Source organism: Oreochromis niloticus, linkage group LG3 (assembly GCF_001858045.2).
Source record: "Oreochromis niloticus isolate F11D_XX linkage group LG3, O_niloticus_UMD_NMBU, whole genome shotgun sequence".
Taxonomy (NCBI): Eukaryota; Metazoa; Chordata; class Actinopteri; order Cichliformes; family Cichlidae; genus Oreochromis; species Oreochromis niloticus.
In genome coordinates this window covers 24,307,629-24,451,807 of record NC_031967.2, presented here as the reverse complement: position 1 = coordinate 24,451,807, position 144,179 = coordinate 24,307,629, and the positions used below count along the sequence as shown (strand labels likewise).

Below are 144,179 nucleotides of genomic sequence, written 5' to 3'. Positions count from 1 at the left end.
ACACACTAATAAACTACATTCACTATGACCTCAATACCTAATACGCAGTCCATTATTTCTACAGTGTACTGTTATGAAAACAACAGAATGATGATGAGACACTGTTGTGAAGTTTTACAGGTTTATTTGTAGATAGTTATGAATACAGAATAAACACCGTGGGCTCCAGGAGACGGGGCAGAGGTAGTGAAGGTTGTCTGAAGGCACACTTAGCCACTGTCACAGAAGGTTGCGGAGATCCGAAACGCTGAAACGTCTGCACAGAAACAGAGAGTGAGCAAAGGCAAGAACTGATGTGACATTTGCAGACATGTGACATGACTGTGGCATGATACGTTACCTTGGTAATGCAATTATCTGGTTGTTTAGAAGCCAGCATGAAGACCTCGTGAGGAACAGGCGAGTAATCAGCTGATTGTTCACGAGTGACTGAGGGACAGGAAGGTGGAGGAGCATCCCCTAAAAAAGACAAGCACACGGACAACAACACAGGCATACACCGAAAGAGGAGAGAGAGAAAGGAGCAGGCCAGAAAAAGAGGGCAAGGGAACCATGACATCTACAGAGGCCCATTTTCATTTGGTACATCGTGTTACCAGATGTCAGTTTGTGATGTTAGATCCCAACTTGTCAGCCAAGAAACCTTTTTTCAAAGATATCCGCACAAACTAAAATGATTTTCCGTATTAAAAACAGTAAATTGTCGAAGTTTGTGATGGATCATCCCATTTTCTGTTTGTAATCTGATTAAATCAGATTTGTTCCTGGTTTATAACCATGTGATCTGTCCACGCAGGACTGATTGTTACTAAAAATGGGTCCATGTATAACTGTGTAGACATTTCCTAATGCATCATGGGTGATTTAACATAACTGATTCATTAAACACACATCTGTGAAAACATTACTGATAAATTTCATGTAATATTATGTTAAAGTAAATGTAAATTCTTAATTAAAAGACAACAGTTTCAATCTGACCACAAACTTTTGAGCAGTAGTGTGTGTTGTATACATGTGTCTGTCTGTATCTGATCAGGAATTTGTCATCAGTGTCAAAAAAATGCTCTTTTTTTTTTTTAGCTGTGTCTATCATCAAAATTGAGTTGGAGTGTTTTAACTCTGATGGCAATCTCTCCCTAACAAGTCCACTTTATTGCGTGCTCATTTTCTCCTATTAGTGGCTCATCCGTGTCTAACTAATGCACTTTATACATGCTTATTAATCTATCGCGCTTATCAGTGGCTCATGGTTGCTTAAAGCCTATGTCTGAACTTGAGCACAGAGGCAGAGCATCATTCAATCCTACCAGCTGCCTATCTTGGCAGCAGCTCAAGGATGACAAACTCCACTTTCTCTGCATCAAGACAGCTCATAACTTTTTAACAGTCTCTCCTGATAGTCTCATATCATCTGCTCTAATCAATAACCATACACTATAATTACAACGTAGACTACAGCTCAAAAGTCTGAGGTCAATTAGAAATGTCTTGTTTTCTGAATAGATTCAAATTTGGTTTCAGATTGAATCACAGCAATTTATCATAATAATCATATAAATGCTTAATATTAACATTGATCACAAATCATGAATGATTTTTAATAGAATATCTACAAAGGTGTTCAGAGACCCATTTTCAGCAATAATCCCTCCTGTGTTCAGTGGTACATTGTCTTATCTAATGAAAGTTTAACACATTAAAAGCCTAACTTATCACTCAAAACAGCTTTTTAAGAGATTTTAGCACAAACTGAAACTATTGTGGTGATTAAAGAAACAATAAATGTGTCTGGATCATCCCAGTTTTTGTTTTTAACCTCATTAAACCAAGTTGACATTTTCCTGTAAAGGGGCTGCAACACCCAGCTGCATAAAACCTTCACTTTTTTTAACAGTTTCACTCTTTGAATATTTTTCATTTCTTACAATCAGAATTCTCCAATAGATTTTTAGAAGAAATGTATTTTCTTTCATGCATCACCAACTGAACCTTTTGTGTTAACGTTTCAAGTTCCAGCCTAACCTCATTTAATTTGGCTTAGCAAAGTACTTTTCAACTCTAATAATTAGTAAGAGTATATTTCTTATCATCTATTGGTCATCTGACCTGATAAACTTCAATGAACATTATAACACAGGAGTGATTGTCTCTAAAAATGGGCTCCTGCACGCTTGCAGACATTTTTCCATCACAACTTATGAATGATGAATGATTTGATTAAAGCTGTGAAAACATTACTGATAAACTTCATGTGATATTACATTAAAGCCAATTTTCTGTTAAAATCAGGGACTTTTCTGACTGATCTCCAACCTTTGAGCAGTAGTGTGTACTGTATGTTTGTATGTAACTGTATCTGACATGGATTTTATCACCAGTTTCAAATAAGAATTTTCTTTAAAGTCTGTCTTTAAATACAAATGAAGTTCAACTTTAGCAAGGCTGATGGTAAACTGGCCCTAACAAGTCCACTTTATTGCGTGCTCATTGACTTTCTCCTATCAGAGCTGTTTAACAAGTCCACTTTATACATGCTTATTAATCTATCGCGCTTATCAGTGGCTCATGGTTGCTTAAAGCCTATGTCTGAACTTGAGCACAGAGGCAGAGCATCATTCAATCCTACCTGCTGCCTATCTTGGCAGCAGCTCAAGGATGACAAACTCCACTTTCTCTGCATCAAGACAGCTCATAACTTTTTAACAGTCTCTCCTGATAGTCTCATATCATCTGCTCTAATCAATAACCATACACTATAATTACAATGTAGACTACAGCTCAAAAGTCTGAGGTGAGTTAGAAATGTCTTGTTTTCTGAATAGACTCAAATTTGGTTTCAGATTGAATCACAGCAATTAATCAAAAGAGTAATTAAACATATAAATGCTTAATATTAACACTGATCACAAATCATGAATGATTTTTAATAGAATATCTACAGAGGTGTTCAGAGACCCATTTTCAGCAATAATCCCTCCTGTGTTCAGTGGTACATTGTTTTATCTAATGAAAGTTTAACACATTAAAAGCCTAACTTATCACTCAAAACAGCTTTTTAAGAGATTTTAGCACAAACTGAGACTATTGTGGTGATTAAAGAAACAATAAATGTGTCTGGATCGTCCCAGTTTTTGTTTTTAACCTCATTAAACCAAGTTGACATTTTCCTGTAAAGGGGCTGCAACACCCAGCTGCATAAAACCTTCACTTAAAAGGAAGACTTATTCCTGTTTCTGTATTAATTATTCTTGGAGCATTTTCTTTCTTTTTAGTTAAAACAAAATACAAATCCTACCAGGTAAGATGTATTTGGTAACAGATATTTATCATATAACCTTCTCATTCTGGTACATGGTGTGATAATATGAATGAATACATATTTTACTTCATTATTTCCATGCACAAGCATCTAATGTTCAGCCCATAAGAACACTGCCATTATCTCAGTCTAGAGCCTCTTATTCCGATGATCCTGACCCTGCTGAGAACGTGGACGTCTTTCAGTCCATACAGACCAGAGAGGAAATGATCTCCATGGAAAGCCACAAAGCAGATACCATCTACAACTGTCCAGAAGTGACGGCCACCATGGAGGAGGCCCTCCAAACAGACTGACTCAGTTTACAGCATGTTGTGGAAGCCAAACAAATCTGCTACATACACAGAACCACCAAGAGGTCAAACAAGATCTGTGAACAGGGGGAAACAAAAGGAAACAGAACAGAAACAAATCAAAGAAACTGAACATTTTTATTTTTATTTCAGACAGATACTCCAAATAATGACTAAAGCACTTAAAAAATAATAGAAACCCTCCACCAAGGTATCTCACTCTGGTCAGTATTTACTTTATCTTGTATATATTACTTTTGTTTTCTTTGTTCTTTTTAAACATACTTTAATACGTTTGTAGAAACAAGTGTAAAAAAAAATACAAAGTACTGGATTTTTTTCATTTTTCCTCTTGAAACCCATTTTGACATGTTTGGCATCATTTTGACTGCAAATGTTTGTTTGTTTTATATGGATATATTACATGTGTAGCATTCATTTCATTGTTCAGTGATGAATTTTAAGGGAAAGCTTTTGATCATAAGTTTATTTTGTTTTCCAAAAATAATAGTTATTCAGAAACAGTTATAACCTGTTATTGTGATGTACATAACAAAGTCACAATAAAATCAGTGATACTCAAAAAGTGCTCCATGCCAACATGACCTTGGTGGATGTAAGCCAACTTTTAATGGGCTGTTAACACGACGCCACTCTACATCCCTACAAAGTTTTATCACAACTCCATTTTTTCAGCTATCATGTTTACAGAGAGAAGAAAACAAACAAGCGCTACCAAAAACTAATTTGTTCAAATCCTTTCATTTCTAGCTCATTAATATTTAGCATAAAAGAGACAAAGAAATGCAGCAGGGTGCAAGATTGTAGCAGCCAGGGCATACATAGAACGCCATAGCCTTTACTGCTGTCACGCTGGAAACAATAAAGTTAAATATTAATTCAGTCACGTTTTGACATCCTTAACTTTCAAATCCTATTAAATGTTTCTTTTATTAGTCCACTATGCTGATGGTAAGTCAGACTCGTTAAAAACATTTTTTATATATATGTAGAGTGTGTGTGTATAAAAATGCATTTTCTGTAATACATATTTAGTAAAGGGCAGTGAACGAGACCTCACTTCACTGATCCAAACCCCCAGGATTTACAGCCATGACATTGTGATGTCTTTTGAATTTGGGAAGTGTAGTCAAATGGTAACAAAGAGAGGGAACGTTGTCAGAGGTGAGGGGATAGAACAACCAGAAGGCAACATTGCAGACATCAAGGACAGCTACAAGTACCTGGGAATCCCACAGGCAAATGGGAACCACAAAGAGGCTGCTATGAAAGCTGCAACCACCAAGTACATGCGGAGAGTAAGGCAGGTCCTGAGGAGTCAGCTGAACGGTAAGAACAAGATCCAGGCTATCAACACCTACGCCCTGCCAGTGATCAGGTACGGATAGAAGGAGGCTGGGGACCAGCAGATAGAGGAATTGGCCGACATCCAGAAGTGCTACGAGTGGCTGGACAAAGCTGGACAAATAGACAGCACAGATGGAATGCTATAACCAAGTGGCATAGTATACAGAAAAATATGTGCCGAGTATGGCCTGGAAGTCCCAAGGTCAAAATCTGAGATGCACCCTAGGGTGGTCGAGAAACACTAAGCTAAGATCCTGTGGGACTTACAGATACAGATGGACAAAACAGTGATGTCTTACCAACCAGACATACTAGTGATAGACAAGCAGAGGAAGACGGCTGTAGTGACAAATGTAGCGATATCAAATGACAGCAACATCGGGAAGAAGGAACACGAGAGGCTGCAGAAGTACCAAGGGCTCAGAGAAGAGCTCAAGAAGATCTGGAGGATGAGGGTAACAGTGGTCCCAGTGATAATCGCAACACTTGGTGCAATGACCTCCAAGTTAGGTGAGTGGCTCCAGCAGAGCCAAGGTACAACATCCGAGATCTTTTTTAGAAGAGCACAGTCCTGGGAACAGCTAAGATACTGCACAGGACCCTCAAGTACCCAGCCCTCTGGTAGAGGACCCGAGCTTGAAGGAGGGGAAAAATATTTAACCTTCAAGACCTGGCATCCACATATGTGGACATCACATTTTGGGTTGTCTAGACTACAATATTAAATTTTGCTCTACAAGGGCCTGATATCCTCTTTTCAGAAACTACATCAGGTAAAAAAAAAAATTCTTTGTTTTTACATTCATCAGGTCCCAATCAGCCCACATAGCAAAGAGAAATTAAAAATGCATATGATTTCATTTATAGTGATTCTTAATCGATGCATGCGATTAACAATCCTATAAATGGAAATGGGATGCAGATAGCATTAGGTACCTAGGGGTGGTAATACACCATGACTTCACCAAAATGTTTGATGCCAACTATGGCCCTCTAAATGAATCCATAAAATCTGATATACAAAGATGGAATACCATTCCTTTTCTGGACCTACTCTCTAGGTTTGAATCAGTTAGGTTAAACATTCTTCCCCGATTGCTGTATTTGTTTCAGTCCCTTCCACAAAAACAATTTGTGGCATGGTATAGAAAGTTGTTGAGATACATTTGGAATGGGAAAAAGCTAGAGTTAAATATAAAACCCTCCAACTAAAGAAAGATAAGGGAGGTTGTGGATTTCCTTGTCTACGAGAGTATAACTGTGCAGCTCAGTTAAGACCATTGATATGTCTCTGTTGTGGATATTACACCGCGGGACAGAAAGATGTTGAAGGAACAATTGTTAAAGGAGTACCAGTTACAGCCTTAATATTGGACATAAAACTACAGAACAAAATACACCTGCCAGATGAACCCATACTACAAGTAATGATATCTGCTTGGAATGAAGCAATAAAAATTTGTGGTTTGGAAAATGCCTCTAAAGTCTTGAGATGGCGCGCATATGATTCAGACTTTACCCCGAATCATTGTGATAATAGATTCAAGAACTGGATTTCAAAAGGCCAAACTAGTTACTATTCATTTGTCCACAAGGGGGCGTTTCAAAGCTTTGAATTCTTAAGGAGAAAATATGTTTTAGGCTCAGAAAAGTTTTTCAGAATATTTACAGGTCAGAAATTATTTTATTCAAAGCTTAAAAGTGAATCTAAACAATTTACAATTTGTAGAAACATTTTTTAACATTAATTAAATCTGGAGCGCAAAGTAAAATTATTTCCAGATTATACATCCTGTGGTGTAAAAACGACAGCACTGTCTATATTAAAGCAAAGTGGGAAAAAGAAGGTAGTCTGATCATTACAGACGAGTGTTGGGGCAACATATGCAAGATACACTCAAAAAAATGAATGAGGTGGATTGTTCAGTGTATATTAATTATTTATTTTCATTTTACTTAAAATATATGTTTTTGTTAAGTTAACATATGTTTTTCTAATCAAGTCTACGTAATTGTGTCTATTATTCAACGTACATAATACTAATGTGTTATTTGATGGCATAACATTTAAGTTAAGTCAATTAGGATCGATATACTTTGTATATCCACAAGGTGGCAGTAATGCAAAAACAGTTGTAATGAAACCGCGAAGAACAACAAGGTTTCACGGCTTGGGCCTGCTCATGCGCAAGACTTCAAATTTAACTTAAAAACGTTGTTTTGGCGCCAACTGCTGTTTCTTTGAGAGGTAAGACCACTTTTTTCTTTGACTATGTTGTTCAGTATCTACATGTCGAGCATGGTTATATTTTGCGTTTGTCTTACAAGACATGTTATATCGTTTGCGTGCGCTTGTTCTACATTAGTTTTACTGGGTCCTGGACATGCTTAACATGCTTATTTTGTGGACTGGGTAAGAAACATTTTTATTGTTTTTTGTTTTATTAAGGGATTAGCTACAGGGGTTCATGGGGTTATTTTTTTCATTTGCTTTCTTGGGATTCCTTTATGTAATCCGAGAGTCATAAATATCGAATAGGATAGCAAGGATAGCATAAAGTGACACTTAAAATCCAAAAAGTCGAGGGCGAAAGCCACTGTGACACCATTGTTATGCTCTATTAGTAATCTGTATTATGTAAAAATCGTCTGTAAATACAGCATGTTTCCTAGCGGAGGTATACATATCAACATAGTTATAAATTACAGTTTGTTAAACCACACACTTATTTTTTTAAATAAAATTATTCACGACATATGAGTGGGCAGACAATGGAGGTCGACAGACCTGGTGAGAATTTCTTCTGAGTAGTATTTTATTTAGTTGTAATTCAATCAATAATTTGCTTCTTGAAATTTAGTAATGAATTTCTTGTTTTACTTTATAAATTTCAGATCCTGCCTTTACCTGCTCCCTCCTATGTGGTGTATGTGGTACTGCTGAGCTTGTATGTGGTATGTGAACTGTTATACTTTTAAAAACAAAACTGTTTAATAAGTTAAGTTTTCTTTAGTGACGCATCCCATGCCCCTGTTATGTCTTCTCCAGATCTGAACCATTGTAAAGGTTGCAGTTCAAGGGCCTGAGGTATGAAATTCTTTTCAGATCAGCTGTGATCAATATTTTTTGGAACTTGATAAATAACAATAAAAGATGTAATGGCTCCATTAGCATTTTGTGTAAATGTTTGTGTTAAAATTATAGCTTTAATGAGGTCTTTCTACATTAGTTTTAGTTATAAAGTATGTATATGTGTACATATAGTATGTATATTTACAGTACAGTATGTTGTGTTTGTTGACATGTTTTCAGGTGGAAGCAGAATTTGTGAGGATTACTACTGCTCCACTTGACCAATACACTGACCAGCTCATAAAAGTCTTCAAGAAAAAAGGAGGCGCTGCAGTGAAGAAAATTAGACAAACTTTGGCCCCTGCCACAAAGGTGCGTTATTCTGTTGGTAGCAAAATATTATGGCTAATAAGATCACTTTCAAATTTAACAGCTAGTGTATGGTAGCTGCACAGTGTACTTACATTTATATTAAGCAAGACAAAGTTTGGTACTCAAAACTTTGGAAAATTAAAATTACCTTTGTTAAAGTCACCACTTTTAGGGACTCATGAAATAAATGTTCTAGAAAAAAGTAAAGAAATAAAACAGTATGAACCTAAAAACAACTTTAAACGTTTTTTTTTTTTTTTTTTAAAGACCCATTTTAACAGTAAGAAGTTTTATGTTTTTATTATATAAAGTTACGATCATGGTTTTGAGTGTGAGGTGTTTGAGGGATTTTCTTTTCTTTTTTTATATCTTTGTATTATAGTTCTGTGCTCCTGTTCTTTGGGTGTTTACATTTTTTTCTCCAATTTGCAGCTTCATCTCCAGTGGTCTTTTTTTAAATCTGTTTTAATTAAGTAGCAACAAGTTTGAAAAGTTTAGCTGAGTGAATAAAATTAAATCTTCAGCTCCAGTTTTTGTCCCAAAAAATAAATAATGAAATAAAGTGAAGTCATTTAAACACACCTCGTACAGTGATGTTGACTGCATTACTGAACTCTCCTGATCCAGACTCACACCAGTACACAGTAACACCCTCCTGTAAGCTGTGGATCTTATAAGAGGATCCACTCAGTTTCTGGCAGTCACAGCAGTGTGAAAAAAAGCCTTTTTCACTAAACTTGCTCACTCTCCACTCAGTGAAGTTTCCCTCACAGGTCAGTGAGACAGAGTCAGAGGGGAAGTGTTGCACTCTGTCAGGACTCACTGTGAGAGACGCTGCTGAATGAACATCTGAAAAACAGGATGTAAGGAGGGTTAAATCAGGGTTATAATTAAGGCTCAATCTCCAATCAACAACATGATAAGCCTTCTCCTTATGGTTCACATTTAGTCCAATGAGTTCAGATTTTCTGAAATTTTCTGAACTTTGCCTTTTCTCCTCCATTCTTATTCATTCTCTCGCATCTTAAAATGCTTCATTTCTTCTTCCTCTGCAGAAGAAATGGGTGGCAGACAGTACCAGGAGAGGATGCTTTAAGTGCTTGTGATTATGCATAACAGATGTTGACAGATGTTTGATATCTGTGTCTGCTGATTTGATTTTTGCACACATTACATATCAGTTTGGTTTCATCTGCAGAACTGAATGTAAAATGTTTCCACACAGAACTTGATCAAGTTTTTTGGCTGGTGGAGGACCAAGTGGTGGCTCAGCAGCAGCAACACTCTTTTCTATTTGGTTGACCAAATCCATGAGGGGAGTTTCAGCTACGTTAATGAGTGACTGGACAACGGGAAGCTCTGCTAAGGTTAACTGGCTATAGCCTATATCTTGCTGTCTGCCAAAGATTAAACGTACCATATAACTCCCACAAGTGCATACAATTCGACACAACTACACAAGCATTGTTTTAACCTTTTAAACCGAATGTTAACGTTACTTTGTCAACATTCTATTGTCTAAATGACCGAGCTAACAGAGCTACGTAAACAGAGCGAACATGAGAGCACCCGACTGCAGACGTCAATAATGCAGCGTAATGGAATACTCTCCCGATCCTCGCTAAAGTTATAAACTGCCTCCGGAACCCAGTTAAAGTACAAAAAAATCTATTCAACAAAAATATAATTATAATAAATTAAATTAATTCATTTATCGCTCAGCCGAGCCTTCTCTGTTGCTGTGTGGAGCAGCCCGTGTCAGTCACCTCTTTTACACGTCACTCACTCATCCAGTCATGCACTGCGGTCTCATAAAGAAACTCAGCTTTTCTTTTTCCCGAATACAAATATTTTTTAAGTAATTGTTCCAAATAAGTATTCGTAAAAAACACATTATTTGTGCCTTTCCGAATACCATATTTGGGTTCGGCTCCATCCCTACTACGTGCTCATGTGACTTTATCTGAGTATATCAGGCAATTTATGCACACATATTTTTCTTTGGCTCTCAGAGGAGGCGGACGGATCTTTCACCCTCTCCCTCCCTCATCTTCCCTGCTGCTGCTTCTATGTGTTTGTCTAGTCTCGTCTAACTCTAATCCTCAAAGAGTTTCTCAGTCTTGTTCTCTAAAACCTAAAGAATTATGGATTTGATCAACTGGTTCCGTAACGAAATTGACACCTTCCTGAGCTTGGGAGAGCCCGATTGTCCTGCGGAGACGTTTGCTGCCGGATACTCGATGGTCGGTTGCGTCGTGTGTCTGGCGACACTCTCGATGGAGGACATTGAACGACATCTATCAATTCGGAACCACGATAACAGAGTTCTGGCTGATGGGACCTGGCTCGGACCTGGCTTATCGAAGAACAAGAAGCGGCTACAGCTGTTCAAAATCCCACAAGGCTGGCCGACATGATAGACAATTGGAAGGGCTGTGAATACTCAGACTGTGTTTTGAACACACTATGGATAACATCTTGGAGAAGAACAACGGGAATTGAGATAATTGGTGACCAGTGATGGACATTAGACCAACTGGATGCAGTTGTTTGCACTGAACCCAAACATTCATCATCTTCACTCATGTGGCTATCCCACTGGCGCCAGCTGAAGGCCTGCCAAGGTCAAAGCTGACTGTAACAACAAATTCTTCCCATGATAACAGGATTGTTGTCAGAACTTGTTGTACCTCCTTCAAGGCCACCTGGGTCCACTGGAGACTGTTGATCTTCGCTTAACCGGGCGTGGTGACACTTTCTCTCAGCTGAACACGGGATACACACACACACACACACGAAACATGTACACTGATACTGATACGCACTATCACCCTCCCTCCCCCGAATCCAACGCCTCCTCCCATGCTTACCTCCCATCCGATGTGGACAGCGGATCAGCTGGAGGCGCGATCGAAGATTGCAGCGGTTCCAGACCAGCTGTACACACTGGAATACTCTCCCATGTTGCTTGTCTGTGTTTTATTGTGTTATGGTGTGTTGATATCTGTGCATTCCTGGATTATCCTTTTGTGTTACACATTTCAATGTTTTTTTTCCCTTGCTACCTAGCCTGACCTGTCTCCCCAATGTGATGTTTGTGTATTGTATGTACGGTCAGCAAGGTCTGTCATCTCGGTTGTGGGCAACTGCAACTGACAAATAAAGGCTATCTCATCTCATCATCTCTATTTAATATTCTCTGAAGGAAGAGGTCGTCTAAAAAATTTTTTTTTACACATTTACACGGACAGGGAGTTTTTTGAAAGCAAAACTGATCAGACCTGTAAACCTGAACTTAGAATTTGGTGTGTAAATGATTACTTTTTCATTTGGATTTGGATGCATTAATTCAATTTAGTTCAATTTGATTTTATTGATACAGTGCTGAATTATATTATAAGGTAGTCCCTTCAATAATACATACAGAGAAGAACCCAACAATTATATGACCCCCTATGAACAGGAACTTTGGTGACAGTGGGAAGGAAAAGCTTCCTTTTAACACACCTATTGTAGCATAAATAAGGGAGGATTCAGGGTCACCTGGTCCAGAGTCCCGAGACTCTGCTTTCAGTTTCACTTTTGCAAAGCATGGCGTTTCCTGTCTCCTTTTGCACAGAAACATCTAAGATTATAGGAGCATTGAAAAGCATTTAGAATTATAGATTCGACTCAACAGTTTAAAGTGGTTCTTCTTGGACCTGTAATAAAAGCTTAATTGGGTGCCAATATGTTTAAACATCTAAATGCAATATCAATATTAATAATTAATGTAATAGTAATAATGATCATAAAAAATAGCAGCAAATAATAGCAGCATAATCTTTTACTATTCCTGACACTAACTATATGCTTTAGCAAAAAGGAAAGTTTTAAGCCTAATCTTGAAAGTAGAGATAGTGTCTGTCTCCCGAATCCAAACTGGAAGCTGGTTCCACAAAAGAGGGGCCTGAAAACTGAAGGCTCTCCCTCCCATTCTACTTTTAAATACTCTAGGAACAACAAGTAGGCCTACAGTGCGAGAGCGAAGTGCTCTAATAGGGTGATATGGTACTACAAGGTCATTAAGGTAAGATGGGGCCTGATTATTTAAGACCTTGTATGTGTGGAGCAGGATTTTGAATTCAATTCTGGATTTAACAGGAAGCCAATGAAGAGACCAATACAGGAGAAATATGCTCTCTCTTCCTAGTCCCTGTCAGTACTCTTGCTGCAGCATTTTGGATTAACTGAAGACTTTTCAGGGAGTTTTAGGACTTCCTGATAATAATGAATTACAGTAGTCCAGCCTGGAAGTAATAAACGCATGAACTAGTTTTTTAGCATCACTCTGAGACAGGATATTTCTCATTTTAGAGATGTTGCGCAAATGGAAGAAAGCAGTCTTACATATTTGTTTAATATGTGCATTGAAAGACATATCCTTGTCTTAAAACAGTTGTGAGCAGGCAGGAAAAGGACCCAAATGCAAAACTCACAGAGACAAACATGAACTCAAAAACACTGCTTTATTGCAGATACCATATTTCTAAGATTTTCAGGGCCGAGTAAAATAACCTCAGTTTTATCTGGATTAAGAAGCAGAAAGTTAGCGGCCATCCAGGTCTTTGTCTTTAAGACATTCCTGCAGTTTAACTAATTGGTGTGTGTTACCTGGCTTCATGGATAGATAGAGTTGGGTGTCATGTGCAGAGCAGTGAAAATGTATGCTATGCTTTCTGATGATGCTGCCTAAGGGAAGCATGTATAATGTAAACAGAATTGAATCTAGCACTGAACCCTGTGGAACACCATAATTAACCTCAGCTTGTGAAGAGGACTCTCCATTTACATGAACACATTGGAGTCTATTAAATAGATATGATAAAAACTACTGCAGCGCAGTACCTGTAATACCTACAGCATGTTCTAATCGCTCTAATAGGATATTATGGTCATGTTTTTTTCTTTCACACATCATAAATGCAGGACCGAAAAGAGCACATGCAGAACAGTTCATTAGAGACAAATGTTTATAAGACTGACAGTTAATTTAAAAATTCCTCACCTGCAGAGCAAACAAACTTTGGTTGACTGTGATCAGTGTGATACTCTGGGTCTCCTCTTCCAGCTCTGCACACATATCCTGCTGTGTGTGTCTGTCCATGAATGATGTAGGAGTCCTGTGCAGTCCCACTGCCATCAGGTAGCAGCTCATAACTGGAGGATTTCTCTGATAGATCAGGAACAGCTTTATACCAGTAGAAGCTCCATCCTGCAGACGGATGTTCAACCTCACAGTTCAGAGTTACTGAGGCTCCAGGACTCAGCCATGATGGAGACACAGTGAGGACAGGACGGGGTTTATCTGTTCAACAAAGATTTTCTCTCGATGTTTCGTCTCTTAACTCTGAATTTAATGTCACTAAAATGTTGACTCACAAATATTTATGATGAACTTTAAGAGTGAGACTATCTAAACATGTCAAATATCTCAACATGTACTAATAAAAACACATTTTTACAAACTGTTTCTATTTCCAGCTTAAATGAACTATGACTCTACTTACTGTCAGAAACTGTCAGTGTGACTGAATCACTCCACTCTGTTGTTTTATGCTGTGAACTTTTCATTCTGCCCTTACAGCGATAGTTTCCACTGTTGGATGATGAAGCAGATCTAATCCTGTATTCATTTTGATTTGGAGCTTTTATCATGCTGTTTGTTTCCCACTCATAATCCCACTCAGTGTCTCCTCCATGGATCTCACATCTGACAGTGATCGTCTCTCCTCTGTATATCTCAGACCAGTTTGGATACAGAGTCACAACAGGCCTGTTTGAGGCTGTTACTGTTCAATTATTTATTCATTCTTTTGGAATTATGAGATACTTAGTTCAGTTTTATTACTTTGTTCATGTTCCTTTTTTGTTTTCAGTTTGTCTTTGTTTCGTATCTTTGTTCTGTCTCCAAAAGTTGAATCACCATCATCATCCACTGGAGCACAAACTGGGTGTCATCAGGACGCTCCAACACAGAGCGAACACCATCCCCACTGACACAGCGGCCAGGGAGGCAGAAGAACAGCACATCAAGAAGGCCCTGAGTAAATGTGGTTATCCCAGCTGGACTTTTGTCAAAGCTGGGAAGGCACCTAAAGAAAGCTCCGGCCGATCGAGGAGAGAAGGACAACCGCTGCCCAGGCGAAAACCTGTAGTGATCCCATGTGTGTATCAGAACAGTTGAGACGCATTTTTTCTAAACACCGGGTCTCTGTGGCTTTTAAACCCCAAAATACGCTGCGCCAAAAACTGGTCCACCCCAAGGATCGGGTCCCCCGACACAAACAGAGTAACATAGTGTACGCTGTTAAGTGCCAGGAGGATTGCCAGGATTTATACATCGGGGGAACCAAACAACCTCTAGCGAAGCGGATGGCACAACACAGAAGAGCAACCTCATCAGGCCAGGACTCTGCAGTCTATTTACACCTACAGGCCAGTGGACACTCTTTCAATGATGAGGATGTACACATCCTGGACAGGGAAGAACGCTGGTTTGAGTGTGAAGTCAAGGAGGCCATTTACATGAAAAGGGAAAGACCATCTCTGAATCGAGGAGGGGGCCTAAGGGTACATCTTTCGCCATCTTACAATGCTGTGATTGCAGCCATTCCCCAACTCTCTGTGAATGGTACTCATGGCCATTGATCAGTGGGTTTTGGTCAGTGATTGTTGATCAATGGTCATGGGAATTTGCATAATTATGATTAAGGAACTGACCTCACAGCCCATTGTTCCTTCAGTGGGCTGGTTTCAGTCATTATTCAAATGTACTGTTTATAAGGTTTGGGGAAACCTGCAGTCAGCTGAGACTGAAGAAGTCACTTGTATGAGTGACAAAACGTTTCTCCCACAAAACGCTACGTCCAGATGAACAGAATCAACTTTTGGAGATTTACTTTCCTGGATGATTGAGAATGCATCAAGAAGCTCAGCAGTTCCTGTCAGAGCAGGATGCTTACACCTTACACCGAGCTGCACGCCTGCGCTTTCCGAGAAATCGCGTGTTTGTCCCCAGACCTCTTAATCAATATCAAGCAGACCTTTGTGATATGAGAGCGTTATTTGAGTATAACGATGGCTATCAATGTTTACTTACAGTTACAGATGTTTTCTCTAAAAAAGCTTATGCAAGAGTCTTGAAAAACAAAACAGGCGTTCAAGTCACTAAGGCTTTTGACTCTGTCTTAAAAGATAGCCAAATTCCTGAAAAGCTACAAACAGATAGTGGTAAGGAATTTTTTAATTCCAGTTTTCAATCTTTAATGAAAAAGCATGGTATAAATCATTTTGTCTGTGTCATATGGGAAATAATACTTAACCTGACAGTTAAAGTTTCTGCAGTCCCCTTCAGCCTGTTACCCACTACTCTCTACCTCACCTTTGGACTACCTTTCAGTCTGTGAAAGGTTTAACAGAACTCTTAAAAGTAAAATGTATAGATATTTCACAGCTGCAAATACACGTCGATATGTTGATGTGTTACAAGATGTATTACACAGCTATAACACTAGTTATCATAGTTCCATAAAAATGGCCCCCAATGAAGTAAATTCAGACAACACAACGTTAGTATTTCGAAACCTCTATGGTACTACACGTGTTCCTTGCAGAAAAAAGCCCATGAAATTGAAGCATGTCTGCCTCATACCCTATTCAAGCATTTAGACAGATGGTGGGGGTCTGGTAAGGAAATGGGGACACTGACACAGGAATCCTGGCACCACAGGTAGTGGAGCCTTTTGTCTTTTCTCCACTGTAAGAGGTAGCAAGGGAGTGTGAAACTTTCTTTGAGGGGTGGGGGTTGGGGGGCAACAAAGGGGTTAAAACTGCTGTGTACTGCCTTTTGTTCCTGTAAGAGGTATTTAACCCAGGGCCATGCCAGGCTCAGGGAGAGAGACTCTGCCAATCGTCTGCCCCAGCGATGGCTGCTGTCACCAAGCTTGGGTTTCTGTTCTTTTTGATTAAAGGATGTTAGCTACCGCTCACCGTTTGTCTGCAGGCTTTATTAAATGGAAACTTCCACAACAACTGTTTATTTGTATTTAAACATTTACACTTAAAAAAAAAGCAATAAGCTACCAGAGGAGCATTTTTAAAAATATGTTTTAGATGGTTAGCAGTAATGGTACTCTTTAGTACTCTCTAGAAAGCCTTTTAGTTTGGATGTTATTAGTATGGATGCAATAAGAGAAGAAGTCCCAATGACTCGCTATGACACCTGGTGGCACAAATCGGTATTACATGAAAGTACAGGCCGGACCTCCCCGAGAAAACTGGGAAAACTCTTCTACACAGTAAAAAGGCTGCTGAGCATAACATCAGAGCAGTTGTTACTTCCGAATATGTTGATAGCTTTAGTTCATTTTGGGGGGTTGTAAGCTGTTTTAAATGACAATGAGTGCCTTTAAATGAATGCTGTCTTTCAGTGGATTCATGCACAACACTGAACAGCTGTAACATGTACTCTCAGTCTGACACACAACAACAACACACTTTATTTATATCACACTTTTATTGGCAAAGTTACAAAGTGCTTCCCTGAAAGAAATTTATAATATATAAAAAATGAAAGAAATAGTTAAAAACATAAAAACAGATCACTAAACTCCATTAAAATTATTATCTAATGTGAGAGAAATAAGTGAAACACACTGAGTGATTCTTTCTGAAGACAATATAAACTCAGGCTATCAGGATCATTGCTTTGAATTCAAAATCTCCTTTTCATTCAAAGTCACTTCAAGTTTTTAAGAAACTTTAAAGAGAAAAAAAGCTAAAGAGCTGCTGTTAAGATTTTAGAGCTGTGGCTGGATGTGCATTGACATTAGTAGTCAGAGCTCTCCTCTGGGTCACCACGTTGCCCTGTTGAGGTGATCAAATGAAAGCATTTCAAAACAAACTCCCTCTGTTTTGTCCACAAATGCATTTATTATCAGTGAGCATAATTACCAATGTATATTTTGCATTTCAAATCTCACATTTTGTGCACTCACTTGTCTTGTTAATGACTTTGAGCTGAATCACGGATGTGACATTGGTGAAATCACCTTCTGCAGGACCTGAAATAATAATCTTATTGACTTTCATGTTAAATACAGTTGTTGTATAATCATCCAGCTTCCACAAGCTCTATATTAATGAAAGTGTATACTTTACCATTTTCAGTGTTTTCACATCTTCTGAGTGTCTCATAGACACAACGATCACCTGCAGGTCAGAGAAAATCAGTCACCTCATGTCTGTGATACTAATTTAAACAAATATTCTTGAATAACATTTATATTAAAAGCTGCAGCAGATGTAATAAGTACAGTCTTGTTGCAAATAGCATCCGAATATTTGAAACTACATGAAAAACTAACCATGAAGAAGAGAGGAGTACACTTGCTGCTGATCTTTATCCTGATTTAGAGTCTGCTCATTAGCAGCACCTTTATTAAAAATGTAAAATAAGACTGATGGAAGTGGGCCAGGTGTTCCACGTCGCTGGGGCTCCAGCACCCGCCCGCGGTCCAGGAGGGATGTACCGCATCCCGGTAAGGTGTCAAGGGGGTATACGCCACACTTTGGTGGACACGGGCTGCATGCAGACCCTGGTTCACCAATTTCTGGTTTGGCCAGGGCATTGCTGGAGGCAGAGTGGGTGGAGGTGAAATGTGTGCACGGGAATATTCACAAGTATCCGGTAGTGTCGCTGCTGTTAAAATTTAGGGGCAAAACACTTAGAGTAAAGGCGGCGGTCAGTCCGCGCCTGTTGCATCCCCTAATTTTGGGCACAAATTGGCCGGGGTTTCACAGATTCCTGGGGCAATACGTGGAGATGCGATCGCAACCTTTAAATTGATGTAATGTCTGCGCGGGGCTCAGCAGTGACGCGGGGTTGACCGACACTCACTCTGGGGGGTAGGAGGCGGCGGGGACCTCTATGGAGGCCCAACTGCCTCCCGTTATGGACCCCACGGAAGATATTCCACTAGAGCAGTCTTGGGACGACACCCTACGCTCAGCCTACAACCAGGTGATAGATATTGATGGTCGCTTGGTGTGCCCTGAAGCTGCGCGGACTTACCCCCACACAGTCACGACACTTGCACGAATGAAATCCCTACCCAGTTGTTGGTGCCTCAAAGCTGCTGGGAAACGATTTTCCAAGCGGCTCATTCAAACCCCATGGCAGGGCATTTAGGATGCGAGAAAACTCTGGAGCGTATAATGGCCCGATTCTATTGACCGGGCATTTAGGGTGACGTGCGCCACAGGTGCGTGTCGTGCCCAGAATGCCAGCTGGTTAACCAGCCAGCCATCTGAAAGGCGCCATTCCGCCCATTACCATTGATGGAGATCCCGTTTGAAGCCATTGGTATGAATCTCATCGGGCCATTCCACCGGCGTGCACGCGGCTATCGCCTTGTGTTGGTCCTGGTGGATTATGCAATACAATACCTAGAAGCAGTGCTGCTGCGCACCATTTCGGCAAAAAGTGTGGCGCAGGCACTGTTTCAGTTCATCTCCCATGTCGGTATTCTGAAAGAAATACTGACTGACCAGGGCACGTCGTTCATGTCTCACACACTGAAGGAATGGGGGGGGGGGGGGGGGGGGGGGGGTCGAGCCCCGTGAAGAATGAGATTCAATACATGCTGGAACTGAGAGCAAAACTGCACAGGTTGGGGAGGTTGTCACAGGAAAATTTGCTCCAGGCCCAGCAGTGTCAGCAAAGCCTGTACAACAGAGGGACTAGGCTCAGGCAATTTTCACCAGGAGACAAAATGCTTGTATTGCTCCCTTCCTCCAGCTCCAAATTACTTGCCAAGTGGCAAGGGTCCTTTGTGATCACACGGCGAGTGGGGGATGTTGACTATGAGGTATCATGGTCGGACAGGGGAGGAGCTACACAGATTTACCACCTCAACCTCCTTAAAGCATGGAGAGAGGCTGAAACCGCTGCTCTTCCCACCTCCCTCCATTGTGATGACCATCTCACACAGGCCCAGAGAGCAGATGTTGCTGCACTGCAACAGTGCTTTGCTGATGTGTTCTCCCCACTACCCGGCCGTACTTCTCTCATAGAGCACCATGTTGAGACGCAGCTTGGTGTGACGGTGCATTCACGGCCCTACAGGCTCCCTGAGCATAAAAGGCAAATTGATCAGCGGGAATTGAATGAGATGCTGAGGCTGGGAGTAATAGAAGAGTCGCACAGTGCTTGGTTTAGCCCCATAGTTCTTGTAATGAAGAAAGATGGGTCTATACGGTTCTGTGTTGACTACCACAAGGTGAATGAGGTGTCACAATTTGATGCGTACCCAATGCCCCGGGTCGACAAGCTCCTGGACCGGTTAGGCACTGCTCGTTGTTTTACAACGCTGGATTTGGCCAAGGGCTACTGGCAGATTCCCTTGTCTGTGGAGTCTAAGGAAAAACAGCCTTCTCCACTCCGTACAGGTTGTACCAATTTGTCACACTTCGGTTGGCTTTTTCGGAGCCCCTGCCACCTTTCAGCACCTTATGGACTGGGTGCTGCGGCTGCATGCTGCATATGCTGCCGCCTACCTGGAATATGTTATCATCTACAGCGACACCTGGGCTGAGCATGTGCAGCGGGTGTCCGCGGTTCTGGAGTCCATGAGGGAGGCGGGGCTCACGGCCAACCCAAAGAAGTGTGCAGTTGGATGAAGGGAGGTACAGCATTTGGGGTAACACTTGGAGGGCGGGTGGGTGTGTCCACAGGTAGAGTAGACAGCAGCCACTGCATCCTACCCACGCCCCAAGACCAAAAAGGAGGTGAGACGGTTCCTGGGGTTGGCAGGTTACTACCACCGGTTCATTCCAGGGTTCGCGGACCTGACCAGCCCCTTGACTGATCTCACCCGAAAAGGTGCCCCAGATCTGGTCCAGTGGACGGAGCAGTGCCAGGCAGCATTTGTGCAGGTAAAGGAAGCTCTCTGTGGGGAGCCGCTGTTCTTCACACCTAACTTCTCCCTCCCTTTTATTCTGCAGACAGATGCCTCGAACAGAGGGCTGGGGGCCATTTTGTCCCAGCAGGTAGGGGGAGTCGACCGTCCCACTCTCTACATCAGCCAGAAGCTCACGGACTGGGAGACTCGCCACAGCACAGTGGAGGAGTGCCTCGCGATCTGGTGTGTGGTCGACTCCCTTCGTTACTACCTCCTGGGACGGCCATTCACCCTCTGCTCAGGCCATGCCCCACGGCAGTGGCTCCACCGCATGAAGCAGGTCTCTGGCCTGCTGCATAGAAGTTGACGCAGTGTGCTCGTGGGGCAGGGCAAGGAACAGGTGTGCCTGGCCAGGTAATTGACTTTGGGTTCTGTTTTATGTTGTTGACAGTGACGAGCAAGGAGGGAAGTGAGCAGCAAGCCACCAAGGAGTGTCTGCTTCCTGTGCCTCGGTAGCTGAAACAACAGTGTGTGTGGCTAATAAAAGGGCTGCTGCCCAGCTGCAACCTTGTGGCTGTGTGTGTCTTTTGCTGAAACATGGTTATGGCTTTTATACTAATGTAATAATTTCTAATTTTATTTATTTTAATTTTTAAAAACATAAAAAACCCAAAAAAGTTCTCACCTTTGGACCGTCTGCAGCAAAACAACAACAGTGGAAGGAAAATAAACATGAATCCAAGAATTCGTCTATAGATCATCAGAAGAGGAAATGAAGAGCTCTCAGGTGTGGACACAGCTACTGTAAAGGAGAATGTCTAATTTTTAATAAATTATTTAACTTAATAAAATAAGGTAAAGTAAGTTTACAAAGTACTTCAATAAAGAAATAAAACTGACGCTAAACATTACTGATGAAACAATGTACATGTACCTCGTATTTGCAGTACATGAGGTACATGCACTGTTAGCCTTTGCAGTAATTTCCATAGCTTAATACTGCATAATCAACAGTAAAAAACTCTAAAGGATGTTAGCAGTTTAGTACTGTAATTTGCATGTAATTGTGGGAAAATTCCATGAGATTACATTATTTTTACGGTAACTCACCGTACTCATGGAAACAGCTGTAAAATACAGCAAATGTAACAATTGGTGATGTTACTGAGATTATACTATTACACCATCTGGATTTCTGTTGTTTTCTACTGTAGATCTAAGAGTAATTACTTAAATCCTCATTCAGAGTGTATTACCATAAAATGTGATTCACTGTGAAAGTAGTATAACATATAAACTACAGCATAATTTTTAACTTAAGGAGTAAGTTGCAGCCACACTAAAATTTAATTCCTTGAACTGAATGGAACCTCATATATTAATAAATGTATTTGTTAAGTCAAACAATGTGAAACATTAGTAATACTATTAATTAATAGTATACTTGTAAGGTTAGTATTGTGATAGAGTCGCGTATATTTTAATTATACTCTTGTAGACATTATGACATTATGCTAGTACAATTATGGTGAACAAAAAGTACATCTAAAAGTTAATTTCAAGAATACTGTTATGTACTAAAACGGGGGCCAATATAGTCCCAAGAAGCATTATTAGTATACGTACTAGGTAAGGTATACTTGGGAAATATAATTGAAGTATACTTATTTTTTGTATGGCCAGCAACAAATACTAATGGCTACATTTAGAGTAATGTTTAAAAATGACTTAATTTAGCAGGGTGTTCTTTTCTTCTCTTCTTATTCTTTCTGGACCTTCATTTGTTTTGTATAAGGTGGTACTTTTTAAGACACCTCTGCCTAACTACAGTGAACTAACCTAATAATATGCTCTGCACATTATCACAGTTTAGCGCATTGGGTTGTGTTTTTAAAGCAATTGTTACGTTTTTAAAGCTTTTTAATGCGACAGGTGCGATAGCCGACACCACACCTTCACCTGACGTACAACGTGACGTATGACGCACACGTCGGGTATTCACTTTCAAAACAACAATGGGGATAGAAAATATTGCTCGAGTGGTTAATGCTCCTTTCGCTGGTTGCCAACCACCATTAAATAACAACAAGAAGAAAATATTGATCTGCTTAGTTTTGCACGTTTAAGCCGCAATTCAGACTCAAACAAAGCTGCAAAGCAGGAGAACAACATGACCATCAACTATTCTGTGCCACAGATCCAGTTCGCTGCAGCACAGAGTGATGATGAGACCGTTAACATGTGCAACTTAGAAGTAATCAGAGGTAACTGGATGATCAATCGGGTTAAATGCAAGGTTGATTGGATTATATCTGAAGATCGTATGCTATTCGTGATAACTCTGCTAGACTCCAAATTGCTCGTCCATGCGGGAGTATCCCAAAATTAAATGAAACCACTTAACACTTTTTCCCTAAAACGGACTGACATGGGACACATTAAAGTTGGATCGGAACCAGCTAATCAGTCTGAAGGTAAGTGTTTTTTTCACTTATTCGAGAGAAGTCCGAAATGCGTTCTTATTACTGTTTGTTTTGACTTTTCAGCTACCCTACCAGGATATTTTCATTCAAATGCTAAGACAAAATGTCAATAGCTATGAATGTGGAGACTCAAAAGACTAGTTAGGTAATAGTTGCCGATGGATTTATGAGACTTGATAGAAACTTGGACGTTTGCAACAGGTGAATCGGTGAACTACCAAGGTTGCGCCCAAATGCTTAAAGCTGTTAGCTGGTCAGTGTTTTCAGGTGTGCTTGTACTACCTGTACTGCGGAGTGCTGACTAAGTCATGTTAAACCCATTAAAGCGTCGAGCTCAAATATCTTTTCGTTTTTGTGCACTGCTCTCTTGTCGGCACACATTTTCTGTTTATTGAAGCCTTTTGTGAATAATTTTGATCATGTAAAAACTGGGAATTGGTCCCTATTGACAATACTCTTATTTTTTGCATTGCATATGTCATTCAGGAAAGGTAATTGGTCACTGAACTTTTTGCAACTGTGTATTTCTAAATTTTGTGGCTTCAGTGCACGCAAATTTATATTGTTCAGTTTGCATGTTAAAAGCCTGCCAAGCACCCCAAGGCTGATTATGCTTGGTAAGAAGTCATTTATGAAATAGTGCTGATTAGACCATATTAAAATTTCTGTTTGGCACAGGAGCTTTCGTGGACACAGGTATCCAGTCTCTGTTTTGTTAGCTCAAATTTCTGTAATTTCCTTTATAAACCAAGGTTGCTGGACATGTGTCTCAGTGAATCCAGCAAAGTAACAATATCAAATTTCACATTACATATTACTGATCAACATAGTAATCTAGCTACACCAACAGCATAAATACTGAAGTCAATACTGTAAAGTTTAACAGCAGAACAAACTATAAACTCCAAAATAACCATACAGTTGATTCATCTCCGGTAATTTAACTGGGCTGACTCTTTGTTAGGTGTGTTTAATGGGCAGAATAATTCCCAATTATGTACAATTATAATATGTTAAAACGGACTTATGTACATAAGGCCATTAAGAATTAACTGTACATAGCTATTTGCTTTATGACTATCTAGACAGTGTGAAGAAGTGAAGTATTGAAATTATTTTATGTTGCATAATGACAACATGTTGCCCCTATACATTTAAGGACAAAGTTCAATGACCGCCACCTGCTGGATGGTGAGTGCAGAGGGGCGTGTAATTGTTGAGCTGGACAAAGAGAACACCTTTGCTGATGCTGTCAGTCTTCTTTGGTTCATTCTATGTATTGAACCTGGAATACCAGGAGTCAGCGTGTGCAAGGTTTTTTGTAAGGATAAACCCTGAAGAGGGAACAAAATGTACCTCCAAGGTTGGGACAAGCAGAAAGACTGGGACCACTGTGAAGCGAAAGGTTGTTCACATTAACCCTCATGTCACAACTTTCCTCCAGTGGCTTACTGAATTTGAGTGGAGAACTTCAAATTAGGTAACTGTTTTTGCCATTTTTAGTGAATTTCTTGTATAATTTAAGTGACCAATGTGTTGTTACCTGTGTCTCCACAGATGATCCATGCCCCATGCTTTCTGGACATTTACACAAGATGAGCAACAATGAAGACAAGCTCTCTTGCCATCTTGCAAGACGCTGTCTCTGTCCAACAGGTTTTTTGAGTGCAACAGTTTTGATTTTTTTTTCCTTCTTTTACCCGTTTGTTAAAAATTATTTCAGCTACTTACACTTTAATTGTCACATGTATTGGCTCACCCTACAAATCAATGAACTCAGTCCACAAAGCAAGATCAGGGTTCAGTGCAGGTCAGTCAAGTTCCTTCACACCACACACGCTCATCCATGTCCTTGTGGACCCTGCTTTGTGCATTGATTTGGTGGTGTGAGCCAGTATTTTGGACAAAGTGTATATAAAGGCAGAAGTGTGGGGCTTGATGTTATATTCATTACAATTCAGTTTATTTGTATGGTGCCAACAAAATGAATGCCAAGGCACTTCACATTGTAGGTTTAAGACCCTACAAAATATAACTAAGAAAACCCAACACTTGAGCATATGTTGTCTGCCATGATATGGATATGACATAATATCGTTATTGTTTGTACAACCATCTGAGAAAATAATGGATTACATGGTTTAGTAAAAACAAATGCTTCCTCAGTGAAAATATGTTTTCAGTTCTTTTTAGTTTTTGATTTTGGAAATGTGTATTTCTGCAGAGGAAAATCAGAACTGAAATAAAAAAGTGGTGTAAAGCACATGAATTATATTTTGTGTGTGTGTGTCTGTCTATCTATCCATCCATCCATCCAGTTTTTTTGGAACCCTCCAGTCTCTTACAGTATGTTACTGTTAACTGAAATTACGGTAAATTACGACCTGTTAAACAGTAAATGACCGCCTGTAGGAACACGGTATCCTCTAGCAGAGATTAATATTTTTGGTACTGATGATGCGTGATAACGGTAAGTTACTGGTTAATATATTGCAGTTTATTACCTTGCAGCGGGCTTACAGTGACATACCGTGAATAAACGGTAGTATACCAATTTCTTAATCACAGTATGATGTTACTTTGTTGACGTAATTTACGACATAACGACATAACGGTATCTCACTGGTGACAGTGACGCCAGTGAGATACCGTAAAAAAAGCTACGGTGCGTTACCATAATTTGTCCAAGAGTATTATACCACACCAGCAAAAAACGGTATCATCCTGCAGAACGGTAAGCTACCGTAACACGGCGTCACGGTATGACGCTGGCAACAGTGACGCCAGTATGTTACCGTAAAGTGGCGATGAAAAGTCTAACAGTGTGAATATAAATAATCCATCTGTTATAAATCACAGAAAAAATAAAATATTTTTTGATCCTGCTCACCTTTAACTGACATCCAGCTCTGTGCTGACTCTCTTCCTGAGTACTGACACTTGTAGAAACCTTCATCAGACTTTGACACTGCAGAGATCTTCAGCTCCCCTCGGGTGTCATTTTGAATAAGTTTGTCATTGTGATAGAAAAACACATTGGAAAGTATTTTTTGTGTTCTCAAACTGCAGCTCAGACTAACAGAAGCTCCCTCAGTCACAGGATGAACAGGACTCACCAGGATAGGACCATTACCATCATCTGTGACACAATCACACACAATTGTTTCAGTCACATCAGCTGGTGCACACTTTTAGAAAAAGCTGACAAACAATAATAAGAACAGATTGTACAAATGTTTTTCATCATGAAGATCTGATCTTGTGTATTTAAAAACTGCTATTTCTCCAAATAAATTTCACACATACAGCAAAGCTGGGAAAAATGTTCATGTGACATTTAAATCATTCAAATCCAAGAAGTAAATGTATAATAACATACTCTGTACAGTGATGTTGACTGCACTGCTGAACTCTCCTGATCCAGACTCACACCAGTACACTGCAGTATCTGACTTTGATGTGTTGATGTTACATGTGGATCCAGTCATTCTCCTACAGTCAGAGTACAGTCGGCCGTCCTCAGAGAACTTCCTCACTCTCCACTCAGTGAAGTTTCCCTCACAGGTCAGTGAGACAGAGTCAGAGGTGAAGTGTTGCACTCTGTCAGGACTCACTGTGAGAGACGCTGCTGAATGAACATCTGAAAACAACATGCAGTGAAGAGACAAAGCTCACAGATGTTAGGATTCAAAATATCACAGTGAAAATATACGTCTGACTTTTGTGTGGTTCACAGGAGTCCTGCTGGTTATGCAGCCAGATTTACAGACTTTTAAATCATCAACATGAAGATTAAAAGTCCTCAAACTGACCTGCAGACCAGACAAACTTTGGTTGACTGTGATCAGTGTGATACTCTGGGTCTCCTCTTCCAGCTCTGCACACATATCCTGCTGTGTGTGTCTGTCCATGAATGATGTAGGAGTCCTGTGCAGTCCCACTGCCATCAGGTAGCAGCTCATAACTGGAGGATTTCTCTGATAGATCAGGAACAGCTTTATACCAGTAGAAGCTCCATCCTGCAGACGGATGTTCAACCTCACAGTTCAGAGTTACTGAGGCTCCAGGACTCAGCCATGATGGAGACACAGTGAGGACAGGACGGGGTTTATCTGTTCAACAAAGATTTTCTCTCAATGTTTCGTCTCTTAACTCTGAATTCAATGTCACTAAAATGTTGACTCACAAATATTTATGATGAACTTTAAGAGTGAGACTATCTAAACATGTCAAGTATCTCAACATGTACTAATAAAAACACATTTTTACAAACTGTTTCTATTTCCAGCTTAAATGAACTATGACTCTACTTACTGTCAGAAACTGTCAGTGTGACTGAATCACTCCACTCTGTTGTTTCATGCTGTGAACTTTTCATTCTGCCCTTACAGCGATAGTTTCCACTGTTGGATGATGAAGCAGATCTAATCCTGTATTCATTTTGATTTGGAGCTTTTATCCTGCTGTTTGTTTCCCACTCATAATCCCACTCAGTGTCTCCTCCATGGATCTCACATCTGACAGTGATCGTCTCTCCTCTGTATATCTCAGACCAGTTTGGATACAGAGTCACAACAGGCCTGTTTGAGGCTGTTACTGTTCAAGAAAGTACAATAAAAACACATGAATGTCAAAAATGTTAATGCCTTTTGTTCTTCATCTTCCTCCTTAATCAGGAATTTATCTGACTTCATGTTAAACTCACCAGTTTTCCCAATCCTGACTGACTGGCTGTCCTCTGTGTAGTAAACTGGGTTTCCTCTTCCTCCTCTGCACCTGTAGAGTCCTTTCTGTGAGACACTGATTTGTCCATTTGAGTGGAAAACTGCATCTTGTGTGGTCAGGGCTTCAGAGGATTTCTCATCTCTGTACCAGTAGTATTTCCATCCAGATGATGATGATGGGTTCACAGAGCAGGTCAGGGTCACACTGCCCCCTACTGGAACAGCTGTGTTATCAGCTCTCAGTTTGGCCTTTGGTTTATCTGCAGTTCAGTTTAGAAAAAGAAAAAAAGTCAATGACTGAATCAAACCAGTTTAAATAACTTGGTGGAAATATGGAAATAATAAATATCACATAACTTTAATGGTGAAGCTACAACAAACTGTACAACTGTCACACAAATACAACACTAATCTTTCATATTTAATTTGCTGCATTTCTAAGTTAAAAACACACATGAGGAACAATCAGTGGATTTAATGTTTCTTAGTGGATGTGGTGGAGCAGCTGAGACAGATTCAGCATTTGTTCTGCATTTCATCTTTCATGTATTAGAGCTGCACAGCAGAGAAGTTACTCTCATATGTTTTGTTCTCTTCACTGTGAATAAAAAGCTGCTGTTCAGGTTTTTGTTGTTGGAATAAAAACTAAACATTTTACTGACCAACATGAAAGACAGTTATAAAGCTGTAAGAAAGAAGAAGTGCTTTTTCCTTATTTAGATACTCTGGATGAAAGATCTTACATGATACAGTCAGTGTGATGATATCACTCCACTCTGAGAAGAAATAGTCCCTTCTGCCCCGGCAGCTGTATCCTCCACTGTCAGACTCAGTAGCTCTGATGATTCTGTATTCATTGGATGTTGGAGGTGTGTTTAACTTGGCTGCTCTCCATTCATACGTCCACTGAGCTCCTTCACCTCCCTGAATCTCACATCTGACAGTGACTGTCTCACCGCTGTATATCTGAGTCCAGGATGGCTGCAGGGTCACAGTGGGCTTACTGGGAACTGTTCACAGAAAATATCCAGTTAGAGACAAATAGAAACATAAAAATTTTGTTGTTTAAAACATGAGAGTAACGTGAGTGAAAAAAAAATCAGCCTCCAACAGGCTACAGGGTTAACCCACCACAACACCTCCGGCAGTCTGACCACAGATAACTGTTTTTGATACTGGCACACATCCCACTTTGCAAAATTGCTACAAACAGCACAAAGACACCCCAAAACCTGGCCAGAGTCAGCCTCTCAGCAGTTGCAGGACTGCTTCATCAGTACTGTAACATCACTGATGTGCAGATGTTTAATTTTAAGTGCTAAAGAATATATTAAAATGTGCCCAGCTAACCGCTAGTATTAAGCTACTGCTTAGCAATTTCTGTGTGTTCTAACATTACTGTGATTTAGTTAGCTTTCCAAAACATTGGAGAAGCAGTAATATCGTCATGTAGTGCTTAAATGCACCCGTTTTAGTTTTGTTGACTTAGAAGTTAACTCATTTGATAAAGATGCAAAAGGTTCATAAAATGTGATTATAAAATGTGAGGGATCTCATTACTCTGTTGAATGTATTAATGTTTTAAGAAGTTGATATATTTTTCTGAGAAATAATTCAGGTTGAAATATCTTAAAAAGAAGAGCAGTTACAAGCGAGCTGTTAAAAGGATAAATATGTGAGAGTGAATCTTATAAGTTTATTTATTCTTGAAAGGGTAAATATAAGGTATATTTTCTGTTGCATTAAAACCTTGTGTGATGTAACTCAAGTTATTTCATGATGCTTGAGACATTGTATAACTAAAATAATTTGTTATACTTGAGCAATACTTGACTGAAAGATGAGTGATGGAAGAAGCATAGATAAAATAGTAATGTATGCACTCTGAACTGTGTGCATAGATTGGTTTTTGACCAGGACTGGATCATTCGAGATCGAGATTCGAGCCAATCCCAAGAAAGTGACTGTAGACGGACCCGAGTACGGTGTGGCCAGCCATGGGATCCATCTTCAGCGAACCTCAGGACTATCACTACATCCCTTGACACAGATAAGACTAACACTTTAAAATCTACCCAGGTAGTGTTAGAACCAGTGGACAGAAACACACACACACCCACAAGGAACCCTAATTTCTCTTTCCAAAGAGAAGTGGACTGAGCAACAGGAGCGGAAGCTCTTTAATTGAAACTCTTTGGAGAATTTCCTTAAAGAGGATATTTGGTTTTGATTTTATTTTTGAGCCCTTTAATGTGCGGTTGTGCACTGTAGGAAGCCGGCTTTAGACAGGCAGGGTTTGTAAACTTCACAACTTTCAATACAGTTTCTATTCAAATCACATCTTATCTATCATTGTGTGGTTCCTTCTCTGCTGATCCTTTCAAGGCTCCATAGTCTTACCTAGAACTTTCTGATACTGGTCCAAAGTTGTTGAGACAATAGTTTAATACGTATCCCATATGATTTAATTGTAATACCTGTTACATGTAGCTGTTTTTTGATAGCATACTGTGCTACATCAAGAACTGTATAGCACAGTAGCACAGAGAAAAGAGCTCCACAGGGTTATACAGGTCACCCAGAGGATAGTCGGCCATCCTTTGCCCTCACTTGAAGAACTGCACAGCTCCCGCAGTCTCAGGAACATGAAGAAAATCCTTCAGGATCCATCTCACAGGTCATGCACTGTTTGAACGTCTAACTTCAGGCAGACATTTCAGAGCCATAAAGACAAGAACTAACAAACTAAGGAACAGCTTTTATCCCTCAGCCATCACCATGCTGAACGCTGAACAATCAGATCCAACACAACTCTCATATACAGTGTTTACATAGTTACAGCACAGTCTCATGTTAACACCTGCAGGTACGGCTGGTATTTACATCAACATTGGGAAATGGGGACGAGTGCAATACAGAAACAATAGTGTTGTTGTTTGTTATTAAAACAAAATCTGAAACTTTTCACTGCAAGATCTAATTTTTCTCTTCAATTTGAACTTTTGGAGCTCACACACCTTCATTAAAAGGTGTAAATATTATTGTGTGTTTAATTTATGTTTTTTGGAGAGCACATTCTCTGTAAGGGCGAGTCCTTAATTTCACAATATTTGACTTGAATCAAAAATTGTGATCACATAATAACCTCTTGATCTGGTAAAAATAAAACAACTACACTCACGAGTTTCTGTAACTGTGACGTCACTGCTGTCCTCTGTGTAGTAAACTGGATCTCCTCTCCCTCCTCTGCAGTGGTACAGACCTCCTTGTGAGACACTAATAACTCTGTTTGCTTCATTTCCTCTCATGAGCTGAGCTTTAGAAGAGACTGAATCACGTCTGAACCAGTCAAACTTCCAGCCAGCAGAGCCCTCCACAGAGCAGCTCAGTGTCACACTGCCCCCTGCTGGTATGATTGAACTGTGTGCTGTCAGTGTGGCTCTGGGTTTACTTGCTGTTGAAGTTACAGGAAAGAAATATTAGATTGTCACTCGCATATCGGTTCTTCCATTCTCGCTACGTTCAGCTGATTTCAGTTCGTGCCAAAGGAGGAAATTGGTTATGCAGTCTCCATCGTGAATATGGACATTAGTTTTATAATTATTGCACAAGGATGAGAGTGATGGTAAAGTGGAGACTGTTCAAGGACAGAAACAACTGCATTAACTTAATCAACTGTTAACACAACTTCGGCTCTTCAAAGCACCTGCACAGACAGCGTGCTGACACTAAGCTAGCCAAGAACCCAGAGCGATGTTAAAGCTGAGTGAATGCTGACCCCAGACCAGCACCGTGAGAAAATGAGCCGTCATTTGCTGTGAAGCTGCTGCTGAACTTCAACAGGTAACAAACTGATGAGCAGTCAGGCTGCAGCTCCGTTTCTACAGCAGAATCACCATGACGAACACTTTAAAGTCTCTTTGTGCTGGTTTTGTGTAAGAAATTTTTTTGCTTTAATTTCTTTGAGTAATGATCCCAACACTGATCACAACAAAGAGGGGAAATACCTCCAACATGCACAAACATTTGACCTCACAGCCTCTAATTAATTTGCATGAATATCTTTGATATTCTGCTTAGAGATGGTGACGACTCTCAAAGTGGAGCCAATGAGAATCAATAAATTCTTATCAATTCCCATCCCTACCTGCATGTAACACATTAGACTGTTTAACAAACTAAAGATTTCACTGATTTATCATTCTCTTATCAAACTATCATCTCTGTACATTCCTCTTTAAACCGCTGATATTTTAAGAGCCTCCATGGTGTCTCTACTTTCTGTTTGCACAGTGAGAAAAACTGTTGTCCTGAGCTGCCTGCAGACAGCTGGATCATTGTTGGAGTTTTCCTGTTACGACAGATGTAAACATGAAAACATTAAATGCCAGCATGAATCATGGTCCAACTCACATGAAACTGTCAGTCTGAAGGCATCACTCCATCCTGTTAAGAGATAGTCACTGCTACCCCGACATCTGTAGTCTCCACTGTGGGACACTGAAACTCTGCTGATCCTGTATTCACTGGATGTTGGAGGGCTGTTTGTGTTGGGTGCTGTCCATTCATATTTCCACACCTTTCCTTCACCTCCCTGAATCTCACATCTGAGAGTGATTGTCTCACCAGTGAATATCTGAGACCAGCTGTGCTGCAGTTTCACAGCAGCCAAAACTGTTACTAAAAAACAAATAAACACAAATTTTAAACAGAAAAAAATCAACATGCAACAAAAAATAAATTTTAAAAACTAAAGTTATTAAGTGCTTTAATATCATCATGATTTTGTGTTTTATCTCGCAACAAAACTTAACCCTCACCTTGTTTCTGAATTGTAACTGGAACACTGTCCTCTGTGGAGAAAACTGGATCTCCTCTCCCTCCTCTGCAGTAATAGATGCCTCCTTCTGAAATACTGATAGTGTGCTCTGATGTTCCAGCTCCTATTTTCTGAGCTCCAGAAAACTGTGAATCACGTCTGAACCAGTCAAACTTCCAGCCAGCAGAGCCCTCCACAGAGCAGCTCAGTGTCACACTGCCCCCTTCTGGTATGATTGAACTGTGTGCTGTCAGTGTGGCTCTGGGTTTACTTGCTGTTGAGGTTACAGGAAAGACAAACATCAGACTGTCAGTTGCTTCAGGAAAAACTTTGTTGCAATAAATAAAGATTTTAGAGAGAAAGTAACAATCAAGAATCGTTTTAGAAATATGCGATTTGTTTTGTTTGTTTTTTTTCAGTAAGTGCTTAATAGTAATTACACATTCACTCAGTCATTTAGCTTCTGGCACCAACCAGAAAATATTTACCTGCATGTGACACATTAGACTGTCTTCATACAAAACTACACTACAGATTCCCTCTAATTTATTCTTCATCTATTCAAATGTACATACAAATTACATTTAGATGTTTTGTGTCCTCTCTATATTTTCCTTTAATAATAGTCACAAGTGACACTACACTCAATAGTGTCTGTTATTGTTAGAGCACCATGACCATCACTGATCACTGACATGGTTCCCACACCAAGTTTAGGTAATTTTCTATAATTTTAAATTTTATTTCCAATGATTTAAAAAAAAATGGATCTATGTAGAAAAACTCAACAATCAGAGAGGCTGACAGACTCCGATAAAGTATCCAATAAAATTAGGCCACATAGGAGTCTGGTGAGTTTTATTCAACTAAAAAAAGAAGATGGAGTCTGTGTTCCTCTTGAGGCCAAACTGACCAAAATCTGACCATACTATGGAGGGTCTTTAATGCCAAAATGAATTAACTGAATACATCTTTAAATAATTAATTAAATGTGTCATTGATTATTTAAAGTAGGAAATAATTATATAATTAATTTGTGTAATTAATGACTTTTACTTAATTATTTATTTATTTCTAATTGAAATTAACCTGTTAACCCCTCAGGGGTTTTCTGAAGTTCCTCCTCAACAATGAAATGCCCAAAATAAATGGAGTATTTATCTTCAGCTAGAAACTTTGTGTATACAATATTGGTATCAAAATAAAGCTATCACTTGTGAGATTTCATCAGAGGTGTAAATATTACTGCAGATGTTACTATGTCAAAGTTACTGTGACTCAAACATAGAAAAATCTTATTTTTTATTTCTCATGCCTAATTTTTAAAAGTATGTTATAGCATATAAGACCTTTGAAAATATGCTTTGGTTCACATTTTACTCCAGAAAATCATAAATCAAAATATGGATATTGCCTGTCCAAAGATTCATGGTGATGCAACTGCTCTTCTAACCTTTTGGTGTCTTCACTTTGTTTGTTTGTTGTAGAAATGGTTTATATGAGATTTTAGTTGAGATTCAGAGGTTTCTGTGGATACTACACAGGTTGGGACTTATATTTCTGACCTTGTGTTATAACCAATTAAATGCGATCGACTCCCTTTTATCACCACTTTTAAGGGTTGGGGGTGCTTAACTAGTTAATTAATGCCACATTTAATTATTGAATGAATTTATTTAATTCATACTGGCACTCCTCTTTATGCTGCTGTGTTGAGATATGAACTTTATCTGTCAGCCTCACCCATCAAAGTCAGGGGGCGGGGTTAACACTGCCACTGCAGCTTGTCTAACATCTGATTGGTTACCATGCACAGTAAGTCAGGACAGATCGATACTAGAAAATTGCTGCTGAACTGGTGGCACTGTGGACGTGGGGCAGCCAGGTATCCCAGAATGTATTTCAATTCACAAGCAGCAATATTAGTGCTCTAAAGTGTAACTAAAGTTATAAAATACCTTGTCTGTCTGTCACCAAGTACACTTTTTTAATCCATGAATGTAGTGGTCTAATCTTCACATATCTGGTCAGTTTGTTTGAGCCTATTTGCGAAACTGCTCCGATGTTTTCAGAGATGTCTGCTCCTACTGGCCAGCTAGCTTTGCTAACTGTTAGCTGACGGACTGTTCTGAGCTCTCGATGCCACAAAGCACGACTCCAGTCACACAGTTTAACACCCACACTGAGTGAACACTGGACATAATTCACCTAGGTTATATCTGTGGAGTGATGTTTATTTCATTGATTTATTTAATTCTGATTAAATTAGTTTGACTCAGATTAAAGTTTCATAACTGCACAGTGTTACTGAAGTTTAATGTCTGACTGGAGCGCATGTTGAACTGAAACATTCACTTGTTTTTCTAGATGTTCATATGTGTTATATGTTTTTTTTAACCTTTAATTTTGAATTAAAACTAACATTAAAAATATTTTCATACAAGAAAAAAGAATGAATTTCTACCCTGAGAAGAAACATCTGAACCAGCATGTTGATGCTGTTCATGGACACTGAAGATGGCAAATGGCCTGTATTTGTATAGCGCTTTACTAGTCCCTATGGACCCTAAAGCACTTTACACATCCAGTCATCCAGTCATCCACACACTGGTGATGGCAAGCTACGTTGTAGCCACAGCCACCCTGGGGCACACTGACAGAGGCGAGGCTGCCGGACACTGGCGCCACCAGGCCCTCTGACCACCACCAGTAGCTAACGGGTGAAGTATTTTGCCCAAGGACACAACGACCGCGACTGTCCAAGCTGGGGCTCGAACCGGCAACCTTCCAATTACAAGGCAAACTCCCAACTCTTGAGCCACGATCGCCCAAGACTGCAGCCCGTCCACAAATGGTTAAATGATCAGTTGTGTAATTTAAACAAAACTGTCTGTTATCATGTTTGAAAGTCTACTAGAATAAAAAAAAAATATTAACATCTGATTTGTGATTTTATTTAATAAGCAGATGACTAATTGTCCCAATTAAAGGTTAGATTAACTAAATAAGTAACCTCAAATAATCTGGATGAAAGATCTTACATGATACAGTCAGTGTGATGATATCACTCCACTCTGAGAAGAAATAGTCCCTTCTGCCCCGGCAGCTGTATCCTCCACTGTCAGACTCAGTAGCTCTGATGATTCTGTATTCATTGGATGTTGGAGGTGTGTTTAACTTGGCTGCTCTCCATTCATACGTCCACTGAGCTCCTTCACCTCCCTGAATCTCACATCTGACAGTGACTGTCTCACCGCTGTATATCTGAGTCCAGGATGGCTGCAGGGTCACAGTGGGCTTACTGGGAACTGTTCACAGAAAAATATCCAGTTAGAGACAAATAGAAACATGAAGTCATTTTGAAGCCTGATTTTATTTTTTGCTGTTGTTCAGAGGAGAAAGATTTACTGCATCCTGGTGACATTTTGACTGTCCATGAAGCTGGATTTAAAAAATCAGTGTTTACATTTATTTAATGTGTGGTACACGTGTGTGGTGGCCCACCGGTGTATCTGACTCACACAGCCTGTTCTCCACACACTCCACATTTATAAAGTGCTCTACAAATCCTAACATTACAGCTAACAGCTGCATTTTCCCTTTGAAGAACCACTTACTGCTACAGAGACAGGGAGTGAAGGTGGACAGTATATCCTTGTTTTTATGGCAACAAATTTACCTTGAAAGTGGTACAACTGTGTATTGTTACGGGATAAACATATATTCTTAGTGCTTATTTTCTGTTTATTTTGTTTTATAGAGGCCAGACTAGGAGAACGCCAGTTTGAGCACAATGTCACAGAGTACTGACAGGAAACTGCATGCTTTTGCATAGAACAGGAAGTTTTAGTGCAGAGCTGCATAGGCATATTAATAAAACACAGGAAACCAGACAGAAAAAGCGGAACTAAGTAAACTGTGTGTGTGACATATAGCAGAACTATATATATGTATTTTGCCTGGCAAGGCTTTCAGAACTGGGGTACGTCTTCGTCTCTGCAGTTCTCCATTTCGGGAAATATAAAAATAAAGATTATTTTTTGAGCTTGACCACTCTGAGTTCAGTCTTTCTCTGTCGCCAAAAGAATTCAAAAGAACAGAATTTAAGAGTATAATATGATTCACAAGCATAAAGAACGATTTACAAATGTGTGCAGTGATTTGTGTGCAACTTTTCAGGTCTCCAGTTCACACAAACTGTTTTACAAATGTGTCGACACAAACCTGAGTAACTGCTGATCATTGAGGCACAAATTTTAACGTCCAGATTGTTTTTTGTTTTTTTGTTTTTCAGATTTACTTTTTAAAAATTCATCCATCCCCGTGTTAGGGGATAACAAAAATACTTAACACAATAATAATAAGATGTCTTAATAATAAGAACAGCTTTTTTACCTTTTAAGAACTGTTTAACAGAAAAACAACATGTGCATATGCAGGCCTACTTTAAATAAAGCAACATTCTGCAGGTCTATTTGAGTTCACAATAAGTAAATAAAATGTAAATAAATAAAATGTAGCTGTGGTCCAATAATTGTAAAATAAGAAGAATAATCATGAAAACTATTTGTATGTAATTATGTCTTCAGTCCATTTCAATGAGCGATCATCTTCTGTGTTTTTGTCATGCAGCCACGGGCAGCCCTGAGTATAAAATACAATTACATCAGCTCAGGGTCGAAAATATAAAGACATTTATTGCACAATAACAGCATATCTGATGATAATATACAGCTCACAAAACCTTAAATACATGTGGATGAATCACCTGACACCCACAGATCACGTCTCGTGCCCACGTGGGGTTTTGAGTCTAATTTAACTGCCAGCTTCACACAGATCCACAAATGTGAGCTGCTTTCAAGTCACAAATCATTGCTTGTTGATCATATCGTGCACATTTGTAACACTTTCAAGACAAATTTGTCTCCTTATGAAAGCAGACTGTGTCATGTTGACATGAGTGTCAGAATGGCAGGTTTATCTCCAGATCCACGGCTCTGACCCACGGAGACCTCTGGCTGATGCTCAGTGTTCTGAGTTTGGCTCGTAGCTGCTAACTAGCTTTCTGCTCTGGGTCAACTTCTGGCAAAGTGCAGAGATGGAGAGAGGCGTGGGAAGGTTACAGCAGCACACTTTCTTCCTCTGGAGGCGGTGAACACAGTGAACAGCTGGATACTAACATCTGGCTCACAGCTGGGCCTGTCAGACTCTCTCTGGCTGCAGTAGCTGCTGCTATAAACACACTTTGCTTTTTCTCACTCTGTAAACTTCCTCCTGCAGATGTTACTCTCACTCGCTGCTTCGCACACACCGCAGAGAGAGGCGCTCCCTGTCTTCACCACAACATTCAACCTGTGGCACAGGATACATTACCCATGAGGCCACTTTCTAAAAGGAAGGTTGGACTTTTAGTTTTAGTTTTTTCACCCAAAGTTTGCGGGAGCCACAGCTGAGGGGCGGAAGAGCCGCGGGTTACCGACCCTGATCTGACCTGATGTTAGCTCACAGTGGCGGTCCTAGCCTGTTTGGCGGCCTGGGCGAACACTTCCCCCCCCGAACTGGAACCACGTAAGCTAGCGCAATAATTTTTTTTGGATATGAAACCGGAGTTGTACTTACATCTCATGCCATCAGTTTGCCCTAGGTCATGGTTTCCTTCCACATATAGCTTTGCAAAAATTGCATTAAAAGCGCTTGCAGGAACAAAAACATAATATTCCAGAAACACGCTTTGCCGATCTGATCAACTGTTCATAACACTGTCCGCCATTATCTGCCCGAAACCGGAAGTGACGTCATTTTGGGGGGAAATGTAGTTTTTTTACTTGTAGGCCTTAAAAGCCTATACTGGTGTTTTTAAAAGTCATGTTTGCACTGCTGTAACTGGAGCCTCGTCGTCTTGTCTCTATATACTGTACTGTATGTAGCGGAGATGACAATAACGTTTACTTTGACTTCAGCAGCAAGCAGGCGCACCGAGGGCTCTCGCGCTCACTTTTGGCGTATAGAACTTCGAAAAAACATCGGTGTAAATTATAAGTCTGTATCATGATGTCTGGTGTTTTCGTGTTTGTTGGTTTGTTTTTATTTTCTTTGATTTTGCAACTTGGTTATTAGATGCTGCTCCAGCCAGCCAGAGAATCCCCCACAGCCCCGCCCTCTCCTCCCTGTGCCGCAAGCAGCAGGCGCACCTCGCAAACGGAGGGCGCCCTTACTCCCAACAAATGGGCGACAGAAAACCGATCGTGCCTATGCCATTCCCAATATGCGCTGGCATGACGCCGGGGCAGCATGAGTGCGAGCAATTTTCTATTTTTTTTTTTTTTTGCCAATGGCCGTGATGCCGCCCGGGCAACCGCCCATGTCGCCCGTATCAAAAACCGCTACTGTTAGCTCAGCTGTTAGCTTGGTGATGACCTCGGATGACAACATGTTCAGGATTAACCCTTTATTTTTCTTTGTTTGTTTTTAGGGCTCTATGGTTTAATACATGTAGTGTTTCATGTCCACTTAAAGTCAGTTTAGGATAAAGAAGCATTTAGAAAGAGAGAGGGCCAAAAATATTTAATAAAACACAATTTAAAGACTAACAGCAGCTAATGAGCTATAAATATGCAGTTTTTGTAGTCTTTTCTGGAGTTGACGCCACAATGTTTGTTTCTATATTTGTATGAAACACATGAGAAACTTAAATAACAGAAAGTTTAAAACTCACGAGTTTCTGTAACAGTGACGTCACTGCTGTCCTCTGTGTAGTAAACTGGATCTCCTCTCCCTCCTCTGCAGTGGTACAGACCTCCTTGTGAGACACTAGTAACTCTGTTTGCTTCATTTCCTCTCATGAGCTGAGCTTTAGAAGAGACTGAATCACGTCTGAACCAGTCAAACTTCCAGCCAGCAGAGCCCTCCACAGAGCAGCTCAGTGTCACACTGCCCCCTGCTGGTATGATTGAACTTTGTGCTGTCAGTGAGGCTCTGGGTTTACTTGCTGTTGGAGTTACAGGAAAGACAAATATTAGATTGTCACTCGCATATCGGTTCTTGCACTCTCGCTACGTTCAGCTGATTTCAGTTCGTGCCAAAGGAGGAAATTGGTTGCGCAGTCTCCATCGTGAATATGGACATTAGTTTTATAATTATTGCACAAAGGATGAGAGTGATGGTAAAGTGGAGACTGTTCTAGGACAGAAACAACTGCATTAACTTAATCAACTGTTAACACAACTGTGGCTCTTCAAAGCACCTGCACAGACAGCGTGCTGACACTAAGCTAGCCAAGAACCCAGAGTGATGTTAAAGCTGAGTGAATGCTGACCCCAGACCAGCACCGTGAGAAAATGAGCCGTCATTTGCTGTGAAGCTACTGCTGAACTTCAACAGGTAACAAACTGATGAGCAGTCAGGCTGCAGCTCCGTTTCTACCTGTTCATGTTTCTACAGCAGAATCACCATGACGACCACTTTAAAGTCTCTGTGTGCTGGTTTTGTGTAAGAAATTTTTTTGCTTTAATTTCTTTGAGTAATGATCCCAACACTGATCACAACAAAGAGGGAAATACCTCCAACATGCACAAACATTTAACCACACAGCCTCTAATTAATCTGCATGAATGTCTTTGATATTCTGCTTAGAGATGGTGGCGACTCTCAAAGTGGAGCCAATGAGAATCAATAAATTCTTATCAATTATCATCCCTACCTGCAAGTGACACATTAGACTGTTTAACAAACTACAGATTTCACTGATTTATCATTCTCTTATCAAACTGTCATCTCTGTACATTCCTCTTTAAATTGCTGATATTTTAAGAGCCTCCATGGTGTCTCTACTTTCTGTTTGCACAGTGAGAAAAACTGTTGTCCTGAGCTGCCTGCAGACAGCTGGATCATTGTTGGAGTTTTCCTGTTAAGACAGATGTAAATATGAAAACATGAAATGTCAGCATGAATCATGGTCCAACTTACATGAAACTGTCAGTCTGAAGGCATCACTCCATCCTGTTAAGAGATAGTCACTGCTACCCCGACATCTGTAGTCTCCACTGTGGGACACTGAAACTCTGCTGATCCTGTATTCACTGGATGTTGGAGGGCTGTTTGTGTTGGGTGCTGTCCATTCATATTTCCACACCTTTCCTTCACCTCCCTGAATCTCACATCTGAGAGTGATTGTCTCACCAGTGAATATCTGAGACCAGCTGTGCTGCAGTTTCACAGCAGCCAAAACTGTTACTAAAAAACAAATAAACACAAATATTAAACTGAAAAAATGATATTTATAAATTGTTACTTCAGTTTAATCATTATTTTTTTTGTTTTATTTCACAACAAAATTTCACCCTCACCTTGTTTCTGAATTGTAACTGGAGCACTGTCCTCTGTGGAGAAAACTGGATCTCCTCTCCCTCCTCTGCAGTAATAGATGCCTCCTTCTGAAATACTGATAGTGTGCTCTGATGTTCCAGCTCCTATTTTCTGAGCTCTAGAAAACTGTGAATAACGTCTGAACCAGTCAAACTTCCAGCCAGCAGAGCCCTCCACAGAGCAGCTCAGTGTCACACTGCCCCCTGCTGGTATGATTGAACTTTGTGCTGTCAGTGTGGCTCTGGGTTTACTTGCTGTTGAAGTTACAGGAAAATGTTCATCAGATTGTCACTTGCTTCAGGAAAAACTTTGTTATATAACAAATGAAGATTTTGGAGAAAAAAATAAAGAAAAATTCTATCAATATGCAATTTCCTATATTTCGAATTCAGTAAGTGCTAATTAGCTCACATATAATACATATATGGTAAATGGTAAATGGCCTGCATTTGTATAGCGCTTTACTCAGTCCCTAAGGACCCCAAAGCGCTTTACACTACATTCAGTCATTCACCCATTCACGCACACATTCACACACTGGCAATGGCAAGCTACATTGTAGCCACAGCTGCCCTGGGGCGCACTGACAGAGGCGCCCCAGGGCGGTGGATGGAGGTGGATGGAGCTCAATAATAGATCTTAGGTTTCTCAGGTCAGTCCCTGATTTCCGTGTGATCTTCTCACTTTTTGCAAACAAAGCAAACAAAGCAAATTAGATGAGAATCAACAACTGGCAGCAGCACATGAGGACAGCACAGGTATCTCAGCTAACTGTTAGCCAGCTAGAGAGCCAGGAGCTAACGCTGGATGTATATAACATGATGAAAACTTTATCAGAGTGAATCAAGAATCAGGTGAGACTGTTTTTATGCTCCACCACCAAACTGTACTCCTAAATGCAGAGACAGGTGAACTATACACTGTTAACTGATCTGAGGCCAGCTGGGATGTCTGGGCTTGCACTGTTTATCTGTGTTTGTTTGTTTGTGTGTTTGTTTTCGAATGAGGTGAGTGAAAAACAGCTGATTCACAGACAGAAACTTTTTTAAAGAATGAACATCAACACATTTGCACACAAAGTCACAATATTGTACAAATGAGGCATTTTCAGGAAGAAGTTGGAATGAGTCTGATCTGCTTTCATAAAATGACTTCGGGGTTAAAAAGCAAATCAATGAGTTTAATAGAAATAAAATCAAAAACCTTTGTTTTAAACACAGTCATGTCTGTGTATTTCATATTAATTTTAACATACGGCAGTATTTGATGAGATGATGGGTCAGAATGACTTTTATTCTTTTTTAAAGAAGTTGTAGAGTTATTTGTTGGGGGAGTCTGAAGAATACTACATTTTTATCCTGTTTATTTGTGTCATTATTGTCCTCAGGTGATGGAGCAGCAGGTCAGCATTGGCGTCTCTATACCAGCTGAAAGTTCATGACACAAAGTGGTGACAAACTGTCTACAATGAGGCTACTATCAGCTGCAGCTCTTTGTCTGACTAACAATGGAACATGCTTTGTAGACCATTGAATTCATCCTGTGCTGACCATTATGACATTTGTCAAATGGAGATCACACAACAAACATGACTTACTTGATCCTGACAATGTGAAGGCTTCACTCCACTCTGTTGAAGAATATGAGTCATCTCTGCGTCGACTCTTACACATGTAGTCTCCACTGCTGGACTCAGAAACTCTGAATGTCACATCATTATTGTGTGTCCACTGTGTGGGTGTGCTGGGTCCTCTCCATTCATACTCCCACTCAGTGGTTTCACCTCCTTCCTGCACCTCACATGTCAGAGTGATCGTCTCACCTCTGAATATCTGAGGCTAGTTGGGTTGTTGTTTTACAACAACTTTATTGGAAACTGTTTACACATATTAACAGTTGAGATACAAATAGAAACATGAAATCAACACAGAAAACTTCACATTGTACGTTTGATAATCATGAGTGAATGTATATTTCAAACTAAATTACTGAACTCACAGGTTATCCAAATGGTGATATCATTGCTTTCATAAGTGTAGTAAACTGGGTTTCCTCTTGTTCCTCTGCAGCTGTAGATTCCTCCTTGAGATACTCTGATATCTCTGTTTTGTCGATTTCTGATTTGAACTTCAGAGGATCTTTGGGTTCGTCTGAACCACTCATATTTCCATCCATCAGAGCTCTGCACAGAGCAGGTCAGTGTCACACTGCCCCCTACTGGTATGGTTGTTGTTCTTGCTGTGAGTGTGGCCCTGGGTTTACTTGGTTTATCTGCTATGTCTGGAGCTATAAAAAAAACGGAAGGAAATATACACCTGATCCATTATGAAGCTAAAATTAAAAAAAATCCTACATTTTAAAAGATTTTTTCATGTGATTCAAAGTCCCACAAAATAAAATCTACAAATTTCATCACTATAGTTTTTTCTTTTTTCTGCAGTTTAAGATGCTTCAGATTTTTTGCCCTTTTTCTGTCTCAACATGATGACAGAGCTGCAGTAATTCAGGTTGTAGATCTCTAAATAGTCACAGTATAAAAGTTTGTCCAATCTCTGGCCTGAAGAAGTCACACTGGATGTAAGCTAATGCAGTTCACTGTTGAAGGAAACACAATGATGGGTTCAGAGGGATCTGCCTAGTTTCAGGTTTAGATAACAGAAACATCATCACCTTAAATTTTATGAAGCTTTTGATGTTTCTTCTTCTCTTTATTTAAAATTAATTTATTAGTTATTAGTTATTCTTGTTATACATTAAAATACACAAATGCAGTAATAATAAATTACAGTCTGTGGGTATTGCTGTACTGTGTATACTGTGAGCAAAGTAACTTAAAGTTTCAAGTTTTAATGCACCAGAAAAAAAATAGTTTCAATGACAACATTAATTAAATGTACTCAGAATTTTATAATTCAGATGATTTTCAACACAAATAATCACATTATTGGTCATTGAGGACTTACCTACTACAATTATAGAGACAGTATTACTGATCTTTGTATAACGTGAGCTCTTCCTGCGACCAGAGCACTGATATTCACCACCCTGACTTGTAGAATTAATTTCTAATCTGTAGTCCATGTAGAAGTTGTAGGCAAGAAACTGTCGACCATCCTTGTTGGTTTTGTATTCCCAGTCAGTGTCTTTTCATTCATTCATGTCACATTTGAAGGTAACAAACTCTATAACAGTATGCTCATACACTGTTCATATATTGAATAATAAATAAATATAAAACGGTAAGTGAACTGTAGTTAAAAAATAGCCAAACACAACTGAAAGTTAGTGAAGTTACATATTAGAGAGCTTCTAATTTCAATTTTTACCATCAAAACATCAAATGAATATTTGATGAAAATAAAGAGGATGCAGAAATCTGGAGTGTGTCAGATTCAAGGTCTGATTTTGTTTTCTGAGTTTTTTTTAGGTTGAATTTGTTGTTTGTTCATGTTTGTAGTGTTGTTTATTGAGCTTCATTTATTTTTGAGCATTTATGGAGCTTTAGTTCTTCTTGTAATTTAGTCTTAGAGTTTAATTTGTTTCCTCAGTGTTTCCTGTCTCATCCTCCTGTGTCAGTTCCCCTTTGTTAACTGTTTCCCTGTTTAGTTATTAATCCTCACTTTCTGTTTTATTTTGGTAATTTTCATTTCATGTTTTATTTTGTAGTCATTTGTTTCTTGTGTCTTATGTTGAGTTTTACTTCCTTCTCAGTGTGTTTGTGTGTGTGTGTAAAGTTTCACTTTTTATTATTAGTCTGTCTCAAAGTGCATTTAGGTCCTCATCTATCATCACATGACAGGATGAAGAAGTTTGACGTTTTCTTTTCTGCACAGTCGAGATCAATAATTTTATTCAGCTGTATTATGTTCAATGATTTATCCACTAATTAAATATAAAACGCAGAACTAAATTTTGAGAGTCAGTCAAAGCTCACAAACACTGCATTAAGTGGTTCCATATTTTTAAAAATTTTTCTTCCTTATGGAGGAAAGATGAGATCAAATCATTCACTTTTTCATGTTTACAAGTTTTTCAAAATAAGTTCAAATCCAAGCTGTTTTATTCCAGATTAAATTTTTAAACCCACCAGTTTCACTAATGGTGACAGAGTCACTTTCTACTGTGACTGACTTTGTCCCTTTTATACGTCCTCTGCAGCTGTAGACGCCGGCTTCAGAGGCAAGTACTCTGTTTGATTCACCAGCTACTGTGGTCTTCTGATTAAAGTTTATACGGGGTTCTCTGAACCACTCATATTTTAAGTCAGCAAAGTACTTCACATTAGGGCTGGGTATCGATTTCTTTTCCATAACAGATTTGATCCCCAATTCAATTCGATTTAATTTTGACCTGGACAGTCAGAAATATTATAATTCTGATCATTTCCAATCATATACATATTTTTATATCTATGTATAAAAACAAAGCTGACACTTGTGAGGCTTCATCAGAGATATAAACATCACGGCAGATGACTTTGTCTCAAAGTAACTGAGGATAAAACATAGACAAACTGGATTTTCCTGGTCTGGCTTTTTATAGCAGATAACCATCTTAAAAATATTCTGCAGTAGATCAAAAACAGAAGAAAACCATGAATCAACATATGAACATTACCTGATGCTGCTGAAGTGAAGCAGAGAAAAGTTACAGAGGTTTAATTAGAGACACAGCTAAGTGTTTTGCAATGTGGCATAATTTTTAATTTCTTTTTAAAAAAATTTACATTTCTACAGTATTGAACAGCAGAAATTTAGCTTTCTTGTCGGAAGTCATTTAAAAGAAAAAAACAGCGGCCAACAGCACCGTACACAACGGTACACCCTAAAAAATGCATAACTCAACTTCTGGGTAAAAGCCGTAGGTTCGTAAGTTGGGTTATTGCGACTTATTGGTTCAAAAGTCATGACTCTGGAGTTGGGTTGGAAATGTGCCGGGTTCTTCAATTCACTCCACAGCTTGACTAATTCTGTTGGGTCATAGTTTTGGCAGCTTTGATAAAATATTGGGTCAAAATTTTACCCAATCGTTTGGGTTGAAGATAAGCCTCAGAAGAAGCCACAGTCTTCACAAACTGCCATTTTCAACTAGACTGTGACCTGATCAGATATCACTGGATTCCTCTACTATGAAGTAAAACATGCTAAATAAAAAGTGAATTCTAACAGTTTGAAAATCAAAGGGTTATTTTTGATAATGCAATTTATTGGGTTATTCTAGAACTTTACCTACTCATTAAAGGTCTTTTAACAGATAACAGCAGCTAGCTTGTGATGAAGAAAGTTATTTCTACTTAAAAAATGCTTGATATCATCTTTTAAAGTTATTATTTGAAATGAGGCTGAGGTTGCTCTTTTTGACAAACTATTTAGAGATCACTGTATATAGAACAAAGAAAGTATGCGATTGGGTGTTGCATTTGTGGAAAAAAAGGTATATAAAAAAAAGAAAAGGAACACAGTCTATCTAAATGACATCTATGTTAATAACAGCATCTTTTCGTTTTAAAATTTAAAGGCAATGATAATTCGTCCCATTTAGATTTTTTTAAAAATAGATTGTGCCAATATTTTGACCCCTTTTTCCCTCGTTCACTAGACGGCGCAAAGGGCACATGCATCCCTGCACAGCTCGCTTGCTCCTAATGAAAACATGATGGCAACAGGAACATGCCACCACCAATATTTAGCCACCGTCTTCGATCCTCACTCTGAGACCTCGGTAGCTTTAAGGTCCGCCACTCCGAAGTTTACATGTAGTCAAAGTAAAATAAAAAATCTTTATCAAATGTGAAGCTTAGTTTTGATCTGCTTTTGTTGCTGGTTCAGTGAATTTTGGCCAGAGACTGACAAAACCTGCGGCATCAGAATATGTGAGCTGTTGGCTTTCAGGACCGATGGCGTGTCTGTGTACGTGTCGTGGGGTGAGAAAGCTGAGATTTCACAGATTCTGATGTGTCGGGTCCGCGCTTTGTGTTTACGTCTTTGTGTGGAATCCATTTACCTGCTCTCATTTGCTGTTTTAGCTGGTTGGTGGTTGTTGAAATAGTTTTTGAGAGCTTTAACCTGATATTCTGGTGTTTCTGGCAAAATACATTTATATTGAAATATATTATGTTTAAAAATTGACTGAGGACTTAATAAATCAATATTGCACATTTCAAGCTAAAATTGATTTTAATCGGAAAATAGATTTTTTTTAAACTCACGCCTACTTCACATTACAGGTCAGTGTCACACTGCCCCCTGCTGGTATGGTTAATCTGTCTGCTGTCAGAGTGGCCTTCACTCAAAGTTCTGTCATTTAGAAAAAGATCAAAACTATAAAATTGTTGCTCTGAATGCTTAAATAAAGTGAATCATCTGTTTGAGTTTTTGCAGCTACACAATTCAACACAATTAGACAGCTTCTAATCAAAACACCAAATGAGGGATGAAGGTAACAAACTCTATGCGGAGCTGAGAGCAGCATTTGGTTACCATGTTTCATGTTCTTTTTTCTTTAATATGTCATCTATGTGTAGATTTTCATTATTACAACTCCAAGAGGTAATCCAAAAAATCCAATCCAAAAAATCCCACTATATAATCCAGCATACAAACCAACAGCATAACTCAGTGAGATAATCTGCACTACACACACTGTTGATATTTTCAGATCAGATAAACATGAAAAGAAAATCCACATGTATGAAGCCACAGCTCTTCAGTAAATATACAGTTTGTATCGTGGGTGTGTGCTTGAGTGCTCACACACTTAACATGGTTATATTAACATTTTAACCAATAATCTCAGTGAAATGTTTGGTTTATGATCAGAGATGGGCAGCAACGCGTTACTTGTAAAGCGTTGCTGTAATCTGATTACTTTTTTCAAGTAACGAGTAATGTAAGGGATTACTATTGCAAAAACGGTAATTAGATTACCGTTACTTTCACGTAGGAACGCTGCGTTGCTGCGTTACTAAAACCGTGATTTTTTTGTGAGAATGTCTCATGACAGTTACATAAGCGAGTGCGACGTTAGTGACAACAGCTGTGTGCAGATCAACAATGGATAATATATCGAGTGCGGAGAGAGTATGAGCATGCAGCGTTTAAAGCGTGGAAGTACTGACCTTATTTTGAGTTTGATTCCATAAAAAGTGACAAAAACATTAGTGTCCGTTGTGCGTGGGAAGAAAACTTCTTTTTACAGCGAAAAAAACCCCTAAACTTCCAAGCAAGCACCGAGTGCGCTACAACGTAATGTGAAATTCACAGAGAAACTCGCGGATCCTTCCACTGACCGCCGCGGCACACCTGGACCAGGGTAAACCTCCGCCTATCCCAGTCCTGCTTTACAGGTGAAAATAGAGCAACAGGACCGCTAGTGTTTGATTTTATTTATTTTCTGCTGTGTTTTACTTGCATCTATTTGAAAGAGTGAGTGTAAATACAAAAAAAATATTTTATTTTATGTGCTGGAATGTGCAGAAAATAGGTTTAAATGTTAAACAAATTTCTTCCAGTCAGAGAATGTTGCATATAATTTAATTTTTGCTTGATGCATAAAGTTAAAAGATTTAAAGTTTAAAGTTTTAAAAAGAGACTTTTCCATTTGATTACATTTTGTATGATGGATTATGCAGAAAAAGTAGAATTGGACTGAAAGATCTATCGCTTTATCACCTATCCAGGTTGTAAATCGTGTTTTTAAAAAGTAACTAAGTAACTAAGTAATTAATTACTTTTGAAAATAAGTAATTAGTAGAGTAACGGGATTAGTTTTTGGGGGAAGTAATCAGTAATTAGTAACTGATTACTTTTTCCAAGTAACTTGACCAACACTGTTTATGATACAAAATATAACACAGACGACGTCATTTAGAGCAACACAGGAGAAGCTAAATACTAGTTCAGATCAGCACGTATGATATAAATGGAAGAAAAAACTATTTCTCACCTTCACATATTCCATGGATGACTGTACTGAGCACTAAAATAATAAATGAAACATCATCAGACATTATACAACTGACAAAATCACAATAAATATATAAACTGAGGCTTTTTAAAGGTAAATCTTCACACGGTACAGTTATTGCTTATCATCAAATTTCTGTGTTTCTATTAGCTGTCAAACAGGCTGGAAACATGAAATAAACAATCTAGTCTGCTGTGTTGAAGCTGTCAGGTAAACAGGTTAAAGCAGTGATACACTGTAATTGTCACCAGTGAGAAACATTTTCCTTCATCGCTGCCATTCAAACAGTAAAGGTGTGTATTGTACTCACAGAATAACCCCAGCAAACAGAGGAAAGAGTGCCCCATCCTCACGTCCAGCCCTGCACGCTGATCTGCATCTAATCTCAAAGTGTTCGACTTTGCATTGATAATAAATGCAGAACAAAGAGAAGCTGCACTTAATGTAGATAAGACCAGAGTTTATATTCAGCTCCTCCTTCTATCACCTCTCTGTGCTTCCTTCCTTTTACACCAACCTCAAACAGCTCCTGTAGCTTTGACTGCAGCAGTTGTGTGACGTGTTCACATTCAAGCTTTTTCCTGTTTTGTGATACACAAGTGTCTTTCAATCCTCTTAAACAAAGTTTTAATTTTGTAGTTTTTTTCTTAGCTAGCTTCTGTATGAACTTATTTTATATATTTTTCGTATCCAAGAAATTCTTTTTTCTTTTTTTTTCCAATGAAAAAAAAAAGTACTGAAGTACCTGACTTGTACTTACAGAAAAACATACAGAAATGTACGCTTGTTGTTAAAACTTCTCAGTTTTTTGTTTTCAGTTATTAGTTTTGAATAATTTAACTTTGGTTTGATTTACAGATTTATTACATTGTTTAATGAAGAGCAATGATGTTGATCTTACTGAAAGGCTCAGCTTCTCCATCACAGACCAAACTCCTCCTGGATGGAGCAATTTAATGTAACTGCAGAGTCCAGCAGACAGATAAATATGAGTGAAGCATAAAGGTTTGGTTACAAAAACCATCATGTGTTACAAGTTAAGATTTTGTGGGTAGAAATAGAAATTATTTTATTTAATTCACAGATAGATGAACTTTTACAGCGCGCCCATACAGAGACTTAAAGGCAGCTGCTTTTCAGCGTGAGAAACAAGCTGTTCACATTTTCTCATGATGCCCACAAAGATTTCTTTTTCCTTTACTGTCTTATCACCACAATGATGCTATTTATGTTTGTTTTCACACACTGCCATGCATACTTTAATGTAGCAGTGAAAATCATTACTATTATTTCAGTACAGGCAGGTCATATAGACATGTGTCATGCACACAAAGGTAAAAGTGAAATTTCCACTCTGCTCAATTCCTTGTTAACTTTCTGCTGTGTGCTTAACATAAAACAAGACATCTGCTAAGCTGAAGACTTCAGGCTGAAACCACAGGCTGCATTTCCTCCTTTCATGGTGAAACAAACCACAAGGTCTGCCAGTAGATAAATATAAGCCTGTAGCAGAATAGACAAAGACCAAAAACTGTCTTTCACACACAGATGCATTGTAGCTGCTCAGAAGGACTAAAATGTCACATTTGCAGTTTGATGTTTTATTATTGTTTGATGTTGTTGCTTGAATAAAAAAATCACTTTTCATGTGTGAATTTACTGGAGTTTTATTTCAATGTTTTAAAAGTTTTACATAAATTAAAAACATAAAACATTCCCAATGTGGAAAACCTTTCAAAAGATGAATTCAGAGACACAAACATGGATCAAAAACAACTTGCACTGGTGCTCAACAGCTCAAAATGTTTTCACGTCTTTAACTGAGGTTAAGCAGCACAATAAATACCACACTAAGGGAAAACACATTTCAGCAGTTATATATTTAAAAAGAATCTTTAATGAACTGAATCATTGCTGAGAAAAATTGGATAAAAATACACTAATAACGTTAGTACATTACAGTCCTCTGTGTCAGATACATGCAGACTGCTGTCATGCTCTGTAAAGTTAGTGACTGTATTGCAAACAATACTCATGAAGATAATCTGGTGAACATCTGTTTATTTCAGGTTTCCGTGACAACGCTGTTACAAACTGTTTAAGTAATTGTGTTGTTAGTTTGTGGATAATCTCATACAGGAAATGAAAATCAAACATAAACATAAAATGTTAAAATGTAAAAAGATTTTATTTCTACCTTCTAACTACAGATACATAAAATGATCAGAAACACAAAAATATAAATGAAATACATTTAAACATATTCACTGCCTATGATTTTATTCTTATTTATGTACGAGTTCTTTAGACAAACACAGTTAAAGTATTTGTTGGTCCCATATCAGTATTTACTTGTGAAACACTGCAAACACTGACTTTAAGTTGTGCTGTCAGATACTAAAGATCACATATTTCACACTTTGTTCTCACTGCTGTTGGAACATGTTAGATACATTCAAGGTTTATTACAAAATCTTTACAAATAACTGAATATAAAGAGCATGAATATTAAATAGGAATACACCTACATTTGTTTTATACTAAAAGACAGCAATATGTCTATATGATATTATGATGTAATATTGTAACTGTACATAAAGCTGAGCATGTCTGATATTTGGGGAGCAGAGGAGCAAGAGTGGCTTCATAAAAAGCTTCTTCTTGGCTTTGCTGCTACAGCTCTCCTCACTGACCTGTAAGACAAGCACAAAAAGACAAAGTGATTTCCAACATGTAAAGATATTATGAGCTGAAGACATTTAATAATGTCAAGAATAAATCAGCCTGCAGCAGAATTACTGAGAGAGCTTCCTGATGTGACTTCAGAATAAACTGCTGCATCAGCTGCAGGACTTGATTTTCCTGTCAATGAAGAGAAGATCATTGAAAACAATAATATCATTAACCAGGAGGAAACTGGATGTCTCCACTAATGCAAAGATAAAAGTGTATGATAGATTTTAATCAGCTGATGAATTCTGAATACAAATATAAGTTGTAAAATAAGCAGATTTACATTTTAAATCTATATTGTTCAACATGTTTATCTATAATTAGATAAACATGTTGAACAATATTCAGTGGAGATGATGGCAGACTTTGCTCACCTTTGTTTTTCTTGGCTTTTTCTCTTTTGGGCTGTTTGACCTCAGCATACATCAGACTGTCCTCTAAAAGAGACGTCAGAGCTCAGGACACATTTGTTCAGCACAGATATGATACAAAGATGTTGGATACATTTGAAATTTAAACGTTTTACAATTACAGTGAAAGAAATTCAAGTGAAAATCATTTGTTGCCTGTGACACTTCAGCTTTGCATGTGTGTGTTTTGTGATTGAGGTCTGGGTCAGAATCTGTGGATGCTGTGATTCAGTAAAGCTGAAACACTGATTAGTAAGTGAATAACTAAACTCCATGTTGACCTATAATTACCTGCAATATAATGATGTGATGACACATTCAAGTACAAACACTGAATGAGACTGTTGTGACTGTACCTGCAGCTCCCGTCTTCACATTAGTGTAAACAGCACTCTGCTCTGGTTTATGATGCTTCCCTGTTAAGATGATTGAATCCACAAAAGAAAAAGTATTAACACATTTTTAAACATTTCAAAAACTTTCCAGGCTTTTTTTCTACATTGTATATGTTTTGTGTACTCACGCTTAATTCCAAAGTTTTCAAGTTCAATATTAGAGTAAATGACATCTGGGGGTTTATCTGCACCTGAAATGTTCATATTTTAGTTACACAACTGTAAACCAATGACATGGTGCCAGTTTCCTTAACTTAAAAGACAGTTTCATCTCTAGCTGCTCTGTGCTTTTCACATGATATACTGCACCAGTGTTTCAGTGGCTCACACATGAAAACCAACATGACACATTTTTCAAAGATAAATGAAAAAACAGAAAAACCTTTTAGAGAGTTTCATTAGTTGTGTTTAAATCAACACCAGGACTATCAGATATTTTCAGACCATGAACCCATCATGATGTTACTGTTTGTGTTGATCTGATATGAAACAATAACATTTGTGGATTCTTTCAGTCGAGTTAAAGAAACAATCAGGTTGTAAAATCCTGTTTGTTTCTGATCTTTTGTGCATGTAGTCAGTTGGTTATTTGGATGTTTGTCCAACTGGATTTTAATAAAAAACTGAGCACAAACTGAATCTAAGACATGTGAAGGTTAATAGAGATCTGGAAAGACCAGATGTGGGGAAGACAAGCATCCTAGGGTCATCTGCAGGGACAGTAGGGAGACAGGCAACAGTGTGTAGCAGGTGTCTTCCTGCATGTGCTTCCTTTAAGGTCCCTGAATGGTTGACCCGGGTTTTGGTGTTTTGTTTTCTCTGGTTTAATATTTTTTGATCATTCTTGGTTTCATTGTATTGTATTTTTTTTTTTATTGTTGACATTAGGGCTTTCTCTTATAATGTTGTGTTTACATTATGGTTATCTTTTTATTTTTTAGTTAATGAGAGGTTGTTTATCCCCTTGTGTATTCTCACTCTGTTCTTTATCTCTTTCCATGATTTGTCTACGGTCTCATGTGTCTTAGTCCAGGTCTCAGTGTGAGTCATTTCCTGTTTTATTCTCCCCTGTATCTTGTGTCATTCTGTTAACCTGTTTTCCATTAGTAACTAAAACACGGTTTTCAGGGTTTTCCATCAGATCATAGAACTATTTTAGTATTTACTCAGCCGGAGTTCCAAGTGAACTGAGGTGATCCCAAAATGCGACGTCAATAGAGTACATGCTGATTGACTGGTCAGTGGCATCACTTGATGAGTTATGAGAGCTTCTTGTTGATAAAAAAAAAGCCATGTTTGAAACCCGTCAACCCCGAAATGGTTACACATGCAACACCGTGGTCCCCGAGTCTACAGAAAGCCACAGACCGAGCAGCAGGTATATCATCGCCATGATGTTCCCCTTTGTTGTGTCATTTGTGACACATACTCATTAGGTCATGGGATGCTCGGCCACGTCACTATGACGATGACCACACACATTAGGTGGTACTTGAGCGTGATGGAAAACCACTCGATCTGAGTAATTACTAATGGAAAAGAGGCTTTAGTTATCACCAGCTGAGTTCACACCTGTTACTCATCATCTCATTATCATGTGTTTTATAAACTGCCTCAGTTTTCCTTTGCTTTTTGTCACATCTTTCCTCATAGTTTGTTTTCCTAAGATTTGTAGAAATGTGGTTTCCAACTTTTTAAAAGATTTGGATTTGTACTGAGTTTAATTTCTACAGTAAAGTTGTCATTTAGATTACTAACCCTGAAACATTCCTAATAAAATATATGAATAAAAATAAAAATAGAAAAGAGGCTCTTACACTTGGACTGTCTGCAGCGATACAACAAGAGCAGGAGAATAATAATGAGAGAGACTCCACAAACCAGTCCAACAATCAACCACACAGGAGATGAAGAGCTGTCAGCTCCTGACACAGTTACTGTAACAACAAACAATAATTAATTATTACTTAATTAATTACATTAATTATTATAACTTACATTATATTTATTATTTCATGAAAATTTCATAAAGTGTCTCAGAAAATAGAACCAGGAAACTTCAAGCCTTAAAATAAAACTCATTTACAAAAATCCATCAGATGTTTTGATCCTGCTCACCTTTAACTGACATCCAGCTCTGTGCTGACTCTCTTCCTGAGTACTGACACTTGTAGAAACCTTCATCAGACTTTGACACTGCAGAGATCTTCAGCTCCCCTCGGGGATCATTTTGAATAAGTTTGTCATTGTGATAGAAAAACACATTGGAAAGCATTTTTTGTGTTCTCAAACTGCAGCTCAGACTAACAGAAGCTCCCTCAGTCACAGGATGAACAGGACTCACCAGGATAGGACCATTACCATCATCTGTGACACAATCACACACAATTGTTTCAGTCACATCAGCTGGTGCACACTTTTAGAAAAAGCTGACAACAAATAATAAGAACAGATTGTACAAATGTTTTTCATCATGAAGATCTGATTTTGTGTATTTAAAAATTGCTGTATGTGTTTTATTTTTACCACATAATGACTTCACATACAGCAAAATTGGGACAAATGTTCATGTGATGTTTAAATCATTCAAATCCAAGAAGTAAATGTATAATAACATACTCTGTAGAGTGATGTTGACTGCACTGCTGAACTCTCCTGATCCAGACTCACACCAGTACACTGCAGTATCTGACTTTGATGTGTTGATGTTACATGTGGATCCAGTCATTCTCCTACAGTCAGAGTACAGTCGGCCGTCCTCAGAGAACTTCCTCACTCTCCACTCAGTGAAGTTTCCCTCACAGGTCAGTGAGACAGAGTCAGAGGTGAAGTGTTGCACTCTGTCAGGACTCACTGTGAGAGACGCTGCTGAATGAACATCTGGAAACAACATGCAGTGAAGAGACAAAGCTCACAGATGTTAGGATTCAAAATATCACAGTGAATATATACGTCTGACTTTTGTGTGGTTCACAGGAGTCCTGCTAGTTATGCAGCCAGATTTACAGACTTTCAAATCATCAACATGAAGATTAATATTCCTCAAACTGACCTGCAGACCAGACAAACTTTGGTTGACTGTGATCAGTGTGATACTCTGGGTCTCCTCTTCCAGCTCTGCACACATATCCTGCTGTGTGTGTCTGTCCATGAATGATGTAGGAGTCCTACAAGTACAAGGTACTGCTGTCTGAGCGCAGGAAAGACTACGCCTGGGTTTTACCAGGGCGACTCGCACTACTGTATCTCTCGACCAGTTGGGCTAGAGAGAAACGGTTACTAAAAGATGAGAAGATAAACGTTAAGAAACTTTACGGTGCATCATTAGAATGCATGTTCAAAGACGGTCGGTAAGAACTGATGACACATGGAGCAGAGAGCCAGGTGTGGAGAAGTGACAACGCCCCAAAACGACTGGAGATTTGCAATATAAAAGGGAGGATATGTAAAAAATTGAGTGGGCTAGGCTCCAAAACGTTTTTGCCCTGCCTCTTAACCTATCACTTCTGAGTTATGCCCCAGACCCCCTACAACCCGGATAAAGATGGGAGGTCCAGTGTCTTGACTGTCCTTCTTCTGGAAATCAGTTTTTCTGTTCAGTATGTGAAGCAACCACTCACAAAAAAAACTGTATCCACGACAGAGGCCACAATTGATGTTTTTTTTTTTTTCAAACCTCTTCCATCCACTTCCTTAGCAGTGGTTGATGAAAGCTGCAAAGCTGAAAGTTGCGGAGCCCCGCAAGGGACAAAAAGAGAAAAAAAATTCAGATGAATTAAGATGAACTTTTGCGAGCGCTCGCAAAACTTTTGCGAGATTTTTTGCGAGACCCCGTGATTACTAACTAACAGTCACACTCATTCATAGCATGCATAGATGCATCAGAGAGCAACTTGGGGTTAGTATCTTGCCCAAGGATACTTGGCATGCAGACTGGAGCCAGGGATCAAACTGATCAGTAGATGACCTGCTCTTCCTCCTGAGCTACGGCCAACCCCCTGTTCTTCCGAGGAAAGAAATGTTGGCAGCTCTGGTCTGTGTGGCAGGGTTGTGAATTCAACAGACAGTCTGCAGCAGGCTCTGCGCAAGTGCAGCTCAGCAGTAAATAAAACAGCTTCCAGATTTGGCTACATCTGTGACTTCAGTAACACTTTAACATAAATACTAGTAAGCATTAGTGATGTATAAGCAAATATTTACTTAATCTGTCATAAAGCTTTTCTCCTCCATTACTACACGTTAGTGTGTAATTTATAAACACGGGTAACCACATTATTCTTTATTAAAAATATTTATATAATAAGTTTAATGTTTAATATTATAAATGATGATTTAATAATTTTTAAATAAAGTTTTACATGAAGTACAAACCTATTACTATGGTTCATGGGGTCACTTTGAATTACCATTTGGACAACAGAAACTGTTATAGACTAAATTTAACATTACAGCCTCCTGTTAACCTCTTGTGTTGTTAGTTTGGAAATAATCTTATACACTGAACCAAAATCAACATAAAACGTTCAAATGTAAAACTATACACGTAGAAAATTATAAATTAGGAAAAAAACAAACAGAAAAAAATACATGAAACATATTTATTGCATTTAAATTCATACAGTACCGATCATATCATTTGTATCAATTTAGACCAATAAAGTAAATATTTGTTGTTGCCCACACCAGTACGTCCTAATGTGATTCGTGCTATCAGATACTAAAGATCACATATTTCAAACTTTGTTCTCACTGCTATTGAAAAAGTCTTTAACAAAAGTTTTAAGAATGAATATAAGAAATACCTGACTATAAAGCATAGAACTCAAATATGAATATACCTCCATTTACTTTTTGCTATAAGTAAGTATATGATATTATGATTTAATATTGTAACTGCACATAAAGCTGAGCATGTCTGATATTTGGGGAGCAGAGGAGCAAGAGTGGCTTCATAAAAAGCTTCTTCTTGGCTTTGCTGCTACAGCTCTCCTCACTGACCTGTAAGACAAGCACAAAAAGACAAAGTGATTTCCAACATGTAAAGATATTATGAGCTGAAGACATTTAATAATGTGAAGAATAAATCAGCCTGCATGGCAGCAGAATTACTGAGAGAGAGTAAAAACAAGAGAAAACTGTTTAGTTTGGGGACATATAGATGGAAAATACCATACTGTACAATAACAATATCATTCTGTATATGAAGCAGACAAACTTACACTAAACTCTGAACGGCCCTCGATGTGTATAAGATCGGTTTAAGTGCTGACCAGGATGAAGAGAGTTGTATTCATGAGTTTCATTCTGGTTGACTCCATGATTTGTGGAGGAGCCCGGACTGTGACTCTCAGACTGGATCGACCTGAAACATGAAATAAACACAATAAACTCAAAAGTAACTGATGTTTGTTTAAAATAATAATAAAAAGTATTTTACCAACCTGGTGAAGCAGGAATCTGTGAAAGAGACAAATGTTATTACACATGTTTGTGATGTAAATTGTTCCATTTATATTTTGTGGCATGAGATCAGAATACATGTATATGTGTAAATAATTAAAGTGTATGTAGTAAATAAACTCTCTAATACAGCATGAAAAGAAGAGGCTCTTACACTTGGACTGTCTGCAGCGATACAACAAGAGCAGGAGAATAATAATGAGAGAGACTCCACAAACCAGTCCAACCATCAACCACACAGGAGATGAAGAGCTGTCAGCTCCTGACACAGTTACTGTAACAACAAACAAAAAATAATTATTGTTCAACTTTTTTATGTTTAACATTTCATAACATAACTTTATAAAAGATCCAGTTAATCTATTTTCCTTGACTAGATTCTGAGTCAACCCTTGCTATATTTAAATGACTTGACTCCCCACAGTGAACACATCGACACAAGCCCAGTCTCTTAAAATGTCCTAACAAACTCACCAGTTTTGTTAATCTGAACTTCCTGGCTGTCCTCTGTGTAGTAAACTGGGTTTCCTCTTCCTCCTCTGCACCTGTAGAGTCCTTCCTGTGAGACACTGATTTGTCCATTTGAGTGGAAAACTGCATCTTGTGTGGTCAGGGGTTCAGTGTAATTTCCACCTCTGTACCAGTAGTATTTCCATTCAGATGATGATGATGGGCTCACAGAGCAGGTCAGGGTCACACTGCCCCCTACTGGAACAGCTGTGTTATCAGCTCTCAGTGTGGCCTTTGGTTTATCTGCAGTTCAGTTTAGACAAAGAACAAACAAATAAATGACTGAATTTAAATAATTTAAACAACTAAATTGAAACGGTGAACATAAACAATAAACAATAAATTGTAAACTAATTTTGATTGACAATGTGAAACTTTTATATTTTCTTTGCTGTATTTAAAGAGTAATTTGTCATGGTCTGGTGACTCCGTGTTTAGGTTTTTGATTCTTTAAGATTTTGTTATTTTGTGGTTTTTCATGGTTTTGCCTTTTGTATTTCTAGTTCCCTTTGTTATTCTTTAGCCCTCAGGTTTTTTGACTGTCCCTCTCGTGTTCCTTGTGTTACGTCTAGTGTTCCTTGTTTCTATTTTCATGTATTTCCTGTTTTCCTTTGACAGTCCCCTGTCCTGCGTCAGCGTATTCTGTTTTGCTTCCTCGCTGTCTCATCTCGTCAGATTAGGTTCACCTGTGCCTCCCTGTTGTGTGCCCTGTTACGTTACGTTTCCCTTTATTCCCTGTCGGTTCATCTGCGTTTTTCCTGCTTATCACAAACTGCATTTCCCATGCCTCAGGTATTTAATTTCTTTATTATAGGTTTCTTTTTTTTTTGTCACAGTTTAGGTTTTTTTTGTTTTGTCTTCCAGACGTTACATAATTAAGGATGTATTAATAACCACCCCATGCAGGAGACTGACAGCACTGAGCAGCTCCTTCAGTGGCAGGCTGCTGCACCCACGGTGTGGGACAGAGACACTCCGCAGGTGTTTCCTTCCTGCTGCTGTCAGACTCCACAACAAAGACTTGGCAGCTGACCAAACACACACATCCACACATGTGCAATAACACTAAGTACAATTCGCTTTTTCTGACAACATTGTATTTTATTCAGTTGTATATAGCATTTCTATTCTGTTGTATACAGTATTTTATTCTATTATGTTGTACGGTACAGTGGTCCCTCGCTATAACGTGGGTCAACTTTCGCGCCCCTCTGTTTCGCAGATATTTTTTGTGCAGTTTTGCATGCTTTTTTATTTTTTTATTTTTTTTACAGCGCATTGTGTTCTGCGTCCTGATTGGCTGTAGACCATTGTCAGTCTATCTTGTGCAGTGTCTCCTATACATAATGTGTTCAGCTTGTCAAATTTACATAAATCTTCGATCGCTAGCAGTGTGACTCTGAAGTGCTGTACTGTATGTTTGTAAGTTTTCTCCCCAACAAACACAACAATGTTGATGAAATGTTTTGCACCGTCAAAGGCAATCTCAATATGCTAGCCTCCTGCTGTAGGTGACTGGTGTGGTGAGGATAGTAGTCATAGCAACAGTAACATTATTTTGATGTTTTTCTTTTAACTTCCCTCCCTCGATTTTCCTCCATCTGCTGCTTTGCCCTGATGTCTTTTTGACATGAAGCTGGTGTGGCTCCAACCCTGAATATTTTCACTAAAGCTCCAAATCTGATTGGTCATCATTGCTTTTTGTATTAAACCCAGTCATGTGTCTGTTTTATTTTAACAAATGGCAGTGCTTTATGAGATCACACGCCAGAATGACTTATTCTTTCTTATAAAAATTGTAGATTTGCTGCTATTTGTTGGAAATTATCATTATTATTATTATTATTAGTAGTAGTAGTAGTAGTGTTAGTATTTCTGTTTATTTCTGTAAGTTTTGTCCTCAGGTGATGGAGCAATGCGGTAGCATTGCCGTCACTATACCAGCTGAAAGTTCATGACACAAAGTGGTGACAAACTGTCCAATAATTATTGTGTGTCCACTGTGTGGGTGTGCTGGGTCCTCTCCATTCATACTCCCACTCAGTGGTTTCACCTCCTTCCTGCACCTCACATGTCAGAGTGATCGTCTCACCTCTGAATATCTGAGGCCAGTTGGGTTGTTGTTTTACAACAACTTTATTGGAAACTGTTTACACATATTAACATTTGAGATACAAATAGAAACATGAAATCAACACAGAAAACTTAACATTGTATGTTCGATAATCATGAGTGAATGTATATTTCAAACTAAATGACTGAACTCACTCTCAATGGTGACATCATCACTGGGTTTCCTCTTGTTCCGAAACAGCTGTAGATTCCTCCTTGAGATACTCTGATATCTCTGTTTTGTTGACCTCTGATTTGAACTTCATAAGTTGTTTGGGTTCGTCTGAACCACTCATATTTCCATCCATCAGAGCTCTGCACAGAGCAGGTCAGTGTCACACTGCCCCCTACTGGTATGATTGTTGTTCCTGCTGTCAGTGTGGCCCTGGGTTTATCTGCTGTTATGAAAAAGACGGGAAGATAATGTACACCTGATCCATTATAAAGGTTAAAAAAAATCCTAAATTTTAAAAGATTTTTTCAGGTGACTCAAATTCCAACAAAAACAAAATCTACAAATGTTTTCATTAAATTGTTTTTTTTTTCTTTCCTTGCAGTTTAAGACATTTCAAATGTTTGCCGTTTTTCTGTCTCAACATGGTGACAGAGCTGCAGTAATTCAGGTTGTAGATCTCTAAATAATCACAGTATAAATGTTTGTCCAATCTCTGGCCTGAAGAAGTCACACTGAATGTAAACTAATGCAGTTCACTGTTGAAGGAAACACAATGATGGGTTCAGAGGGATCTGCCTAGTTTCAGGTTTAGATAACAGAAACATCATTTTAAACAAATTTTAAATTGTCTTAAATTTTATGAAGCTTTTGATGTTTCTTCTTCTCTTTATTTAAAATTAATTTCATCCACAGTTATTCTTGTTATACATTAAAATAACACATGAAATAATAATAAATGACAGTCTGTGAGTATTGTAGTACTGTGTATACTATGAGCAAAGTAACCAGTAAAATACAGTAGTTCTTGTTAAAGTTCAAAGTTTCAATGACAACATTAATTAAATGTATTCAGAATTTTATGATTCAAATGATTTTCAACATGAATCATCACATTATTGGTCACTGAGGACTTACCTAATACAGTTACAGAGACAGTATTACTGATCTTTGTATAATATGATCCCTTCCTGCGACCAGAGCACTGATATTCACCACTGTGACTTGAATATTTAATTTCTAATGTGTACTCTTTGATTGTGTTGTAGGCGATAAATTCTCGACCATCCTTGTTTGTTTTACAGGGAGTGCAGAATTATTAGGCAAATGAGTATTTTGTCCACATCATCCTCTTCATGCATGTTGTCTTACTCCAAGCTGTATAGGCTCGAAAGCCTACTACCAATTAAGCATATTAGGTGATGTGCATCTCTGTAATGAGAAGGGGTGTGGTCTAATGACATCAACACCCTATATCAGGTGTGCATAATTATTAGGCAACTTCCTTTCCTTTGGCAAAATGGGTCAAAAGAAGGACTTGACAGGCTCAGAAAAGTCAAAAATAGTGAGATATCTTGCAGAGGGATGCAGCAGTCTTAAAATTGCAAAGTTTCTGAAGTGTGATCATCGAACAATCAAGCGTTTCATTCAAAATAGTCAACAGGGTCGCAAGAAGCGTGTGGAAAAACCAAGGTGCAAAATAACTGCCCATGAACTGAGAAAAGTCAAACGTGCAGCTGCCAAGATGCCACTTGCCACCAGTTTGGCCATATTTCAGAGCTGCAACATCACTGGAGTGCCCAAAAGCACAAGGTGTGCAATACTCAGAGACATGGCCAAGGTAAGAAAGGCTAAAAGACGACCACCACTGAACAAGACACACAAGCTGAAACGTCAAGACTGGGCCAAGAAATATCTCAAGACTGATTTTTCTAAGGTTTTATGGACTGATGAAATGAGAGTGAGTCTTGATGGGCCAGATGGATGGGCCCGTGGCTGGACTGGTAAAGGGCAGAGAGCTCCAGTCCGACTCAGACGCCAGCAAGGTGGAGGTGGAGTACTGGTTTGGGCTGGTATCATCAAAGATGAGCTTGTGGGGCCTTTTCGGGTTGAGGATGGAGTCAAGCTCAACTCCCAGTCCTACTGCCAGTTTCTGGAAGACACCTTCTTCAAGGAGTGGTACAGGAAGAAGTCTGCATCCTTCAAGAAAAACATGATTTTCATGCAGGACAATGCTCCATCACACGCGTCCAAGTTCTCCACAGCGTGGCTGGCAAGAAAGGGTATAAAAGAAGAAAAACTAATGACATGGCCTCCTTGTTCACCTGATCTGAACCCCATTGAGAACCTGTGGTCCATCATCAAATGTGAGATTTACAAGGAGGGAAAACAGTACACCTCTCTGAACAGTGTCTGGGAGGCTGTGGTTGCTGCTGCACGCAATGTTGATGGTGAACAGATCAAAACACTGACAGAATCCATGGATGGCAGGCTTTTGAGTGTCCTTGCAAAGAAAGGTGGCTATATTGGTCGCTGATTTGTTTTTGTTTTGTTTTTGAATGTCAGAAATGTATATTTGTGAATGTGGAGATGTTATATTGGTTTCACTGGTAAAAATAAATAATTGAAATGGGTATATATTTGTTTTTTGTTAAGTTGCCTAATAATTATGCACAGTAATAGTCACCTGCACACACAGATATCCCCCTAAAATAGCTAAAACTAAAAACAAACTAAAAACTACTTCCAAAAACATTCAGCTTTGATATTAATGAGTTTTTTGGGTTCATTGAGAACATGGTTGTTGTTCAATAATAAGATTATTCCTCAAAAATACAACTTGCCTAATAATTCTGCACTCCCTGTATATTCCCAGTCAGTGTCTTCTCCTTCATTCATGTCACATTTGAAGGTAACAAACTCTCCGATGAAAAAATTGGACCAGCTGGGTTCAATAGTTAGCACAGCATCTAGAATTCAACACAACCACAAAGTTAACAATCTGAAACACTTTTATGCACGAACACAATCTGTGACTGTATGTTCATACACTGTTCATATATTGAATAATAAATAAATATAAAACAAGTGAATGGTAATTAAGATTTATGCAGTATTTTAAGATTAATATTTAACAAATAAATTAAAATTTAAAAATTTAAAAAGTGAAAACTGTTCAGTCACCTTGAGCGTGTCCAGTGCAGACGAGCGTACAGAGTACTACAATAAAGACAGAAACTTCAGACATTATCAAACTAAAGACACTCAAAATTGTCTGTTACCGCCCGGCTCGGCTACGGATGTAGGGAGGTAACACCAGAGACAGCCCCAGTCAGTGTCAAAGGTTTGGGCTTTGTTAACAGAGGCAAACACAAAACACACACAACAGAAAACCGGCAGCGGCAAGGCTGGGAGCAACATGTAGGGAAGCGGCCAGTGCACGCGTCACCACTAACACCTTAGTCACATATCAAGTGAAGGGTCATAATCAGAGTCTCGAGAGGCGACCGGGGTGGGGGGGAGAGAGAGCTGGCAGCCTCAGCACCTCACAAAGTCCCTGTTTCACTTGGCACGTCATCCTCCTTTTATAGCTATGGAATGCCAGGACTGGCATGAAAATGAATTAATTAAATGCACCGTTGAATAATTAATTTAATGTGTCATTAATTAATGAAAATTAGAATTTATAAATACGTATTTAATTAATTAATTATTGACACATTTAATTATTTTTTGACACATTTAATTAATTATTTATTTATTTTACATTTTAATTAATTATTGACACATCTAATTAATTATTTATTTATTTTACATTTTAATTAATTATTGACACATCTAATTAATTATTTATTTATTTTACATTTTAATTAATTATTGACACATTCAATTAATTATTTCATGGTGTATTTATTTATTTCATTTTGGCAGTCCTGGCCCTAGAATATCAATATGACCCGTGAATTAGATTCATATGACCGTTAGATTAGTTTGATACTACCGACACTGTTAACCCTGGGTTAACATAACGTGCTCCAGTGTGACATTAAACTTCAGTAAAACTATGCAGTTGTGAAACGTAACTTTAATCTGAGCCAAACCAATTTGCTCAGTTGTAAATAAAACAGTGAAGGAAACATGACCCAGCAGGCAGAACCTGAGTGAATTAAGTCCAGTGTTTAACCACTGAGAGCTAAAACTCAGTGGAGGTTTTAAAGCTGTGTGCCAGTGACTGGATATCAGCCGCTGATAAAGTGCTCTGTAGTTTTCTAGGTGTCCATCGCTCTCAGTTTAAATCGCGTTTGTCGTCTGTAACCCAGGTCAGTCACTCTGAGGGAAACACAAGCTCCAGCAGCTCTGAACTCAGGAAAAAAAAACTAATTTACTTATCGTGTGCACAATATTGTGCCGACATTACGTTATATTGAACTGCAGCTGCCCACGTTAAACTGTGAATATCACCAGGTAACGTGGGCGTTTCCTGAATAAGCAGCAGGTGTTAAACAGCTGACAGGTGAGCAGGATGTGTGCTAGAGCGCTGAAGATATCCTGGATATGCTGACCTCGCTCTGTGGTGTACAGGGCTCCGAGGCAGCAAAGTGGGCTTCCAGTTTACCCTCTTTATCAATATTCACAATAAAAATATTAGTCGAACAGCGTAAGGTCTGTACGTGTTTCATAATGTCTAACAAGCTTTATACAGTTAAACCTGATGGCTACTACATGACGGAAACGCAAACGTTATCTCTTTTAATAAAGTTTATGCGTTTATACACAGGTCACGCTGATTATTGAACAAAAAGCACAAAGATCTGATGTTAACTGGATTTTTTTTGCTCTATCTCCTCCTTTAACATGTCTTTAACATTAGTTATAATTCAGAATTGGTGAATGAAACAAGTATGGCACATACAAACATCAGGAAATAAAGACTCGATAGGTATAACCTCAGTAAATGAAGTCTCTGTTGAACCTCTGAGAGGTGACAGTCAGTGGGGGTTATGGCAGTTGTGTATTGGGACCCACGCTTTGTCTGCGGGTCGAGCGGGTCTGTCACACATCTGTGAAGGTTCTCAGTCATCCAGGTCATCGTAGTCTAAGGAACTTGGAAAGAAAAGCGTCTGGACTTCTTTAACGTCTTCACGGAAACTTAAAGAAGTCCAGACGCTTTTCTTTCCAAGCTCCTTAGAGGGACTATCACACACTTTGCTGTGAGACTGGGCGCCCGATATTATTTAATCGTGTATTTGATTAATTCATTTTGGCAGTCCTGGCATTCCACAGTTCCTCATTTGGTGAGGCATATAACTAGAATAAATAGTCAGTTTATGATCTTCTTAAGGGACAAATGCCATTAGGGTTTAAACTCCAGTCGCTTTCTTACCAAGCTCCTTAAAATGCTTGGAGTCTTATCAGTGTCTAGTAGAATTGGTTACATTTTATATTACAATGCAAAATGCATCAAATTATCACTGATGGAGAAACAAACCTTTCTTAGATAAACTAAACCAGCTCCACTCTGATCTGAGTCAGTGCACTAAAATCTAATCCAGTCTACAAACAACCATGTTGGTAACAAACATGAGAGTCCTCTGATCACATGACCTGCAATGGTACAAATGACTGATGCTCTGTTCTTCTTACTAAAACATGTTTATGGATCAGTATGAATCAAACAATAGAAGTCAGTGATGTACTCACAGAATAGGCCCAGCTCACAGAGCAAAGTGGCTCCCATCCTCACATCCAGCAGTGACACGTCTGAAAACTTCTACAACTTTCTGTAAAGAGAGAGAGTGAAGCAGCAGCACAGCAGATACCAAAGAGCTGTGAAGGAAACAAAGAGTTTAAAACTTCTTCTCTCTGCTTCCTTCCTTTTACACAGAAATTAAAACTTAACAAGGTCTGACCATGTTTGTCAGATTTTTATGAAAAGGCCTGTAACACAGACTAAACTGACCAATAACAGACAGTCAGTAAGTTTCATTACACATATGTGAGCTGACTGAGCAGCTAAAGAGGAAATGAGGAGATCACAAGTCCAAGACTTGTTTTAAGTGTGAAGAACATTTATTTTATTTTACCTGTTAAATACTGTTTGCCATAAACCGTCAGTATTATCAAACATTTGTCTTCCCACATATAAAGATACATTATTTACAATTTATAATTTTAATAAATATTTACAAAGCTCCAAGCACACAGATATATGAATAAAAGACAATAAATATCCATAAATAATCTAAACAGTAAAACCAAACTCCTCTCCACCCGCATTCACACTGCTGGAACTAATTAAATGTGTTTTTACCTCTGAAAATTAATTTTAACACACTGGGAGATTCAAATAAATTAACAAATGAATGTGTTAAAACTTGACTGAGGTCTTACAGAAACAGACATTTTGTTTTCTTTGTACCTCGTTATGCTTGTTATGTTTTTTAGAAACTTTATTGTTAACTTTACTCTTCATGACTACCCTCACAAACAGTTATGACAATTTAAACCACAAATATAATGATGTTGTTAATGTATATGGCAACTCTTTAAAATACATAATTCAGATCAGCTTAAGCTGCTGTGGATGATTTAGGCTGATACTAAGTCTCTGTTACACAGAACACACACCAAGAATATCTGATCAACCAAATCAAATTTATTTTATTTTGATCTGCAAACAAACTAAAGTGATTTCCATGTTTCATTTATTAGGCTGTGGGACAGTAAAGTTTAAATGGATCCAGTTTAAAGTTTCAGAGCCTCAGAAAGCAACACCGGGACTAGTAATTTATAGTGGCACATGAGGGCTCCAGCAATATTATACATATTTTATAAATAGGAAGAAAAAAATCTCACCTTTAGTATTTGCTTAGGAGAATGTACTGAGCACTAAAGTAAAGATGAAAAAATCATGAAGCTCAAACTGACAGAAAATAACACTTGTGATGATTCTGGGCATTTTGGAAAGGTGAATTATCAAAATACTTTTGAAAAGTATCTGTGCAGATAAACTAATTTCATTTTAATTGATCGGTGCCATTCAAACAACGACAGAAATGTACTTACAGAATAACATCGTCATGCAGAGCAAAGAGTGCCATCCTCACTGACTCTGATCCACTCTGATGTGATGCAGACGATCACAAAGTGTTTTGTATGAATAATAATGCAGAAATAGAAGCTGCACTTAAACAAGATAAGGTCAGATTTTCATCTCTCTGTGCTTCTTTCGCTGTTACACTAACCTCAAACAGTACCTGTAGCTTTGACTACAGCAGTTGTTTGACGTGATTACATTTCCTGTCCATTGCAAACACATATCAGCTTCTTTCACATGTTGTGTCAGAACAGATCTGTAAATGTTTTTACTTTGTGCTGGAAATATGTTTGGCTGTGACCCCAAACACAGGAAATGACTCACTGTGTGGCTGAACTGAAGCTAAAGCTAAGATGAAATCTAAAGACAACATTTACATTCACAGTTACATTTATTATCTGACGGCATATCAAAGTAACATTAAGCACTAACACATTTAATCTGAAAACAATTCTTTGTCTTACTTGGACATAAACGTACAGATTAGACCTGAGCGTCTGACTAAATGTCAAAAAATAGGAAAGGAAATCCAAATATGTGATGTGAAAAACTTATTTAAAAGCTGCAATTAAAAAAAAAAAAAGGTTTGTTTTAAAAACTGCATATTGTGGATCAAGTTTATGTAAATCTACCATGTGGAAATTTGAAGTTGCATTTCTAGTATTTAATTTTCAAATGTTTTGAATTAAATCCTTCTTGAAACTAAAGAAATGAACTGTAAACTTATGTATACTATAAGTCCAACCCTCTTTCCAAAGTATTTAATTACATGTATAACAGCCCATTAGAAGATGTTGTGGTGTATTACCTGCAATATGACTCAATTAAATCTAAACAGTTACCAACACGTTTCTTCAATACATTTTTATTCTAATGTATAGTTTGTTTGTTGTTCTTTTTTTCCTAAAACAAATAATAATTTAGCAAATTTGTTGTCGGAGCTCAAAACAGAGCTACTGTAGAGGTAGAAGTATTCTTTTTACTGGTCAACTGTATCCTCAGTTGACCTGGAACCTGGACTATACATTGTGTAAGTAGAGCACCGCTATTCCCTCCCGAGTTGACCGAGGGGTTTTCCAGAATCACTTTGGGGATGACAATAAGTCTTGTTCTACATCCTCATTGTTTTTGCTTCAGCTACTGCCAGAGACACACACCATTTGGCCCGTTGGTACCTATCACTTGTTTCCTGCGTCCCACGGCTTCACCCACCACTTCAACTTGATGGCTCCCTGCACCTCAGGTGTCCACCTTTTGGTTCGTGGATTACCATCACGAGAGGCACCAACCACTTTGCAGCCACAATTTAGTGCAGCAGTGCAGATCATAAGCTGTTTGAACCCAGTGTTCCCAGTCTCCCTATCGAAACATTATGCTATCGAAACTGTGCTGGAGGGGAGAATTGAAGACCTTGCCCCCAGCACACCCTCACTGCACAGTTTGGTGTATCAGGCCTGTCTAGCATCCTTTCCCACCATCTGATCCAACTCTCCATCAGGTGGTGATCAGCTGACAGCTGAGCTTCTCTCTTTATCGAACATCATTACAGAGAAGTTCAGTAGAAGGGATCTAAGAACACAGACACATGTAACTGAGAGATATATGAGCATTTACAGCATGTCAATGCAGAGACTTGTTATTCAGCATACAAGGCTGAAAACCAAGGGAGATAGAGCTTTTGCCACTGTGGCCGCTAGACTGTGGAACTCTCTTCCTCACAACTTAAGATCTGCGGACTCAGTGATCACTTTTAAAAAACAACTAAAAACAAATCTTTTTAGAATTGCATTTTGTTAACTTTTGTCTGTTTTTGTTTTATACCTTGTGAAGCACTTTGTGATCTTTTATCTAGAAATGTGCTATATAAATAAAATTTTACTTACTTTTACTTACTTACTTTTGAGGGCAGTTGCTTTTCAACGTGGGAAACAAGCTCTGCACAGTTTCTCTTGATGCCCACACAGTTTTTTTTTCAGTAGTCCACCATGTGTCATCATGACAACAGTTTTTGATCTGTTTTCACAGAATGTTGTGCATGCTTACATGTAGCAGTGATAATTATTACTATTATTTCAGTACAGATAAATCATAAACATAAACATGTACCATCCACACAGAGATCAAAGTGAAACTTCCACTGTGCTTTTTGCAACTCTGTTGTTTTCTGCATGCTGATCTAAGCTCTTTTTAACAGACCACTTTTGGCTGAAACCACAAACAGCATTTCCTGTTTTCTAGGTAGCATATTCTAGCCTAGAATATGCACTTCTTTTAAGCACTTCTGCAGTCTCTTTGTTGACTTAAAAGTTGCTATTCACATTGTACAGTTCAGTGCTTTCATCAGCAAGAGAAAAAAGTGTGTTTTCATTATTTATTTATTTTTTCCTGTTCACCACATTTCTTGACAGCTCTTGTAATCCATACCATTTTGGTTTCATTATTGAGGTAGGCTTGGATGTTTTTGTTAACATGTACAATCTGATTGTTAGATAAAGTGATTTTATTCTATACAACTACATTTAAATTACATGTGGGTTTTTTTCTCTCTTACAGACAAAATGATATGCCGGAGCAGGCTGCCATGTAGGATGACAGGACACTTTCACTGCCCTGTCTGTAACATGACAATCATACGGCGTGGGGATATGGCAAGGCATTTAGTGTCATGTCAGCATTCTTCAATGCCAAGTCAGCCACACTACACTCAAAAAAATGAATGAGGTGGATTGTCCAGTGTATATTAATTATTTATTTTCATTTTACTTAAAATATATGTTTTTGTTAAGTTAAAATATGTTTTTCTAATCAAGTCACCGTAATTGTGTCAATTACTGTCTGTACAGAATACTAATGTGTTACTTGATGGCATAACATTTAAGTTAATTAGATCGATATACTTTGTATATCCACAAGGTGGCAGCAATGCAAAAACAGTTGTAATAAAACCACGAAGAACAACAAGGTTTCACGGCTTGGGCCTGCTCATGCGCAAGACTTCAAATTTAACTTAAAAACGTTGTTTTTGGCGGCAAGCTGCTGTTTCTTTTTTGAGAGACCACTTTTTTCTTTGACTATGTTGTTTAGTATCTACATGTTGAGCATGGTTATATTTTGCGTTTGTCTTACAAGACATGTTATATAGTTTGCGTGCGCCTGTGCTACATTAGTTTTACTGGGTCCTGGATAAGTTAAGTCTGCTTTCATCCTGCCAGACCCTGCCATCATAACACGGGAACCGTGAGACCACTGGACACTTGGTGTGTATAGGTATACATTGTGTGCAAGATTTTTGGTAACAGATGAAGTATCCCCCTCACAGAGCAAACCTGGGCTTAAGATGAAATGTAATATTACAAGGTATGAAATTTAGTGTGCCTGTTTATCTCAGGCTATTGCAAATAACTGTATTAACTGCTTACATGTTAACATGCTTGTTTTGTGGAATGTGTAAGAAACATTTTTATTGTTTTCTGTTTTATTAAGGGATTAGCTACAGGGGTTCATGGGGTTATTTTTTCATTTGCTTTCTTGGGATTCCTTTACTGTAATCAGAGAGTCATAAATATCGAAAAGGATAGCAAGGATAGCATGAAGTTGTGACATTTAAAATCCAAAAAGTCGAGGGCGAAAGCCACCGTGACACCATTGTTATGCTCTGTCAGTAATCTGTATTATGTAAAAATGGTCTGTAAGTACAGCATGTTTCCTAGTGGTGTTATACATATCAACATAGTTATAAATTACAGTTTGTTAAATCACACACTTTTTTTTTTTTTTAATGAAATTATTCACAACATATGAGTGGACAGATAATGGAGGTCGACAGACCTGGTGATAATTGTTTCTATAGAAAGTTAGCACATGGCAGTGTCAATGTCTTGCTTTTCTTCTGAGTAGTATTTTATTTAGTTGTAATTCAGTCAATAATTTGCTTCTTGAAATTAAGTAATGAATTTCTTGTTTTACTTCCTAAATTTCAGATCCTGGCTTTTACCTGCTCCCTCCTATACTGATGTGGTACTGCTGAGCTTGTATGTGGTATGTGAACTGTTATACTTTTAAAAACAAAACTGTTTTATAAGTGAAGTTTCCTTTAGTGACCCATCCCATGCCCCTGTTATTTCTTGTCCATATCTGAACCAGTGTAAAGGTTGCAGTTCAAAGACCTGAGGTATGAAATTCCTTTCAGATCAGTTGTGATCAATATTTTTTGGATCTTGATAAATAACAATAAAAGCTGTAATGGCTCCATTAGCATTTTGTGTAAATGTTTGTGTGAGGACTGGGAGACCATGACAGATACAATAAATTATAAATGGATTAATGTCTCCCTCTATTGGCCACTGGCTGTAAACACAGTCCAGTGATTGTACTTGAAAGCTGTGTTCAGAGTCTGACATGGGAAATATGGGACGAGGAACTATATCTGTATATCCACACTGACACTTAACTTTATTTACCATGGGCCCACCAGCGGGAAATGTGGTTTAGAAAAGCAGAGAAGCTGAGGTTTACAGGGATATTTGGTGTATTACAGTAGCACAAAGCAATCACAAGGTACTGCTGTCTGAGCGCAGGAAAGACTACGCCTGGGTTTTACCAGGGCGACTCGCACTACTGTATCTCTCGACCAGTTGGGCAGGAGAGAAACGGTTTCTGAAAGATGAGAAGATAAACGTTAAGAAACTTTACGGTGCATCATTAGAATGCACGTTCAAAGACGGTCGGTAAGAACTGATGACACATGGAGCAGAGAGCCAGGTGTGGAGAAGTGACAACGCCCCAAAACGACTGGAGATTTGCAATATAAAAGGGAGGATATGTAAAAAATTGAGTGGGCTAGGCTCCAAAACGTTTTTGCCCTGCCTCTTAACCTATCACTTCTGAGTTATGCCCCAGACCCCCTACAACCCGGATAAAGATAGGAGATCCAGTGTCTTGACTGTCCTTCTTCTGGAAATCAGTTTTTCTGTTCAGTATGTGAAGCAACCACCCTCAAAAAAAACTGTATCCACGACAGAGGCCACAATTGATGTTTTTTTTTTTTTTCAAACCTCTTCCATCCACTTCCTTAGCAGTGGTTGATGAAAGCTGCAAAGCTGAAAGTTGCGGAGCCCCGCAAGGGACAAAAAGAGAAAAAAAATTAAGATGAATTAAGATGAACTTTTGCGAGCGCTCGCAAAACTTTTGCGAGACCCCGTGATTACTAACTAACAGTCACACTCATTCACAGCATGCATAGATGCATCAGAGAGCAACTTGGGGTCAGTATCTTGCCCAGGGATACTTGGCATGCAGACTGGAGCCAGGGATCGAACTCATCAATAGATGACCTGCTCTTCCTCCTCAGGAGGAAGAGCAGGTTCTTCTGAGGAAAGAAATGCTGGCAGCTCTGCTCTGTGTGGCAGGTTAAATATATTGGCAATATTGAGGTCATGTCTTATTGAGTCAGTAGAGGGCGCTCTGGTGCCGTTGTGAATTCAACAGACAGCCTGCAGCAGGCTCTGCGCATGTGCAGCTCAGCAGTAAATAAAACAGCTTCCAGATTTGGCTACATCTGTGACTTCAGTAACACTTTAACATAAATACTAGTAAGCATTAGTGATGTTTAAGCAAATATTTACTTAATCTGTTATAAAGCTTTTCTCCTCCATTACTACACATTAGTGTGTAATTTATAAACACGGGTAACCACATTATTCTTTATTAAAAATATTTATATAATAAGTTTAATGTTTAATATTATAAATGATGATTTAATAATTTTTAAATAAAGTATTACATGAAGTACAAACTCATTAGTTTTAGCTTTGGTTTTGGTTCATGGGGTCACTTTGAATTACCATTTGGACAACAGAAAATGTTATAGACTAAATTTAACATTACAGCCTCCTGTTAACCTCTTGTTGTGTTGTTAGTTTGGAAATAATCTTATACACTGAACCAAAATCAACATAAAACGTTCAAATGTAAAACTATACACGTAGAAAATTATAAATTAGGAAAAAAACAAACAGAAAAAAATACATGAAACATATTTATTGCATTTAAATTCATACAGTATCGATCATATCATTTGTATCAATTTAGACAAATAAAGTAAATAACTGTTGTTGCCCACACCAGTACGTCCTAATGTGATTCGTGCTATCAGCTACTAAAGATCACATATTTCAAACTTTGTTCTCACTGCTCTTGAAAAAGTCTTTAACAAAATTTTTAAGAATGAATATAAGAAATACCTGACTATAAAGCACAGAACTCAAATATGAATATACCTCCATTTACTTTTTGCTATAAGTAAGTATATGATATTATGATTTAATATTGTAACTGTACATAAAGCTGAGCATGTCTGATATTTGGGGAGCAGAGGAGCAAGAGTGGCTTCATAAAAAGCTTCTTCTTGGCTTTGCTGCTACAGCTCTCCTCACTGACCTGTAAGACAAGCACAAAAAGACAAAGTGATTTCCAACATGTAAAGATATTATGAGCTGAAGACATTTAATAATGTGAAGAATAAATCAGCCTGCATGGCAGCAGAATTACTGAGAGAGTAAAAACATTTAGTTGTCCAAAAACTGTTTAGTTTGGGGACATATAGATGGACAATACCATACTGTACAATAACAATATCATTCTGTATATGAAGCAGACAAACTTACACTAAACTCTGAACGGCCATCGATGTGTATAAGATTCAACTCTGGTGATGTGTAGTGGTCGTATGTAGTAGCTAGGGATGGGTATCGTTTAGGTTTTATCCGATACCGGTGCCAAACTGGTACTTTTGAAATGGTGCCGGTGCTTAAACGGTGCTCAAACTGGTGCTTACTTAAAGAATGGAGAACACAAACTTTGTCCAAAAACCTCTTGTGTTTTTATTTTTAGCAGTGTCTTTTTTTCTGCAAAATGATAAGTTGTTAGACATTTCTGTTGATACAACATACCTTCTTTGGTTGGAACTGGTGCTTAAACAATGGAAAACACAAACTTTGTCCAAAAACCTCTCATGTTTAGCTGTTTTTGTCATGGTCTGTGGTCCTGTGTCTGTGGAGTCTCGGGTAGCCACACCCCCGGGCTGGGACATCACCGGCACACCTGCTTTCCATCGGGGTGATTACGTGAAGGACTACTTAACCTTGCGCTGACGGATGCTCCATGCCATTCCGTTAATCACCTCTCTGTGGTAACTAGACTCCAGCGAAAGCGTTGCACTAATGTCTTATTTGAACTGCGTTAAATCTGCCTTCTTGTGTTTAGATTTCGATCCGGCGTCCAGTATCTGCCACCTGCCTGTCCTCCTGCTCGATTGGATCACCCGGTGCATCATCTGGCCTCATCACTAACTCCATGGATTCCCTTCCCACGGACTTTCACACTTTCCTCCCGAGCCCCACGGTCCCACTCCGATCGTAAGCCAACTACTCTAACCCTGACTTGTTGTGTTCCCCTGCTTCCCGGCTCACTAGTAATTTTCTCCCCTTTCTGTTGCAGCCTCCCACGGTCCTGATGCCGGTTTCCTCATGTCATTTGTTTCCCCGGGTTTTTTCAGTTCCTCGTTTGCTTTTCTGGTTTTCCCGGGTCGCCTTTTGTTATTATAATAAAGTGTTTTTTCCTGCTAGCACTTGAGTCTGCTTTTGGATCCTTTGGTGCGCGCGCCTCGGCACATGACAGTTTTTTTGTAAAAAGATAACAATGTTAGCCTTTTCTGCAGCTATAGGGCATACATGGTATCACTCTATCGAACAAGAAGACAGCCGCATGTAACTACGACGGTGTTTGCTAGTTCACCTTACATGCATTAATTCGTCCAGAGAAGAACGGCTGCTGCTGCCATCATCATCCGTCATCATTTCTGCTACACTGGCAGGGCTAGGGGCCAGGACTCTACTCTTCGGGTTCTTGGGGGATGTTGCTAACTCCGGGTCCGATAACAGGCACCACACCCGCAGTAGATGTGCTCGGTGTGAGGTCTTGCAGCAAGCTATCAAATACGGTGCATTTCTCGGCTTTTAACAAAACGCTATGTGTCGCCAGGTGTTTCATCAGATTCGAGGTGTTACCTCCTTTGCACAGTATCAGCTTAAAGCACTTGTTGCAGGCTGCTGAGTTTGCATCTTTTGCTGTGAAGTACAGCCAGACTTTTGACCGCTTCGCCTTGGGCATTTTTAATCTGTAGCTCTGCTCTAAAAGAACGTACGTACCTGGGCCCGCCTACTATCCTTGGAAAGGTAAAATGATTGGCAAACTGTATGACATCTCAGAAAAAAGAAAAGCACCGAAATAAAGCACAGAGATGTGCGCTGCTTTTCGGTCTGGTTACTACCATTGATGTCAGAACTGGTGCCATAATGGCACCGGATACAGTTACCCATCCCTAGTAGTAGGTAAGCTTGGTAAGTGAATAACTAAACTCCATGTTGACCTATAATTACCTGCAATATAATGATGTGATGACACATTCAAGTACAAACAGTGAATGAGACTGTTTTGACTGTACCTGCAGCTCCCGTCTGCACCTCAGAGTAAACAGCACTCTGCTCTGGTTTGTCATGCTTCCGTACTAAGATCAAATAAACAAATTCAAGTCATTAATTTTTAAGCAATACATTTTCTAAGCTTTCTTTTCTATATTGAACAGATAATGATAATAAATTAATTAAAATAATTAATTCTTTTTCAAAAATTGTAAAAATGTTCTAAATGATTTTTTTTGTTTATACTGTCTTCTGTACCCAGTCTTCTTTCTGACATTTGTAATATCAGTATGAGAGTATGTCACATCTTGGGGTTCATGTGCACCCGAAATGCAAAGATTTGTATGTACAGGATTGTAAACATGTTGCACTAAGTTTCCTCAATTAAAAATCTGTTAATTGAGGGGATAATATAAAAGGTGCATTTGACCATTTTGTAATTCATTAGTAGAGGTTAACAAACCAGAAGCATAGTAATCATTTAATAAAATATTAATATACACCAAGTACATACATCTTTCAAAGATAAATGCAAAAACAGAAGAACTTTCTGTGGTACTGTGTGAGTCAAAACCAGTACTGTCAGATATTTTCAGGGCATGAACCCATCATGGTGTTACTGTTTGTGTTGTTCTGATATGAAACAATAACATTTGTGGATTCTTTCAGTCGAGTTAAAGAAACAATCAGGTTGTAATATCCTGTTTGTTTCTGATCTTTTGTGCATGTAGTCGGTTATTTGGATGTTTGTCCAACTGGATTTTGATAAATGTTCTTTGAAAAACTGCTGAGCACAAACTGAACCTGAGAAATGTTCCTGTTAATGGAGACTGAATGAAAAGTCAATATTAATAATGATAATAAAGATCGGTTTAAGTGCTGACCAGGATGAAGAGAGTTGTATTCATGAGCTTCATTCTGGTTGACTCCATGATTTGTGGAGGAGCCCAGACTGTGACTCTCAGACTGGATCCACCTAAAACATGAAATAAACACAATAAACTCAAAAGTAACTGATGTTTGTTTAAAATAATAATAAAAAGTATTTTACCAACCTGGTGAAGCAGGAATCTGTGAAAGAGACAAATGTTATTACACATGTTTGTCATGTAAATTGTTCCATTTATATTTTGTGTCATGAGATCAGAATACATGTATATGTGTGAATAATTAAAATGTATGCAATAAATAAACTCTCTGACACAGAATGAAAAGAAGAGGCTCTTACACTTGGACTGTCTGCAGCGATACAACAAGAGCAGGAGAATAATAATGAGAGAGACTCCACAAACCAGTCCAACAATCAACCACACAGGAGATGAAGAGCTGTCAGCTCCTGACACAGTTACTGTAACAACAAACAATAATTGTTAATGAAATCATTTAAAGACGCCTGCTGTGTTTAAATGACTTGACTCCCTACAGTGAACACATCTACACGACCCTAGTCTCTTAAAATGTCCTAACAAACTCACCAGTTTTGTTAATCTGAACTTCTTGGCTGTCCTCTGTGTAGTAAACTGGGTTTCCTCTTCCTCCTCTGCACCTGTAGAGTCCTTCCTGTGAGACACTGATTTGTCCATTTGAGTGGAAAACTGCATCTTGTGTGGTCAGGGGTTCAGTGTAATTTCCACCTCTGTACCAGTAGTATTTCCATCCAGATGATGATGATGGGTTCACAGAGCAGGTCAGGTTCACACTGCCCCCTACTGGAACAGCTGTGTTATCAGCTCTCAGTGTGGCCTTTGGTTTATCTGCAGTTTAGTTTAGAAAATGAACAAACAAATCAATAACTGAATCTAAATAATTTAAACATCTAGATGGAAATAGTAAACATAAACAAAAAACTGTAAACTTATTTTGATTGACAACGTGAAACTTTTATATTTTCTTTGCTGGATTTAAAAAGTAATTTGTCATCGTCTGTTGACTCCGTGTTTAGGTTTTTGAGCAGCTCCTTCAGTAGCAGGCTGCAGCACCCACGATGTGGGACAGAGACACTCCGCAGGTGTTTCCTTCCTGCTGCTGTCAGACTCCACAACAAAGACTTTGCAGCTGACCAAACACACACATCCACACATGTGCAATAACACTAAGTACAATTCGCTTTTCTGACAACATCGTATTTTACTCAGTTGTATATAGCATTTCTATTCTTTTATATACAGTATTTTATTTTATTCTATTCTATTATGTACGGTACAGTGGTCCCTCGCTATAACGTGGGTCACCGCTGTTTCACTGACATTTTTTGTGCAGTTTTGCATGCTTTTTTTCCCTTTATTTTATTTTACAGTTCATTGTGTTCTGCGTCCTGATTGGCTGTAGACCATTGTCAGTCAATCTCGTGTCTCCTGTACAGAATGCGTTCAGCTTGTCAAATTTACATAAATCTTCGATCGCGAGTGTGACTGAAGTGCTTTACTGTAGGTTTGTAAGTTTTCTCCCCAACAAACACAACAATGTGATGAAATGTTTTGCAGTGTCAAAGGCAACCACGGGTGTCTGTTAGCAGAGACGGGTCTTCCAGCAGAATCTGCATGAATGCCGAATATACTTATTATCTGGATGGAGGAATAATCACACGTGAGTTATCGGCTTTTTACTGGAACATTTACACCAACGTCACTTCATTATTGAACTCTGGCATATACTCCGCAGCATAACAGAAAGCATCCTTTCAAAATAAAATCCCAACAGATGACAATGAGGGCATACCTATTAACTAGCCCAACACCCCCACTCGTACTCACATTGTCAGCTTTACATGTATGTCAAAAGAAACAGTTTTTCTTTACTGTATATTTATACCCCAAACATTTATTTCCCAAACTTCAATAACCTTCCTTTTGTTGCTGGCTTTGTCATAACATCGGCCACCATCAGACCTGTCTAACAATACCCCAATATCAAATTTCCAGCATTAACTGTTGATCTTACAAAATGATACTTGATATCGATATGCTTACACCTCTGCCTGTTAACAGGATTCTTTGCCAATGCGATAGTCCCTTGATTGTCCTCAAAAATCTTTGGTGGTCCCTTTTGATGCTCATACATGCTTTGGAACAGTTGTGTCAAGTACAAACATTCTTGTGTTGTTGCTGCCAAAGCTATGTACTCTGCTTCACAAGTTGATAAGGCAACAGTTGGCTGCTTCTTTGTTCGCCATGACACCAAAGTAACCTGTAGTACTCCTCCTGTCAGTCGCATCTGCAGCCCAGTCTGAGTCACTGTGACCTTGTACTCTCAAATCTTTGTCACTTTTCCTGTAGCACAATGTCTTGTCTTTTGATTGTTTCAAATACCTCAGAACATGTTTCACAGTAGTCCAATGTTCCAAAGTTTTTTTCCTTGAAGTGCTGTGACAGCTTACTTACAACAAAATACTGTTATTCTGACTATCTTCGGGTTTTACACGCTTACATATACACATGCAGTTACTGTCTCTCTATTTAGAAAGGCAGAGGCGTCATGGTGTGATTATTTTATGTGTAGTTGGTTTTTCCTGTGTAATAATATTGAACATTACTATATACATTTCTCAAAAAATGCCTCTCTGTGCAAAATAGGTTTAAAAACATAAACAGCTGTGGGATACTGTTAGTCCGTGATTTAAACCGGGGGAACAAATCGTGGCAGGATCAGCCTGATATTATTTGTATCCCACTGTAACTTTACTGTATAAAGAGCTAACATCTCCAAAATGTTGGAGCAGTTAGTTATTATAAGAAGTGTTTGTGAACTAAAAATCAAGAATGTGGGATATTGTTTGTCCATGATTTGGAGAGCCCAGTACTACTGTAGTACTGCGTACTACCGACGCAGGGAAAACCAATTATGCAGGGGAGACCTACCTCGGCACTTGTGCAGGTGAAGCCAAAGGGAAGATTTGCTTCACTGTATTTTCCCATCTTTGTCTTAGAATGAAGTTGGTTTGGAAACATATTCAGTGATGCTTCATCTCCTGCTTTGCGTTTGTGTGGGCGCCCCGTCAAAAACCTGTCCATCATGCTGGCAGTGTCCAAGCGTCCCCCCACTCCCTTTCACCCCCCCCCCCCCCCCAAATGGCTCTGCCCCACACTTTGGGAAGCACTGAAATAGTCATGTAATGTCCCAGTTTCGGCCCAACTGTTTAAGCCCATAAAGTGACTTTTCCAGCTTATAGACCAGTTTCTCATCTGTTTTTCCATTTATTTCATAGCCTTCCGGCTGCTCAACGTAAACTTCAAAGTCTATTGGTGCATGCAAGTATGCAGTTTTTACATCCATCTGATGCAAAATCAGGTTTCCTTGTATCACACACTGCATCAATACTCTTATGCTTGTCAGGTTAGCAGTCGGAGAAAAAGGTTTCGTCATAGTCTATTCCAGGGGTGTCAAACTCATTTTGGTCTGGGGGCCGCATACAGCTTAATCTGATCTTAAGGGGGCCAGACCAGTAAACTCATTCCAAAATTACATAGAACTAACAGTAAGTCCACTTTTTTTCTTTGTATTAGTGCAAAGAAGAAATAAATTATAAAAATCTTTACATTAAATTAATTGTCCTTTTACACTTTTACTCAGTTTAACATTTATTTAAGTGCATTATACATAAAAATCTGATCACAGTGATTGTACAATGTTTTAAAACATTTAGTCAACAAACAGTTTTGTGGAACTTAAAAACACTGCCCTGCATGTTAAAATACATCAAACACATCTAAATTTAGAAATGAATGAATTTAAAATCCATTTTCCACATCTAGGAAGCAATTCTGAACACATAAATTGAGGCACTTGAAATCTTAAGTGGTAGCTGTTTTAAACAGACATTTGATGAAGTAAATTTGGCCCCTTCCTTGTTAATGCATAAAATGTAAACAAAAAAAAAACTCACATAGATAACATATCTGGCATGCATAAGACATAATAATTTACTTAACAATAGTCTTCTCTTGTAAATCTGTTTCTGACTACCACTGACTTTCACAGCAATTACTAGAGCAAATATTCACATTTGTTTATTTTATAGTGCAACGTTCAAAGCAGCATTCCATAGAATTTAGTCTTGCTCAGTATTTGCCCCTGAAACTTGGCATCTTTTAGCCTGCACAAGTGCATCAATATCAGGCATCATATCCTGAGTAGCAGGCAGTTTCAGAATCTCATTTAAGTGCTTATGTGTGAGCTTTGAGCGTAGCTTTGTTTTATTAATGGTCATGAGTGAGAAAACTTGCTCACAAAGGTAGGTAGTCCCAAACATGGACAACATTTTTGCAGCCAGTGCTGTCAATTTAGGATAGCGTGGTAGGAGATACTTGTAAAATGTGTCCAAGCCCACAGAGGCATATTTGTCCTTCAATTCTACATCACACTGCAAATCAATGATTTCAAGTTGCATGTCAACAGGCACATCAGAAGCTCTGACTGTGAATGGTGAGCGAAAACCTGCGAATTCTGTCTCGAGTTCGCTAAAGACCTGAAATCGTTTCTCAAATTCCCTCAGCAACCCTGAAATCTTGTCTTTGTACTGTTTCACGTCAGGATTAACACTTGCTGCGCACACATCTCGGAGACAGGGAAAATGAGCAGGGTCTCTGCTTGCTATCTGCGTCTCCCATAACGTGAGCTTTAACTTGAATGCATGTACAGGGAGTGCAGAATTATTAGGCAAGTTGTATATTTGAGGAATAATTTTATTATTGAACAACAACCATGTTCTCAATGAACCCAAAAAAACTCATTAATATCAAAGCTGAATGTTTTTGGAAGTAGTTTTTAGTTTGTTTTTAGTTTTAGCTATTTTAGGGGGATATCTGTGTGTGCAGGTGACTATTACTGTGCATAATTATTAGGCAACTTAACAAAAAACAAATATATACCCATTTCAATTATTTATTTTTACCAGTGAAACCAATATAACATCTCCACATTCACAAATATACATTTCTGACATTCAAAAACAAAACCAAAACAAATCAGCGACCAATATAGCCACCTTTCTTTGCAAGGACACTCAAAAGCCTGCCATCCATGGATTCTGTCAGTGTTTTGATCTGTTCACCATCAACATTGCGTGCAGCAGCAACCACAGCCTCCCAGACACTGTTCAGAGAGGTGTACTGTTTTCCCTCCTTGTAAATCTCACATTTGATGATGGACCACAGGTTCTCAATGGGGTTCAGATCAGGTGAACAAGGAGGCCATGTCATTAGTTTTTCTTCTTTTATACCCTTTCTTGCCAGCCACGCTGTGGAGAACTTGGACGCGTGTGATGGAGCATTGTCCTGCATGAAAATCATGTTTTTCTTGAAGGATGCAGACTTCTTCCTGTACCACTGCTTGAAGAAGGTGTCTTCCAGAAACTGGCAGTAGGACTGGGAGTTGAGCTTGACTCCATCCTCAACCCGAAAAGGCCCCACAAGCTCATCTTTGATGATACCAGCCCAAACCAGTACTCCACCTCCACCTTGCTGGCGTCTGAGTCGGACTGGAGCTCTCTGCCCTTTACCAATCCAGCCACGGGCCCATCCATCTGGCCCATCAAGACTCACTCTCATTTCATCAGTCCATAAAACCTTAGAAAAATCAGTCTTGAGATATTTCTTGGCCCAGTCTTGACGTTTCAGCTTGTGTGTCTTGTTCAGTGGTGGTCGTCTTTCAGCCTTTCTTACCTTGGCCATGTCTCTGAGTATTGCACACCTTGTGCTTTTGGGCACTCCAGTGATGTTGCAGCTCTGAAATATGGCCAAACTGGTGGCAAGTGGCATCTTGGCAGCTGCACGCTTGACTTTTCTCAGTTCATGGGCAGTTATTTTGCGCCTTGGTTTTTCCACACGCTTCTTGCGACCCTGTTGACTATTTTGAATGAAACGCTTGATTGTTCGATGATCACGCTTCAGAAGCTTTGCAATTTTAAGACTGCTGCATCCCTCTGCAAGATATCTCACTATTTTTGACTTTTCTGAGCCTGTCAAGTCCTTCTTTTGACCCATTTTGCTAAAGGAAAGGAGGTTGCCTAATAATTATGCACACCTGATATAGGGTGTTGATGTTATTAGACCACACCCCTTCTCATTACAGAGATGCACATCACCTAATATGCTTAATTGGTAGTAGGCTTTCGAGCCTATACAGCTTGGAGTAAGACAACATGCATGAAGAGGATGATGTGGACAAAATACTCATTTGCCTAATAATTCTGCACTCTGTATATGCTGTCATAATACTGTGTTACAATTTTTTTGCGTCCCTGCAACATTCTGTTCAGATTATTCAAGTGCTCTGTAATATCAACCATGAATGCAAGGTCCTGCAGCCAAAGTGGGCACTGTAATTCCTTAACAGGTTTTCCTTTTTTCTCCATAAATTGTCCGATTTCCCCACGTAGATCAAAGAAGCGCTTCAGCACAGCACCTCTGCTTAACCATCTTACCTCTGTGGTATGGCAGACCATGGGTAATATTACAGTCACTGAGAAGGCTGTCAAACTGACGATGATTGAGACCTCTGGCTCGGATGAAATTAACAGTTCGGACAACCACCTCCATGACGTGATCCATTTTTAAGGACTTGCAGCATAATGCCTCCTGATGCAAAATGCAATGACATGTCCAAAAATCACTCTCTCTATTTGCGGCTTGTACTTTTTCTCTGAACTTGGTCACAACACCTGCTTTTTTCCCCATCATTGACGGCGCACCATCAGTGGCCAGGCTTACGGCGCGGGACCAGTCCGCCCCGACCCTGCCCAGTGTTCCAACTACGGAGCGGAAAATGTCCTCAGCTGTTGTGGTGTCGGTCATAGGCACCAACTCGAGAAACTCCTCTGTGACAGTCAAAGTATCATCAACTCCACGAATGAATATGGCCAGTTGAGCGACATCTGTAATATCAATACTCTCATCAATTGCAACAGAAAATGCCAGAAATGACTCCACTTTGCGTTTCAGTTGGCTGTCCAAATCTGCCGATTGTTCCGAAATCCTGTCTGCCACGGTATTTCTCGTCAAGCTAATATTGGCAAAAGCTTGTTGCTTCTCAGGACACACAATTTCAGCAGCCTTCAGCATGCAGTTTTTGACGAACTCCCCCTCAGAGTACGGCTTTGATGCTAATGCTACTTGGCTAGCAATTACGTAGCTGGCTTTCACCGCAGCATCACTGACCTCTCGGCTCCGGGTGAAAACAGATTGCTGTTTCCTCAGACCAACCAACATTTCATTTACCTTCTGTTTTCTCAGTTCTCCGTGCAAGCTGTTGTATTTTTCACCATGTTGAGTTTCATAGTGGCGCTGAATATTGTACTCCTTAAGCACCGAAACTTGCCGCATGCACACTAGGCACACGGGTTTCCCATTCACCTCCGTGAACATATAGGAAGAAGTCCATTTTTCTTGAAAAATCCGACACTCTGTGTCCACTTTTCTCTTTTTTGACAAAGACATTTCACTGATGAGGGTGCCCGTTCCAAGAGAAAAAGCGGGTAAAGCGATTGAACTGACTAAAACACAGCGCCCCTAGCGAACAACATAGGAACTGCAGATTTTAAAGAAAATTAAGTTTATTCTTTTTTTTTAATAATGCAAATTTATCCCCGGGCCGGACTAAACCCCCTGGCGGGCCGGTTTGACACCCCTGGTCTATTCCAAAACACTGGTTGTAACCTTTAGCTACGTGCCATGCTTTATATTTTTCTGATCCATCACCACTGTTTTTCTTCATATACACCCATCTACCCCCAACTGCTTTCTTTCCCTCAGGTAAGCTTGTTAGGGTAAAGGTGTTGTTCTCTTTTAATGATTGCATTTCCTCATCCATTGCTGCTTTCCACTCTTTAGAGTTGGGTGACTTTACAGCTTCACTGAATGTCATGGGTGAGTTACATATCAGTCTGTAACAGTAGTCTTTGTTAGTCAGCACTTGATCATCAATGTCTTCTCCTGACTCATATTGATTTAGATAATCTGGTTTCTTTCTTGTTCTAGAAGGATACCTTCTGGAGCTTTCAGTCTCATCACTAAGTGGCGTCTGACTGTTCACTTCTGGTTGATTGTCAGTACCTGGTTTCTGTGAACTGGTACTGGGGCTTTCCCTGTTCACGTTTAGTCTCTCTCTCACCTGTATGTCCTCATCCTCAGATGTCGTATCAGTTTGTGTTTGCTTTTCCTCATTGTGTTTGGTTACAAACTTAACCAGCCTAAACTTTTGCACTTTAGCGCTGTCTGGGAAATAAACCTTATATGCTGGACTGTTTTTGTCGTAACCTACAAAAATCCCTTTTGTACACCTAGAATCCAGCTTACCCTTGTCTTGCTTGTAAGAATAACATTCACACCCAAACTTTTGCATTCTGGATAGATTAGGCTTCCGCCCAGTCAGCAAAAAGTAAGGTGTCTGTCCTGTCCGGTTGTTAAAGCACCTGTTTCTCACAATAGCTGCTGTTTGAACTGCATATGTCCATAATTCCTTTGGTACGGCACTCTCAATAAGCATGCACCTTCCCATATCAAAAAATGTTCTCCAGCCACGTTCTGCTGTACCATTCTGGTGAGGGGAATATGGGGCTGAAGTTTCATGTCTTGTCCCATGTTTGTTTAACAATGCCTGGTAACTCTTTCCCATGAACTCAGTACCGTTGTCTGACCTGATACACTTTACCTTCCTGTGTGGGGCTGTATCGGCTAAAAAGATATCAGTTGCTTGCATTGTTTCACATTTGTTTTTGAGAAAATATACAAATACTGCACCAGAAAAAATCATCGGTAAACAATAATGCATATCAGTGTCCATCTCTTGAATCTGGATCTATCAGCCCTACTAGATCCGTATGTACCAGCTCTAGAGGTTTCTCAGCTCTTCTGTTAGGGTTTTTATTCCTAGTCTGGACAAATTGCAGCACCATGCCCTCCCGTGTTTTAAATGCACTTTAGAACAACACGCAGCAACACTACACATGAGCGGGAGGAGGGAGGTATGGGGTCTTCACACACCCCCGTTCTCTACTAGCCATCGGGGCGGGGGGCTGGGAGGAGGTGTTGGCTGTCCGATTGGCCTCCCTGCTGCTGCGGAGCCTGGGGCGGTCTGCTTGCCTCCACCCCGGGGGAAAGGGTCACATCTCTTGGGTCTGGGTGCCGTTTCCCCCTCTGGGAGCGAGGGTACCTGGACCCGGGGCATAGAGTATGTTTGGGGAGTATGATTGTGTGTACATGTCTATGTATGTCTATCCCTACGTTGGGTGAGTGCTGAGTGTTTGTATATGTGTGCATGAGGATGGGAAAGCATGTTTATGTCTGTGTGTGCCTGTTTGTCTGTGTCTATATGTCAGGTCGGGTCTTAGACTCCACCTCCCTGGGTACTCCCAGGCCCTCCAAGTGTGGAGGCCTATCTCCCCTCACCACACTCCCTGCTGGTAACTGATGCCCTCAGGGGTTGGTGCATTGGTGGCTCTTGGTGTCCGGGGCTGGGCGCTCAGGTATGCACCAGCTCACTCCCGGTGGCTACTTGGCGGGGCCTGGTGCCTGCTGCTCGGTCAGGCCTCTTCCGGGGCAAAGGGGGCCCTCGGGCCTCCGGCCTCGGGGCCTGCAACTCGGTTCACTCTGGCACAGCTGGCTGCCGGCAGAGCCGGCGGGCACGCCAGTGCAGCCCCCTCTGGCTTCTGCTCCGTGGCTACTGGGTGACCCCCTCGTCTGGGGATCTCCTCAGCCCTTCCCAGGAGGGTGGCACGGATGCCCCTCCGGTGGTACTCCTTGGGCTCTCGCACTCTGGGGCCTCTGGATGTCTGGAGCCTGGATCTCCTCCATGCCTGCTTCATGCCCTGGGGGACGGGGCTATGGCCCTCCACACCCTCTAGCAGACTGTTACATGGGGAAACCTTTTGTATACAAGCGCGTTGATCCACACAGGTGTGCACACGGGTGTTCACTGTTCGTAGACATAAACTACACCTTTCTTAGCTGCTACTTCAAAGCACATTGTGCGCTGTCTGTCCTGCGTGCTGCACAACAACTTTCAATATTTAGTATTTACTGCTGTTCACACTTAGCTAGATTAACGTGATGGTGTTGTGTTTAGTATGTTGCTTTGTCTTTGTTTGGTTTTTTTGCTTGTCTTCTCTTCTTTTTCTCTCAACAGGTGATCCAGGAGATTTTTTTTTTTTTTTCGGAAAAAAAAAAAAAAAAAAAAAAAAAAAAACAATGCCTGGTAACTCTTTCTCATGAACTCAGTACCGTTGTCTGACCTGATACACTTTACCTTCCCGTGTGGGGCTGTATCGGCTAAAAAGATATCAGTTGCTTGCATTGTTTCACTTTTGTTTTTGAGAAAATATACAAATACTGCACCAGAAAAAATCATCGGTAAACAATAATGCATATCAGTGTCCATCTCTTGAATCTGGATCTATCAGCCCTACTAGATCCGTATGTACCAGCTCTAGAGGTTTCTCAGCTCTTCTGTTAGGGTTTTTATTCCTAGTCTGGACAAATTTTCCCTGGATACACACCTCACAGTCCAAACTTTGGTTGTCTGTATTCCCCTTGATTTTGATACCTTCAACCACATTTTGTAACTTCACAATGTCACTATGATTGCAATGTTTGTGCCATGTTTGCACATCAAAACAATTATTACACGTATCATCACACTTGCTTACAGTTTCAAGGTAATGAAGTCTGTTGTGCTCATGGATGTAGAACTTTGTACCGTCACTCTGTTGAAGGATGTTCCTTCCTTTCTTAAAGTTGATAGTACCTCCATTCTTGGTGGCCGCTCTCACAGAGAAGATATTCTGAGGAAATATATAAAGCCTCTTTCAGTGTTGTTTTACACTGTCTCCCTCTGCTGTCAGTCAAGCACACCTCTGCATCTCCTCTGCCTTCAGCCAGTCTTTTACACCTCGTGCCATCAGCTAATTCCACACAGTGTGTTCCCAGCTGGAAATCGTCATTAAATTTCTTGAACACTGTTTTATCATTCAGGATGTTTGATATTGCACCAGTATCCACCATCAGGCCTTTGGTCCTGATGTCTTGTCGCTGCTGAGGTTCATCACTCATCCGGAAGACATAGGTGTTGCCGCTCTCTGCGTTGCCGCTCTCTTCCGAGGCTGTGCGCACTTCATCATTCCGCTGTTGTCTCCTGCAAGTCGACTCTCGATGGGTGTTGCTTCTACAGTGACTGCACCACTGTTTGTAGTGGCATGCTCTGGCCTTGTGTCCCTGCTGGCCACACTTAAAACAGACTATGTCTGACATGTCTCGCCTGTGGTCACTAGCAGATGCTGCGGGTCTCGCGCTAGGTTGCACTCTCGCCTGCCATCCTCTTGTTCCACCAAGCGCATTTTCTCAGTGTTCTCATAACTGCGGAGTTTTGTTTTAAATTCTGCAAACTTGGTTTCTGCTTCACTTTGCGTTATGTGAACAGAAAAAGGTTTAAATGCTTCTGGTAAACCCTTTAACACCATCGCTACAAGCGGACCATCACTAAGTGTCTCTCCAGCATTTCTCAGAGCTGTAATAATTGTGTCTGCGCGTATGATGTACTCAGTGACGCTCACACTGCTTGCTTTCTTCAGAGAAGTCATTCAGTATAAAGGCTCATAATTCTTGGTTTACCTTTTCCCGCATAAAAGTCTCTTAATATTTTCAGTGCCTCATGTCCATCGACAACAGCTTCTCTCATCACAAGCGATAAACTCCAGGAACTGTATTAACTCCGCATAGGCCTGGGCATTCTTATTTTCGTCATCCTCATCTTCATCATCCCTCTTCAATATTGTGTCTTTTAGACCTTGTAATCTAAGATGTCCCCAAAATTTTTCCTCCCACAGTTCATAATTCTTCTCATCTCAGTCAAAAATTAACCTTGCCCATCAGCCACTGGTCTCACCTGCACGCTTACTCATGGTGCTAACTTAGCATGCTAGTCCTCACCGAACACGCTGTACTTTGCAACTTTTCTGGTGGTAAACTTTTCCCCTGGCATGACTTCAAAGTTTTCCTGGGCCAATAACCTGTTAGCAGAGATGAGTATTGCATGAATACTGAAGATACTTATTATCTAGACGAAGGAATAATCGGTGGGGCATCGGCTTTTTACTGGAACATTCACACCAACGTGACTTTGTTTATTGAACTCTCGCTTATACTCTGGGATTTTATTTTGAAGCATCCTTTCAAAATAAAATCCCAACAGATGACAATGAGAGCATACCTATTAACTAGCCCAACAGTGTCTTTGGTTTCATTCTATTATGCTGGACTTATTTTTCTACAAAGGTTTGAACTGTGAAAGTTTTTAAGCAAGCAAGCAAGTAGTATTTCTGTTTATAAGATGCCTCCTTAGTTAACGTTTCGTTTGCTGCTATTTGTTAGAAATTATTGTTGTCATTATTATTATTATTAGTAGTAGTAGTATTTCTGTTTATTTCTGTAATTATTGTAACGTCACTGTACCAGGTGAAAGTTCATGAAACAAAGTGGTGACAATCATCCAATCATTATTGTGTGTCCACTGTGTGGGTGTCCTGGATCCTCTCTATTCTGAGGTGCAGAGTAAATGTATATTTCAAACTAAATTACTGAACTCACAGGTTATCTCAATGGTGGCATCATCAGTGTAGTAAACTGGGTTTCCTCTTGTTCCTCTGCAGCTGTAGATTCCTCCTTGAGATACTCTGATATCTCTGTTTTGTTGATCTCTGATTGGAACTTTAGAGGTTCTTTCGATTCGTCTGAACCACTCATATTTCCATCCATCAGAGCTCTGCACAGAGCAGGTCAGTGTCACACTGCCCCCTACTGGTATGATTGTTGTTGCTGCTGTCAGTGTGGCCCTGGGTTTATCTGCTGTTATGAAAAAGACGGGAAGACAATGTAAACCTGATCCATTACAAAGGTAAAAACAAAATCCTAAATTGTAAAGATTTTTTTCATGTGATTCAAAATTCCAACTAAACAGAATCTACAAATGCCTTCATTATATATTTTTTTCTTTCCTTGCAGTTTAAGACATTTCAAATATTTGCACTTTTTCTGTCTCAACATGGTGACAGAGCTGCAGTAATTCAGGTTGTAGATCTCTAAATAATCACAGCATAAATGTTTGTCCAATCTCTGGCCTGAAGAAGTCACACTGAATGTAAACTAATGCAGTTCACTGTTGAAGGAAACACAATGATGGGTTCAGAGGGATCTGCCTAGTTTCAGGTTTAGATAACAGAAACATCATCACCTTAGATTTTATGAAGATTTTGATGTTTCTACTTCTCTTTATTTAATTTTAATTTCATCCACAGTTATTCTTGTTATACATTAACAAGAGCTACTGTATTTTTCCTGGGTACTTTGCTCATAGTATACACAGTGTTACAATACTCACAGATGGTCATTTATTATTACTACATGTGCACATGTAGTGTGATGATTCTGGGCATTTTGGAAAGGTGAATTATCAAAATACTTTTAAAAAGTATCTGTGCACATAAACTAATTTCATTTTAATTGATCGGTGCCATTCAAACAACGACAGTGTCACGGTTCTGGGTCCGTTGGACCCAGTATTTTGAGTTTATTATGTTTTAGTTTACTTTTGCATCATGGATTATTCTTTATGGTTCTCTGGTACTGTGTTTCAGTTATCTTGGTGTTTTGGTGATGGTGATGATGATTATTGTTATTAGAGTTCCATGTTTCTGTTTATTTATATTTAGGATTTGTGTTCTCATGTTTTGTGTGAGTTCAGGTTCCATGTGTCATTCTGTCTGTCTCTCAGTGTCAGGTCTGCGTCTTGGTGTAGTGTGCTGGTTTCCTGTTTTATTGTGAAAGTCTGCGTCTCATGTGAGTGTGTTCAGTTTTACCTCTTGTCTCGTCTCTTGATTACTCCCAGCTGTGTCCACCACCTGTGTGCAATCTCCTTGTGTTTCTCTGTGTATTTAAGTCATGTCATTCATGAATTGAATTCAAAATCCTGCTCCTCACATACAAGGTCTTAAATAATCAGGCCCCATCTTATCTTAATGACCTTGTAGTACCATATCACCCTATTAGAGCACTTCGCTCTTGCACTGCAGGCCTACTTGTTGTTCCTAGAGTATTTAAAAGTAGAATGGGAGGCAGAGCCTTTAGTTTTCAGGCCCCTCTTCTGTGGAACCAGCTTCCAGTTTGGATTCGGGAGACAGACACTATCTCTACTTTCAAGATTAGGCTTAAAACTTTCCTTTTTGCTAAAGCATATAGTTAGGGCTGGACCAGGTGACCCTGAGTCCTCCCTTAGTTATGCTGCAATAGACGTAGGCTGCCGGGGATTCCCATGATGCATTGAGTTTTTCCCTTCCAGTCACCTTTCTCACTCACTATGTGCTAATAGACCTCTCTGCATCGAATCATATCTGTTATTAACCTCTGTCTCTCTTCCACAGCATGTCTTTCATCCTGTTTTCCTTCTTTCACCCCAACCGGTCGCAGCAGATGGCCGCCCCTCCCTGAGCCTGGTTCTGCCGGAGGTTTCTTCCTGTTAAAAGGGAGTTTTTCCTTCCCACTGTCGCCAAAGTGCTTGCTCATAGGGGGTCATATGATTGTTGGGTTTTTCTCTGTATTTATTATTGTGCTATCTACTGTACAATATAAAGCGCCTTGAGGCGACTTTTGTTGTGATTTGGCGCTATATAAATAAAATTGAATTGAATTGAATTGAATGTCTTTAGTCATTGTAATCGCTGGTCCGTCTGTGTATCTCTGTGTATCCACCCTGCGTCATCTGTGAATTTACCCCGCTTCATCTGTGTGTTACCTGCTGTCTACCGTCATCCACCTCTGCTCGCCGTCTTCCATGTTCGTGTTCTGGTTCCTCTTGCATAGGTTAGTTGTTTCCAGTATAGTTTAGTTTGTCTCCGTTTGCCATGTTTTCCCTGTGCCGTGCATTCCAATAAACCACCTTCTCACCTTCACGCCTGCCTGCATTTGGATCCTTCCTTACCTTTTCCACACGGCCCCCCTCACTCGCCGTGACAGACAGAAATGTACTTACAGAATAACATCGTCATGCAGAGCAAAGTGTGCCATCCTCACTGACTCTGATGTGATGCAGAGGATCACAAAGTGTTTTGTATGAATAATAAATGCAGAAATAGAAGCTGCACTTAAACCAGATAAGATCAGATTTTCATCTCTCTGTGCTTCTTTCGCTGCTCAGCTAACCTTAAACAGTACCTGTAGCTTTGACTACAGCAGTTGTTTTCCTGTCCATTGCAAACACATATCAGCTTCTTTCACATGTTGTGTTTCACGTCTTTCTCTATAATATCCAAATGTGTTGTTTTGCTTCAAGTCAGGATGTCTGGTCACACTTTTTGCTTTTTCTTCTTTGAAAACTCTCGCGTCATGCAAAACGCTATGTGTGGCGGAAAACTAACACTGCACATCACTCTGAACACACCATCCCCACTGTCAAATATGGTGGTGGCAGCATCATGCTCTGGGGGTGCTTCTCTTCGGCAGGGACAGGGAAGCTGGTCAGAGTTGATGGGAAGATGGATGGAGCAATCTTGGAAGAAAACCTCTTGGAGTCTGCAAAAGACTTGAGACTGGGGCGGAGGTTCACCTTCCAGCAGGACAACGACCCTAAACATAAAGCCAGGGCAACAATGGAATGGTTTAAAACAAAACATATCCATGTGTTAGAATGGCCCAGTCAAAGTCCAGATCTAAATCCAATCAAGAATCTGTGCAAGATCTGAAAACTGCTGTTCACAAACGCTGTCCATCTAATCTGACTGAGCTGGAGCTGTTTTGCAAAGAAGAATGGGCAAGGATTTCAGTCTCTAGATGTGCAAAGCTGGTAGAGACATGCCCTAAAAGACTGGCAGCTGTAATTGCAGCAAAAGGTGGTTCTACAAAGTATTGACTCAGGGGGCTGAATAATTACACACACCCCACTTTGCAGTTATTTATTTGTAAAAAATGTTTGGACTCATGTATGATTTTCGTTCCACTTCTCACGTGTACACCACTTTGTATTGGTCTTTCATGTGGAATCCCAATAAAATTGATTCATGTTTGTGGCTGTACTGTGAGAAAATGTGGAAAAGTTCAAGGGGGCCAAATACTCTTGCAAGCCACTGTATTTAACACCCATGGGATAATGGAAATCACAGGTGCATTTTTATTGCTGTTTAAATGGTCACAGGGTTTCTAACTTATTAAGTATCAAAGTGTCACTTTCAGAGTTTTGTATCTTTGTAGTCTTTGCTTTTGTTTGTTTATAATAGGAAATATATCAAGATGCTTCCTCCATACTTCATAAAAAGATCTAAAATATATTTGACTGTTAGATTAAATATTATCATGCAGCACTAAAGTGAAAAAGTTCACTTAACCTCTGAATAGATCTGTGTTCTCACTTTGTGCTGGAAATATGTTTGGCTGTGACCCCAAACACAGGAAATGACTCACTGTGTGGCTGAACTGAAGCTAAAGCTCAAGATGAAATCTACAGACAACATTTGCATTCACAGTTACATTTATTATCTGACAGCATCTCAAAGTAACATTAAGCAATAACACATTTAATCTGAAATTCTTTGTCTTACTTGGACATCAACGTCCGGATTACACATAACACCCCATTAGAAGATGCTGTGGTGTAATACCTGCAATATGACTGAATTAAATCTAAACGGTTACCAACACGTTTCTTCAATACATTTTTATTCTAATGTATAGTTTGTTAGTTTTGTTGTTCTTTTTTTCCTAAAACAAATAATAATTTGGCAAATTATACCTACTGCAGAGGTAGAAGTATTCTTTTTACTGGTCAACTCAGTTTAAGTGAGCAGAACCTGGACTATACATTGTGTAAGTAGAGCACTGCTATTCCCTCCTGAGTTGACTGAGGGGTTTTCCAGAATCACTTCGGGGATGACAATAAGTCTCCTTCTCTAGCCTCATTGTTTTTGCTTCAGCTACTTCCAGAGCCACACACTATTTGGCCCGTTGGTACCTATCACTTGTTTCCTGTGTCCCACGGCTTCACCCACCACTTCAACTTGATGGCTCTCTGCATCTCAGGTGTCAACCTTTTGGTTCGTGGATCACGAGAGGCAACAACCACTTTGCAGCCACAATTTAGTGCAGCAGTGCTGATGCAGATCATAAGTTGTTTAAACCCAATGTCCCCAGTCTCCCTATCGAAACATTTTGCTATCGAAACTGTGCTGGAGGGGAGAATTGAAGACCTTGCCACCAGCACACCCTCACTGCACAGTTTGGTGTATCAGGCCTGTCTAGCACCCTTTCCCACCATCTGATCCAACTCACCATCAGGTGGTGATCAGCTGACAGCTGAGCTTCTCTCTTTATCGAACATCATTACAGAGAAGTTCAATAGAAGAACACCACTCAGGTTCAGATCAGGCCATTCCTTCCAATCGCTCTCCTCCAGGTCACACTGTCATTGCCCAAGTGAGTGTTGAAGTCTCCCAGTAGGACAATAGACTGGCCACATGGGCCACCTTCCAGCTCTGCACCCAAAAAATTCTGGGTAGTCTGATGTGCCTTTTGGCACAATCAAGATCAATTTCCCAATTCAAAGGTGAAGGGAAACAAGCCTGTCGTCCACTGGGAGAAACCAAAACATACAGGGACCAGTCTGGGGGATCTAAGAACACACAAATCTAACTGAGAGATATATGAGCATTTACATGTCAATGCAGAGACTTTTGAGGGCAGTTTCTTTTCAACATGGGAAACAAGCTCTGAACAGTTTCTCTTGATGCCCACACCATGTGTATGATGTCCACCATGTGTCATCATGACAACAGTTTTTGATCTGTTTTCACAGAATGTTGTGCATGCTTACATGTAGCAGTGATAATTATTACTATTATTTAAGTACAGATAAATCATAAACATAAACATGTACCATTCACACAGAGATCAAAATGAAACTTCCACTGTGCTTTTTGCAACTCTGTTGTTTGCTGCATGCTGATCTATGCTCTTTTTAACAGACCACTTTTGGCTGAAACCACAAGCTGCATTTCCTGTTTTCTAGGTACCCTGGCTTGAAACCATGATGTTTTTCAGTAGATTAAAATTAAGCCTTAGGCAGAATAGATAATAATCTACAGTTTGTCACATGCAGGCATTAGAGCCTACTCAGAAGAACAAAAACATTATTCTGCATCTCTATGTTTCCAGTTGGACCTTTTAATGATTGATATTGCTTCTCATCACTGAATTTAGTAAATCCGAATTTACTGTATTTTTCTGTCATTGTTTAAAAGTCTACTGGATTCTCCATTTCTACAAGTGATAAAAACAGAGGTCACAAAACAGTCTGCTCTGGTGTTCAACAGCTTCAACAAAGTTCTTCATATCAACAACTAGAGATGGCACGATACCACTTTTTTATGTCCGATACCGATACCGATATCATAAATTTGGATATCTGCCGATACCGATATTAATCCGATATAGTGTGTTTTTTTTAATCAATAAAACTGTTTTTTTAATATCTTGCTGCATTTTGTATAAGTTCATACTCAAGTTTAAATAAACAACAACACTAAAGCTATTCTGTTATACCTGTATGTAAAAAAATACACTGCACCCAAAATATTTCATAGTTCAGCAATACTGATCAATCTAATAAACTTAAACCTACTCCATCCTCCCTATTCTGGTATTTTAAAGAGTACTTAGCAGAAATATTAAGCAACCTAACTAATAGGGTTGCAAACTCCCAGCAAAAAAAAAAAAGGGAACCACCCCCCACCCTCCACCTCATGATGCTTAATCAACATAATCAACTTTAATTTGATGCAGTGTGAAAAAAAAAATGCACAGAAATAAATAATTTTTCAAGAATAATTAAATAGATTCAACATCTTTCTTCTACAGAATTGCAGACTGCACAGATGGTATCTTCCCAAAGGAAAAAGTACTATAGCTTACTGGGGTATATTAGACATTTAACAGTTACTATATACAGTAATGGACTTCTATACATTTTACATCAGATTAAAACTTTGGGTGTAAGATTCAGATAATTATTTATTAAAAGCTAGACATTTTAAATGAGAATAAGAAAGAAAAGTATGTCTTTGTGCCCCCTTTTCCCTGTTAATGCCCTATCGGCCCCCCTGGCTAAACTTTGCTAGATCCGCCCCTGCATAGTTACCAGCCGTCAGCTACATAGAAAAGGATCCTGGTCTAGAAAGTAATATTAAATAAATTCTAACAACAGCTTATCAAGCTTAAACGCGCTGCTGTTGTTCAGCTGCTGTTTTCCTTCTTGTGGTGCAAAGTGGGCCAAAAACAAAGAAGAGAGACGGACTCGCGACAGAAAAGCCGATCAGCTGATCATTAAGGAGTTTCATGAAGTAGCGGCAGGAGAGGGAGAGAGAGAGAAGAGGCAGACGCTCCATATATCGGTGGTTAAGCTTAACGCAGGTACGCTTTACAAACATTCAGAGATGAACTTACACACTTGCTTTACTTCTCTCTGGGATAACTTCCTCGGAGATGAAATGCTGGTTTGCTAGTGAGGCTACAAATACACACAGCCGCTCTATCACTTGACGCACACTGCTCCGACTGCTACGGTTATGAGCCGAGTTACGCCGTGTCGCAAGTTTTGTGAGGTGCTTTTTTGATATTTAATGGATCGGATTACATTTTTTATTTCTCGCCGATATCCGATCCAGTAATTTACGTCAGTATCGGACCGATACCGATACCTAATATCGGATCGGTCCATCTCTATCAACAACTAAAGTTGTTGATTTTGACTAGAGATGTCTAAAACCGATATCATAAAATTGGATATCTGCCAATACCGATATGAATCCGATATAGTGTATTTTATAATAAAAAATATAATTAAAAAAACTCAAGTTTTAAAAAAACAAAACACTAAAGCTATTCTTTTATACCTGTATGCAAAAAATACACTGCACCAAAAATATTTTACAGTTCAGCAATACTGATCTTTTTATTTAAACTTTTAGAAGAACTTTAAATGTAAGTATTTAAAGTAATATTCAAAAAGTACTTTAAAATGCAATTTTATGCAGATTCCAAAAACTCTTTGGTTCTAAAAAAATTTGCAATATCAGCAGAAGCGGTTTTTGATAGGGGTGACATGGGCGGTTGCCCAGGGCTGCATCGCAGTGGGGGCGGCATCAGGGGCATCGGCAAAAAAATGTTGCTCGTACTCATGCTGCCCTGACATCACGCCAGCGCATTTTGGGGATGGCACCGATCGATGTTCTTACGGCCATTTGCTGGGAGTAAGGGCGCCCTCCGTTTGCGAAGTGTGCCTGCTGCCTGCGGCACAGGCAGGAGATGGGCGGGACGGCAGGGGATTCTTTGGCTGGCTGGAGCAGCATCTAATAACCAACTCGCAAAATAAAATAAAATAAAAACAATCCAACAAACACGAAAACACCAGACATTATGATACAGACTTATAATTTGCAACTATGATTTTTTTCTAAATTCTATAAAGTGAGCGCGAGAGTACGGCGGCCCTGAGAGGCCAAATGGACTGCAACTTAAGAAAACTCTAGCAATAAGAAAAACGCTGCAAAAGCACACAAAACACAACTGAAATAAGAAAAACGACAACGGAAATAGGAAAAAAGGAAACACAAATAGGAAAACCAAAAACACAAATTGGAAAAAAAAAAGAAAAAAGGAAGTGTTTCTGGGTAGACGATAACCCGACGGACCAGTTGCAGGAACCCAAAACAAGGCCCAATCCAGCGACCGCACGCTTCGGAGTGCGCGCAGTTCGCGTACTACGTACGGTGCGTACTAGGAAGTATGAGAAGTGCGGAAGTGCGAGGCTTGTGAAATGGGAAGGTCTGACCTTCGTCGCGCTGCTCAGGTTGCCTAGTAACCATGATACTAACTGCGAAAAACGTTTCAAACAGCATTGTTTGACAGAAATGAAGGAGATTTTTTTTTTGTTTATTCATTTTTTTATGACCTCGCTTTGATTAGTTGAGTATCTGAGGCTGAGACCACAGGACTTTAAAAACATTATTGTTGGGCGTCATTTCTGTACTGAGCAGTCATTTTAAGATTAGTTAGTAAATAACAATTAGCTAATGTTGTTCATGAGACTAAAGTCATCTCACTTTGGTAATGTAAATATAATATGGCCAATACTGTATTTATTGTCAGATTATTATGATATATTACAGCAGTGAGCTTGATCTGTGTCAAAGATTCAAAGATTCAAGTTGCAGTTATTTATTTTCCTATCACCTTAAATCTTCACTCAAAGACAAGTATCTTTGACAGTGTATATATAGATGTATTATATATAAGAGACAAATATTGTTCGTTTAATATGTTGGCATTACTAAATTTGGCTCAATGTGTACATATATGGGTAGAAAGAAAATGTACAAGCTGTGATTACTGTGTCTGATAGAATAAAGAGTAGACTGATATATTAAATATTCCTTTATTGGGTGAGAAAATCATACCATGTCATAACTGCTTTAAGACATACAGAATAGATATCAGAGCCTTAACCCTTTAAGACCTACCATAGAACCAAGTCCGCCAGAGCATATATTATATTTTTACATGCCGTAGTGCCATTTTTGGGAGCATTTCAAGTTGCTATACATCAATACAACCATTATAGCCCAAATTTTAATAATATGTATGCATTAAGTGCATAGTAATTACATAAATTCTCAACACTATAGATTAACTTACCTCAAAATATATAAAGCATATAAACAATTACAGCACTATGATGCAACAAACACAGCAGTACTACTAATCCAAAATACTCAAAGCTATATAAGACATCTCCTGGATGCACTGGTACGCATCTTCAGTGATATATCCTGGGGTCATCAGGTGTTTCAGGTCTCACAACATCATAAACCCTCACCCTGGCGTCCCAGCCGAGGGTGACCAGGCCCCGACTTGCGTACAAGTCGCTACCCATGGATCAGCCTTCTTAATCCACAGCCAACTTGTGCCTTTCTCTGCCGCTTCGCTCACAGCCTGGACCCTCTTCTTGGCTGCCCCAGCCGCACCCAGCCGGCCTAGGACTTTACTGAGTGATCATTCTGCAAAGCCCATACAACCCACTTCTATGGGCTCATAGAAAGTCTTCCAACCCCTTCCCTGCACTCCTGTACTAGTTCCTGGTACTTTCCACGTTTCCTTTCATTGGCCTCCTCAATCCACTCTTGAGTTCCAGCATGATCAGCTGTTTTAAGGCCTCAGAAATAATGATCATGTCTGGCCGGAGGGATGTTTTTGCAATTTGCCTTCTTTGGAGCATGATTGATTGATTGATTGAATCTTTATTTTGAACATGTTAAAAAAGTACAACAACATAGAATTCAAAGAGACAAATAAACAAAGCAAAACAAAAGGAAAACGAGCAACCACAACTACAAATAACTTTCATGTTCAAAAAGGAGCAGGATGATGGTGCTTGTTAGTGCTGATTGCTGAGGCAAACTTTTCAGCAACTATTCTGAGCACCTGGTTGTGCCGCCAATGATACCGACCATCGGCCAGGGCCTTTGGGCAGCTGCTAAGGAGGTGTTCTAGGGTCCCTCTTCCAGAGCACAGGGGACAGACTGGTGTCTCGCTCTTCCACACAGATGGAGGTTTGCTGGGCTTGGCAGAGTGTCATATACTAGGAATCGGATCCAGTGGAAGTCTGCCTGCATGATGTTTGCCCAGGTGACCTGACGCTGAAAGGTGCTCTCCCACCTTGTCCATGCTCCCTGCCTCTTAAGGCCTACAGCCCTACTTACTCGCTCCTCCTCCACACCTGCTCGGACCTCTTCCTGGAGTAGCTGCTGTCTCTCCTTTCCCTTTGCCCTGCTGACCTGGGCCTTTGGGAAGTACCCCAAGCCTGCTCCCTATGTTGCCAAGACCCCCACCAGTGTTTTCTGCCTTAGGCGTGACTCTGCCATCTCAACTGCCATCTCGGCCTTCCACTTTCTTCCTGTCCTTACCTCAATACCTGCTGATGCCACCTTGCAGTCTTTAGAATCTCTGTACTGTAGGGCTTCTCGTGTGCGAGCCACCTTGAACTCTTCTGTGAGACCACTGAAGGGTAACTGCAAGCTGTTGCTTGCCCCATACAAGGCAGCACTGGTTTCGGGGAAGTCACAGCCACTTACGAAGAAAGCCACTGATCTTCCTTTCAAGGGACTCCACAGTAGTTGTTGGAACTGTATAGACAAGCAGAGGCCACAGGATTCTGGGCGGGATGGCATGCTGGTAGATCCAGGCTTTAAATCTTCCAGTCATGCTGGACTTATCCACCTTAGTGAGTCACACTCCCAGCTCCTCATTTGCCTTCTTAATGGCAGCAGAGTCTAACTGAGATGGTACAGCCTGTTATTATGCCTTTCCTGTGGCGGTGCCAGCCTGAAGTAACTGACCTAGAAGTGACCCTAAGCCTGAAGTTGGTGTAATAGTCCAGGAACAGGTCCTTGATCTTGCTGGGGACATGGTGAAGGTGTAAAGCATGCTCAACCAGTTTGTGTGGGATAGACCCACAGGCATTAGTCAGGTCCAGCCACAATACAGCTTCATATAACTGAAAAAAACACGGACATTTATTTTTAGCTCCATTCTGATGCTGATACATACTTTAGGTTTCTGAATATTAAACTTGTTTCTGCCTTTCATAGTGTGTAACTTGAAGGCCCTGAGTACTTTCTCCCACACTGAAAACACTGGGATGATAACATTATTTGAACATTACCTAATAAGACTGATTCAGGACAGACAATTAGTTATGTTAAACTTTTCTAGCAGTCCTTCACAAACAGGGAACAGTCTGTCTATTCTCTCCATCTGTCAGCTGCTGCTGGCTCTTCCTCCTCCTCTTCCTCACACACTGCTGAGTTTGTCCTGGTGGATCATCAGGGGTGCATAGCCTCACAGATGATGTGCAGCAGTGGGTCCCTCAGTCTGTCCTCACTCTGGACACTTGCAGTTGTCACACATGGAAATCAAATGTGTGATAAGCTGCAGGATTCAAACACAAGTGTAACTTATAAACACATGTTCATACTTTTATTCCACAATCAGAGAGAAAGAAACAGAGAGAGAGTGCAGGACAGACAGACAGGTGACAGTCTCAGGTGTATACACTGCTACACAACAGCACAAGAGAAGGAGGATTTAGTGTTTGTGTTATTACGAGTGCTAAACAAGAAGAGTTCCAGATGGTACAGTGGACACATGTGTGACTCCTGTGATTAAAGCATCTTTCTTTCAGCTTAACGAGTGAACCGTCAGCTCGTTCAAACACACCTTAAAGTCCGTTTGGCTCGACACCACCGAACAGAGGCAGCAATATAACATAGCTAACATTAACAGTGCAGTGAATCCTGCTTGTGCCGTCATATTCAGGACTGCAAACCGAGCAGCATCACTGACTTTCAGCTTGTTGTGTTTGTGGATATATGACTGACTTTAATTATCCATAAAATCATCACATTCTCTGTGAGATTAAGGTCAACTATTGAACCGCGTATATTTTAACCTCCTAGGACCTGGCGTCCACATATGTGGACATCACATTTTGGGTTATTTAGACCAAAATACTCAATTTTGCTCTACAAGGGCCTGATACCCACTTACAAGGACATCATACCGCTACTGTTCTATGGACATTTTAATCCTCATATGTGCCTCTCATTTTTCTTAGAAACAAAAATTAGGTAAAAAAAAAAAAATCTGGTAATTCTTTATTTTTACATTCATCAGGTCCCAATAAGCCCAAATATCAAAGAGAAATTAAAAATGGATGCCATGGAAGAGTTTGGGTCTTAGGAGGTTAAAGCGAAGGCTTTAAAACCAAGTTAGTACAAACATCGCTAATGTCACATAACTTTGCCGACATGTGGCCAACAGTAATGTTTTAATGTTCTTCATTATTAAACATTCGCACATAAATGGGTGACATAATATTCAGTACTTACTTTTGAAAGTTTACTCTTCGGCCGCCCTCTTTAGGCATCCGCCGCTTTTTTCAGCAAAATTATCCACCCCCACCGCCGCGCTATGAGTTGTGGGATATATGGGACCACAAAGTGTACGCCAGACCACATTTCAAATTTGGGGAAATCGACGGCGCATTTGGAGTACACTTCGGGTTGGGACAGCCGTCGTTGCGTCGCTGTGACGTAATAGGTCTCAAAATGCGTACTCCGCTGGATTGGGGCATAGCCCAAGTGTCTCCCAGAGCTCCAGGAGATGATGTCACACAGGTTCGTGGCAGCAATCGGCTGACTGTCGTTGATAACTGTTGCGCCCCAGGTTGTACAAATAGACGAGGAAAAAAGAAAGGCATCCCTCCAAGGTGAATATATCGAAGTCTTTATCTAGTGGACTGTTGTAATATATATTGGACCTACTTGTTTTTCTGTTGCATGTTGATTAGGTCTCTTACTCGGACTATCATACTTAAGTTAATGTATGTAAAAGATTTTCTTAATCTGTTTAACCCCACTTTATCCTACTTGGTAAAATTATAAACCAAAACATTTCTGCACAATTGGTTCTAAGTTTAGTACAAGCTAGTAGTGGTATCATGTACTTTAGCAGAGAATAGAATGATTGACAAAAATGTGGTTTATATCTTAACACCCCTCTTAATATACTTATTTTGTGTTTGTAATAGAGATGGCACGATACCACTTTTTTATGTCCGATACCGATTCCGATATCTTAAATTTGGATATTTGCAGATACCGAAATGAATCCGATATAGCTTTTTTGTAATCAATAAAACTGTTTTTTAAATAAATATTTTGCTGCATTTTCTATAAGTTCATACTCAAGTTTTAAAAACAAGACACTAAAGCTATTCTGTTATACTTTTATGCAAAAAATACACTGCACCCCAAATATATTATAGTTCAGCAACACTGATCAATCTAATAAACTTAAACCTGCACCATCCTTCCTATTCTGGTATTTTAAAGAGTACTTAGCAGAAATATTAAACAACCTGACTAATAGGGTTGCAAACTCCCAGCAAAAATCTCTCAGAACCACCCCCCACCTCATGATGCTTAATCGACGTAATCAACTTTAATTTAATCCACGTGTAAAACAAATGCACAGAAATAATCAATTATGTTTTTAAAATAATTAATAGACTCATCACGCTCTGATGTGGAGAATAGATGACTTCAAATGTTCTGTTAGCAAGATGTCAGAAGTGAAAACACAATAACTAAATGAACATATAAATAATGATAAAAACAGCTGGTTACAGTGTGAGAAACACACTCTTCACAGCTTCTCTTGACAACTATATGCTGAATATTTTTCTAAAGGAGAGTTTTCATCAGTTCTCACAGTGTGGTATTTTTCCCAGTACAGGTAGATCATATAAAATGTGCAGTCCACACAGAGAACAAGTGCAGAGCTACAGGGGCACACCTGACACTTTTTAACCCTCCAACTAAGGAAATACTTCATATTTATATTTGACAATGTCAGCATGTAGTTGCCAAGACAACACCTCTGTGCTGTTATTGTCTGCATTTCTTGTTGCCTCTTTGCTAAAACAAGTCATTTGCTGAACAAAACATTATTCTCTTCAACCACAGGCTGCATTTCCTCTTTTCTGGGGCTCAGACACAAATCATGAGTCATTTTCAGTTGATTAATAAACAGCATATTGCAGAAAGATTGAAACAACATTTGTATACACATATAAGCATCACAGGTCAATCAGAGGAACAAAGAAGTGTTGTTGTGATATTATTTTGAAGAAAATGTTGCATTTTTAAAAGCACCACAGTTATTTGACACAAATCAAACTGTACACAGCATCAGGTGGAGTTCATGGAGGAAACCCACACAGATGCAAACTCCACACAGAATCACCTCCACCTGTGATTCAAGTCCCCTAAGTCAGTGAAAAGGCTGCTGAGCACAACGTGAGAGCAGTTGTTACTTCCCATCATGTTGACAGCTTTAGTTCATTTTGGAGGGCTGTAAGCTGTTGTAAATGACAATGAGTGTCTTTAAATGAATGCTCTCTTTCAGTGGATTCATGCACAACACTGAAAAGCTGTAACATGTACTCTCAGTCTGACACACAACAACAACACACTTTATTTATGTCACACTTTTATTAACAAAGTTACAAAGTGATTCACAGAAAGAAAATAATAATATATTAAAAATCAAAGAAATAGTTAAAAACAGAAAAACAGATCTACAGTACATTAAAGTCCATTAAAATTATTTTCTAATGGCAGAGAAACAAGTGAAACACACTGAGCGATTCTTTCTGAAGGAAATATAAACTCAGACTATCAGGATCATTGCTTTGAATTCAAAATCTTCTCCTTTTCACTCAGTCACTTTGAGCTTTTGAGAAACTTAAAAGAGAAAAACAGCTAAAGAGCTGCTGTTAAGATTTTAGAGCTGTGGCTGAATTTGGATTGACATCATTGTAGTTAGAGCTCTCCTCTGGGTCACCACGTTGCCCTGTTGAGGTGATCAAATGAAAGCATTTCAAAACAAACTCCCTCTGTTTTGTCCACAAATGCATTTATTATCAGTGAGAATAATTACCAATGTATATTTTGCATTTCAAATCTCACATTTTGTGCACTCACTTGTCTTGTTAATGACTTTGAGCTGAATCACAGATGTGACATTGGTGTAATCACCTTCTGCTGGACCTGAAATAATAATCTGATTGACTTTAATGTTAAACACAGTTATTGTATAATCATCCAGCTTCCACAAGCTCTATATTAATGAAAGTGTAAACTTTACCATTTTCAGTGTTTTCACATCTTCTGACTGTCTCATAGACACAACGATCACCTGCAGGTCAGAGAAAATCAGTCACCTCATGTCTGTGATACTAATTTAAACACAAATATTCTTGCAAATAACATTTATATTAAAAGCTGCAGCAGATGTAATCAGTACAGTCTTGTTGCAAATAGCATCCGAATATTTGTAACTACATGAAAAACTAACCATGAAGAAGAGAGGAGTACACTTGCTGCTGATCTTCAGCCTGATTGAGCTTCTGCTCATTAGCAGCACCTTTATTAAAATGTAAAATGAGACTTTTGCTTTTTCATGGACCTCATGATGCATTTGTGTCTCTGAATGATAAAGACTTTGTAGTAAGTAAAGGAAAAAGTCTCACTGTTGGTTCTTCTGCAGCGATACAACAAGAGCAGTAGAATAATAATGAGAGAGACTCCACAAACCAGTCGAACAGTCAACCACACAGGAGATGAAGAGCCGTCAGCTCCTGACACAGTTACAGTAACAAGAAACAATAATTATTAATAATGAACTTAAAATGACTTGACTCCCCACAATGAACACATCAACACAAGTCCAGTCTCTTAAATTTCCTCTTAAAATGTTGACTTCAGTAAATCTGCTTTACAAACTTTTACTATATAAATATGTCAAACAGTCAAATCTTAATATAAAGAAACAAAAACTGATGTTTACATTGAGATTTTCTGTTTCCTGTCAGAAACTGTCAGCATGACTCTGCTCTGTGGTTTGATGTTGTGACTCCTGTTCTACACTACTTGCAGTGTTACTTGTAGAATTGCTGCAGAACTAATTGTGAATTTATGTTGATTTGGAGATTTGCTGAAAGTGGTTGTTTCACATTAATAATCCCACCTAGTCTCCCCTCCTTGGATCACATTCCTGACACTGATTCTCTAGACTCCACATTTTACATGACTATTCAAATTCAACCATTTCCAATAAGAACATTATTACAATGCCAAAGAGGTTACCATGAGATGTAATGCTGTTTGGCCTTCATAATAATCCTCAATCATCAATCTATTCATCATTGTTGCTGAATCCAAACTCACCAGTTGTGTTAATCTGAACTTCTTGGCTGTCCTCTGTGTAGTAAACTGGATCTCCTCTCCCTCCTCTGCAGTGGTACAGACCTCCTTGTGAGACACTAATAACTCTGTTTGCTTCATTTCCTCTCATGAGCTGAGCTTTAGAAGAGACTGAATCACGTCTGAACCAGTCAAACTTCCAGCCAGCAGAGCCCTCCACAGAGCAGCTCAGTGTCACACTGCCCCCTGCTGGTATGACTGAACTTTGTGCTGTCAGTGTGGCTCTGGGTTTACTTGCTGTTGAAGAAACAAAATAAGAAAACATTCAAACATAACAAAGAATAAACTTGTTACAGTACTGATCACACTTTAAACACTGATTAATTTATCTAAAAACACAAACAGTAATTAGTAATCCTGCATGCAGTGATGGGAGTAGAGAACTGGTTCCCAGTTTAAGTCCTGGGAATCATTAGTCTCTGCCTGCTTATCGATCCCACTTATCAGTTCTTGAACTCTCGCTTTCAGTTTGCAGTAACAGTTTTCCTGTTAAGACAGATGTAAACATGAAAACATTAAATGTCAGCATGAATCATGGTCCAACTCACATGAAACTGTCAGTCTGAAGGCATCACTCCATCCTGTTAAGAGATAGTCACTGCTACCCCGACATCTGTAGTCTCCACTGTGGGACACTGAAACTCTGCTGATCCTGTATTCACTGGATGTTGGAGGGCTGTTTGTGTTGGGTGCTGTCCATTCATATTTCCACACCTTTCCTTCACCTCCCTGAATCTCACATCTGACAGTGATTGTCTCACCAGTGAACATCTGAGACCAGCTGTACTGCAGTTTCACAGCAGCCAAAACTGTTCAACAAACAAATATAAACAAATATGAGACCAGCTGTGCTGCGGCATCACTGATGGAAACTTTCCACAGTAAAATTTCTCAGTTAGGACACAAAGGGAATGAACATTTTGATCATCCCTGTAGCTGAATCTCCTCCTGCTGGCTGATTGAAAATGGAAAAGAAAAATATTTTCTATAAAAAGGCCGATTAACAAAAGTCAGAAGTTTGCAGCTTGAAATCCTAACAGAACAAAAACAGATGCAGAAATCTGAAATGAATGTTTTATGTTCACCTTTCTGTTCAGATCAATAACTTTAAAACAGCTGAACTCATTTCAAGCATTTATCCACTGATTCAAATATATAAAAGAGGATGAAGTGGTTTCCAGTAACAAGGAAAGGTGAGCAAACACTGCATTAATGAAAACATTCACTATTATTTCCATATTTATTTTCAGAATGGAGCTCAAGGTGATGATCATTTATATGAAAAAGTCATTTATGGCCCCACCTGTCAGGTCATTTATGGGGATAATAAAAGTAACATAATTTTATACCAAATCACAATCATGCAGTGGTGAAGGCTGGGAGCCTGATACCCAGAGCGGAGATGTCGGAGTGGGAAACTGGATGTTTTCACCTGACTGACTCTAAATCTACTGACAGGAAAGGCCAAGCCCTGACCTGGTGCCCCTCCCCTGAAACATAGCTGTGTTTATCACCTTATGATGACATTGTTCAGGTGGAGGGATGCGGTAAATAAATATGAATTATTTTCAGAAAGAAAGTTAAAGTAAAACTTTCATTACCTTGGCTAAGATTGGTGATTTATACATGTGAATTTCACACATTATTTGCACCATTATTGTATCAATGAAATGTTTAAAGAATTCATTGCTTCACAGGTTGTGACCATGTCTTAGCTTATCAGGAGCTTTGCCATGTCTGAGTGTCTGTGTGCAGTCAGTGAAACCTGTGACCAGTTTTCTACCAGGACTGAGTCACTAACACCAGTACAGAGGTCTGATCACCCAGTAACTGCAAAATATACAGAAAACACACGTGCTGCTCACATCTGTAGTACATACCTGAAAATAGCAAACCACACACGTGTCAGTCATTATTATTAATATTATTATTATTATTATTATTATTATTATTATTATTATTATTATTATCATTATTATTATTATTATTATTATTATTATTATTCGGCCGTCACAGATAAAAATGTCTGCATTGAGGATATGAAAGTCTTTACACACCTGGCTGTATTTAGAGCGCTTTACTAATCCCTGCTTGGGCCCGTTAATAATTAGTGTGATCATCATGGGCCCCGGGGCCTCTTTGTGGTCCTTCTGTGAGTTTTGTCCTTTTCTGCTGATACAGTTTGCTGGACCCCTCCTGCTCTGTCGGCTCAGGTTGACTGACAGTGTGGGTCATAACATCTGACACTTAACTCTTCATGGTCGTCTTCAGGTGTGGTCATGCTACCCTAATCCCTCTTTTTGCAAAGTGGGCAACAAATCTGATTAACTTTAAGAAAACTGGTACTAACCCACAACCTTAGATTGCCGGTACCCCCATAAATAGTGCTTGTGCCTCGTCATGAGGAATAAATATTGTAATAGCTAATATCCTGTTTGCTTGTTGGCTCTATAATTAAAAGCAGATCCCCAGAAACCTCCTGATTGTTGGGCCAGCTGCTCCTCCAGGGGATGGGAGGTGTTTGGACGCTGCATTAATGCATCACCCGTTTCTTTGGTCCTGCCTCAGCTTGTAATGTGTGTCTGGCTGATCAGTGTTGGCTGATTAACCACAGTAATGTTTGTTTTCTCAGATATTTTTCTTTCTTATAGAATCTCATATATATTTATTGTATCCCTCTGCCTGAACAATGTCATTATTAGGTGATTAATCCAGCTGTTTCTCATTGGTCAGCTACAGCTCATGCCATCAGTTTATCACAGGATTGTTTTTATTATTTACATAAAAACGTGTTTATGAATCACTGAACCATACATTAAATTTCTAACTGATTAGCTACTAGATGTTATTATTTGTATTATTTGTGTTATTATTATTATTATTATCATTATGAGAAATTCGACAGCTTTTGAAATTTTGACAAAACTACAACAGTTTTATTAGCCCTTATTAGATGCTTGACAGGTCCATAAATTACTTTCAAATTAAATGTTTAAACTCACCAGTTTCCTGAATGATGACTGGATCACTTTGTGCTATGAGTGAGTTTGTGTCTGTTCTCCATCCTCTGCATTGGTATTTTCCTCCTTTAGAGATCCTGATCACTTTATCTGATCCAACAGCTTCTGTGGACTTCACTGCAGATGAGGTTTCTCTGAACCACTCATATTTTAAGTCAGCAGAGTGTTTCACATCACAGGTCAGTGTCACACTGCCCCCTGCTGGTATGGTTGTGCTGTCTGCTGTTACAGTGACATTCACTCCATGTCCTGTAATAAAGAAATACAAAAACAAAACAAAAAAACATTTGATGTAAATTAAAGTGAAAAGATATCACAACACAACTAAAAGTTGGTGGAGTTACATATTAGAGAGCTTCTAATTTCAAGTTTTACCATAAAAACATCGATTGTGAGAATTTTTGATGAATCTAAAGAGGATATAAGTCTGGAGTGTGTCGTGATCCTGGTTCTGACTTTGTGTTTCTGAGTTTTTTGAGGTTGAATTCTTTCTTTGTTCATGTTTGCAGTTTTTTTTTAAAGATCTCTATTTATTTTTGAGCATTTTTAGAGCCTTTAGTTCTTCTTATAATTTAGTCTCAGAGTTTCATTTGTTCCATCAGTGTTTCCTGTCTCATCCTCCTGTGTCAGTTCCCATTTGTTAACTTTATTACTGTGTCTGTTTCCCTGTTTAGTTATTAATCTACACTTCCTGTTTTATTGTGGTAATTTTAATGTAACATTTTATTTAGGTGGTCATTTGTTTCTTGTGTCTTATGTTGAGTTTTACTTCCCTCTCGCTGGTGTTTTAACATATTCAGGACTATTCATGGTGCCATAGATTCACCTCATCCTAAGAGCATCATTCTGACTTGTGGTAGTTTAAGTTGTTCTGTTCCTCCAAACATCCTCCTTTAATTTTATTTCACCACAGATCTTCTCCATCATTATGAATCTGTTGTATTCAGAGTAACTTTGTTGAAATTCTTCCTCCACACCTTTAGCTGAAATATTATCACACAGTTCTACAGTGAAAATGTTTTTGATGGCATATCAAAGAAAAACACTAACACTCGTCTGAAGACAGGTTTATAATCTCACTCAATATTTAAAACAAACAAACAGATTACAGATGAAGCTGAAACACAAATCACAAATACAGCAGAACACTAGATGCTACAGTGTGTGTGTGTGTGTGTGTGTCCTCATCTTTCATCACATTACAGGATGAAGAAGTTTGATGTTTTCGTTTCTGCACAGTTCAGATCAATAACTTTAATCAGCTGTATTAGGTTCAATGATTTATCCACTAATTAAATACAAAACGAACAAAATTTTCTGAGACAATTTAAAGGTCACAAACGCTGCATTAAGAGATTTCACATATTTAAAAATAATTATTTGTTGTAGAGAAAATATGAGGTCACATCATTCACTTTTTACATTACCAGTTTTTTAGAGTGATTTTTCTCAAACTTTGAAGAACCCAAACTGGTTTAATCCAGATTAAAATTTTAAACTCACCAGTTTTCTGAATGATGACTGGATCACTTTCTACTGTGATTGAATTTGTCCCTTTTATACGTCCTATGCAGTAGTAGATGCCGCCTTCAGAGGTCACAAGTTCTCTGTTTGATTCATCAGCTACTGCGGTCTTCTGATTAGAGTTTAAACGGGGTTCTCTGTACCACACATATTCAAAGTCAGCAGACTCCTTCACATCACAGGTCAGTGTCACACTGCCCCCTGCTGGTATGGTTAATCTGTCTGCTGTCAGAGTGGCCTTCACTCCAAATTCTGTCATTTAGAAAAAGATCAAAAGTATAAAATTGGTGCTCTGAATGTTTGATGCAAATTTTAAATAATGTGAGTCATCTGTTGGAGTTGGAGTTGCAGCCACACAATTCAACACACTGAACATCTACACAGACTTTGGAGTGACGTGTTAAACAGCTTCTAATCAAAACACCAAATGAGGGATGAAGGTAACAAACTCTATGCTGAGCTCAGAGCAGCATTTGGTTACCATGTTTGATATTGGATTTTCCTTTAATTTGTCATCAGTGTTTTATAACTCCAAGAGGTAATCAAAAAAAATCCCACTATATAATCCAGCACACATGCCAACAACATAACTCAGTGAGATAATCTGCACTACACACACTGTTGATATTTTCAGATCAGATAAACATGAAAAGAAAATCCACATGTATGAAGCCACAGCTCTTCAGTAAATATACAGTTTGTATCGTGGGTGTGTGTTTGAGTGCTCACACACTTAACATGGTTATATTAACATTTTAACCAATAATCTCAATGAAATGTTTGGTTTATGATACAAAATATAACACAGAGGACGTCATTTAGAGAAACACAGGAGAAGCTAAATACTAGTTAAGATCAACACATATGATATAAATGGAAGAAGAAACAATTCTCACCTTCAGTGTTTCCATGGATGACTGTACTGAGCACTAAAATAATGAATGAAGCATCATCAGACATTATACAACTGACAAAATCACAATAAATATATAAAATGAGGCTTTTTTAAAGGTAAATCTTCAGATTGCACAGTTATTACTCATCACCTAATTTATGTGTTTCAATCAGCTGTCAAACAGGCTGAAAACATGACGAAATCTTTAAAAAAAACATTAAAACTCAAACAATGTTTAAAAAGTGTGAACAGTAAATGTAATATATGCAACAGTTTAAACAGTCACTAGTCTGCTGTGTTGAAGCTGTCAGGTAAACAGGTTAAAGCAGTGATACACTGTAATTTTCACCCGTGAGAAACATTTTCCTTCATCGCTGCCATTCAAACAGTAAAGGTGTGTATTGTACTCACAGAATAACCCCAGCAAACAGAGCAAAGAGTGCCCCATCCTCACGTCCAGCCCTGCACGCTGATCTGCATCTAATCTCAAAGTGTTCGACTTTGCATTGATAATAAATGCAGAACAAAGACAAGCTGCACTTAATGTAGATAAGACCAGAGTTTATATTCAGCTCCTCCTTCTATCACCTCTCTGTGCTTCCTTCCTTTTACACCAACCTCAAACAGCTCCTGTAGCTTTGACCACAGCAGTTGTGTGACGTGTTCACATTTCCTGTCCACTGCAAACATTTAAGCTTCTTCCTGTTTTGTGTTCCTACCTTTCTCTGTGATATACAAAGGTGCTCTGTTGCTTAGTGACACACGTTGCAGGTCATAGTTTTGTCTTTGTTGTCGTGTCCTGTGGATCTTGATCCTGCTGGAGTTTTCTTCTTCTGCAGACTGAGAGTCATCTTCTCAGCCAGTGTTTTGATATATTCATGGTGTCATAGATTCGCCTCATCTTAAGAGCACCGTTCTGACTTGTGGTTGTAAAAGTTGTTCTGTACCTCCAGATATAATTGTTACAAAAAGGAGCTTTAAGTTTGGAAAACACACACACACACACACACACACACACACACACACACACACACACACACACACACACACACACACACACACACACACACACACAGCTGGTACAGGCAGCTCAGAGTGACACACTTGTTCTCCATCCTCATTTACCTGCACATAAAAGGACCGACTCGTCATCCTTTTCATTTCTTTTTCACATTAATAACTATAAACAGTAAATTAGCAATCAAAGCACAATTTACACACCAAGGTGTTATTTATAGTGAAATGAAGGGCTTCAATGAAAAAATTGGTGAGTAAATATTTTCTCATGTTTTAAGAAGCGTTGAGAACAACAAACCAGAACGCTGATCTTTTAAAACTCTGAGCTCTGTATTCTGCCTGTTTAACGTCTCACAGTCTCCTCATCATCTGCCTGTGCTGTCAGCTATCAGGGCTAAAGCATGTGATCTGCAAGGCAGCTCATATCTAGCTTTAATTGTTCTTCCTCATTTTAGTTCTGCAGGCTGATGGAAAAAATGAAGTCACTGTTTTTTCTAAGTGCAGAGATGGTAGAGAAAAGCCTGCAGCTATGTCATCACTAACAGTTATACCACACACAAATACTAACACAGTATTTCCCACAGTGTGTGGAACATAAAACCTTTCTTAAACACTGAGCAAAAACATGAAGAAATGTAATTTTGTTTTCAGTTATTAGCTTTGAATAAATTAACTTTGGTGCAAATAATGGTTTCATTTACAGATTTTCTGTCAGTGAAGAACGATGATGTTGAATTTACTAAATAATCTCTTTCTTTAGCGAGAGACTGTTTTATATAGATAAATGAATATTTACAGCATGTTCATGCAGAGACTCTTTTCTGCTTTTCAGCATGAGAACAACTTTTCACAGCTTCTCTTGATGCCCACATACTCTGTCATCACCACAATGATGCTACTTTTGTCTGTTTTCACACAGTGTTGAGATACTTAATGTAGCATTGATAATTATCACTGTTATTCCAGTACAGGCTCATCATATAAACATGTGTCATGCAGACAGGTCAAATTTCCACTGTGCTCCTTGTTAACCAATATGTGTGTGTGTGCGTGTGTGTGTGTGTGTAGATTTAGTGTGTATGGATGCATGTGTATTTTTACATGTGCTTGCATGCACATGTCTATATTTATAGATACTTATAGATATCTATCACTTATATAGTAATAGTAGCAGCAGAATAGTTGAAATGTATTACTTGCATATTTCCACAACCCTCTATCCATAACACATACTGTGCATGTGTACATAGAACCTCAGCTACCGTTGTATATAGTGTATCATCTTAGTTATTTTGTATTTCTTGACTTTATAATCTTTATAATCTTTATAATCTTTATATTCTATCCTTTGTATTCTTCTGCTATCTGTACCTGAGCTTTGGTAACGCACAAATTTCTCTGCCGTGGGATCAATAAAGTCTTATCTTAACTCTCTACTGTGAGCTGATAACATGAAACACGACATCTGCTACACTGAAGACTTCAGGCTGAAACCACAGGCTGCATTTCCTCTGTTCATGGTGGCTCAACCAGAAACCATGAGGCCTGTCAGTGGATAAAAATAAGCCTGTGGGAGAATAGATGGTGACCACCAACAGTCTTTCACACACATGTAGGCCAGTCAGAAGAGTAAAGACGTTATCGTTTGCAGTTTAATTTTGTAATACTCTCTGATATTGCCTCTTGAATAAAACATAATGAATGTATTTCTTTGCAGATCTGAATTTATTAGATTTTCCTTTCAGTGCTTTTCAGTCTCAGTCATTGTGTCCTTGGGCAAGATACTTCACCTACCGCCTACTGGTGTTGGCCAGAAGGGCCGATGGCACAATATGGCAGCCTCGTTTCTGTCAGTCTGCCCCAGGGCAGCTGTGGCTACAACTGTAGCTTGCCTCCACCAGTGTGTGAATGTGTGGATGACTGGGTGTGTAAAGCGCTTTGGGGTCCCTAGGCGGGACTAGTAAAAGCGCTATACAAATACAGGCCATTTACCATTAAAAGTTTTACATCACAAATAAATGACATTTTCCATTTGCAAAGAATTTCAAGAGTTTTATTCAAAATGCAAACAGGTCAAAAACAGCCTGCCCTGCTGATCAACGACATTAAATGTTATCAGATCTTTCACTGAGGTTATTACATTTGACTGTGCACAGTGTATTCAGACACATGATGGCAGTGCTGAGGAGTAAAACAGAAATGGGGCTGTAACAGCAGCACAATAATCACACTCAGGGTCAACAAACAAAACCTTTCAACTGTGATTCAGTCATTCAGCTAATTTCAAACACTTTAATGAACTGAATTATTGCTGATCAAATGACATAGAAATACACTAATGTAGTGATCAAAAACACACAGACACTAAGGCCTTGATCCTATAGGATAATATTTTAACTGGCAGGATGTTTGTATGAGTGTAGTCATACAAACTTTCAGTTAGTTATAAGTCCAGGATAATCGAGACAGCAGGTCTGTATCAGCAAATCTTTGTACAGTTTTATTATTAAAAGCATTTGCAATAAAATCACAGTGGAAGGCCACCAATGACCCCTCAGTACCTTTAATGGTGCAACATGCCAGCAATGTCACCTGATAACTCAGTCTCACCAGCAGGAAGCTCACAGGTTCTTTTTTTTAACTATAGTGTTTCCCAAAGGGAATAATTGGGACCACTGCAAACAAATTAGAACAAAATACTAGACACAGCAAATCAGTGCATCATAAACACTTACACAAGGCCGATTCCTATGATCTGTTAGTCCCCACTCAGGGATTGCATATTACTTGGCTAATATTGCACCTGGCCCAGTTGACATAAAGACAAACTGAATAAAGAAAGAATCAGTTTTAAAATAAAATACGACCCTTACTCTAAAACAAACTAGAGAGTGAGACAACAAAACAGTGATACAATCACATGTGCAGCCTAGCATACCTGACAGTGTGAAACACTACAGCCAAATACCTTCAGCTAACTGCTTGCTTGCTGTGCAACATCATTAATGTCCTCTTAATCATTACTAAACAACAACAACAGAATGCAATAAACATCAAATACATCAAAGTTAATTAAATATATAACTTAAAAAACATTCAATGTAGACCTTGAATCTCTGCTGAAGGACAGTATGATCACTTAAATGCAACCAGAGCTTCTCAGCATAATATGTTCACACTCCAAATATTTGTAAATCCAAATCTTCCAAAACCACAACCAGAGTCCACATTCTCACATCAGAACAAAGGAGAGAAGAAGAAGAGCACCTGCCTCTACTTCCTTTTTGATCCCTCCCTTTGATCCCCTGGGTCCTAAAGCCATTACACTTATAACAGCAATAATTACAATAAGCAATAATACTAATAACACTTCAAACATGTTAGTAAACTAAATTATTGCTGATCAAATGACATAAAAATACACTAATAACAGTAAGCTGTGAAGAGCTGTAAATGTTCACTTCTTCTTTTTCATTAGTGGCTGAGAACCAGTATAAAGTTGTATTACTGCCACCTACACAGCTGGAATGGTAACAGCAGACTCCAAATACTGTTTATCTTTCAGCCTCAGAGTTGCTGCAGAATTTCTGTTTCCTTTAAAAACTCTAAAGTCCTCTCACACCACCATTATTGACCCCCTGCAAAAAAAAAACGTTTAACTGTCAATTTTTCTAATGTTTTTTTCTTCTTTCGGTTCATTTAATACCCACATGTGCTGGTTTGGAGATGAATCTAATGTCCTTTTTCTCCAGCAGGTGAGGATGCAGCAAGAGTGCTTCATAGAGTAAATCTGTTTGAAGTGTAACTATATAAACTAGGAGCACTTAAACTGCATCTGAATAAATCACAACAAACTGTTCTTCAGGCTTTTTTGTGCAGAATGAGAATTATGTAAATGGCGTCATGACAAGCATGTATATCCTGACCTTTGACCTCTACCCTGAGGGTGTAGTTGGGCTGTGGGACTTTGATGCCATGTTAGGGTCCATTTATATCACTGTGAGTCAGTAAAAGTGGCTTTTTTCTAAAGTAATGCTGTTCATCCCTAGATCAGATTTTCAGATACTTTTACGATCAATGCCAAGAAACACTGAAGCTGTTCTGGAGGCACATGATGCACACACACCTCACTGACACACTTTTCCTTTAATTTGTCATCTGTTTATGATGGCACTTTCAGAATAAAGGTGTTGTGTCAGCAGCCTAAGATTTTATGTCTGACACAATGATGAAATGATGAAATCAACCATGTGAGACAATGTTTTGCTTTTTTATACATTACATTTATTAACACTCATCACGTGTATATTTGTGAAGGTCCTTTGGAGTATTGGGAGTCAGATTTAAGTAAAAATCTGTAAGTAATCTGGAACTCCACATATGTGTTCCTGTATATTGTTAAAACATATCACTCCCATTGAACCCATTGGGACCCATTGAACTGCACATCCTATTGACCAATATCACTCCTCCCAGTGGATGTAAAAATTGCTTTAGCATGCGATGCCTCACAGTCACCCTCATTAAGCTTATCTTCCAACCCAGTTGTTGCTGGAACATTAAAAATTTGGTCACAAATAAGACGCCACTTCGGATGGCTCACACTCCCTCTAGCAACCAACATTTGCAACAATCAGTTATTTGCTCCAGTGAAGATGGACTCAAGATTCTCTGTTTTAGAAGATAAAGGACTTTGTAGTCTGCATCACTTATACATAAATGGTATTTTTGCAAGTTTCGATCAATTTGTTTCTTGCTTTAATCTGATTCTCTTCGCTATTTCCAGCTGCGACATTTTGCAAAAAAACACTCATCTTCATTCCCACATATCCCAACTCCCAGCGGAATAGACTTGGTTCTTAAAGCTAATACCCTGTTAAAGGTCCATATCGCTTACCTTTACAAACTAGTTTCTCCACCCAGTGAATCTGTTTCCATAGTGCTGAGATGAAATGGGAATCAGAACTGGGATCAGGGAGCTGTAGGGCCATTAATCCGTCATCCAGTTGTGCCAGACTTTGATTAATACAATTTGAAGTCCTCCACAGACTATACTACAGTAAAGAAAAATTGTCAAAACTCTACCCAGACAAATTTGATGACAAATGCAATAGATGCTCACAGACACCTTGCAACCTTACTGACATGTTTTGGGCATGCACCAAGTTTCTGAATTTTGGCATCAATCAAAGACTGCTTACATGACATTCTAGGACTCCTAAAAGTGGAGAAGATAAAATTTTCCCTCAGAGGCTCATCTGATAGAGTCTTTGTTCACCGGAAACCATTGCTTAAATACTTAGAAAAACTACCAGCTAGAGAAATCTCTTTGTAGTCTATTATACGACTGTGCACAAACTCTTCTGTTTCTACCGGCAGTTGCTGTCCCATCTCAAAAGATTACGTCATTTAAGATACTCTAGTATTTACTCGGAATGAGGAGCAAGTAGCCATACAAAAAAACCCAAAACATATCACATCATTGTTGCATTCATAATTGATTAAATACATCATAAAACATGCTGTTACTTTTGCATTTACCGCTTAATTAAATCAACAGGAACACAGGACTGCATTCTGACCATATAACATCAGAACATGATTAAAAATGAGATTTTATTGGGAACTAAAATAACTGAAGGTCAACAAATTAGTTACAAATGGTGACAGGACAAAATAAAAAGTCACCAGTGTACTTGTTGCTCTCCCACTTTATAAGACAAGGGCATGATTGATAGTGAAGAGGGAAACCCATCTACAGCACATAGAGTTGAGTTATTAGAGCACATGATCAGCAGTGTTTATGGTGATTTTGCAGAGGAAAATGCCAAGCTAGCTCGACCCAGCTGGTTAAGTATACACCTGACTGAGCAGGACCCTGACCTGTGCCCTCCTCCTGACAGTATCTCACCTTACTGTGACTAAAGAATGAGACTCTGCAGGGTCAAAGAGATGTTTTGTTTCTGTATTGTTCTCTGTTGAACCTGTCTGGATTTTTAGCTCTGATATTTGTGTCATATTAATAAATTTTTGTGTGAACAGTTAATGCTCAAAAGTGAGTGTTATGGAAAATTATAATACTGCTACTTCTCTGAGTCATGCTGATTTATCACATGTACAAGTTCTCTTTTCCTTTGACTGCATCCTGTGACAGCAGCACACAGAGAGCTTCTCTCTGTAAATGTTCTACTTCAGTCCTCTGTGTCAGATACATGCAGACTGCTGTCATGCTCTGTACTGTTAGTGACCACTGTGCAAATCATACTCACATCTGTTTATTTCAGGTTTCCATGACAACGCTGATGCAAACTGTTTACGTGTTTGTCTTGTTAGTTTGTGGATAATCTCATACAGAAAAAAAATCAAACATAAAAATTAAAAATTAAACTTTAAAAAGATTTTACTTTTTCCCTTCTAACAATAGATGAATAAAAAGATCAGAGACAAAATAGATACATAAAACACATGTATTCATATATTCAAATGTATGTGCCGCCTATCATATATTTCTTATTTATATAATGTATGAGATCTTTAGACAAACACAGTTAAAGTGTTTGTTGGTCTCATATCAGTATTTACTTGTGAAACACTGCAAACACTGACTTTAAGTTGTGCTGTCAGATACTAAAGATCACATATTTCACACTTTGTTCTCACTGCTGTTGGAACATGTTAGATACATTCAAGGTTTATTACAAAATCTTTATGAAATATAACTGAATATAGAGAGCATGAATACACCTCCATTTGTTTTATACTAAAAGAGAGCAATATGTCTGATATAATGATTTAATATTGTAACTGTACGTAAAGCTGAGCGTGTCTGATATTTGGGGAGCAGAGGAGCAAGAGTGGCTTCATAAAAAGCTTCTTCTTGGCTTTGCTGCTACAGCTCTCCTCACTGACCTGTAAGACAAGCACAAAAAGACAAAGTGATTTCCAACATGTAAAGATATTATGAGCTGAAGACATTTAATAATGTGAAGAATAAATCAGCCTGCATGGCAGCAGAATTACTGAGAGAGCTTCCTGATGTGACTTCAGAATAAACTGCTGCATCAGCTGCAGGACTTGATTTTCCTGTGAATGAAGAGAAGATCATTGAAAACAATAATATCATTAACCAGGAGGAAACTGGATGTCTCCACTAATGCAAAGATAATTGAGTATCATAGATTTTAATCAGCTGATGAATTGTTAATACATAAATATAAATATTAAAATAAACAGATTTACATTTTAAGAGCAGATAAACATGTTGAACAATATTCAGTGGAGATGATGGCAGACTTTGCTCACCTTTGTTTTTCTTGGCTTTTTGTTTTTTGGGCTGTTTGACCTCAGCATACATCAGACTGTCCTCTAAAAGAGACGTCAGAGCTCAGGACACATTTGTTCAGCACAGATATGATGACAAGAACATTACTACAGAGTAAAAACATGAGAGAAACTATTTAGTTTGGGGACATATAGATGGACAATACCATACTGTACAATAACAATATCATTCTGTATATGAAGCAGACAAACTTACACTAAACTCTGAACGGCCCTCGATGTGTATAAGATTCAACTCTGCTGATGTGTAGTGGTCGTATGTAGTAGCTAAGCTTGGTAAGTGAATAACTAAACTCCATGTTGACCTATAATTACCTGCAATATAATGATGTGATGACACATTCAAGTACAAACACTGAATGAGACTGTTGTGACTGTACCTGCAGCTCCCGTCTTCACCTCAGAGTAAACAGCACTCTGCTCTGGTTTATGATGCTTCCCTGTTAAGATGATCAGATTAATGAAAATAATTAAAACATTTTAAACACTTTAAAAACTTTCCAGGCTTTTTTCTACACTGAGTGTTTTGTGTACTCACTCTTCTTTCCAAAGTGTTTAAGTGTAATCAGAGAGTATGTGACGTCTCGGGGTTCATCTGCACCTGAAATGTAAAAATGTTTGTAAACACATCAAATGCAGTTTGTCTCCTCAAATCAAAAGCTTCTTGCATCTCTAGCTGCTCTGAGCTTTTCTAAATATAAACTGTACCAGTTCCAGTGTCTTCCTCTTGTGTGATGGATTCATAGAGGTTAGCATCACCTTCATGAAAAGAAACCAGAGTCAGAGTTTGATTTTAATGTCATCAGTCAAAGAAAGATTTTTATTAGTTGTGTTTAAGTCAAATCCAGGACTATCAGATATTTTCAGACCATGAACCCATCATGGTGTTACTGTTTGTGTTGTTCTGATATGAAACAATAACATTTGTGGATTCTTTCAGTCGAGTTAAAGATACAATCAGGTCGTAAAATTCTGTTTGTTTCTGATCTTTTGTGCATGTAGTCAGTTGGTTATTTAGATGTTTGTTCAACTGGATTTTGATAAATGTTCTTTGAAAAACTGCTGAGCACAAACTGAACCTAAGAAATGTTCCTGTTAATGGAGACTGAATGAAAAGTCAATATTAATAATGATAATAAAGATCAGTTTAAGTGCTGACCAGGATGAAGAGAGTTGTATTCATGAGTTTCATTCTGGTTGACTCCATGATTTGTGGAGGAGCCCGGACTGTGACTCTCAGACTGGATCCACCTGAAACATGAAATAAACACAATAAACTCAAAAGTAACTGATGTTTGTTTAAAATAATAATAAAAAGTATTTTACCAACCTGGTGAAGCAGGAATCTGTGAAAGAGACAAATGTTATTACACATGTTTGTGATGTAATTTGTTCCATAAGAGTTCACATATATGTGTGAATAATTAAAGTCCATGTAGTAAATAAACTCTCTGATACAGAAGAGGCTCTTACACTTGGTCGTTCTGCAGCGATACAACAAGAGCAGGAGAATAATAATGAGAGAGACTCCACAAACCAGTCCAACAATCAACCACACAGGAGATGAAGAGCTGTCAGCTCCTGACACAGTTACTGTAACAACAAACAATAAAGCTTAATTATATTTTAAATTTCATAATCATCATTTTATAAAAATTCTCTTGAAAAATATCCAGTTCCTCTTTTTCCCTCGACTAGAAATCACTTTGAATCAACTCCTGCTGTGTTTAAATGATTTGACTCCCCACAATGAACACAAAATGTTGACTTCAGTAAATCTGCTTTACAAACTTTTACTATATAAATATGTCAAACAGTCAAATCTTAATATAAAAAACAAAAACTGATGTTTACATTGAGATTTTCTGTTTCCTGTCAGAAACTGTCAGCATGACTCTGCTCTGTGGTTTCATGTTGTGACTCCTGTTCTATACTACTTGCAGTGTTACTTGTAGAGTTGCTGCAGAACTAATTGTGAATTTATGTTGATTTGGAGATTTGCTGAAAGTGGTTGTTTCACATTCATAATCCCACCTAGTCTCCCCTCCTTGGATCACATTCCTGACACTGATTCTCTAGACTCCACATTTTACATGACTATTCATGTTCAACCATTTCCAGTAAGAACATTATTACAATGCCAAAGAGGTTACCATGAGATGTAATGCTGTTTGGCCTTCGTGGTAATCTGCAATCATCAATCTATTCAACATTGTTGCTGAATACAAACTCACCAGTTTTGTTAATCTGAACTTCTTGGCTGTCCTCTGTGTAGTAAACTGGGTTTCCTCTTCCTCCTCTGCACCTGTAGAGTCCTTCCTGTGAGACACTGATTTGTTCATTTGATGAGGAGACAACATCCACTGGGGCATCATCTCTGTACCAGTAGTATTTCCATCCAGATGATGATGATGGGTTCACAGAGCAGGTCAGGGTCACACTGCCCCCTACTGGAACAGTTGTGTTATCAGCTCTCAGTTTGGCCTTTGGTTTATCTGCAGTTCAGTTTAGAAAAAGAACAAATAAATAAATGACTGAATCAGAACAATTTAAATAATTAGACAGAAATGGATGGATGATATCAGCAAACCGTGCACTCTGTACCACTCTCATACCCATTTTGATCAGCACTGTGAATTTTCATATTTTTTTTAAAGTATACGTTTTAAATGCTATAATTAATTTAAAGCATTACTGATAAGTTTACTGATAAGCAATCAACAGATGACTATAAAAGTTAAACATTTCCAGATCTTTAAGTTATCGAAATCCTAATGACTGAGCAGGATTGTGTAATGAACATTTCTGAATTTGAAAACTTAAAAAAAAAAAAAAAGAGAGAAAAATAAAAAAGTGTTCTCACACTAATGCACTCCAAGATGAAGTCATTAGGTTCATTTCATTGTTGGGATACAGATGCATACACGCATTAAAATCCCTCAGTGTAATATGTCTGAGTGATATCTGAGAATAAATCTCAATAATCTGAATAAATAACATACCAGCACAGACCAGCATTCAATACAATGAGGCCATTCTTGAGTCTGCAGTTCAGTTTTCATTCAGTGAAAAAAGACAAAGAATGTGTTGCTCATGAGACCAGACTCTTTAATCACTTTGCACAAACCTGAACCCTCCATGTGTGCAGCAAAATACAGAGACAGTGGATTTAATGTTTCTTAGTGGATGTGGTGGAGCAGCTGAGACAGATTCAGCATTTGTTCTGCATTTCATCTTTCATGTATTAGAGCTGCACAGCAGAGAAGTTACTCTCATATGTTTTGTTCTCTTCACTGTGAATAAAAAGCTGCTGTTCAGGTTTTTGTTGTTGGAATAAAAACTAAACATTTTACTGACCAACATGAAAGACAGTTATAAAGCTGTAAGAAAGAAGAAGTGCTTTTTCCTTATTTAGATACTCTGGATGAAAGATCTTACATGATACAGTCAGTGTGATGATATCACTCCACTCTGTGAAGAAATAGTCCCTTCTGCCCCGGCAGCTGTATCCTCCACTGTCAGACTCAGTAGCTCTGATGATTCTGTGTTCATTGGATGTTGGAGGTGTGTTTAACTTGGCTGCTCTCCATTCATACGTCCACTGAGCTCCTTCACCTCCCTGAATCTCACATCTGACAGTGACTGTCTCACCGCTGTATATCTGAGTCCAGGATGGCTGCAGGGTCACAGTGGGCTTACTGGGAACTGTTCACAGGAAAATATCTAGTTAGAGACAAATAGAAATGTAGAAAATTCTGATGTTTAAAACATGACAGTAAAGTGAATGAAAAACAGCAGATTCACAAACATAAACTGTTTAGAAGAATAAACACCAACACATATTTACACACAGTTATGATGCCATGTAAACAACTTAAAATTATAGATTTTAGGTGAACGAGCAAATCAGGCTTAATAACCTCTGAGATGCTGCCACTTGGAAACTTTATCAGAAAGCATAGCATTGGTTACCATAGTTATATTGATTATACACAGCTGTTTGCGTATGTATAGCTAAATGACAGTGATGTACTGAACTCTATCTCTGTGTTTTACTCGCATTAACAAATGGATGACTCGAAACTTTAAAACTTAAAGACACAATGGATTGGGGGCCTGAATCAGCTTTTTAGTTAACTCTCTTTCTGGAACTGAAAACCCAGAGTTTCCATCATCACAGCATTAACAAAGTCAAAGTTTTTAGCTGAAGTTATTGTCACATGATGATCTCTCAGTTTGGCAGAAATAAAATAATTAATCTCACGAGTTTCTTTAACTGTGACGTCACTGCTGTCCTCTGTGTAGTAAACTGGATCTCCTCTCCCTCCTCTGCAGTAATAGATGCCTCCTTCTGAAATACTGATAGTGTGCTCTGATGTTCCAGCTCGTATTTTCTGAGCTCCAGAAAACTGTGAATCACGTCTGAACCAGTCAAACTTCCAGCCAGCAGAGCCCTCCACAGAGCAGCTCAGTGTCACACTGCCCCCTGCTGGTATGACTGAACTTTGTGCTGTCAGTGTGGCTCTGGGTTTATTTGCTGTAGAGTTTACAGGAAAAAGTTCATCAGATTGTCACTTCCTTCAGGAAGAACTTTGTGATAGAAATGATCACACTTTACACATTCACTCAGTCATTTAGCTTCTAGCACCAAACACAAAATATTTACCTGCATGTGACACATTAGACTGTCTTCATACAAAACTACACTACAGATTCCCTCTGATTTATTCTTCATCTATTCAAAGACAAATGTTGGACATACAAATTACTTTTAGATGTTTTGTGTCCTCTCTACATTTTCCTTTAATACTCTAAAGTGACACTACACTGAATGGTGTCTGTTATTCCTGTGGGAATTCCAGGGAGTTGCATCATATTTACACCGAGCCTATTCACCCACATCAGTGTTCATTAATGTCAATCTTTATCTTTAGGATTTGGCTACAACATTAAAATAAGATAAATGAAATGAGGCCATGTTGGAGGATTTGGTTCAGCTTATATGAGGTGAAAAAGCTGAATAAAGCTGAATAAAGGTGCAGCATATGATGCTCATGAGCTGCAAATTCTGCTGGGTTTCCCAGAATGCAACACTGGTCTACTTTTATAAAGAGATGTTTAATTCATGCAGGGAAACACAAAGCCTTAATGCAAGAAACATGATGAAAATCTAAACATGAGTGATAAAAGCTTTTCTTCAGTAAAAACATTTGTCAGCAGAGTTTTTAAAAACGAATCTGCATCCACAGTAAAATTAAACGGCTTCTTTCTTTGGCTCCACCAAATTTCATAAACTGTGTCTTGGTATTTGTATCCTCACTGAAAGACAGACTGAAGAACTGCTGGTATCACTGCTGTGTTTGTCCTCTCTGCTCTCACTGTGGCTCTGTGACACAGGTGATCTGTCTTACCTGAAAACTACACTACAGATGCACCTGATTTATTATTTATTCATTAAAACTGTCATCTCCTTTCATTCCCCTTTAAATGAGTTATTTCAGAGTCACAGTGCACTCAGCTGTTTGTCTGTTTGCACAGTGAGTTTCTTGGAGGGTCTGAATTGTTTCTTGATGTTGAGTTTAAACAGACGTAGAAATGAAAACAGAAAACTTCAGTTTGAATTGTAGAGCAGCTTACATGAAACTGTCAGTGTGAAGGCATCACTCCATCCTGTTAAGAGATAGTCACTGCTACCCCGACATCTGTAGTCTCCACTGTGGGACACTGAAACTCTGCTGATCCTGTATTCACTGGATGTTGGAGGGCTGTTTGTGTTGGGTGCTGTCCATTCATATTTCCACACCTTTCCTTCACCTCCCTGAATCTCACATCTGAGAGTGATTGTCTCACCAGTGAACATCTGAGACCAGCTGTACTGCAGCTTCACATCGATCCTGTTGGAAACTTTCCACAGCAAAATTTCTCAGTTAGGACACAAAGGGAATGAACATTTTGATAATCCCTGTAGCTGAATCTCCTCCTGCTGGCTGATTGAAAAGAAAAATATTTTCTATAAAAAGGCCGATTAACAAGAGTCAGAAGTTTGCAGCTTGAAATCCGAACAGAACAAAAACAGATGCAGAAATCTGAAATGAATGTTTTATGTTCACCTTTCTGTTCAGATCAATAACTTTAAAACCGCTGAACTCATTTCAAGCATTTATCCACTGATTCAAATATATAAAAGAGGATGAAGTGGTTTCCAGTAACAAGGAAAGGTGAGCAAACACTGCATTAATGAAAACATTCACTATTATTTCCATATTTATTTTCAGAATGGAGCTCAAGGTGATGATCATTTATATGAAAAAGTCATTTATGGCCCCACCTGTCAGGTCATTTATGGGGGATAATAAAACATAATTTTATACCAAATCACAATCATGCAGTGGTGAAGGCTGGGAGCCTGATACCCAGAACGGAGATGTCAGAGTGGGAAACTGGATGTTTTCACCTGACTGACTCTAAATCTACTGACAGGAAAGGCCAAGCCCTGACCTGGTGCCCCTCCCCTGAAACATAGCTGTGTTTATCACCTTATGATGACATTGTTCAGGTGGAGGGATGCGGTAAATAAATATGAATTATTTTCAGAAAGAAAGTTAAAGTAAAACTTTCATTACCTTGGCTAAGATTGGTGATTTATACATGTGAATTTCACACATTATTTGCACCATTATTGTATCAATGAAATGTTTAAAGAATTCATTGCTTCACAGGTTGTGACCATGTCTTAGCTTATCAGGAGCTTTGCCATGTCTGAGTGTCTGTGTGCAGTCAGTGAAACCTGTGACCAGTTTTCTACCAGGACTGAGTCACTAACACCAGTACAGAGGTCTGATCACCCAGTAACTGCAAAATATACAGAAAACACACGTGCTGCTCACATCTGTAGTACATACCTGAAAATAGCAAACCACACACGTGTCAGTCATTATTATTATTATTATTATTATTATTATTATTATTATTATTACTATTATTAATATTATTATTATTATTATCATTATCATTATTATTATTATTATTATTATTATTATTATTATTATTATCATTATTATTATTCGGCCGTCACAGATAAAAATGTCTGCATTCAGGATATGAAAGTCTTTACACACCTGGCTGTATTTAGAGCGCTTTACTAATCCCTGGTTGGGCCCGTTAATAATTACGTGATCATCATGGGCCCCGGGGCCTCTTTGTGGTCCTTCTGTGAGTTTTGTCCTTTTCTGCTGATACAGTTTGCTGGACCCCTCCTGCTCTGTCGGCTCAGGTTGACTGACAGTGTGGGTCATAACATCTGACACTTAACTCTTCATGGTCGTCTTCAGGTGTGGTCATGCTACCCTAATCCCTCTTTTTGCAAAGTGAGCAACAAATCTGAATAACTTTAAGAAAACTGGTACTAACCCACAACCTTAGATTGCCGGTACCCCCATAAATAGTGCTTGTGCCTCGTCATGAGGAATAAATATTGTAATAGCTAATATAGTGTTTGCTTGTTGGCTCTATAATTAAAAGCAGATCCCCAGAGACCTCCTGATTGTTGGGCCAGCTGCTCCTCCAGGGGATGGGAGGTGTTTGGACGCTGCATTAATGCATCACCCGTTTCTTTGGTCCTGCCTCAGCTTGTAATGTGTGTCTGGCTGATCAGTGTTGGCTGATTAACCACAGTAATGTTTGTTTTTAACATATTTTCTCAGATAGTTTTCTTTCTTATAGAATCTCATATATATTTATTGTATCCCTCTGCCTGAACAATGTCATTATTAGGTGATTAATTCAGCTGTTTCTCATTGGTCAGCTACAGCTCATGCCATCAGTTTATCACAGGATTTTTGATGAATCTAAAGAGGATATAAGTCTGGAGTGTGTCGTGATCCTGGTTCTGACTTTGTGTTTCTGAGTTTTTTGAGGTTGAATTCTTTGTTTGTTCATGTTTGCAGTTTTTTTTTTTAAAGATCTCTATTTATTTTTGAGCATTTTTAGAGCCTTTAGGAAGAGCATCATTCTGACTTGTGGTAGTTTAAGTTGTTCTGTTCCTCCAAACATCCTCCTTTAATTTTATTTGACCACAGATCTTCTCCATTGTTATGAATCTGTTGTAATCCTTATATTGTTTATTGGAGGAACATTGTTGAAATTCATCTTCCACACTCTGAGCTCAAATATCATCAGGCAGTTTTACAGTCACAGTGTTTCTTTAAGCTCAGCACAGATCTGTGAATGTTCTCATGATGTGCTGAAATTCTACTTTTAAGTTTGGTTGTGACCCCAAACACAGGAAGTGACTCACTGTGTAGTTCTTCTAAAGACGTGTGTGACTCACAAACTAAAGTAAAATGAGAACATTTGAATTCAAAGTAAAGTTTATTATTTGATGGCTTATCAAAGAAAAACACTAACACTCGTCTGAAGACAGGTTTATAATCTCACTCAATATTTAAAACAAACAAACAGATTACAGATGAAGCTGAAAAACAAATCACAAATAAAGCAGAACACTAGATGCTACAGTGTGTGTGTGTGTGTGTGTGTGTGTGTGTGTGTGTGTGTGTGTCCTCATCTTTCATCACATTACAGGATGAAGAAGTTTGATGTTTTCTTTTCTGCACAGCTCAGATCAATAACTTTAATCAGCTGTATTAGGTTCAATGATTTATCCACTAATTAAATACAAAACGAACAAAATTTTCTGAGACAATTTAAAGGTCACAAACGCTGCATTAAGAGATTTCACATATTTAAAAATAATTATTCGTTGTAGAGAAAAGATGAGGTCACATCATTCACTTTTTACATTACCAGTTTTTTAGAGTGAGTTTTCTCAAACTTTGAAGAAATCAAGCTGTTTTAATCCAGATTAAAATTTAAATTTTAAACTCACCAGTTTCCTGAATGATGACTGAGTCACTTTCCAATGTGAATGAATTTGTCCCTTTTATACGTCCTATGCAGGTGTAGATGCCGGATTCAGAGGTCACGAGTTCTCTGTTTGATTGACCAGCTACTCTGGTCTTCTCAGAGTATAAACGGGCTTCTCTGAACCAGCCATATTCAAAGTCAGCAGAGTGTTTTACATCACAGGTCAGTGTCACACTGCCCCCTGCTGGTATGGTTAATCTGTCTGCTGTCAGAGTGGCCTTCACTCCAAGTTCTGTAATTTAGAAAAAGATCAAAAGTATAAAATTGATGCTCTGAATGTTTGATGCAAACTTAAATAATCTGAATCATCTTTTGAAGCCACAAAATTCAACACCCAGAACATCTACAGAGACTTTGGAGTGACATGTTAGACAGCTTCCAATCAAAATACCAAATGAGGGATGAAGGTAACAAACTCTATGCTGAGCTCAGAGCAGCATTTGGTTACCATGTTTGATATTGGATTTTCCTTTAATTTGTCATCAGTGTTTTATAACTACAAGAGGTAATCCAAAAAAATCCCACTATATAATCCAGCATACATGCCAACAACGTAACTCAGTGAGATAATCTGCACTACACACACTGTTGATATTTTCAGATCAGATAAACATGAAAAGAAAATCCACATGTATGAAGCCACAGCTCTTCAGTAAATATACAGTTTGTATCGTGGGTGTGTGTTTGAGTGCTCACACACTTAACATGGTTATATTAACATTTTAACCAATAATCTCAATGAAATGTTTGGTTTATGATACAAAATATAACACAGAGGACGTCATTTAGAGCAACACAGGAGAAGCTAAATACTAGTTAAGATCAACACGTATGATATAAATGGAAGAAAAAACATTTCTCACCTTCAGTGTTTCCATGGATGACTGTACTGAGCACTAAAATAATGAAACATCATCAGACATTATACAACTGACAAAATCACAATAAATATATAAAATGAGGCTTTTTAAATCTTCAGATGGCACAGTTATTACTCATCACCTAATTTATGTGTTTCAATCAGCTGTCAAACAGGCTGGAAACATGAAGAAATCTTTAAAAAAAACATTAAAACTCAAACAATGTTTAAAAAGTGTGAACAGTAAATGTAATGTATGCAACAGTTTAAACAGTCACTGGTCTGCTGTGTTGAAGCTGTCAGGTAAACAGGTTAAAGCAGTGATACACTGTAATTGTCACCAGTGAGAAACATTTTCCTTCATCACTGCCATTCAAACAGTAAAGGTGTGTATTGTACTCACAGAATAACCCCAGCAAACAGAGCAAAGAGTGCCCCATCCTCACGTCCAGCCCTGCACGCTGATCTGCATCTAATCTCAAAGTGTTCGACTTTGCATTGATAATAAATGCAGAACAAAGACAAGCTGCACTTAATGTAGATAAGACCAGAGTTTATATTCAGCTCCTCCTTCTATCACCTCTCTGTGCTTCCTTCCTTTTACACCAACCTCAAACAGCTCCTGTAGCTTTGACTGCAGCAGTTGTGTGACGTGTTCACATTTCCTGTCCACTGCAAACATTTAAGCTTCTTTCCTGTTTTGTGTTCCTACCTTTCTCTGTGATATACAAAGGTGCTCTGTTGCTTAGCGACACACATTGGAGGTCATAGTTTTGTCTTTGTTGTCGTGTCCTGTGGATCCTGCTGGAGTTTTCTTCTTCTGCAGACTGAGAGTCATCTTCTCAGTCAGCATTTTCATATATTCATGGGTTCATAGATTCGCCTCATCTTAAGAGCACCGTTCTGACTTGTGGTTGTAAAAGTTGTTCTGTACCTCCAGACATCCTTTTTATTCTTATTTGACCACAGATCTTCTCCATCGTTATGAATCTGTTGTAATCCTTATATTGTTTATTGGAGGAACATTGTTGAAATTCATCCTCCACACTCTGAGCTCAAATATCATCAGTTCTACAGTCACAGTGTTTCTTTAAGCTCAGCACAGATCTGTGTTCTCATGATGTGCTGAAATTCTACTTTTAAGTTTGGTTGTGACCCCGAACACAGGAAGTGACTCACTGTGTAGTTCTTCTAAAGATGTGTGTGACTCACAAACTAAAGTAAAATGAGAACATTTGAATTCCAAGTAAAGTTTATGATTTGATGGCTTATCAAAGAAAAACACTAACATTCATCTGAAGACAGCTTGATAATCTCACTCAATATTTAACAACAATACAAAAAACAAAGAGATTGCAAATAAAGATGAAACACTGTAATAACAACATGTGTTTAGAAAACTCAATGCAACGTAGTGCATGTGTGTGTGTGTGTGTGTGTGTGTGTGTGTGTGTGTCTACGTCTGCTATTTACAAAGATTTAGACCTATGAAACACGCCGCTAGTTAAAGGTCTGTCAGCACATTATATCTGGTCCTGAAAAAACAGGTAAATGATGAAATGGATGACAGGTAGTGTGATTTCCTCTCTTTCTGATCTTCCTCACCTTTATTTATTCACATTGATTTGTTCTAAACACACTGCAAATGCATCACAGTCTGAGAGTCTCACATTTCACAGTCCAATAAGAATCGTACGCAACATAAACAATATCCATGCAGCCATATCTAAAGTTATTTGTGCACAATTTAATTAAATATAACGCTGTCACCAAGCATATTCAGTTACTCAGCGATAATAATTACACCCTTGTTTCCCACATAGTTCAACAGAACAAACATTCCTGACAAACTAAGGCCGTATCTCTGTAGTGGACAACTCCACACAAACACAGCAGAGCTAACAGGATTAATACAACAATCACTGCAGACACACAAAATAGTCTCTGTAAACTCAAATGTGCAGGCGATGTGTGTATAATTGTTACAAAAAGGAGCTTTAACTTTGGAAAACACACACACACACACACACCCACACACACACACACACACACACACACACACACACACAGCTGGTACAGGCAGCTCAGGGTGACACACTTGTTCTCCATCCTCATTTACCTGCACATAAAAGGACCGACTCGTCATCCTTTTTCATTTCTTTTTCACATTAATAACTATAAACAGTAAATTAGCAATCAAAGCACAATTTACACACCAAGGTGTTGTTTATAGTGAAATGAAGGACTTCAATGAAAAAATTGGTGAGTAAATATTTTCTCATGTTTTAAGAAGCGTTGAGAACAACAAACCAGAACGCTGATCTTTTAAAACTCTGAGCTCTGTATTCTGCCTGTTTAACGTCTCACAGTCTCCTCATCATCTGCCTGTGCTGTCAGCTATCAGGGCTAAAGCATGTGATCTGGAAGGCAGCTCATATCTAGCTTTAATTGTTCTTCCTCAGTTTAGTTCTGCAGGCAGATGGAAAAAATGAAGTCACTGTTTTTTCTAAGTGCAGAGATGGTAGAGAAAAGCCTGCAGCTATGTCATCACTAACAGTTATACCACACACAAATATTAACACAGTATTTCCCACAGTGTGTGGAACATAAAACCTTTCTTAAACACTGAGCAAAAACATGAAGAAATGTAATTTTGTTTTCAGTTATTAGCTTTGAATAAATTAACTTTGGTGCAAATAATGGTTTCATTTACACATTTTTGGTCAGTGAAGAACGATGATGTTGAATTTACTAAATAATCTCTTTCTTTAGCGAGAGACTGTTTTATATAGATAAATGAATATTTACAGCATGTTCATGCAGAGACTCTTTTCTGCTTTTCAGCATGAGAACAACTTCTCACAGCTTCTCTTGATGCCCACATACTCTGTCATCACCACAATGATGCTATGTCTGTGAAGGTTCTCAGTCATCCAGGTCATCATAGTCTAAGGAGCTTGGGAAGAAAAGCGTCTGGACTTCTTTGAGTTGCTTGAAGACGTTTCACCTCTCATCCGAGAAGCTTCTTCAGTTCTAATGTCAATGGTGGGGAGTCCCAGATTTAAACCCAGTGGGAGTATCCCCCCAAGGAGGGACAAAGGACCCCCTGATGATCCTCTACCTAATCACATGAGCCGAGGTGTGAAAGCGGGTGGGGGTCCTAATAAGCCAGGGTTTCGGGTGAGCTCATTGTGAAACCTGGCCCCACCCTATCATGTGATTTCCTGAGGTCAGATGGCCCAGGATGTGAGTGGGCGTTAAGGCGTCTGGGAAGTGATCTCAAAACTGGATTATAGATGGCAGACAGTTGGTGTCGTAAACCACCACCTCTGTTCAAAGATGGTCGCTCACAGTGGACGTAAATGGCTTGCGCTTGTGAAGTGGCTGTTTGGTCTCTCCTATGTAGAGGACTTCAGACCCAGCAACACACTCAGACAGAAACTGGTTCACCCGAAAGACAAAACTCCTAAACACAAACTGAACAATGTGGTGTATGTGGTACAGTGCAGCGAGGAATGCCCAGACCTCGACATCGGAGAGACCAAACAGCCACTTCACAAGCGCATGACACAACATAGAAGAGCCACCTCCACAGGACAAGACTCAGCAGTTCATCTGCATCTAAAGGACAAAGGTCACTCTTTCGAGGATGCCAACGTTCACATTTTGGACAGAGAGGACAGATGGTTTGAAAGAGGAGTGAAAGGAGCCATTTACGTCCACTGTGAGCGACCATCTTTGAATAGAGGCGGTGGTTTACAACACCAACTGTCTGCCATCTATAATCCAGTTTTGAGTTCCCTTCCCAGACACCTTAACACCCACTCACATCCTGGGCCATCTGACCTCAGGAAATCACATGATAGGGTGGGGCCAGGTTTCACAATGAGCTCACCCGAAACCTTGGCTGATTAGGACCCCCACCCGCTTTCACACCTCGGCTCATGTGATTAGGTAGAGGATCATCAGGGGGTCCTTTGTCCCTCTTTGGGGGGGAAACTCCCACTGGGTTTAAATCTGGGACTCCCCACCATTGACATTAGAATTGAAGAAGCTTCTCGGATGAGAGGTGAAACGTCTTCAAGCAACTCAAAGAAGTCCAGACGCTTTTCTTTGCAAGCTCCTTAGACCACAATGATGCTACTTTTGCCTGTTTTAACGTAGTGTTGAGCATACTTAATGTAGCATTGATAATTATTACTGTTATTCCAGTACAGGCACATCATATAAATGTATGTATGTGTGTGTGTGTGTGTGTGTGTGTGTGTGTAGATTTAGTGTGTATGGATGCATGTGTATTTTTACATGTGCTTGCATGCACATGTCTATATTTATAGCTACTTATATATATCTGTCACTTATATAGTAATAGTAGCAGCAGAATAGTTGAAATGTATTACTTGCATATTTCCACAACCCTCTATCCATAACACATACTGTGCATGTGTGAACATAGAACCTCAGCTACCGTTGTATATAGTGCATCATCTTAGTTATTTTGTATTTCTTGACTTTATATTCTTTATATTCTTATATTCTATCCTTTGTATTCTTCTGCTGTCTGTACCTGAGCTTTGGTAACGCACAAATTTCTCTGCCGTGGGATCAATAAAGTCTTATCTTAACTCTCTACTGTGAGCTGATAACATGAAACACAACATCTGCTACACTGAAGACTTCAGGCTGAAACCACAGGCTGCATTTCCTCTGTTCATGGTGGCTCAACCAGAAACCATGAGGCCTGTCGGTGGATAAAAATAAGCCTGTGGGAGAATAGATGGTGACCACCAACAGTCTTTCACACACATGTAGGCCAGTCAGAAGAGTAAAGACGTTATCGTTTGCAGTTTAATTTTGTAATACTCTCTGATATTGCCTCTTGAATAAAACATAATGAATGGATTTCTTTGCAGATCTGAATTTATTAGACTTTCCTTTCAGTGCTTTAAAAGTTTTACATCACAAATAAATGACATTTTCCATTTGCAAAGAATTTCAAGAGTTTTATTCAAAAAAGGCAAACCGGTCAAAAACAGCCTGCCCTGCTGATCAACGACATTAAATGTTATCAGATCTTTCACTGAGGTTATTACATTTGACTGTGCACAGTGTATTCAGACACATGATGGCAGTGCTGAGAAGTAAAACAGAAATGGGGCTGTAACAGCAGCACAATAATCACACACAGGGTCAACAAACAAAACCTTTCAACTGTGATTCAGTCATTCAGCTAATTTCAAACACTTTAATGAACTGAATTATTGCTGATCAAATGACATAAAAATACACTAATAACAGTAAGCTGTGAAGAGCTGTAAAAAGTTCACTTCTTCGTTTTCATTAGTGGCTGAGAACCAGTATAAAGTTGTATTACTGCCACCTACACAGCTGGAATGGTAACAGCAGACTCCAAATACTGTTTGTCTTTCAGCCTCAGAGTCGCTGCAGAATTTCTGTTTCCTTTAAAAACTCTAAAGTCCTCTCACACCACCATTATTGACCCCCTGCAAAAAAACGTTTAACTGTCCATTTTTCTAATGTTTTTTTCTTCTTTCAGTTCATTTAATTCCCACATGTGCTGGTTTGGAGATGAATCTAATGTCCTTTGTCTCCAGCAGGTGAGGATGCAGCAAGAGTGCTTCATAGAGTAAATCTGTTTGAAGTGTAACTATATAAGCTAGGAGCACTTGAACTGCATCTGAATAAATCAAAACAAACTGTTCTTCAGGCTTTTTTGTGCAGAATGAGAATTATGTAAATGGCGTCATGACAAGCATGTATATCCTGACCTTTGACCTCTACCCTGAGGGTGTAGTTGGGCTGTGGGACTTTGATGCCATGTTAGGGTCCATTTATATTAAGGTAAAGTCCCTGTGAGTCAATAAAAGGGGCTATTTTCTAAAGTAATGCTGTTCATCCCTAGATCAGATTTTCAGATACTTTTACGATCAATGCCAAGAAACACTGAAGCTGTTCTGGAGGCACATGATGCACACACACCTCACTGACACACTTTTCCTTTAATTTGTCATCTGTTTATGATGGCACTTTCAGAATAAAGGTGTTGTGTCAGCAGCCTAAGATTTTATGTCTGACACAATGATGAAATGATGAAATCAACCATGTGAGACAATGTTTTGCTTTTTTATACATTACATTTATTAACACTCATCACGTGTATATTTGTGAAGGTCCTTTGGAGTATTGGGAGTCAGATTTAAGTAAAAATCTGTAAGTAATCTGGAACTCCACATATGTGTTCCTGTATATTGTTAAAACATATCACTCCCATTGAACCCAGTGGGACCCACTGAACTGCACATCCTATTGACCAATATCACTCCTCCCAGTGGATGTAAAAATTGCTTTAGCATGTGATGCCTTACAGTCACCCTCATTAAGCTTATCTTCCAACCCAGTTGTTGCTGGAACATTAAAAATTTGGTCACAAATAAGACGCCACTTCGGATGGCTCACACTCCCTCTAGCAACCAACATTTGCAACAATCAGTTATTTGCTCCAGTGAAGATGGACTCAAGATTCTCTGTTTTAGAAGATAAAGGACTTTGTAGTCTGCGTGACTTATACATAAATGGTATTTTTGCAAGTTTCGATCAAGTTGTTTCTTGCTTTAATCTGATTCTCTTCGCTATTTCCAGCTGCGACATTTTGCAAAAAAACACTCAACTTCATTCCCACATATCCCAACTCCCAGCGGAATAGACTTGGTTCTTAAAGCTAATACCCTGTTAAAGGTCCATATCGCTTACCTTTACAAACTAGTTTCTCCACCCAGTGAATCTGTTTCCATAGGGCTGAGATGAAATGGGAATCAGAACTGGGATCAGGGAGCTGTAGGGGCCATTAATCCGTCATCCAGTTGTGCCAGACTTTGATTAATACAATTTGAAGTCCTCCACAGACTATACTACGGTAAAGAAAAATTGTCAAAACTCTACCCAGACAAATTTGATGACAAATGCAATAGATGCTCACAGACACCTTGCAACCTTACTCACATGTTTTGGGCATGCACCAAGTTTCTGAATTTTGGCATCAATCAAAAACTGCTTACATGACATTCTAGGACTCCTAAAAGTGGAGAAGATAAAATTTTCCCTCAGAGGCTCGTCTGATAGAGTCTTTGTTCACTGGAAACCATTGCTTAAATACTTAGAAAAACTACCAGCTAGAGAAATCTCTTTGTAGTCTATTATACGACTTTGCACAAACTCTTCTGTTTCTACCGGCAGTAGAAACAGAAGATTACTTCATTTAAGATACTCTAGTATTTACTCGGAATGAGGAACAAGTAGCCATTAATATTAATATTAATATACGAGGATTAGCACTAGCACCTTGCTGTTTTTTTTAATTAATTAATTTTTTTAAGTGTGTGGGTTAACACATCTTTCTGTAGTATATTTACTTTCCAATTACCAGGGGAGGGGGAGGGTTGGGGGGAGATTATCCTTTCTGTATGTACCTTTGTATTTTATAACTGTCTGGTATTTGATAAATAAAAGTTACAAAAAAACCCCAAAACATATCACTCCCATTGTTGCATTTATAATTGATTAAATACATCATAAAACACGCTGTTACTTTTGCATTTACCGCTTAATTAAATCAACAGGAACACAGGACTGCATTCAGACCATATAACATCAGAACATGATTAAAAATGAGATTTTATTGGGAACTAAAATAACTGAAAGTCAACAAATTAGTTACAAATGGTGACAGGACAAAATAAAAAGTCACCAGTGTGCTTGTTGCTCTCCTACTTTATAAGACAAGGGCATGATTGATAGTGAAGAGGGAAACCCATCTACAGCACATGCAGTTGAGTTATTAGAGCACATGATCAGCAGTGTTTATGGTGATTTTGCAGAGGAAAATTCCCAGCTAGCTCGACCCAGCTGGTTAAGTGTACACCTGAGTGAGCAGGACCCTGACCTGTGCCCTCCTCCTGACAGGATCCCACCTTACTGTGACTAAAGAATGAGACTCTGCAGGGTCAAAGAGATGTTTTGTTTCTATATTGTTCTCTGTTGAACCTGTCTGGATTTTTAGCTCTGATATTTGTGTCACATTAATAAATTCTTGTGTGAACAGTTAATGCTCAAAAGTGAGTGTTATGGAAAATTATAATACTGCGACTTCTCTGAGTCGTGCTGATTTACCACATGTACAAGTTCTCTTTTCCTTTGACTGCATCCTGTGACAGCAGCACACAGAGAGCTTCTCTCTGTAAATGTTCTACTTCAGTCCTCTGTGTCAGATACATGCAGACTGCTGTCATGCTCTGTACTGTTAGTGACCACTTTGCAAATAATACTCACATCTGTTTATTTCCAGTTTCCATGACAACGCTGATGCAAACTGTTTACGTGTTTGTCTTGTTAGTTTGTGGATAATCTCATACAGAAAAAAAAATCAAACATAAAAATTTAAGTTAAACTTTAAAAAGATTTTACTTTTTCCCTTCTAACAATAGATGAATAAAAAGATCAGAGACAAAATAGATACATAAAACACATGTATTCATATATTCAAATGTATTCACTGCCTATCATATATTTCTTATTTATATAATGTATGAGATCTTTAGACAAACACAGTTAAAGTATTTGTTGGTCCCATATCAGTATTTACTTGTGAAACACTGCAAACACTGACTTTAAGTTGTGCTGTCAGATACTAAAGATCACATATTTCACACTTTGTTCTCACTGCTGTTGGAACATGTTAGATACATTCAAGGTTTATTACAAAATCTTTATACAAATAACTGAATATAAAGAGCACAACTATTAAATAGGAATACACCTGCATTTGTTTTATACTAAAAGACAGTAATATGTCTGATATTATGATTTAATATTGTAACTGTACATAAAGCTGAGCATGTCTGATATTTGGGGAGCAGAGGAGCAAGAGTGGCTTCATAAAAAGCTTCTTCTTGGCTTTGCTGCTACAGCTCTCCTCACTGACCTGTAAGACAAGCACAAAAAGACAAAGTGATTTCCAACATGTAAAGATATTATGAGCTGAAGACATTTAATAATGTGAAGAATAAATCAGCCTGCATGGCAGCAGAATTACTGAGAGAGCTTCCTGATGTGACTTCAGAATAAACTGCTGCATCAGCTGCAGGACTTGATTTTCCTGTGAATGAAGAGAAGATCATTGAAGACAATAATATCATTAACCAGGAGGAAACTGGATGTCTCCACTAATGCAAAGATAATTGAGTATCATAGATTTTAATCAGCTGATGAACTGTTAATACATAAATATAAATATTAAAATAAACAGATTTACATTTTAAGAGCAGATAAACATGTTGAACAATATTCAGTGGAGATGATGGCAGACTTTGCTCACCTTTGTTTTTCTTGGCTTTTGCTTTTTTGGGCTGTTTGACCTCAGCATACATCAGACTGTCCTCTAAAAGAGACGTCAGAGCTCAGGACACATTTGTTCAGCACAGATATGATGACAAGAACATTACTACAGAGTAAAAACATGAGAGAAACTATTTAGTTTGGGGACATATAGATGGACAATACCATACTGTACAATAACAATATCATTCTGTATATGAAGCAGACAAACTTACACTAAACTCTGAACGGCCCTCGATGTGTATAAGATTCAACTCTGCTGATGTGTAGTGGTCGTATGTAGTAGCTAAGCTTGGTAAGTGAATAACTAAACTCCATGTTGACCTATAATTACCTGCAATATGATGATGTGATGACACATTCAAGTACAAACACTGAATGAGACTGTTGTGACTGTACCTGCAGCTCCCGTCTTCACCTCAGAGTAAACAGCACTCTGCTCTGGTTTATGATGCTTCCCTGTGAAGATGATCAGATTAATGAAAATAAGTAATACATTTGAAACACTTTAAAAATGTTCCAGGTTTTTATTTCTACACTGACTGTTTTGTGTACTCACTCTTCTTTCTAAGGTTTTGAAGTGTAATAACAGAGTATGTGACGTCTCGGGGTTCATCTGCACCTGAAATGTAAAAATGTTTGTAAACACATCACTTGCAGTTAGTCTCCTCAAATCAAAAGCTTCTTGCATCTCTAGCTGCTCTGAGCTTTTCTAAATATGAACTGTACCAGTTCCAGTGTCTTCCTCTTGTGTGATGGATTCATAGAGGTTAGCATCACCTTCATGAAAAGAAACCAGAGTCAGAGTTTCATTTTAATGTCATCAGTCAAAGAAAGAGTTTCACTAGTTGTGTTTAAATCAAATCCAGGACTATCAGATATTTTCAGAGCATGAACCCATCATGGTGTTACTGTTTGTGTTGTTCTGATATGAAACAATAACATTTGTGGATTCTTCCAGTCGAGTTAAAGAAACAATCAGGTTGTAAAATCCTGTTTGTTTCTGATCTTTGGTGCATGTAGTCAGTTGGTTATTTGGATGTTTGTCCAACTGGATTTCGATAAATGTTCTTTGAAAAACTGCTGAGCACAAACTGAACCTGAGAAATGTTCCTGTTAATGGAGACTGAATGAAAAGTCAATATTAATAATGATAATAAAGATCGGTTTAAGTGCTGACCAGGATGAAGAGAGTTGTATTCATGAGTTTCATTCTGGTTGACTCCATGATTTGTGGAGGAGCCCGGACTGTGACTCTCAGACTGGATCCACCTAAAACATGAAATAAACACAATAAACTCAAAAGTAACTGATGTTTGTTTAAAATAATAATAAAAAGTATTTTACCAACCTGGTGAAGCAGGAATCTGTGAAAGAAACAAATGTTATTACACATGTTTGTGATGTGAATTGTTCCATAAGAGTTCACATATATGTGTAAATAATTAAAGTCCATGTAGTAAATAAACTCTCTAATACAGAATGAAAAGAAGAGGCTCTTACACTTGGACTGTCTGCAGCAATACAACAAGAGCAGGAGAATAATAATGAGAGAGACTCCACAAACCAGTCCAACAATCAACCACACAGGAGATGAAGAGCTGTCAACTCCTGACACAGTTACTGTAACAACAAACAATAAATCTTAATTATATTTTAAATTTCATAAGATCAGTTTATAAAAATTCTCTTGAAAAAGATCCAGTTCATCTGTTTCCCTCAACTAGAAATCACTTTGAATCAACTCCTGCTGTGTTTAAATGATTTGACTCCACACAATGAACACAAAATGTTGACTTCAGTAAATCTGCTTTACAAACTTTTACTATATAAATATGTCAAACATGTGAAATCTTAATATAAAAAACACAAAAACTGATGTTTACATTGAGATTTTCTGTTTCCTGTCAGAAACTGTCAGCATGACTCTGCTCTGTGGTTTGATGTTGTGACTCCTGTTCTATACTACTTGCAGTGTTACTTGTAGAGTTGATACAGAACTAATTGTGAATTTATGTTGATTTGGAGATTTGCTGAAAGTGGTTGTTTCACATTCATAATCTCACCTAGTCTCCCCTCCTTGGATCACATTCCTGACACTAGACTCCACATTTTACATGACTATTCATGTTCATCATTTCCAATAAGAATAGTATTACAATGCCAAAGAGGTTACCATGAGATATAATTGTGTTTGGCCTTCATATTAATCCTCAATCATCAATCTATTCAACATTGTTGCTGAATCCAAACTCACCAGTTTTGTTAATCTGAACTTCTTGGCTGTCCTCTGTGTAGTAAACTGGGTTTCCTCTTCCTCCTCTGCACCTGTAGAGTCCTTCCTGTGAGACACTGATTTGTCCATTTGAGTGGAAAACTGCATCTTGTGTGGTCAGGGCTTCAGAGGATTTCTCATCTCTGTACCAGTAGTATTTCCATCCAGATGATGATGATGAGTTCACAGAGCAGGTCAGGGTCACACTGCCCCCTACTGGAACAGCTGTGTTATCAGCTCTCAGTTTGGCCTTTGGTTTATCTGCAGTTCAGTTTAGAAAATGAACAAAAGTCAATGACTGAATCAGAACATTTTAAATAATTAGACAGAAATGGATGGATGATATCAGCAAACTGTGCACTCTGTACCACTCTCATACCCATTTTGATCAGCACTGTGAATTTTCATATTTACTTTGCTGTATTTTTTTTAAAGTATACGTTTTAAATGCTATACTTAATTTAAAGCATTACTGATAAGTTTACTTATAAGCAATCAACAGATGACTATAAAAGTTAAACATTTCCAGATCTTTAAGTTATCGAAATCCTAATGACTGAGCAGGATTGTGTAATGAACATTTCTGAATTTGAAAACTTAAAAAAAAATAGAGAAAAAATAAAAAAGTGTTCTCACACTAATGCACTCCAAGACGAAGTCATTAGGTTCTTTTCATTGTTGTGATACAGATGCAAACACACATTAAAATCCCTCAGTGTAATATGTCTGAGTGATATCTGAGGATAAATCTCAATAATCTGAATGAATAACATACCAGCACAGACCAGCGTCCAATACAATGAGGCCATATTTCAGTCTGCAGTTCAGTTTTCATTCAGTGAAAAAAGACACAGAATGTGTTGCTCATGAGACCAGACTCTTTAATCACTTTGCACAAACCTGAACCCTCCATGTGTGCAGCAAAATACAGAGACAGTGGATTTAATGTTTCTTAGTGGATGTGGTGGAGCAGCTGAGACAGATTCAGCATTTGTTCTGCATTTCATCTTTCATGTATTAGAGCTGCACAGCAGAGAAGTTACTCTCATATGTTTTGTTCTCTTCACTGTGAATAAAAAGCTGCTGTTCAGGTTTTTGTTGTTGGAATAAAAACTAAACATTTTACTGACCAACATGAAAGACAGTTATAAAGCTGTAAGAAAGAAGAAGTGCTTTTTCCTTATTTAGATACTCTGGATGAAAGATCTTACATGATACAGTCAGTGTGACGATATCACTCCACTCTGAGAAGAAATAGTCCCTTCTGCCCCGGCAGCTGTATCCTCCACTGTCAGACTCAGTAGCTCTGATGATTCTGTATTCATTGGATGTTGGAGGTGTGTTTAACTTGGCTGCTCTCCATTCATACGTCCACTGAGCTCCTTCACCTCCCTGAATCTCACATCTGACAGTGACTGTCTCACCGCTGTATATCTGAGTCCAGGATGGCTGCAGGGTCACAGTGGGCTTACTGGGAACTGTTCACAGAAAAATATCCAGTTAGAGACAAATAGAAACATGAAGATAAAAAAGACTGAATACATTCTTCTATTTGTCTGTAGTTGTCTCTCATCTCAGGGTTAATAAACTCACAGTTGTTGAATAAAATTGTTAGCACAGAACACAAAATCACCTCTCTCAGCTTGGCAGAAATAAAATAATTAAACTCACGAGTTTCTTTAACTGTGACGTCACTGCTGTCCTCTGTGTAGTAAACTGGATCTCCTCTCCCTCCTCTGCAGTGGTACAGACCTCCTTGTGAGACACTAATAACTCTGTTTGCTTCATTTCCTCTCATGAGCTGAGCTTTAGAAGAGACTGAATCACGTCTGAACCAGTCAAACTTCCAGCCAGCAGAGCCCTCCACAGAGCAGCTCAGTGTCACACTGCCCCCTGCTGGTATGACTGAACTTTGTGCCGTCAGTGTGGCTCTGGGTTTACTTGCTGTTGAAGAAACAAAATAAGAAAAAATTCAAACATAATAAAGAATAAACTTGTTACACTACTGATCACACTTTAAACACTGATTAATTTATCTAAAAACACAAACAGTAATTAGTAATCCTGCATGCAGGGATGGGAGTAGAGAACTGGTTTCCAGTAGTCCAAGTCCTGGGAATCATTAGTCTCTGCCTGCTTATCGATCCCACTTATCGGTTCTTGAACTCTCGCTTTCAGTTTGCAGTAACAGTTTTCCTGTTAAGACAGATGTAAACATTAAAAGATTAAATGTCAGCATGAATCATGGTCCAACTTACATGAAACTGTCAGTCTGAAGGCATCACTCCATCCTGTTAAGAGATAGTCACTGCTACCCCGACATCTGTAGTCTCCACTGTGGGACACTGAAACTCTGCTGATCCTGTATTCACTGGATGTTGGAGGGCTGTTTGTGTTGGGGGTGTTTCTGCGAGGTAACTTCCATTCATATTTCATCTCCCTGTTTTCACCTTCCTTTATTTCACATTTTAAGGTTATTGTCTCACCAGTGAACATTTGAGACCAACTCTGCTGCACTTTCACAACAGCCTGAACTGTTCCCCAACAAACAAATAAAAATAGAAAATAAAAGAATATCAGGAAACAAAACTTTCATTTTCATCAGGTACTACTTTTACATTAATCATGAATTTGTTTCATTTCAGAACAAAACTTAACACTCACCAATCATAACTGGAGCACTGTCCTCTGTGTAGTAAACTGGATCTCCTCTCCCTCCTCTGCAGTGGTACAGACCTCCTTGTGAGACACTAATAACTCTGTTTGCTTCATTTCCTCTCATGAGCTGAGCTTTAGAAGAGACTGAATCACGTCTGAACCAGTCAAACTTCCAGCCAGCAGAGCCCTCCACAGAGCAGCTCAGTGTCACACTGCCCCCTGCTGGTATGACTGAACTCTGTGCTGTCAGTGTGGCTCTGGGTTTACTTGCTGTGGAGTTTACAGGAAAAAGTTCATCAGATTGTCACTTGCTTCAGGAAGAACTTTGTTATAGAAATGATCACACTTTACACATTCACTCAGTCATTTAGCTTCTAGCACCAAACAGAAAATATTTACCTGCATGTGACACATTAGACTGTCTTCATACAAAACTACACTACAGATTCCCTCTGATTTATTCTTCATC

At 38.9% G+C, this 144,179-nt stretch overlaps 1 protein-coding gene and 7 long non-coding RNA genes across 8 annotated transcripts; 2 read left to right on the top strand and 6 right to left on the bottom strand.

Annotated features, from left to right (window-relative positions):
* The first annotated feature begins 7,891 nt into the window (after positions 1 to 7,891).
* Positions 7,892 to 8,565, top strand: LOC109201307 (uncharacterized). The gene is made up of 3 exons (XR_002061339.2): positions 7,892 to 7,938; positions 8,033 to 8,071; positions 8,297 to 8,565. It is a non-coding gene; the product is annotated as an uncharacterized LOC109201307 (long non-coding RNA).
* Positions 8,566 to 21,536: 12,971 nt separating this feature from the next.
* Positions 21,537 to 24,309, top strand: LOC112846273 (uncharacterized). Its single transcript, XR_003219172.1, has 2 exons — positions 21,537 to 23,470; positions 24,013 to 24,309. It is a non-coding gene; the product is annotated as an uncharacterized LOC112846273 (long non-coding RNA).
* A 26,764-nt stretch (positions 24,310 to 51,073) lies between these two features.
* On the bottom strand, positions 51,074 to 128,527 carry LOC102079958 (killer cell immunoglobulin-like receptor 3DL1). The gene is made up of 11 exons (XR_002061315.2): positions 128,470 to 128,527; positions 108,788 to 109,054; positions 106,334 to 106,594; positions 89,452 to 89,706; positions 77,353 to 77,631; positions 77,106 to 77,225; positions 52,395 to 52,457; positions 52,228 to 52,287; positions 51,836 to 51,898; positions 51,528 to 51,590; positions 51,074 to 51,421 (listed from the first exon to the last, which is right to left on the bottom strand). It is a non-coding gene; the product is annotated as a killer cell immunoglobulin-like receptor 3DL1 (long non-coding RNA).
* On the bottom strand, positions 57,487 to 57,924 carry LOC112846255 (uncharacterized). The gene is made up of 3 exons (XR_003219146.1): positions 57,881 to 57,924; positions 57,708 to 57,723; positions 57,487 to 57,628 (listed from the first exon to the last, which is right to left on the bottom strand). It is a non-coding gene; the product is annotated as an uncharacterized LOC112846255 (long non-coding RNA).
* Positions 73,422 to 74,448, bottom strand: LOC112846270 (uncharacterized). Its single transcript, XR_003219169.1, has 2 exons — positions 74,063 to 74,448; positions 73,422 to 73,835 (listed from the first exon to the last, which is right to left on the bottom strand). It is a non-coding gene; the product is annotated as an uncharacterized LOC112846270 (long non-coding RNA).
* Positions 104,345 to 104,851, bottom strand: LOC112846254 (uncharacterized). Its single transcript, XR_003219144.1, has 3 exons — positions 104,668 to 104,851; positions 104,505 to 104,570; positions 104,345 to 104,373 (listed from the first exon to the last, which is right to left on the bottom strand). It is a non-coding gene; the product is annotated as an uncharacterized LOC112846254 (long non-coding RNA).
* Positions 128,528 to 128,625: 98 nt separating the features above from the next.
* LOC109201299 (uncharacterized) lies at positions 128,626 to 129,878 on the bottom strand. The gene is made up of 3 exons (XR_002061329.2): positions 129,770 to 129,878; positions 129,371 to 129,403; positions 128,626 to 128,739 (listed from the first exon to the last, which is right to left on the bottom strand). It is a non-coding gene; the product is annotated as an uncharacterized LOC109201299 (long non-coding RNA).
* Positions 129,879 to 137,826: 7,948 nt separating this feature from the next.
* On the bottom strand, positions 137,827 to 143,771 carry LOC109201294 (putative killer cell immunoglobulin-like receptor like protein KIR3DP1). The gene is made up of 13 exons (XM_025905653.1): positions 143,717 to 143,771; positions 143,311 to 143,586; positions 142,264 to 142,530; positions 141,035 to 141,313; positions 140,281 to 140,400; positions 140,129 to 140,144; positions 139,958 to 140,049; positions 139,507 to 139,557; positions 139,337 to 139,399; positions 139,177 to 139,236; positions 138,758 to 138,820; positions 138,476 to 138,538; positions 137,827 to 138,364 (listed from the first exon to the last, which is right to left on the bottom strand). The coding sequence occupies exons 1-13, from the start codon at positions 143,721 to 143,723 to the stop codon at positions 138,357 to 138,359; spliced, it is 1,365 nt and encodes a 454-aa protein (XP_025761438.1). The 5' UTR covers positions 143,724 to 143,771; the 3' UTR covers positions 137,827 to 138,356.
* Positions 143,772 to 144,179: the final 408 nt, after the last annotated feature.

Bases quoted from the DNA above. Each gene is read 5' to 3' on its own strand.
- LOC109201294 (XM_025905653.1), bottom strand. The intron at 142,531-143,310 runs GTAAGTTGGACC...TTCTGTGAACAG, and splicing joins CTTCAGACTGACAGTTTCAT to TTCCCAGTAAGCCCACTGTG. The intron at 139,400-139,506 runs GTACAGTTCATA...TTTACATTTCAG, and splicing joins AGAGGAAGACACTGGAACTG to GTGCAGATGAACCCCGAGAC.